Consider the following 127434-nt stretch of genomic DNA (forward strand, 5'->3'; position numbering starts at 1 on the left):
AGGCTTTCTGGATAAAAAGGAAGGGACATTTAGAGTAATAGGCAAAGCATACTGTTAAAAGACAGGAGAGAATGAAAGCTTCTACATCCCCACATTGTCACCAAATCTGAATTGTGTAGCACTGTTAAAGTACTTTTGTTCTAGTTGGAAAAGAACAAAAGTTGGAAATACTTTTGTTCTAGTTCTGTTTTGAAATGAATTTCTTTGTTAGAGGATTTGAAAATAATTCTGTAGTTTGCCTTTTCACTTTCTCAGTGGTGAAGTACATTAAACACCAAGTTTTTTATTTTGAAGAAATATAACTTATCTTTTATCTAAGAAACCATTGCCTACTCCAAGGTCAAAAAGATATACTCCTATGTTTTCTTGTAAAAATTGTATAGCTTCAGCTCTTCCATTGAGGCCTTTGATCCATTTTATAATTTTATATATGGTGTGAGGTAGGAATCCAGTTTCTTTCTTCTGCAAGTGGATACAAATTGTCCCAGGTCCATCTGTTGAAAAGACTGTTATTTTCACTATCGAATGGGAGGAAAACTGGGAAATATGAGTCTGTTAACTCTGTTTCTTTTCACAATTATTTGTTATCCAGCTCCCTTGTATTTTGATATGAATTTTATGACAACTTTGTCAATTTCTGCAAAAGCCATCTGGGATTTTGAGAGGGATTGCATTGGGTATGTAGACCAATTTGGTGTGTATTACAATCTTAATAATACTAATCTTAATATTATCCTCTGATCCATAAACATGGAATGCCTTACTATTTATTTAGATCTTTTAAAATTATTTTTTCAACAAAGTTTTAGAGTGTGAGTTTTGCATTTATTTTGTAAATTTGTACCTAAGTACTTTTGATGCTATTGTAAAGGAAAGTTTTTTCTTAATATCCTTTTTGGATTGCTCATTGCAGGTATATAGAAGGACAATTTATCTTTGTATATTGTATTCTAGAGGTATCTTCCAACCTTGCTGGATTTGATATCAATTCTAAGAGATTTTTCATGGGTCCCTTAGTATCTTCTAAATATAAGAACAAGTCATTTACAGACAGTTTTATTTCTTCCTTTCCTCTCTGGATGCCTCCAGAACAATGTTAAATATATAAAGTACAAGCAAACTTCCTTGTATTGCTATTGATCTTAGCAGAAAATACTCAATCTTTCATCATGAAGTAGGGTGTTAGCTGTGGGTTTTTCATAGATGCTCTTTATCAGACCAAAGAAGTTCCCTTCTGTTCTTAGTTTGCTGAGTATTTTTATCATGAAGGACTGTTAGATTTTGTCAAATTCTTGTTCGGCATCTACGGAGATAATCAGGATGGTTCTGTCCATTATTCTATCGATAGCTCAAGTGCCACAGACTCACTGTTTTTACTGAGATTTAGTAGATTTTCTTGAAAAAAAGTTTTCATTTGCTGGATGCCCTTAAGACAATTTCCAGGGATTTTTCAATGTTTTTTTTCTTTTACAATTTTTACCCACTCTGCCTGTTTCAGCAGGGAGCAGGTCAACAGAGCTTCGCTTACAACCATGGGGACATGTATTGAATTTATTCTTATTTTTTATAATTTTTGTCATCTCAATAGGATATAAGATGAAGGGAAAGGTGAAATTCAAGCTCAAACCACTGTCTCCAGAAGCTGAAGTGAGAGGAAAGGAAGTATAATAGGTGAACACGGCTGCGGGGCCAGACTGAGTCCAAATCCCAGCACCACTGAGCAAATTACATTCTGTGCCTCTGTTTCTTTACCTGTAGAATGGGAACAATAATGGTATTCACCTCATTAGATGATTGTGAAGAGTAAGTGCCTTAAAATATGCAAATCAATAAGAACAGTATTTGACACATAGTAAGCCATAAGTAACAGTTGTTATGATTATTTTATTTAAAATGTTTCTAATACCAGGTCAGCTATCCTAAACCAGTGAATCACAAACATAGCTGTATATCAGACATTTGGTTATCCTTTTGAAAATGCAGAATCATGACTGTTCCTACAACTATCCCCACATCAGAGTCATCAGGAAGGCTGTGGCAAAGGTCACAGCTCCCAACCTAGCATCAGTGTATAAAGAATCATCAGGGAGCCACATACCCAAATTTTTGAAAAGCCTATTTACCTAATGACATGTTGACCAACCTGGATTTATGAAACTTTATGGTTTTAATCATTCATTCATTCATTCATTTAATACACTTTTAGCAAACACTCACTTATGTTGAAGACACTACGCAAGGATTTCAGGATGAACTGGATGCAGTAATTCCCTCTAGAAATTCACATACGTGAATTTATATAGTCGATATATTCACAAGTAATTGGAATATAAGGCAGTATAAAAGTGCCACATGAAATGTCCATCGACTGTGGCAAGGAAAGCTTCTTCGAAGAGAAGGGTCCCAGGCTAACCCTTAAAAATGTCCCAGACATACATTGGGGAAGGGAAGACATCAGCCCTTGCTTGCCTACAATGACAAATTCTTTCTCCCAACCAACTTCAGAGGGGTGTTCAGTTCGCACGGATCTATCTCACCATGTTGAAAAGAAAAGAAGGAATGACAAAACCAGCCTCAGTGACTGGATGCGGAGTCCAGGGTGCTGGAGGCAGTCAGCGGGGGCAAAGCCACCAGACTTCCTTCCGGCTAAGGGCCCAGCTTCAAGTTACAAATCCCACCACTCATCCTTCACCTGCTGAAAAGGTGATTTTCATATCACCATGTCTCTTGTCACTGAGCTTGAGCCTAAACGTTTTTGGTCTGGGCAGATATTTGGAGTGGAGGTTAACTGACAAACACATAGATGCCTTCCAGTACCAAGATATGAACTAAAGGTGAACCTGGACGAAAGAATAAACTGCCCACCCAGAAAGCCATATAACCCATGCTCGAATTTAACAGGAGAAGAAAAATAAACCACTGCCATTTACTTTGAGCAGGGCACTAGAAAGAATGTGGAAGACTGTTGAATCATCTGCTCACTTCTCAGCTTGAAATGCATTTTTTTTCTTCTAATCCTGTTCCTCTCAACCTCCCTCCACTTTACAGAGGGAAGGAGATGGAATGCCCAGAGCAACCATAGCTGTTTCAGGTTGGGAGTGGGTGGGAGCATGGCTTCTCCCTGAGACTTGGCAGCTGACCTGTTGGGCTATGGCCTCATGCCCTGCGTACATCATCCAAATGGCCTGCGGCACAGCCAGCAATCACACAGGAGGGCAGGGGCGCCGCCCCCAGAAGAGCTCACTGTACCCTCTTGAGAGGAACACTGCTCCACCCACTCTCACTGGCCAACGTCTAGGGATCAGGGATTGGAAAAAAAAGTGGCTAAAAGCAGTTCTTCTTTTAGAACAAGCGTTTATCCTCTTAGGTTAACATCCTCTTAAAGATCCGCCTCAGTCCCTCAGACAGAAGCTTGCGTTGCTGGTTGCAAATAAATCCGTATAAATTGCTTTGAAGGCAGAGGAAGCTAGGTGCGCCCTTCACCTCCTCCTAAATTCTGGGCCTTGAGAGAAATAGGTTGGCAATGGGGAAGTGGCTCTGTCTAGCCAAGGGAAAAAAAAAAAAAATTCCTGCAGAGTCCATGCCAATAATCAATCTGGAACCCCCTTCCCTTCACTGTCACTCAATCAGAAGTGTTTCCCCTGACTTCTTGAGCACACACTCCTCCGTCTGTCCTCTTCCCAGCTTTATGCCCCCTTCAAGACAGACTTCGTGTTCATGGCCATCCGATTTCAGCTCCCTAAAAGACGTTCTCATCCTGTCTTTATGTGAAAATTTGATGCAGCGATTCCCTTCAGAGTTTGTTCATCGTGGGGTTTTTGCATTAATTTTTGTATTTTTAAATGTCGCCTTCAAATATCGTCTCCTTGTTGACTGAGTTTCTTCATGTGCATAAATTTGCTCCTGAGGCTGGTGATTCCCTAACCTCACCCTAGTTGTAGCCCTGATCAGCAAAGTTACTGTTGTTTTTTTTTAATTAAGTTTTAATTTTAATTCCAGTCTAATTAACATACAGTGTTATCCTTTTAAAGATTGGACTAACCACTGTCCTCCATCGGTCATGGCCCCAAGAGTCAAAGCTCTTTGAAAGTATTAATATATCTGTGAAGACGTGGGATTCCAATAACAGACTCCTTTGCACAAGAGTCGGTAGTACCGGAACCTATACAGAAGAGTATGCCTACCTCTCCTCCTACAGCTATGTTTCTATGGAATTCTTCAAGGAATGTTCTAGAAAACATTTGAGTCTTGCCTAAAGACACGTTCTCTGTAACATCATTTCTTTGCTCTTGTGTGAAGTTTTACCATGAAGTGCTCCTATAACAAATATAAAATTATAGAGTACAATGAAGAGAATGTCTTGAGGGAAATATTATTTATTCTGAGATAATAGTCTCCTGCTGGTATGTGAATACTGATCAAGCACATTGGAAACATTATGGAAAGTAAATGATGAAGCAAAGCTGACGAGTTTATTTTCAAAGAGGGAGGCATGGATCCCATAATCGCTTTCTGCTATTGGGACTGTTTCTGATATTCCATATGATTGATGCATGTTTAATGACTTTTAGCTGATGTGTCCAGGAACTGCGCAAACGCAATGGTGTAATTTAGTGCATGCTTCTTTCTTAATAAGTAAAGATTGCTTATCTACAAAGCAAAGATCTGGCTTTGAAACTTAGGCTACTCTTGGAAAATCAGCTGGCGTGGCTGCTTCCACTTGAGGGATTCGGTCCAGTCACCCGGTTTGACGTAATGGTCCCTGTGCTCCTAATAACATCTACATTTGTGGGAAATTTCTGTGCGGGTGGTTTTATCCATATGCTTACAACACAATTCTGGGGTGGGTTAGACAGTTATTAGTTGTTTTCCAGTTTCACAGGGGAGGACGTTGAGGCAAAGAGTGGATAAATAAAAATGTGTGGTTGTGTGTTTGGTCAGTGCCGGGCTCAGGACTATATGCTCCAGTCTTCTGAGTGTATAGGCTGTGCTCTTCCTATCTCTAAATGAAAAATTGTGATTAATTTTTGTGCTTAGATTATCAATACCTCCACATCCACGGGGTTCCATCTATTTTATAGCCCTAATATAAACCCCTGATTTTATCTTCCTTTAGTTTCCTGGAGAGCATAGCCCATGTCTGAGTGCTCACTTCCATTTTGGCTTGCTTTTTTTTTTTTTCTTCTATTTTTCTATTGTTATCTGGTTTCTACTCCTTAACTCTACTGAGACATCCTTCCAGTTTCAGAATTCAAGGAGGAGAATGGGCAGCAGAAATAAGAGAAACCTTTCCAAGTGTTGGTGTCTGAACTGATTTTACCAGAAACAGGGTAAGACAACCAACCTACAGGGTCAGATTTTTCTTCAGCACATTTTTTTTCTTTTCTTATATTTGTCACTGCTCTTTCTCATTTATTCTGATCTCTTCCTCTGGAACATACATCATTTGTAGTTTGAGATGCCGTCTATGTCTTTCGTATCTTATCTCTTCTGAAATCATTTTTGTCTCTTTGCCCCTTCTAATTCTGGAACACATTTTCAAGTGAGTCTTCCAATTGACTCCATTTATTTCCTACAGTTTCCACTGTGATACTTCTTCTAAGGTAAATGTCATCATATGACCCTAGTTTAGTTTTCTCTTACTCTTTCCCTATCACGTTCACAGTTCCCTATTTATTTCTACCTGCCTCCCAGCCACAAAAGTTTTGTTTTGTACTTAAACCCCAGTCTGCTCTCATACCATCTCACATTTAATCTCTTAGTTCACAGAACCCAAATGTTCTTGATTTTCATGAAGAATCAGAGCAGGTACTTGTAAGATTAATTCTCATTTCTGCATAGCACCTCTATGTAAAAGTTCTGCTTCCATGTTATGAAAGCTTTTAATGGCCCTTCATGCTGTTTTGTTTGGTTATACATGTATGAATGAGAAAATAAACATTGGGGAATCCCTGTAAACAGGGTGAGTAGATGTTTCAAGGTTCCTAGGTTGCTCTTTTTTGTTTTTTAATGGTTATTTATTTATTTTGAGAGGAGGGAGAGAGAGAGAGAGAGAGAGCACCAGCAGGGAAAGAGCAGAGAAAGAGTGAGACAGAATCCCAAGCAGGCTCCACACTGTCAGCACAGAGCCCAATGCAGGCCTCGATCTCACGAACCAGGAGGTCATGACCTGAGCTGAAATCAAGAGTTGGATGCTTAACCAACTGAGCCACCCAGGTACCCCCCTCCTAGGTTGCTCTTAGAAATCCTTTCTCAGGTTTTAGGCTGGAGGGCTGACAGATGTGGATTACCAGCCATCTAATAAGTGGTGGAGAGAAGCACAAAGAATGCCCGAGCCCTGTGAAATATCTGCACCTACAGCAGTCTTTCTTGGTGAAGCCAGGTGTCTGACTGGAGGCCTTGCTGCCTCATAGACCGTTGCACCAGGGTCAGCCCTTGCCTACCTGGGATGGCTTCTACCTGGAATCTGCATACATTTCTGCTGTTCCTGCTAGTCACTGCCTCTTGAGCTTGTGACATGAATCCAAGACTTCCCAGAGGTACAAAAATGCTCTGAACCAGGCAGTTAAATGGAGTGTAGCATTGTGCTCCCTCCTCCACCCCAAGTAAGACATTTTTATGTAACCATATCAGGGTGACATTTTGATGTAAGCTAACGGACACATAGTTCTGTGGCCAAATGGACCTGCGAGCATGTAAAATCAATTGTTCTCTATTACCAACTAGAGTCGACACAAAGCATCTATATAACCACCGTCATTGCGATGAATCCAGTGATGATTATGGTAGACTTGTGTATTTACTTTTGGTGTTCTTTTAAAATTCCTATATTGCTAATTTTTCTGCCAAATATAAAACCCTCAGGGAATCAAGTCAGTAGAAAGTCTCAGCTGCATGTGGGGCTCTGGAGTCAGACCTCTGAGATTAAATCCCGACTCCATAACTCATTAATTGTGTGACCCTAAGAAAGGTCCCTGTGCCTCAGTTTCCTTAGCTACAAAATGGGGGGGGGGGGAGGGGGAATAGCACCAAACTTAGTAATTTTTAGAATTAGAATGAACAAGTTAATGTATGTAAACTTTATTTTTTTTAACTTTTTTTAAGTTTGTTTATTTTTGACAGAGACAGAGTATGAGCATGAGCTGGGGAGGAGCAGAGACAGGGAGGGAGACACAGAATCTGAAGCAGGCTCCAGGCTCCAAGCTGTCAGCACAGAGCCTGACGCGGGCTCGAACTCAAAAACTTTGAGATCATGACCTGGGCCAAAGTCAGACGCTTAACCAACTGAGCCAACCAGATGCCCCAATGTATATAAACTTCAGAATGGTAGTTGGCCCTGACTAAACAGTTCATTTTGGATAGCATGTTATTTTTAAAAGATGTTTACAATAAACAAATGCATGCTTTCTGAAAAAAAAAATGTGAAATACGCAGAAGATTATAAAATAAAAGAATTCAAGTCCCATTCCTAATTCTTCCAGAACTCATTCCCTTCTGGTATAAATTGGGATGAGGCAGTAAGTGGTTGGGGACCATAAATCCTTTTCTAAGACTACCTGGTGCAATCCCTCGCACATACTGTGTATGTAATAAATGTGAACTTATACTTACCAGGTTTATCTATGGGATTCTAAGGCTCCTTTTATATTTCTGGCCCACAGATCATTTCCATATGGCACAGGACATCACAGACCACATATCCTGACCAGAATTATTGAGACATGTTGTTTTTAAAGAGACATTAATGAGGGCTATAAACGGATTTATTCTAGACTACAAAGAAAGCATAAATGTGGTTTATTTAAATGCTGAAATTATGAGAGACCGGTGCAAAGGCCACCTGGAGGATCCTTTAGGCCCACCAATGGTCACGGACCACACTTAGAGAAGTGCCAATTTATGCCTATTTATACGTCCCAATAGCGAGCTTGCTTTTTAAAATGACATTGTTTTATTATTTTGTCATGGTCAGTTTGGACTTCACTTACACATTACCAGATCCTTTTCCTGCTCTAGGGAGATATAGCCAGCTTTAAATAAATTGTATTACTCTATTTCATTTTCAATGTCATATAAAATATAGTTTATAAAGCCTCAAGCATAACAACAAATGCTTCTCTCAGTGCCATCATGAAAACAGAGTAACTCCTGAAAGAATAACATGAGAACGAAAATTGAAAATTGCAGTTTCTCTGAGCTTGCTTCCTCCCTGCCAAGTTCTATTCCTTTTTCCTCTTGCTGTCCTTTGGGGCCCAGCTTTGAAATTGGCACTGAGCAGTCAGAGTGGCCATTAACGATTCCATTTGACTAAATGTGCCGAGCAAACATAAATGCCAAAGCCCTGAGTAAACATACTGCCGGGAGCCCTGGGAGTCAGGCAGGGAAGATGCTTGGATAGGTCAGGGCCACTGGGCCTCCCAGCAACCGAAGACCACAGATGGACTCTGGATCTGAACGACAATGCAGATTTCTGGAATTAAGATCCCAACCCTCCAGGCAGGAAGCCTGATCCGGAAAGCTTGAAAAACCACCATTCTGTAGGAAATAAATAAGGGACATTTTCTCCCCAAATATTTCCTCTTTTAAAGAAGAAGTAACAGAACAACTAAATTTGCTGCCATCTCCTCGCACCTCTGATTTTTTTCTAAATACATTAAAAACAGTTTCTATGGAGTAAGTCTCAAAGAGGAGACTTAAGCTAACTGGAATTACGGGAGGAAGATTTCTTCCTAGTAGGTGGCTCTTAAGAGCACTGGAGGAGGAGTCAAGACCTATTTTTTACTTCTCAGGTCCTCAGGCAGAGCCACATTTTCAAATCAGCAACATGAATTTTTTAATGGGATATATTTACCTGTAGGGTCCCTTATAGGCTTAGAATCTTGTTTTTGTTCTTCCATACTGTTCTGCTAATGATTTTACACACTCTGAATTTGTCAGTACAAGAGTAAATAAGGCCGTGCATTATTAACATTGAGACAGTGAAGCTCCTAATATTCTTTTGTCTTCTGAATCTATACCAATAATAACATTAGTGCAGACCCCACCTTCCTACTCTTAAGCCTCTCTGAAGAAAAGATTATTATATTTATTGATTTTTTAATTATATATTTATTATATAATATTTATTGTATTTATTAATGAATACATAAAATTGTGTATTTATTACATATCCTCTGTCTCCAATTAAATATATACTCTGTAATTTATATATAATTACATGTTGAGGTGCCTGAGTGGCTCTGTCAGTTGAGCATCAGACTCTTTTTAAAAATTAAAAAAAAAATTTTTTTTTTAAATTTTTTTTTTCAACGTTTATTTATTTTTGGGACAGAGAGAGACAGAGCATGAACGGGGGAGGGGCAGAGAGAGAGAGGGAGACACAGAATCGGAAACAGCTCCAGGCTCTGAGCCATCAGCCCAGAGCCTGACGCGGGGCTCGAACTCCCAGACCGGGAGATCGTGACCTGGCTGAAGTCGGACGCTTAACCGACTGCGCCACCCAGGCGCCCCCCCAAAAAATTTTTTTAATGTTTATTTATTTTTGAAGGAGAGAGAGACACAGTGTGAGTGGAGGAGGGACAGAGAGAGACACCCACACACACACAGAATCCGAAGCAGGCTCCAGGCTCTGAGCTGTCAGCACAGAGCCCGATGCAGAGATCGAACTCACAAACCACGAGATCATGACCTGAGGCGAAGTCGAACGTTCCACCGACTGAGCCACCGCAGGCACCCCTCTTTTTATAAAATTTTTTGATGTTTATTTATTTTTGAGAAAGAGAGAGAGTGTAAGCGGGGGAGGGGCAGAGAGGGGGGCAGAGGATCCGATGCAGGCTCTGTGCTGACACCAGAGAGTCCAATGTGGGGCTCAAACTCACAAACCACGAGATCATGACCTGAGGACCCAAAGTCAGACCCTAACAGACCGAGCCAACCAGGTGCCCCTGAGCATCAGACTCTTAATTTCAGCTCGGGTCATGATCTCACGGTCATGGGATTGAGCCCCGTGTCAAGCCCCCCACACTCAGTGTGTAGCCTGCCTGGGATTTTCTCTCTCCCTCTTCCTCTGCCCCTCTGCCATGTGCACTTATGTGCACACGTGCTCTATCTCTGTTTATCTCTCTCTCTCTCTCTCTCTCTCTGTCTCTAAAGCAAAAATAAATAAATAAATACCTACATACATATGTATAGTAGGTAGATATGGAATATATACCTATTTATGTATATCCAATAAAACACTAGATTTCAAAATAGGTGAAGAACTCCTACAAATTAATAAGGGAAAAAAAGGCAATCTTCTAGAAAAATGGCCAAAAGACTTGAAGAGGCATATCACAAAAATGGGCAACTAAATGGCCAATAAACATGTGAAAATAGGCTCGACATCTTTGGTAATCAGGAAATGCGAATTAAAACCATGATGAAGTGGGGCGCCTGGGTGGCGCAGTCGGTTAAGCGTCCGACTTCAGCCAGGTCACGATCTCGCGGTCCGTGGGTTTGAGCCCCGCGTCAGGCTCTGGGCTGATGGCTGATGGCTCAGAGACTGGAGCCTGTTTCCGATTCTGTGTCTCCCTCTCTCTCTGCCCCTCCCCCGTTCATGCTCTGTCTCCCTCTGTCCCAAAAATAAACGTTGAAAAAAAAAAATTAAAAAAAAAAATAAAACCATGATGAAGTAATACACGGATGATAAAAGCCAAAAAGTATCACAATGTCAAGGGATGGTGAGGATGTGGAGCGGGAGAAACAGTCGCACAATAGAGGTGGGAATATAAATTTGTACAACTCTGGAAAATAGTTTAACATCATAAAGTCAAGTTGAAGCCTATGATGTAGTACTGTGACTCAGGACTTGCACTCCAAGGGATATACCTTAAAGAAATGCATGGCATGTTCCGGGGCACGTGGACAACAGTGCTCATAGCATGCTCATAATAGCCCCAATCTGAAAATAACACAAATAGTAACCGACAGTAGCATGGGTTGTCTTTACACGCTGGAATACTGTAGAGCAAGGAGAATAAAAGAACTACACGAATGAGTGGCAATGTTGACTAAGAGAAGCCAGACACAAAGGAATATTTGTAGTATGGTTCCCTTGATATAAAGTTCAAAAATAGAGTAAATAAAGCTATATTATTTTGAGGATGCATACAATGGTTGGAAAACTATAAAGAAAAGCAAGGAGGGGCACCTGGGTGGCTCAGTCAATTGAATGTCCAACTCGTGATTTTGGCTCAGGTCATGATTCCAGGGTCATGGGATCGAGCCCTGCGTTGGGCTCTGTGCTCCACTCAGAGACTGCTTAGGATTCTCTCTCCCTCTTTTCCAGTCCCTCCTCCATGCACTTACACATGTGCTTTCTCTCTCTCTCTCTCTGAGAAAAGAAGAGAAGAAAGGGAAGGGAAGGGAAGGGAAGGGAAGGGAAGGGAAGGGAAGGGAAAGAAGGAAAGAGACGAAAAGAGAGAAGAAATGAATATTATACACGTCCTGATGGTAGGGGAGAGAGGATGTTGAGATGAGAGGAAGGGGGTTTCTGGGTGAGGTGTGTTTTGCATTTCTGATCTGGGTGATAGTGGCATGAATGTTCTCTTCAAACCACTTTGCCAAAAGCTAGTTTGATATTTTTCTGTTCTTTTTTGAATGGACATTATGTTTCACAGTTTAAAATTTTTTTAATTTGAATGGGAATGAAAGACCTTTGGGAGTCAAAGATCTGACAGACGAAAATTCCAAAATTAGGAACATCACTACTAAGATTAGAAGCATATTTATTTCCCAGAACCAGGCAAACCACGAGCCAAAAATGTTCCTTTTATTTTGCTTTACTTTTACTTTCTTTGGGAAGGAATTCAGAGATCCAAACTGGCTCTACAAGTAAGACTATATTGAGATTAACAAGTCACCTTGGTTAAAATAGTTAAACATGTTATAAATATTAACATAATAAGTAACTTCTCTGGAAATGTCTGTAAAGCTGGTAAGAAAACCAGAAAATCAGTTGAATGGGTCTTTGGGAAGGAAAGGAAGGACTCACTGTCTTTAATTCCTACGTACAATGAGCACATCTGAATATTTAAGTACAACCTCAGTTCATTACTTCTTTTTTTTCTTATTTTCTCTGCAATCTATTGCATAGTTCTGCATAATTTACCTAATTCCTCTGTGTTTCAATTTAATCTGACCTATTGCCGTACACGATAGAAGTGGATGAGACTTAGACACATGTAAAACTTCAGATCTTTCAGTAACAACACAACACCCTGAGCCTCAGCTACGTGAGCTTAAACGGCTCCAGTTTGGGGCAGGTTCTCTGTAAATCTCAGCAGTCGTAGGGCTTCTTGTATTTCTCCAATTTTTGTTTTTGTTCATTTCCTGTCAGTCTTTATAATATCTACAAACATAGGGCAGATGTTTTATTTTCTCCTTAGAAGGATTGCCTATTCAATTTAAAAATATGAACTCCTCAAAAAAATGTCAATCCAGAGGTCATTCATTATCAAAAATCCTGATGTGAGAATGTTTTCATCTTTTAGTGCAGACCTACTGGTCACCCAACATATGAAGGTGATGACCCTGTCATGTGGTGTACTGGAAAGTAATACCACATGGAGACAAACACAGCTTTTTTGGTAAGAATATTGGTTTGGGGGGGGGGGTGCTGAGAAGAGGGAGCAAACAACTAAAACTTTGCTTCAGATATTCACAATTTAAAATGTTTGTTTCCCAATAACCCATCCCAAAGTTATAAGGGTACTTTTTTTCTAATCCTAACCCTAGACTTATATCTACATGTTTTTCATTATCTCCTTCAGATACTGTTATTTCATTTTCTCGGTTGCATCCCAAACTTCAGCTTTGGCCCTTTTGCTCAAGCTTGATATGTGACATTCTCATTCTCGTGAATATTTTCCATACTTGAGGACAGACTATCTGAAAATTTTATTTTGCTTTGGACTCACAAAGAGAAGGAAATGCACAAGGATCATCTCCTAAACATGAAATTCACCCTGAGATCTGGAACCACCTGGCACTGAAGTGACAAGGCTTCCAAGCTTCCACCTGCTCCTGAAGTTGGATGAGAGCATCCATGCCAAGTAGGCAAGATGTTGGGGAAGAGAGGTGGGGCTGAGGTCAGCTCTGTTCCTTTTCCCACTCTGCATTTTGTAAATTCAGAGGTGGAATCTGTTACTATACCCTGCCAGATAGACTAGAACACACAGAGTCAGCCCCTTTCTTCTAGGAACCAACAAAGCCATTCCTTATCTGACCTGTTTCCTACACATAGCATACCTGAGTGTCTGTATCTATTTCATCCAATTATTTACTCCTTTAAAATATGGAAGAAGAAAGACCAAAGTGTCTTTGCTAATGCTTCTGCCAGTTTTCTGTTCATCCAGATCCTGACCTAGCTTGGTTGAATCATTACAGTGCAAAGTTATTCTTTCACTATGGCAGTGACAGAAAGGTAAATCGTTAACAAAAGACTCAGTGAGTCCATAATTATTGCTGACCCTCCATGATGTGATTTGGAGCCACTGTGTAATCAAGAGCCTGGTGTGATGGTTACAAACAGGCCTGGAATGCCACCAGTCCATCCAATCTTCCCCTCCAATCTTGGGTTACATCACTGAAGTTTCTTCTAGGCTCCTATCACTCCTACCAATCTCCGACAGAGCATTTTCTCTCTAAACACAAGTTGAAGTTGGTGATGGCAACCATAGCTTACTATGCACACTTCAGTTACATTTTATGTGAAGGATTGCACATGTTAGTCTAAGGAGTTAAATTTCTTCAGAAAAGTCTCTCTTATAGTCCACTAAAACTCAGAAAGAAATCCCCAGTGCAGTAATAGGAAAGTTCATACAGGCAGCATTTCATGATTAGCTCATTTGTGTTGGACAGGACGAAAGGAAAATTTCTTCTTGCATGTGCAGAAAGGAGTTGTTCTCTACCAGCCAGTTTCTGCACTGATGAATTGTGATGTGCTAAAACTAAAGGAATCATAAGAAATACATTCTAGAAGGTAGAATGAAAGCAAAGCAAGGATCGAAAGGTCAAGAAGAAAAAGCTAGAGAAACTATGTCAGGGTGTCAGAAGACAGAATGTCAATAAAAGTCTAATCTTATGGGGACCTGCATGGCTCAGTCAGTTAAGGGTCTGACTTTGGCTGATGTCACGATCTTGGGGTTCGTGAGTTCGGGCCCCACATCTGGCTCTGTGCTGACAGCTCAGAACTTGGAGCCTACTTTGGATTCTGTGTCTCCCTCTCTCTCTGCCCCTCCCCCCCCCAATAAATAAACATCAAAAAAAATTTTTTTTAAGTCTGATCCATAAACCTTGCCAAGGAGGGGCATAATATGGATTTGGCCAATGGTGATGCACTTCTTCAGAAGGGTGCAAATCCTGGCTTCTGAAGTGATGCTCTAAATTCATGGCATTTCACAAGACCATTGAAAATGCTTAGTAATTGTTTGCAGCTGCTGTTCAGCCATTTCCTTTACATTCCATGGCCCTGGAGACAGAAGGAAAAAATTCTTTATGCCAGTTTTTGTAGATCATAGTGTTAGCTATAAATCCACTGTAGTCTATAAAACACGGTTCTTTCATTGTTTCCACTTCATACCAAATCATAAAATTTTTTAAAAACAAAACAAAATGAAAGAACAACAAACACAACAAAAAGACTTTTTTTTAACTTTGAGGAAATCGCCCTTCATAATACAGTAAAATCTCAGTAATTCAGATCTGTCCAGATTAGTAAAAAGTCGAGATTGTGAGCTATGGAGTTCCAGTGTTCAAGTTTTTATCTTATACAGAAGTATGTGTGCTTGTCTGTATGGTGACATTTATTCTCTAGGGTATTACAGATGACCTACTGGGTAGAGTGTTCTGGAAGCAGCACTGGGAGCACTGGCTGTCTGTGGTGCCTTGGGCTAAGTGCCCTGAGATGAGAGGTTGGGACCAGAACTAGATGGCAGGTACATGGTATGTGCAAAGTCACTTTCTCTCCTGCCTCCAGGGCCAATTTTGCTAACCTGTAAACTTTCTGTTAAGCAAAGAAACAGGCTCAGAATGTTTCTTCACGGAGCTCCAGTAAACACTGGTCAGTCTGTCAGCCTCAGCACACTCTAGTAAGTCTGTTTATGGGTCTAGATGACTTCAAAACTGCTTGGAGCATGTTAATTCCAATATGCTGATAGAGATCCTGCAAGAACCCACTCTGAGGAATGCGAAAATGTAACCAGTCCTTGGTTTATAATATACAAACCATTTCCAAATTGCTTTTACATGCACCTAAAACATCAGCTATCTTCACAAAATACAGCAGTTCTCATCACACCCAGTGGAAGGGGCTGGCAATGAGAAAGTTCAGGCCTGGGGTTGAGAAACTGTGCATTGGAATCAATCTAGGGAGATTTTTTAAATACCCGAACCTGGGACCCACCCTGCCCATTAATTCTGCTTAAGTTCACAATGGAGCCAGGAGAATATGTTTGTTTAAAAATCTGTTTAGTTGGGGCGCCTGGGTGGCGCAGTCGGTTAAGCGTCCGACTTCAGCCAGGTCACGATCTCACGGTCCGTGAGTTCGAGCCCCGCATCGGGCTCTGGGCTGATGGCTCAGAGCCTGGAGTCTGTTTCCGATTCTGTGTCTCCCTCTCTCTCTGCCCCTCCCCTGTTCATGCTCTGTCTCTCTCTGTCCCCAAAAAATAAACGTTGAAAGAAAAAATCTGTTTAGTAAGTTTTGACACATCCTTCTACCCAAAGATCCTTTTCCATAGTCTTGTTTATATGATTTATTTTTTTAGACCATCTATTGTCTCCAGACAAAGCAATGGTAGGTGTCATCTCAGCCTCTGCTCAAATTAAATTTGCACTTTCCAAATGAGTACAGTGCACATGAGATGATTTTACTATTGATTGAATTTGCAGCTTTATTTCTGGAACCAAGCATTGCATTTTTTAGATAACCACATGATGCTGTCCACTCAACCCTTCCAGTTTCTCAGGCCAAAAAGCCCGGAGTTGTTCTCAATTTTCTCTCTCTCACAAACCTCATCCAGTTATGTTCAGCCAATTCTTGGCGCTTGCTTCAGCAACGACCACTTCTTACCACCTCCTCCGCTGCAGCCTGCACCAACCATTCCAATAGCTTCCCAGCTGGTTTCCTGTTTCAATCCTTGATCCTTGTCTATTCTCCACACAGCACAGAGTGACCCCAAATAAAACTGAAGTTGGATCGTGCCATTCCTCTGTATGGAAACCTCTACGAACACTTACAACTTAGTCCCAGCCAAAGCCAAAGTCATCAGAATGGCCTGCAAGACCCTACACTTTCTGACACCCCTCCTCCCCTGCCTCCATTGCTTCCTCCTTTGTCCAGTCACCCCAGGCCTCCTTGTTTCTCAATTTGCGTGTATCCCACACATGCTGTTCCTTCTACCTCGAGTGCACATCCCCCAGATGCCCACATGGCTCTTTCCCTTGCCTCCTCCAAGTCTTGACTCAGAGGTCACCTTTTCAGTGTGCACCTTGCTAATCCCCACTCATTAAAATTCTAACCTTACTCCCATCCTCTTTTCCTGATTTAATTTGCTCTGTAGTGTGTATCACCATATAGCATCATATATAGTTTAATTATTAATTTTGCCACTCCACGTGGGCAGGGATTTTGTTCTCTTTTGCTCATTTATTCCCAACATCTAGAACAGTGCCTATCACGTAGCAGATACTCAAATAGATATTTGCTCAATAGAAATAAATTAATGACTCAGCTGATAGACTGTGTGATTCAGTGATTGGAGGAAGCAGCATTAGTAAGCAATGAACAATTGGGCCAAGATTTTCTGGGAATGTCCTCCCCATACTACCACATTCAGTTCCCCCCCTCCCCGCCCCGTGATATTGGCCAATCATCCTTCCCTTTCACCAGGTCACAAGATTGCAATTAGAACAAATAGGTATCTATTTTAACACTTTGGAAGAAATGTTCTGTCCTATCTGAAGATTCGGGAAACCATTAGGCAATTTGTCGTTTATGTTATGCGCCTCTCCTTTTCTTTCCCTACACTATTTCCCTTAGCAATTTCATAAAACACCAATAGCCGAAGAAAGAATAAAAGTGAATTTCAAATAAGTCCTTTCTGTTATTTATTCATTTCTTTGTGACTGAGAAAGAAGTTCAAAATATTAACCTAAAACACACATGGAGATATCTGTTTAATATATTCTCCATTCTCTTTAGATGGAGCTATTATATTTCACAAAGAAAATACACTGGCTTTCAAAAATAATTTGGAGGGAGTTTCTGAATATGAAAAGCAGTCTAGAATAAGTGGTATAATACAAAAAAATTTAAATTAATAATTAATCACCATGGCAAATTTTATGCCTTTTCTAGATAGGCACCACTAAGTTAAAGCTTTGCATGCATAATCTTATTTTTTATCATCATTTAAACCCTCACTAAGAAGAAGGAACGCATTTTAAAAAAAAAATTGAGGCCTCAAAGTGTCAAACAAGCATCTTCTCCATCAGCCTAGTGGCCAGCAGAGCTGTGATTCAACTTTTAGTCCATCCAAATCCAAAGATAGCATTTGTACAGCTTCACTTTTCTACGACAGTGTTTTATAGGGATGGTAAGATGAACTATTTTAAATCAATGGTTCTAGAAAAATTGAGTCATAAGTTTAGAGTGTTTCATGTTATCCTGAATTTCAGAGTGTTGACTATAAAAACAAAAGTTATTATCATAACAAGTCAGAAGGAGAAAAACTGCTGATAGCACCACAGAGTGCCTTTCCCTCAGGAACCACAAAGTACTTTCACAATGATACCAACAAAAAAGGCATTCACAGCATAATATAAAATGGGCATTTGGCACTTGTCCAGTTAATTGGATCAATGAAAGATACACACTGGATAGCTCAGTGATTTTTTTGTTTTGAATTATTCAACTTATCTGTCTTCAGAGATCAAGGAACTGAGGCTGGGACCACAGTGTCACCTCCTGACTTCCTTCCTGGACCATCTGGACCATCACTTATTTCCAAGTGGAAGCATTCTGTCAAATTAGCACATCGAGAGATGTCTTTCATAAGTCTGTCATTTGAAATTAAATGCCTATTCCTTCGCTTATTTTGGAAAGGGAAGGAGGTGGTAGACCTTGCTGAAGAGAAAGGAGAAGACAGTTGAGGCATACATATGTGGTGAGGTGTAGTGTGTGTGTGTGTTTGTGTGTGTGTGTGTGTGTGTGTATACGATTCCCCTGGTAACTTGATATGTGTAATAGGAGTATATGGAGGTGGTATTTTAAGGATTCTACCTCTTCCCATCCTACTATTTCCCAACAAGTTCTCAGGAAATCCTTACAGTCTTCAAAAATGTTCTCTACCAAAACAAACATCACAACAGCAATCGTTGTTACCTTCATTAAGTCTAAAGTCTTCATTTTCTTTCTCCTTATAGATGGTTTATGTGACCATTTTCTGGATATTGTGAAACGATTTGTTGTTTTAAGATGTCGGAAAAGACTTTCTGTTTGGTGTATTTTTCTTCTTAGAACCTTTTAATCATTCATTTACATCCCAATAGATCTCTCAAGTCAAAAGATAGGGAACAGAGAATGAATCAGTAGAATTTCATGAGTGGAAGATGGGGAATCTTGTGAATCTAAGAGAAAGTCCCTGAAAAATCAGGGTGTCAGGAAAGAAAAGTGGCAATGACAAATGGTTCATGTGTCACTTGATACTGGATTATGTGCCATCTTTGGATTATGAATTGAACAACATGACTTCTGCCACAAATGGAACTAACTGTACTGTGTACCAAAGGCTTTGACCTTGACTTAAAACTGTTACCTCTTTTAATGTGTAAATGATTATGCCAAACATTAGCCAAGAAAAATCAAGTACACAGAAAGACCTCATATTTATAAAACACTTGACACTAGAGAAACAAATAATCTTCGAATTAACTAGGAGGAGAACATATGATATCTTTATAATAAAGAAAATATAGCCTTCATTTGGGGAAAGGCAGATGTTCTAACACTATTTTAAAAACACCACCTTAGACAGCAATTTACTTTATCAAAAGGAATTGTCTTTATAACTCTGGCGAAAAGTAGGCAGTGGACAGGTCTTTACTTTCAACATCCTTTCTAAGGAGTTCTGTTTGAGAGTGAAATAAACCAGGTAGAAGCATTATCATGGAGGGCTAAGCCAAAGCAAAGGTCAGAGATTTGCCCACTAATGGTGGGTTTGAAGACACATCAAGAAATTCCATAGTGATTACAAACACAGCCTCTGGTGCCAGATGGCCCATGTTCAAAACCAAGTTCTACCACTTAGTAGCTGTGTTGTCCTCAGAGAAATTATTTGATTATTTAAAGTCTAAACTATACCTCAGTTTTCTTTTCTAGAAAATGGAGATAAAAATGAAGCCTTCTTCATGTGATTCTCAGGATAAAAAATATATATAAAGCACTTGGAACACTGCATTGCACAAGGTAAATACCAAAAAGCTTCTGTTGTTATTTTTTATTATTAGAGGCAAACAGAGAAGCAAAATGGAAGCTGGAGACCTCACTATTGTATATGAGTCTCTCCTATGACATGAGGTGACATAAGCCAAGGTGATAAATCAGAGAGTGGTGCATGGCATGAGGTAATAATTAATAAACATATGCTGAAAGAGTATATTAGTAAGTGAGAATCATAATTGCAGACTAAGAAGATCTGAAGCAAATCTGCATATGTATACGACTTGCAAAGAAGGTTGAAGTAAGCTAATATGGCCAAGACTTGGTTTTTTTACCAGCTATGCACCCCTGGAGGGAACCAGGTAGCTTAAAGGAACAGTGCTGGACTTGTTGCCAAATGAAAAAAAAAGAGAGAGAGAGAGAGAGAAAAGCAAAGCAAATACGAATTAATAACCCTACTCACTCACTGTTATCTCATGTTGTGAAGACTTGTGCTTTGATTCAAGTGATTTTTTTCTTCTACTCCAGTCTCAGTAATGTGATGCATTTAAGAAGTCTCAATAGCAATGCAAAATGACTTTGCAATTCACAGGATAATTTTGGTACAATAACAAATAAGGAAATGTGACTAATCTGCCTTCGTCTTATCTTTTTCCTGTAGTAATAACCCAGCTATTTTGGGGATGGTAGAATATCGCCTTCCCTTCCCATACCCTCCCTTTCCTAAAACACTTGCAACAGTTTTGTTTGTCAAAAGAAATCTATTCTAACTACTTCATTCACAACATGCGTTCTGCAAGCTTCTGACAACAAGAAATTCCTCTTGTACTCTAAAATAGTTATGTCCTAGAACTCTTACTAAAAAGGCTAACCAAACTATTTATCATTTTCAAGTTCCCATCATTACTTGCGTCCAGACAGGACAAATAGAAGGCATATGCAGAGAATGGCATAACCATCTAGGGACAGTATAGGATGTCCATTTTAATATGTTGGATCTTGATCCATTGGCTAAAGGTATAGGCAGGGTTTACACTCTTCAAGCTATCAACATGTACTCTGATGAGTTAAACAGAATGATGAGGGACTGGGCCGTCGTGATGTTGGCAGAAGTCAGGATCTCAAGGACTCAGATATAATACAGAAGATGCAAATGCTTTAATTGCAGAATAAAATTGCAAATTAAATTTAAATCCAGATTTAATTGGAATTATGGTGTCTGGATAGTCTGCAGGGTAACATAGTAGATTTCAGTCAAATAAGTAAAAAAGCAGAGCCTGTCGGGGAATGACAGAATAACTTCAGACAAAAATTGTGCTGCAACGTCCAGAAGTTTTCTATTGACTTTTCTCTTAGGACAACTGAGAATCTTTGCTCAGTCTTCTTACTCTTGGATTGCCTTTTGGGTTTAGAAGATATTCCATGTATTCTAAGAGTTCTATTCACTGTCTCTATCTTTTGGCAGGTGCGCTCTTTGAAAAATATATATATAGGACATTTGCAAAAGAAATTCAAAAATTTGGAGCAATAGAGCTTGTGTGTCAGACTCTCCCACTCCTGCTGCTACTGCAGCCAAGCAATACCCTAAGGAAAGGCAACAGTCAGCATCTCTGGGAGAGGAACTCCCCACCCCAAACACTGGTATTTTTTAAAGCTCCCCAAGTGATTCAATATGCAGTCAGAATGGAAAACCAATGGCAGAAATTATCCTAATTTGTTGGTTTCCTTGCCCAGAGGTTCCCAAACATGAGTGTTTAAATATTTGTTGGAAACGAGATTCCTAAGCACTGAGGGACTGAATCAGAATCTCTAGGGATGGGAGTAGGTGAAGGATGGGATTGTTGTTGGTAGTGATGGGGTGATAAAGAGCAGAAATCTGTATTGTAAGAGTACTTTACAGGAAATCACTTCATTTGACCATCCAGACTCCTAGGAACAGCTCTGGTGTCATGTTTTGGCTTGTTAAAATGAGTCATCTACTGGGTCATACCAGTTAGTTCAGATTGTTTTCCTTCTTACTGAGAATATTACCTTGATTTTGCTTGATGCAAAACAATCCAAGTTTGTTTTCCGTATGGCTTTTCTCTGTCAAATTCACAAGATAATGAAACTGCTCTGATCAAATTGTTAGGGTTTTGGAATTCTTTACCGGATATGCCCTGCAAATGCTCAGGCCATGTATTATCGTGAACCTGGAAGAATATAAAATTATCAAGTTTTTAAAAACTGAGCTCCATTACAGATGGAATTCTAGAACCCTACCATTGTGTATCACCCCACCTTTCTAGTCTAGCCCCATGAACTAACTCTTCTGAAGATTCTCATTAGTAAGCATTAAAGAAGACTATCCTCCTCTCCCAAGGGACCTCCAATGCTGGGGTGCCAATCACTGATACCACTTCTGGAGCAAGTCAACTTCCTGATTTCCAAATGTGTCTATTTCCATTGGCCAGCAATATTTTACCCTTTGTGGTTTTGTAGCACTCTTCCTCTACGACGGAAAAAGTAGAAAGGCACTCTCTGCATGTTTCACCAGTCCTCTGAGACCAAGAACATTTCCTTTTCAGTGAAGAGGCTTATCCACTGTCAGAGAAGTCTACTTCTCACCCACCACTGACTTCCTCTGCCTGGAGTAGATAGATTTTAAACTCCATAATTTAGGTGCTGACCTATACTGCTTCATTTTGTTCTGAGGCTGTCTCAGAATGGAATGACAGCTATGAGCCAACCTATCCTGTTGAAAGTAGACAATCTGCATGAGTTGGGCAGAGTAGGTGTTGTATAAACACACTTCAATAAAGAACTTTGACTTGACCTAAGTCTTATCAAACAGCAACAACAGATGTTGGTGGCAGACAACTCTTAGTCCATAAACTCAAGAAAGAATTGTCTCTTAGCCCTGTAGAATAGAAATTATTTATCCCAGAAAACTTTTCTAGTTTGGAATATCCAAACTTTCTTTAAGAGATTGGCCCTACATTAGTGATGAAGATTGCCTACACTGACCTAAAACACTTGAAAACAGCTCAACTTTGTACTTGAATACATAGAGAAAAAGTGTTGGTAAATGGAACTTTTCAGGAAAAATAAAGATTAGAGTGAGTAACATCAAAGGGAAGAAGATACTGAATATTGACAATTTTCTAGGAACTCAGTTCATAGTCATAGAGAGCAGATATACAAAAATGAGGAAGTAATTGAGGGAAGAATTGCATCTTAAAAGCACTCATTTTATAATGCAGCCACCACAGGGCCACACAAAACAAAACAAAACATAAAAGGAATACAGAGGAACTTTAAAAATTGTTTTCTTATTTTCTTAAAAATACTATGGTCTTTAAGAGAAAATAAGACAGATATCATGAAAGGTAAAATAAATATATAGTATAGTGCTTGATTAGATTCTAAGAAATTGGAGAAGATAGCAAATACTATAACGGTTCAGAGACTCTTTTGGTAAGGCATTGTCTTGAACCAAATGGGACATAGCTGGGCCTTTGATAAAATTATAGGTAAGACTTCAAAATAAAGAACTCGATGTACCATGAAAAATAAAAAAAAATCAATGTTTATATCTATCACCATGATCCCACAGTCATTTGAAATAAAGAATAATAAAGAAGTTTTATATTTATATGTTGCCATTTTGAATTACTTTATATAGCACATACTGGTTGGGTGTAGAAGCTCTATCAAATTCCATACAGATGTGAACAAGTCTTAGATTTCACTGACACCACTTTTAATCCAAAGGACCAAGCTTAACTCTAAGTAAGAGCTTCTGAGTCCCCACAGAAAGTCACTCAAGGAAACTGGTGTCATTACGTGATGTTGACCATTATCATACAGCCTGATCCTGACTTATTCACCAAATTAGATTCCAAACAATGGGAAAAACTAAGTCTACTCTCAAAAAAAAATATTTTACGAGTAATGATGTTATTAAAAAAGCATACTGCAAAAGTACAGCATAGGGAATACAGTGAATAATATTATAAAAATGTTGTATGGTGATAGGTGATAACTATATTTATTATGGTGAGCTTTGTGTAATGTATAGAATTGCTTAATCACTATGTTATGCACCTTAAATTACTATAACAGTGTATATCAACTACACTTCAATAGTAAAAATATTTATGTAAAAGTTTTACAAATAAAAAAACAAAACAAAACATGCTGCAGGACACAAAATTAGTCACATAAAAAGGAATTCCAAAAGGTTTCAGTCTGTGGCCACCACTAAAATAAATCCATCCTCTTACAATGAGTATGTGAAGGGAATACCCCTCACTTTGGAACAATGACATTTGACATATATATATTTTTTAATTCAAGCCCATTGTTCTTCAGTCATACGTGATGTAAGTGATGTGATTTCAAGGTTTTCTTGGGCTCAATTTTCTATCTGATTTAGGTTTGAAGAAAATTAGACCAAATCACTTCTTTTTTGCTTATCTTGATGATCCACAGTATTGAGACAAGGAATATCACAGTGGAAAGGACATAAACCCTGGAGTCAAACTATATGAACCCAGGATCTGCTACCTGTGAACTGGTGACTTTGTGTGAGTTGCTTAATGTATGTGAGCCTCAGACATGCTATCTGAAAATAGAGACAATATATAGTACACAACGAGTATATTACAAAGGCCATATCATCTGGTAGAGTCTCAATATACAAGAGTTACTCTTTTGGCATCATCATTGTTATTTACTTGTATTATTATTTCTGACATGATTCTGGACAAATCATTAACTCTGTTCAGGCTTCAACTACCCTAGTTGTGCATGAGTGGGACCTTATGACAATCTCTTCACTTCCTTCCGGTTCTAAGATTTTATGCAGGAAATCACATCTGTCACCAATATAAACCACAAACACAAGTTATACATTTCTGCTGAGAAGTAGTTCTACTTCTGTATTAACGGAAATTTCACAATTGACTTAAGACCGAGTGGTGGAGGCAGAGGATTTGTCAGCTACACATTTCTCTAGAAACATACTCTCCAAGCTGGGTTCTGGGTGAAAACCCAGTGTAGTTCTGAGGGTTTCCATAGGACTTCAGTCATTTATTTATACAATATTCACATTATTTTTAATGAGTTTCTCCAAAAGAGTGTATGTAAGTAGGGCCAGGGAAAGGGAAACAGGTTTTGGAAGTGAAGGGCCCTGATTGGATTTCCAGATCTCTCATAGTTCACTGTGTGACCCTGAATATCCCTTGTCTTATCTTCAGGAATAATCATCACATTTAGAGGCACTTTGCATTGGCATTTGCGGTAGACCTGCCACATAATAAGGACTCAGTCCCAACTATCTTCTCTTCTCCACCCCATAGGAGCAGAGATGTCGCTGTAGTTTTCTTGGTCAAGAGAGCGGCCAGCACTAGAGAGTCAGATAACAGATGTTCAATAATCATTTGAACCACTTGAAGTTGAATTGGACACATGTATTTTCAGGAGTCAGTTGACTTCCAGAGAAAAATAAAACAGTTCATTTAAAAATAATAACAGTGAACCATTGACATTTTATTCCACATCTGGAATTAGGGAGGTTTGTTTTTTTTTTTTAAGTTTCTTTATTTTGAGAGAGAGACAGAGACAGCACGCATGGGTGTGCAAGAGCATGAGTGGGGGAGGGGCAGAGAGAGAGAGAGAGGAAGAGAGAAAATCCCAAGCAAACTTGTGCTGTCAGCTGAACCACCCAGGCACCCCTTAGAATCAGGGAGGCTTAAAAGTGATATTTCCCACAGTGCTCGGACAAATGGTCTTGGAGAAAGGAGTCCCCCTATCAAGTGTGTTTGAAAAAGCTGGTCTTCTGAGTATGTAATATACCCCCGTACCCTTCAACAAACACACACTTGGAGATCCAGTGTGAACTATTAGGTTAAGGGCTCTGAAAATGCTGCAGCAAGAAACTTGTTTTACTGGGTTTAAGCCATTATTTCCCAGTAGTATTTGAGCAGGGAACCCTTTGAACACAAGTGGAGAAATGTTATTTTTTCAAGAAAGGGAAAGGGAGTAATAAGTGTGTGTAATATGTTTAGATTCTTGAAAGCCATTATAGACTCTGTTTTAGAACTTGAGTCACTGTGGGGTTGGACACAGTGTTTAGATGTGAATCAGAAGCTGAATAAGGCTTAAAAATAGAAAGCTCAATGTGGTTAATAAATGGGCACTACTATGCAGGAAATAATGTTCCCAGATACTTCAGGAGTCTTTACCCAGAAAGGTATTATCATTTACTATCTGGAGGCATTATACACAGGAATGAGCCAGCATTGATCAGTAAGCAATAAATAAAGATTCTGGAATAAATAAATAAATAATCCATGTTTATGACTGATATTACATTATGATTCATGAAATGACAAGACTAAGGAGAAAATAAATATTTTAAGACCTAAAAAGTCTGTATATGGCAGATAAACTTTAATGCGAGTATTTAGGTCTAAATATCTAAAATTCATCTAATCAATACATATTTATTGAGTACCTATTATATACCAGGTAGGGTGTTGGGTACTAGAAATAAAGCAATGGGGGAAAATCTTTGCCTGCATGAAGCTTATAGTCTATACAGGAAACAGACATAAATTAATAACAAAAGTGTCGAGTTGTGCCTGTAATAAGTCCCGCTAAAGGAGAGATTTGTGCCTTGATTTCTACTTTGGACAATGAGATCAGGAGCCACATGTGCTTTATTCACTGTTGTCTCTCCAGCACCTAGCACAGAGTCTGGCATAGAGGAATTGCTCAATGGATACTTACTGAATTGCTTGGATGAATGAATAAGTGAATGAATAAAGGAGAGTGTATAGAAGGATATGACATAGAGTTGTCAGAGAAGAGATTCCCTAAATGAAGCTGACTTCTGAAGGATGTTCATCTAGCAGAGAAGGGAGGGAAGACTATGCCAGGGAATAAATGTGCTAGTCAGGAAGCATGGGTCACATGAGGAGAGACAGGATGGCTGGCTGTCATTGTCATAAAGAAAGAGAGTCCAGGGCACCTGGGTGGTTTGATTGGTCTGGCTCTTGATTTAGGCTCAGATCTTGATTCCACAGTCGTGAGATGGAGCCCTGTGTCTGGGCCTCCTTAAGATTCTCTCTCTCTCTCTCTCTCTCTCTCTGTCCTTCCCCAGCTCATGCACACAGGCTCTGTCTCTAAAAGAAAATGGAGTCATTTATGCAAGATGGGACAAGGATCTAAGCAGCAGGAGAGAGGTCCTCCAGGACCAATTAGGGAGTTCTGTTTTTATCTTAAGTTCAAAAGAAAACCACTGAGTACTTTAAGCCAAAGGAAGGGTAGCATAATCAGATTTGTTCTTACAATTGTTATTTTGCTTATTGAGTTGGGTGGGGAGGGAAGAGCAATAGGAGACAAAGGTACTACCTGGGAAGCTACTGCAATAATGTAAGTAAGAGATGATGGTGACTTGGATTATTGTAGCCATGGAGGGGCGGACGGATTCAAGAGAAATCTAGAAGCTGAGCGACCGCGCACATAGAAAGGCAGAGAGAAAAAGAAAAGAGGGTTACCAAGGAAGGCTGTTGGATTCCTGGCTTGCATGACCGAAGAGGTGGGGTGTCACTCACTGAGTTAGGAGGTCATGTGAGGCCCGAGTGGCACGGGGACTCATGGGTTCAGTCGAACATATGGAATGAATGGTTACGAGTGAATAATTAGGGCCCAGGAAGGAGAATCAGAAAATATTCATTTGCCTCATTCTTTTTCATTTCCTATATAATTAGTGAGCACCTATTTTCAGCCAAGATTGTGGTAGTCGTTGCTCCCTATGGACACTGGCCAGTACGTATCCCTGAATTTTTGTTAAAAAGCCACAAAAAAATAAAAATGTGTAACTTTGTGTGGTGATGGATATTAACTAAACTTATTGTGGTGCTCTTTTTCCAATACATACATATATCAAATTATTATGTTGTATGCTTTAATACCAAATTATATGTCAATCAAATATCAATAAAACTGGTGGTGGGAAAGCCAAAGCAGTGCTGGGCAGGTGAGAAATCGTTTTAGGAGTAATTATGCGTTCCCTGCACGGAGACTAACTGTATCTCCATCTCAGCATAGTGTTTTTTAGCATTTTTCTCCTTTTAGCATTGTTCACGTTCAAGAAGCCCATAAGGAACTGGAAAATGACCATATTAATGTGACGGAAATTTGTTGAGAATTAGAACAAATCTCCTGAAGGTTTACGTAAAATAATGAAAGCTGAGGAAAGAAAAGGTAGAGTCTGAAGAACAACCAAAGATATATCTATAAATTAGCCTGGGGCCCCCTGAAGCCTGGAGAGAGAAGTTTACAACACATAAGAGAAGAGGATAGAGACGAGCAGAGATGGGATGAAGAATGGAGGCATTATCACCAGGTATATTAGAGCAGGGCCTCTCAAACTTTTTTATTTTTAATTCCAGTGTACTTACATACAGTGTTATACTAGGTTCAGGTGTACAATATAATGATTTAACAATTCTATATACTACTCAGTGCTCATCACAATAAGTGTGCTCTTAATCCCTTTCACCTAATTTACCCATCCTCCCTTGACAAAGAGGCAAGAATAGGCAATGGGAAAAAGACCGTCTCTTCAACATATGGTGTTGGGAAAACTGGACAATTACCTCAAAAAGAATGAAACTGGACCACTGTCTTACACCATACACAAAAATAAACTCAAAGTGGATGAAGGGGCTAACTGTGAGGCCTAAAACCATAAAAACTCTAGAAGAGAGCACAGACAGTCATTTCTCTGACATTGGGCATGGCAACATTTTTTCTAGCTATGTCTCCTGAGGCAAGGGAAACAAAAGAAAAAATAAACTATTGGGACTACATCCATATAAAAAGCTTCTGCACAGCCAATAAAACTATCAACAAAATGAAAAGACAGCCTACTGAATGGGAGAAGATCTTTACCAATGACATATTCAATAAAGAGTTAGTATCCAAAATATATAAAGAGCTTACACAACTCAACACCAAAAAAACCTCCCAAATAATCCAATTAAAGAGGGGCAGAAGACATGAACAGACATCTCTCAAAACTTTAATGTGCATTGGTATCAGTTGGGAAATTGTTAAAGTCCCAATCATAGTTCAGTAGGTCTGGATGGAGTCTAAAATTGTGCCTCTCTACCAAGCTCCCAGGTGATGCTGGTACTGAGTACGGCAAGGGTTTAGACTAGCAGATCTTAAAGGGTCTGAAGAACACTGAGTCTGGGTTCCACAGTGTATTTTCTTTTAATTTTATTTTTATTTTTGAGAGAGAGAGAGCGCGCAAGCCGGGAAATTGCCGGGGACAGGGGGCAGTGCAGGGACAGAGGATCCAAAGCAGGCTCTGCGCTGACAGCAGCGAGCCAAGGCGGGCTCGAACTCAGGAATGGTGGGATCCTGACATAGGGTAGAGTCTGATGCTCCACTGACTGAGCCAGCCAACCTTGCGTGGCTGGTTCCACCACTTATTAACCGTGTGCCCTTAGTGAAGCAACTTGGCCTCACTAAGCCTCAATTTCCTCATCTCTAGTGGAGAGTAATAATAGTACATTCTTCATAGGGTTATTGTGAGGATTAATTGAAATAACTGTGGGCCTATAACAAGTATTTCTTGCATGTTAACTGTTAGTATTATTAGTATTATTAAAGTCATAATTCCGGGAGGTGGTTAAGACTGAAAGCACAAAGTAGTTGAAGAAGGTTTTAGGTAACTTAAAACCAGCTGGTGGATCCACAAAATGGATTAAAATGTATTAAAATGTTTGAAACTGAGGCATATCACTATGGCATATGATTACTGAGTTTAACTTATCAGATACATTTTACATTTTAGGTTCATTATTTCTCATTAGTCCACCCAACAACTGCCTGTCCAAATACCAACACCAATAAAACAGAATTATACCAATCTCTGGACGTAGAGGACTTAAGCTGACAAAGGCATCCATGGGAGAAAAGTCAACTTCAGGACTATCATAAGAATATGTTTGTGCTCAAATAATTTCATGCATCTGTAATAATAGAAATTTCCCCTCCATTTGTCTTCCAATGCGATGCTTTTATGTCCAACATTAGTGATGCATAAATTACCCAGATTAGAAAGGACATAGAGAGAAGAGGACATAATTTATCTCCTTGAACATACAATGGATTGAAAGGGAGCTCTGACTCTTTCTAGTATAGTGTGCCCCACAGGGCCTCCTGAAATCCAGGGGGAGATAAAAGTCCTTCAAAAATAATTTACTTATTGACGTCAGTAAATCTGAAGTAAAACAATTAAGTGCTTTCAATTCATTTTATCACAAACAATTATGCATTGAGAACCAGCTATATGCCTGCCAATGTCCTAGGAGTTGAGCAAGGGCAAGAAATTTAAGTCAGTTCCTGGGCCCAAGAAATACATGATTGGTTTTTCAGACAGGCCATATACACACAAAACACAACAATGTACAGGGCACCATGTGACTGATTACCAAAGTGGCATTCATAAGAGGTACTAAAGGAGAATAAACATGAGAATGATCAGAGTTAGTAGAAAATATCATCTGAGGAAATAGCACCTGATTTGTGCCTTGAAGAGTAACTGAATTTGTATAAAGCTAGAAGTTGGAAATTCATTATTGGCTGATACAGCAAGAACAAGTTTGGGGTAGCAGTGGTGAAGCGATATGGCATGATTTTGTGTCTGCAGAAAACAATGGAAAATTAAAATGCAATACACATTCAGTATGGTGGGGCAGTGTCATAAGAAGATTTTGACAGTCAGTTGAGGAGGCTGGAATGGGAGAGGACAATGCATTACAGGAATGCACATGAATGTGTGTATAGTAATATATGTGTGCATATATGTGTATTTACTTAATAGCTAGAAAAATTATTAAAACTGCATTTTCAATGTAACACCAACTGGTAACGCGGACATATATACCCTGTATCCATAGCGTGGAGCACCTAAATTTTGTCAACGCTCTACTCTCCTACCTAGGAGCTCATATTTGGCAATCTATATAAATATAGATAAAAGGATTCTTTGGTCTGGGAACCTTTTTTTTTTTTTTTTTTAGTTTAGTTTTATTTATTTTGAGAGAAAGAGAGAGCATCATATAGAAATTGTATGCCCTTCAATTCCCTAATTATAAACAACGATCTGTAGAAGACCACCGATGTATACTACTGAGCAGCTAGTCACAAGACTTCATCTGCGTAGGCTAAGGGCTATGGAAACAGATCTGATCTTGTCTGATCTTCTGTGTGTACTCAGTGATCCGGACAACATGATTCTTGTTTGGCCTGAAATGTCCATTTCTTGCTTCAGAGTCCTTATTTCTAAGTCTAGGTCACTACTCATGTTACCTCTAAACATCATCTTTACGCATCTTTATTGATCAAGTTCTTCACAAAGTTCTGCTCCCCTGCAGTAGGTTCCTTAAATTCTGACCGTGGCTTTGCTGCACTAGATTCTATGTCTACGTGTGCCTTCCCTCTGGCAGCTGTGTTTCCTCTGGGAGAAGAGTGGTCTTCTGTCTGCTGTGGCAAGCAACAGTCACTTCTTCTTGTAGTGAGAACTGAAACCAGAACCACCATATGCCATTTCCTGGACACTTCCTATTAAAGTTCCCTTCCCCTCACCCACAGAAGCTGTAGTTTAGTGGTTACGGGCAACAGGTTCTTGGATTTGAACGTCAGCATTGCAATTTACCAACTGCACATTCTTGGACATGTAGCATTTCTACATCAGCTTTCCTTTTTTTAGAGCAGGATAATAATAGTGCCAACCCGTGGAGTTATTGTGAGGATTAACTAAGTGAATCAATATAAAGGGATTTAAAAGTTATTTGGTACATAACAGGTACTCACCAAAGGTTTCTTGTGATTCTTATCTTGTTATTAAATCTCTTTTGCCCCATATCATGTAGATTACATAGCACAGCACTCTTTCACTCATTAAGTTTCTCCAAGTAAAATAGGTTCTAAAATTACAATCTTTATCATTATCATTTAACTAGGTGTTTGACTATTTCTATGCATATTTTTTCCGTGTTGGTATGAGTGACAATACCAAGTGTGAGAGAGTACTACGTTACTGTTCAGTGGTAACCTAACTATTTGGGAAAAATTCTTACTGAGGATTGAGAAATGATTAGCACTTGATGTAATTGACAAAACCGCCATGTCAAAGTGAATGAAATCTGACATTCCTAAATGCTTTCGTGGCTATAAAACTTCTAAATTTACATAAGGCCCATCAACTAGTCCATCAGCTAGTTGACACATCCCTGAACCCGGACTCGGGGGTTAACTGAAACAATGTAAAGCAATGTAATTCTTATTGATGTTCTTGTTACAGAGATGAGATTTTTGTGTCTGAAAAAATCAAAAAGCAATACAAAATTGAAGGTATTATGGAAGGTCAGGAAGGAGTGAAAGGGATATAGAATAAATATCAGGAAACATTTATGAACAGTAAATGCTATTAGAATGGGGTCATTACAATCTCCTTCCCCAAGGGCCCTTAACGAATGTGGATTTAGATGTAATCCTGTTTTAGCTCAATAATTCAATGCATACCTTGGCAGCAAAGGGAGTGGATTTGATTATCTTGTTAAGGTTCTTTTGGTCCTCCGATGCTATAATTCTGAGAGAAACTTCTGGTATTCCTGAATCTCATGTTTCTCAATTAAAAATAGAAGAATGGTAATGCTAAACTGTGTCACATTGCTCTGAGGTCTTAGTGCTAAAGGTATTATAAACAGCATGGATACAATGTATTTATTACTAACTGGAGAAATTGGTGATTTGAAGAAAAAGGAGGCACTCTGTAATTTTTAGATGTTAAGTCTTTCTTAGCATTTTCTAATTTTAGAAACGTTTACCTGTAAACAAAAACATCCTATAATATTTTAGAAACATGTTATAGCTATTTCAGTAAAGTTTTCCTTAAAGAAGAATGTTGGCTAAGGAAACAAAAACTAAACTCTTAAGACTGAACCAACAGGTATTTATTTTTAAAAGTGCATAATCATCTCTCAGGTATTTATTTTTAAAAGTGCATAATCATCTCTCAGTAAAACGTAACAGTGGAGATGCAACCCTCCCTGCCAAGGTAGAGAATCCACAAGAAATGTGCTACTGACTTAATGAATAATCCAGCTTTGATTTCAAGTGACACTGTGCATAAACTTAGAAAATTATTAAAGTGGTCCTTTATCTTTCTACTATGACCTTATAGAGAAAATTGTTTGCCCCTTATATTCATTTGAAAATCATTTACTGAGCACGTGATATATGCCCAAAGCTGTGTTGGATATGACCTAAAGAGAGATAATAAAAAATAAACAAATCAGAAACTGTGGGATAATATGCGTTGTGGTGAAAACAGAATGATTGCATAGGACTTGTCTGGGCAAGGGGTCCACTTTAAGTTGAGAAATAGGACTGTCCTCCATCTGATTCCATTCTGATTAATTTCTCCTCAGTGTCCTGCTCTGCTCTACACCACCGTGGGGCTGACCTTGGCAGGTCACAATCCACAGGCTTTTATGTTAGTTAACTTATGGCTGGGCAGCTTAATCAACGAAATCACTGACCTGAGACTGGAACACTGGAAGAGGGGAGACATCAGAGCGTTTCTCCCTTCTTTCCCTGCACTGGGTGATGTCTTCAGTGGAAGTTCGATCTCCTCCCTGGCTCTTGCCAGTCATTCCCGATGTGGTTCTAGTTTATGCTGTGGTCCCAGGCTTCAGTGAACCTACCTTCTCTTTTTGTCCCTCCAGCCTAAGGCTGGTTGTGGCTTTCTGCAGTTGCGAATCTCTGGGTTATTTTGCTGTCTCTTTTTTGGCTTCTCAGCAATTCCACCACATAGGTAGCCAGTACTATATGCTAAATTTCCTGTTTTAAATACTTAGGAGTGGTTTCATTTTCCTGGGTGAACTCCGACTGTGCTAAGGTATCAGATAAGGCTAAACCGAAGAAGTTAGATTTAAAATAGAAACTGGAGGGGCATCTGGGTGGCTCAATTGGTTAAGCATCTGACTCGGTTTTGGTTCAGGTCGTGATCTCACAGCTCATGAGTTCAAGCCCTGCATCTGGCCCTGTGCTGGCATCACAGAGCCTGCTTGGGATTCTCTCTCTCTCTCTCTCTCTCTTTCTCTCTCTGTCCCTCTCCTGCTTGCACTGTCTCTGTCTCTCTCAAAATAAATAAATAGGCTTAAGTTTAAAAAATAATAATAATAATAATAAGATAGTAACTGGAGAACTAAAAAGACTCTAGTCATCTCTTGCTCTAGAAGGAGGTCTAGGCTGATAAACATGAAAGTCCAGAAAGCACAAAAAACCTTGGCCTCTTCAAGGAGGATAAAGTAAGCCAGTGTGGCTGTACCATCATGTGAGAATTTAGCGATCAGCTAAAGCCAGAGAAGTAAATAGATACAAGATCACATATTTTGCTATTCTAAGTGTGAGAAAGATGGACAGACATGCTTTGATTTGAATTTTTCAAAGATTACTCTGATTACCTTGTGGATAATGCATTCAGTGTTGGAAGGGAAGATAGTCCAGAATAGAAGCCTGAAGAAAAGGGGCTTTCAGAGGCTGAAGAAAAGAAGGCAGGTTTACAGAGTTTTATAGACAAAGTTGACCCAGCTCACTAGCGGTATCAACATCAAGGACAAGAGAAAGTTAACTAAGGATGACTTGGTTAAATTTTGATCTGAACAACCAAGTGGATGCTGGCATTCTCAGCTGAGAGAAAGAATGAGGAAGGAACAGGTTGAGAGAAGGGAAAGAAAGAGAATGAAGAGTTCTGTTTTGGTCCTGTTAGATTGAACTGCCTCTTAGACCTTCAAGTAGAGATGTGTAAGAGGCAGTAGGTCTATGAGTCTTGAGTTAAGGGGAGAGATTAGAGCTGGAGATATAAGTTTAACAATTGCTGGCATATGAAATGGTTTTAAAACCACAGATCTGGATAACATTGCCTAAGACAAGAGTGAAATTGGAAACAATTTATCACAACCCATCAGTGATTGTTCTAAACACAGGACTTTGAAGGAAAAAGTCATTAGACATAACTATTTAAAAAATAGAATTTCTAAAGAGCAAGTAGAAATGTTTTGTATGTGTGTTAAAAAAGAATCCGAGAACCTAAAGTCCAGCTCTGCACAATTAATTTGATTAATGTAGACAGCTTTTCAAATAATATGGGACACATAACAGATGCCTGAGTGGTCTTTGCCATTTACATGGTCTAAGTGAAACAGAGGCTAATTAGGAACTTCTTCTTTCAAAGACATAAAATTTCCCAGGAAATCAATCGTAGTTGATGCATTGTCTGAAATGGGTACACAAATATCAACCGACCCTGAATATTACAAAGCTTTACCAATTTATCTTTCATTTCTGCCATCCCTACCAGGGCAAGTAATGCATCTTTCAGACACTCTTGAGTATATACTGAGAAATCTTCAGCTTCTTATCTGGACCACCTTCCCCCTTCTGAGCAGCCCTTCCCAACCCCTTCAAATGTGTCCTGACTGCCATTCCCCAAGTAGCAGCTTGTCCTATTACCTGGAAATCCTACAATGGCTTCTTACTCCTTCCTCATTACATCTATGGCTCTAGTCCTCCACAAGAGCATCCACATGGCCTTACCTGAAATCCCAACCTCTCCAGCATCTTCTAAACATTACTAGCTGCTTATGGCAATAGGATACTAGATGGCTTCGTATAAAATACGAGTGCTGCACTTTGTTCAAAATGTATTTTTAAACATTCACGGAATAAAATATGTAGCCCCTGAATAAAGACTAAAGTTTAGTTTAAAGATTTAGAATTATTAGAGAGGGTGCATGGCATCTTGAGTACTGAGTATAGAGAAAGGGAAAGTAAACTGTATGAGTCAGTCATGTGTTCACTTGCTGTGTTTTTTCCTCATTGAAAAAAAGGCATCTCAGAGTCGGAGGATGGCTTTAGCAATATAGAGAGTGGGAGTTTTTCCCCCTACTTTTGTAATCATGAGAAGAAAAAGGGAAAAAGCAAAGGCATTCTGAGTGTGGATGCAGAAGCCATAAATATAAGGTTTCCCAAAGATCATAGGAAAACTGTTTCAAAAGAGAAACACAAATGTTGAGAATGGAGAAGCAGGGGAAAACCATCAAGAGGTCTCAAAATAAACACCAGATAAAAGCAAGGAAATGTTTATACCTCATGCACCGCAGCTGGGTACACACAGGTGAGAAGAAAAGAGAGTGCTGGACAGGACAGTTAAGTGTAGCACGATAAACAAAAAAAAATAGAACAATTTTATTATTTTCATATTAATTATTCAAGTTATATGCACACCCATAATTTTAATTATCACTCTTACATATACATATATAACTTTAATTGTGGGCAGCAGAATTTCTCTTAAAGAGAGGAGCTATCTTTGTCTAGGAAAATACCTTGAAATGCTTCTTTGGGTGGAAAAATGAGCCTCCTGCAAAAACATGATGTATAAAATGGCAGGTTGGTTTTTTTTAAACATGCTAGATAAGCTGTTCTTCACAAACAGCTAACAGTTATCCAATGATTGGGGTAAGAAAGAAAAGTAAAGAGGGAAGGAAGTTTAGAGGAAAAAAGAAGGGTTAAAATGCCACAGCAGCGGCAGGCCTATAGAAGCAGGGCTCCATGACACGGCCCAGGGAATATGGTCCATGGTATTGTTTTCTTGTTATTGTTTATTTATTTTTGAGAGAGAGAGGGAGAGACAGAGAGGGAGAGAGAGAGAGAAAGAGTGCGAGCAGGGGAGGGGCAGGGAGCGAGGGAGACACAGAACCCGAAGCAGGCTCCAGACTGAGCTGTCAGCACGGAGCGTGATGCGGGGCTTCATCTCTGCAACCATGAGATCATGACCTGAGTGGAAATCAGACGCTTAACCGACTGAGCCACCCAGGCGCCCCTAGTCGATAGTATTATAACAGTGTTGTATAGTGACAGATGGCAGCTAGCTGGTGGTGAGCACAGTATAACTAGAGCTGTGGAGTCACCTTGTTGTACACCTGAAACTAATGTAACGTTGTGTGTCAACTACACTTCAATTAGAAAGAAAGAAAGAAAGAAAGAAAGAAAGAAAGAGCAAGGGATCTATGAGAGAGCCCGGGGTGGGGATGTTGGGGCTCATTCATGAACAGAAGTTTCAATACTCAATTTAAAGTCATCTGTAATGCTGCAATAGAAATGCCCTGCATGGGGCGCCTGGGTGGCCCAGCAGGTTGAGTGACCCACTCTTGATGATGGCTCAGGTCACGATCCCATGGCTGGAGGGAAAGAGCCTCGCCCAGCTCTGCGCTGACATTGCAGAGCCTGCTTGGAATTCTCTCTCTCCCTCCCTCTCTCTCTCTCTCTGCCCATCCTCCCAATAAATAAATAAACGTTTAAAAACTGCCCTGCATTCCCCAAAACCTTTACTAAAGTCGGCGGAGGGTTTTAGAAAATAAAGTAACAGGCTTCATTCAAGTTTAGAAAGGCCTGGAGCAGACACAAAAGAGCTTTAGTTGACAGCGGTTGTGGGGGAGGGGTAAAAGCCTCTTCCCCCACCACACCACCAATATTGGGAGGAACAATAAGAATAAGGAATGAGAAAAAAAACCGCTTTTTATTTAAATCTTAAAGAGATGACCCCCTTGATCTTTGGATTGCATAAGCAGTGATTAACAGTACTTAAATTCATTGGGAGAAATTATTTAATTTCCAATGCAGCTATTTTCATGTCTGGTATTATACCTGCATATTTACAGCTTACAAAAACAGTAATTCATATCTCTGTTGAAATCCTTATTTTTTTAATTAAAGAGTTGCCATCTCTGTAGGAAAAAGAATAAAGCATTGACAGGATTGTGGATGAAATGTTGGGGGAACTTAGCACGTACATCTTAGGAATTACTTCTTGCTGGCACATTCTTCACCAGGCAGGAATTTTAGCCATAAACAATTACTGATGCCTGTTTCTAGCTGCATAGACTTTTAAGAATCTTTTTTAAACTGTGACTCTTCTATCCAGATGAAAGATATTCACTGAAATGCAGAAGTCTGTATAAAATCTCAGGGCGTTATTTACTCCCCTATAACTGAAAGTACCATATTGTGTGCTATATTGTGTGAGATTTTAAAAACGTGGCAAATCTTGGACCCTGGCCTCTCTGCCTTAAACCCTGCTAGTGATCCCTGATGCTCTTATCAGTTAACTACTGAGGATTTCAGTATGCTTTCAGTATAAAATGCTCTCAGTAGTTAACTGAGACTCCCGGTGCTTTTTATTTTTTTTTATTTTTATGTATTTATGTATTTATTTATTTTTATTTATTTATTTTTCCCCCGGTGCTTTTTTTAAAAAAAAATCCTTTGCCATTGGTTTCTAGATTTCCATTCAAGCATCTCTGTTTGGCATTAATGAAAGTCAGTACCTGAATTCTGGTGTATTGTTCAGAAAACTGGAATTTATCTTCATTGGCCCGAGAATGGTGTAACAATGGATAGGTTATTGTTACTTTGGTCATGGATTCTTGGGTCCTACAGCTCCGAGCTCTGCCGCCATAAGCGGAACCTGGAGCCCTTTGCCTTTTCCTTATTTGTGCAGTGAGGGAAGTCAACAATTAACTTTAAGATTTCTTGGGGCACCTGGTTGAGTGTCTGACTTCGGCTAAGGTCATGATCTCGTTTGTTGTGGGTTTGAGCCCCACATCAGGGTCTCTGCTGTCGGATCCTCTGTCCCTTTCTCTCTCTCTCTCTGCCCCTCCCCACTCACTCTCTCTCTCTCTCTCTGACACAAATATACAAAATATTAAAAAAAAGAGTAGATAAATATGCCTCCTTCTGATTATAACTTTCTGAAGGCAAAATCTGTGCCTATTCCCTCAGTGGTCTTTATTTTTTATGTACAGTAAAACAGACTCTAGTGACGATAGTCCCAAAACGTTACTCATGAGAAAGGATGTTCAAATTTACTCCTTTCCAAATGCTGTGCATTCTTTCATCACAAATATCACATCTTGGAAAAGTGGAGCAGATGAATGTACAGGTGGTGGTGCAATGAATTATCAGGATGAGTGTTTCCATGAAAACACACTCCCTACCTTCTCTGTATCATGGCAGCCACTGCTGAGGTTGTTCTCCAGCAAGCCAAGTATCATGATGTGAGGACTCAGGGGATTCGGTGCTGAGCTTGCCAGAAACTAAAGCTTTAGAGCTAATAAATAGGTCATCTTCAGTCCTATGAAATGTGAAGCAGGATCTTGAGTGCCTTTTAATAGGTGATATAACCTGTCCTCTATTAATGGGCGTTTAGACTGATTCCGATCTTGATAGTATAGATAATGCCACCATGGATACTTCCGGATAAATGTCTTGGTGAATACATTTGAATATGTGTATAGGATATGCATATGACCTTCATTTGGTAGCCATATTATCAAGGTGTATGAGGACTTTTACACAAGTGATTAGCCAAAAGTAGTTGGGCTACATATGAGTTGCAACCAATGCCCCGCACCATTCTTTTTGTCAGTAGAATGTCCTTGAAAGTTGCAACTGAATAGTAAGAGAAAGCCAGGTTGATTTGAATATTTTAATATCTACAAGAGTTATTTTTGGAAGCATCTTTAAAGAATGCAGCTTTCTATCAACTTATACTGCCTATGGAGTTAGATTATACATACATATATACAGCTTCTGTCTTAAAACTCAAAAAAGGAAAAAAAAAAAAAAGGCCAAATCTCTCAGATAATCAATTAGATAGAAGATATGAGGTCCTTATAACAGACTGTGGACCTCCATGACACAAAGCAAGAGGACTAAAATACCAGCTTTCAAATTATGAAGTCCCTGTTGTAAACTATCAGAATGTTCTATCAGGATTTAGTGACTCTCTTGACTTAAATTTCTGTTGTTATGTAACTTCAAGCAAGCTAATTAGAAATGCATCTCCAAAAATGATATTAGATGACATAATTCCTTTAGGAGATTGCATTTGTCAACCCTAGAAAACTTTAAAATTAAGTATAGAAGTGTTTAAGAGAATCAAAACAATCTTACTAATGCTTTTGGCTAGGTGATATATCTGTGTTTGGTAATTATAAAATACAACTAATGTTTAAGGGAACTTGAGATATTAAAATGAGAGACCAGGTAATTCCAATTTAAAATGCATAATGAAATAGTTGATACAGACTTGCAATCCGTAACTCACACACAATGTTTATGAAAGCTTTGAATATGAAACAGGGTTAAACATCAGTATGTTTCTGTGGGTTTTTTTTAAGATTTTAAAGACTCTTACATGGGAAATTTTTCAGACAGATAATTGACGTACTTAAAAAGGAAGCTGAGCAGATTAAATTAACAAAATTAGCTCAAAATATATGCAGAAATTTAGTCAACTGAGTCTATAAATGTGATCATACACATTTCAAAATTCCCCTAGGGGTGCCGGGGGCTCAGTCAGTTAAGTGTCCCACTCTTGGTTTCAGCTCAGGTCATGATCTCACAGTTCATGAGTTCCATTCCAGCCTGGAGTCCGGCTCTGCACTGGCAGTGTGGAAACTGCTTAGGATACTCTCTCCCCTCTCTCTCTGCTCCTCACCCATTCTCTCTCTCAAAAATAAATAAATAAACATTATTTTTAAAATTCCCCTAAAAATGGTTACTAAAATTATCTAGCTTTACAAATAGAAAAAAAAAAAACAATTGGAAACTGAATTTAAAAAAACTTAAGTAAGAAGTACAGATTTGGATTTTTAATTTTAACAAATTGAATGCTAAATTTTTAAGCAAAAGCAAACCTCTGATTAGTCTCTTCCATATACAAAAGCCACTTTAGGACAAAAGCATTCACATTTATTTTATTTTTTTGAGGTTTTTTTTTTTTTTTTTTTTTGAGAGAGAGAGAGAGAGCACAAGCAGGGGAGGGGCAGAGAGAGAGAGGGAGAGAGAGAATCTTAAGCAGGCTCCACACTGTCAGTACAGATCTCACAACCCGTGAGATCATGATGACCTGAGCCGAAATCTGGAATTAGATGCTCAACCGACTAAGCCACCCAGGCGCCCCCAAACATTCACGTTTTAGAATTGCTAACTCGATAGCCCCCTCTGACACCAATTCATTAGGGCTAAGAAATAAATTTTTTTAAGTTTATTTATTTATTTTGAGAGAGACAGGGAGTACAAGTGGGGGAGGGGCAGAGAGAGGAAGAGGGAGAGAATCCTAAGTAGGCTTTACAGCCAGCACAGAGCCCAACTCGGGGCTTGATCCCACCACCTGTGAGATCATGACCTGAGCCAAAATCAAGAGTCAGACACAACTAACTGATCCACCCAGGCACTAAGAAATAAAAATTTTAAAAGGAGGTCCTACACATAAATAAGAACAACCCATTAGGAAAATTGGCTAATTTCTAAGGAAATGAATACAAACAACCAAAAAAAAAAAAAAAATGAGAACATATGTAACCTCACTCTCAGTTAAAGATAGGGGAAAAATCAAAAGTGTGGTCCCATACAATGTTGGTAACAGCTCTGAGATACAGGAATTCCCAGTGAAAAGGTAAACTAGAACTACTGTTTTGGAAGACAAGTTGTCAAAAGTATCATGTTTTAAAATGCACATATCCTTGGACTTGATATTCCACTATCAGGAACTTATCCTGTATACATATTTATGTGTTCACAAAGGCATTCATCCAAGAATGTCCATTGCAGTATTGTTCATATTTTAAAAAATTGGAATGGCCATCAGTAGAGGACAGGTTAAATATGTTATAAAATCCATGCAGTGGCTTAGCATACATCCATTCAAAACAACAAAGTAGTTCTTTGTGTACTGATATATAAAAAACTTCAGTTATGTTAATTAAAAAATAAATAATATAAACCAAGTACAGAGCAGCTGTATGATATACTCCCAATATCTACTGGAAAGAAAAAGAATATTTGTATGTGTATATATATGTGTGTGTGTGTGTGTGTGTGTGTGTGTGTGTTAATGCATATGCAAAGAAAATTTCTGAAAGAATATAAGCCCACTCTTTTTATTTATTTATTTGTTTTGAGAGAGAGAGAGAGAGAGAGAGACAGCAAGTGGGGGAGAAGGGTAGAGTGGGAAAGAGAGACAGAGAGAGAGAATCTTAAGCAGACATCACATTCAGCACAAAGCCTAGCATGGGGCTCAATCCCACAACACTGGGATCATGACCTGAACTGAAATCAAGAGTCAGATGCTCAACAGAAGGAGCCAGCCCAATAAGGATGCTCTTAAAGGTGATTGACTATAAGGAAGATGTATTAGTTTCCTGGGGTTGCTGTAGCAAAGTGCCATAAACTGAGGGGCTTACAATAACAGAAATTTATTCTCTCACCGTTCTGGAGTTGAGAAATCAGAAATCAAAGTGTTGGCCAAGCTTATTCCTCCTGAGGGCTGTGAAGGAGAATTGGTTCCATGCCTTTCTCCTAAATTCCAATGAGGGCTGGCATTCCTTAGTGTTCCTTGGCTTGTAGATGCAGCTCTTCCATCCCTGTCTCTATCTTCACATGACCTGCCTCTAAGTTTTCACATGGCCTTCTTCTTATGAAGACAATAGTTGTATTGGGGTATGGCCCATGCAACTCCAGTAAGACCTCATCTTAATTAATTACATCTGCAACAACCTTATTTCCAAATAAGGTCACATTCTGAAGTTTTGGGGTTATGACTTTAACATAGCCTTTAGGGGAGACAAATCAACTCATAACAGAAGGATATGGCCATCTGAACTTAGAGAAAAAGCTAAAAACTAGTTAATAAGACTACTAGTTAAGGGGTTCGTGGGTGGCTCAGTCAGTTAAGCATCCAACCTTTGATTTTGGCTCAGGTCATGAGTTCACAGTTCATGAGATGGAACCCCACATTGGGCTCTGTGCTGAGTCTGCTTGGGATTCTCTCCTCTCTCTCTCTCTCTCTCTCTGCCCCTCCCCCACTTGCATGGGTGCTCCCTCTCGCTCTCTCTCTCCCTCAAAGTAAACGAACTTAAAAAAAATAAGACTACTAGTTAAGTGATAAAGGCATGATTAAGTGCTAGTATGGTTCTGATCCCTTCTAAGACAAACATTTGGACAACAAATGTAAACAGATTGTCCAAATCTCAACATGCAGCATTCAGTTAAATTTAATGATGTTTCCCTCCCCTACTCAGAAGACTTCCTTTCTGTTGAAAACAACACGAAGTCAAAACTCAATTTCCCTCAAGTGATATTTTTATTTCATGGAGTCTCAGAGACAAAAAGGGCCTTTAGGGACCTTTCTGTATACACCTGCAATGCTTCACAGTATCTTCAGCAAGAGGCCAGTCTCTGCCTGAACATCTCTAGGAAGGAAAAACCCAGTGCTCCCTGGAGCAGTCCTCTCTGTGGCAGCCTTTTCTGGTGGTTAGATTCTGAGCCAAATTCTGCCTCCCTAAAATTTTCACCATACTGTCTTTGGTCAACCATCTGAGCTTTGCAAAATTGCATATTTTATATTTTAAATTATATATACATAGGTAAATATGTGTAAGTATGTATTTTATAAAATGTCCTAAAAAATATTTTTAAATACATGAAAAATATATTTACATTCATTTAAGTTTCTAAAACCTCTGGGGACATCTTTGGGCTCCGTTCCATGTCTTACCTGAGTAAAAATTATAACCCAATGCCATAGAGGCAAGTAACAAAAATTAAAATTATAGAATTAATAATTAGGTACAGGAGAAGTTGTGCCACAAGCGGAAGCATTGAGAAATAGCAATCAGCTATCTAAAAAATGATTCACTGGCCAGAGTCTCACTGATAATCAATTCTTGCAAATACCTCTGCCGCCAGAAAATGCTCATCGATGTAATTTGACTAACATTTTTATAAGAAAATACCCAATATAAGTATAATAATTTTCTTTGAAAATTCAACTCATATTTCCTGGATGTTCCTAAAGAGATATATTCTCCTGGGGAGAATGGGAAAAACAAAAAAAGCAACTTCAGGTGCACAAAGAAGAGCTGAAAGCTTTGAAAATAATAAGGGGGATTTTGTGGGAATTTTGCCGGAGACATCTCTGAGAAAACTTACACACTTCAGGCAGCTTGGACAAGGCAGGAATTCTGCATATGAAAGGGTTCCATGAAATGGTGACAAATTGTTCCATTCACAGTTACGCTGCCAGGTTTTGTCACACAGTACGAGAGACATTAATAAATATATGTCAGCTTGTCATTCCCTCACGAAATACCCCCTTCACCCAAATAAATCGGCTCCTTTGAGGCTACAATGGCCATCTTTGTCTAAGAAATACTCGCTCAATTTGTAGACCCACGCTGTTTGCTTGGGGATACCAATCCACACAGACACAATGATGACGCTTCTTTGGAAATAGGAAATATCTCCATAGCGCCCAGAGGTGCTGCAGGGAAGTGTAATCATGAGTCACTTGGACGGTCAGTGACTGTCAGAAAATCAAAGCTAGCGTATGACTAAGATGAAGTTCTAATAAAACAAACGGAACTCAATATGACAGTAACTTGGCCACCCAATTGTTCAGTGAGGTAGCTCAGAAAAGTGAGTGTCCAATTTGCCCTCTTCCTTTCATTAATTGTAAAGGATGGCATTTCTTCATTACTTCTATCATTTATTTATTTTTTTCCTTCATGCCTGTATGTATGTATGTATCTATTTATTTATTTTTATACTCTTTTTTTTTCAATATATGAAATTTATTGTCAAATTGGTTTCCATACAACACCCAGTGCTCGTCCCAAAAGGTGCCCTCCTCAATACCCAACATCCACCCTCCCCACCCTCCCACCCCCCATCAACCCTCAGTTTGTTCTCAGTTTTTAAGAGTCTCTTATGCTTTGGCTCTCTCCCTCTCTAGCCTCTTTTTTTTTTCTTCCCCTCCCCCATAGACTTCTGTTAAGTTTCTCAGGATCCACACTTCTATCATTTAATTTTTTTTTTCAACGTTTATTTATTTTTGGGACAGAGAGAGACAGAGCATGAACGGGGGAGGGGCAGAGAGAGAGGGAGACACAGAATTGGAAACAGGCTCCAGGCTCTGAGCCATCAGCCCAGAGCCTGACGCGGGGCTTGAACTCACGGACTGCGAGACCGTGACCTGAGCCGAAGTCAGCCGCTCAACCGACTGAGCCACCCAGGCGCCCCCGCACTTCTATCATTTAAAGAAACGTCCTGTGATAATTAAGGCCTAGACGTGATAACCTCATGTTTAAAAAAAAAAAAAAAAAGGTATTACTTAAAATATAAAAATTCTCCCTTTACAATAATATTTATGACTGACTTGTGGTAAAAACTAAAGGTTAGGCAATCTGTGAGCACATTAATGATACAGCTGTCTGGATAAGCGACACGCAGTCCTGGGCTGCTTCTGCTGCACTCCAGTAGGATTTTCTTACCAGAAACAGTTGATTGGGTTCCTGGGCGGTGAGCAGTTTACTGCCAAAGATTTACCTAGTGTTAAAAAAGAGGCATTATTGTTCTGCTCTTTCTAGAATTCACATTTCAAAAGTGGTTTGTTGCTTGCGTCCTTGTTTTTCCTTTAGCAATGATTTTTTTTTTTTTTTTTTTTTTTTTTAGCAATTTATCTTCAAGTTAGCTAACATACAGTGTATACAGTGCGCTCTTGGCCTCAGGAGTAGATTCCCGTGATTCATCACGTCCGTAAAACACCCGGTGCTCATCCTAACTACTGCCTTCCTCAATGCCCATCACCCATTTTTCCCGCCCTACCCCCATCAACCCTCAGTTTCTTCTCTGTATGTAAAAGTCTCTTATGGTTTCCCTCTTCTCTGTAACCATATATATTTTTTTCTTTCCCTTCCCCCATGGCCTTCTGTTAATTTTCTCAGCTTCCACATATGAGCAATGATTTTTATAGACTTACTCACAGCTATACACCTAGAACTAAATAAAATCCAGAACAAAATGTAAAAGATTTGGATTCCTCAATAAAGTCATAACGAAAGAAGGGAGTAAATGTGCCAGGATATCAATTAAACTCTGCTTAGAGTCCCACACAGTAGACTTCAGCAGGTAACTGACGGAAGGGCTGCTTATCTGGAGGTACATACTCAGCTTTCCCACAAATTGCCAAAAGAAATCTTTCTTAGCATGTCTCAGTCATGTCTCCAATACTATCGTAGCCTGCCCTCACTAATTTTCACCACCGGCTCAAGGAGAGGTTTTTTTCCTCTTGGACTGAACATTCTACTGTTCTTCTAAAAGATACTTTCCAAATATAGTCCCTCACCTGATTGTACCCAGCCAGAGTTGGTTTGAGACTGGGTTTTGCAAAATCAGGGGTTTTACCCAACAGTGGCTAATTTGGGTTTTGGTTTGGGGGTCGTGGCCTTGAAGAACACGGAGGGCTTCCACTTCCCAAGTTTTCTTAACTGACTGGTGACTCGTCCGGAAACAAGTATCGCTGTTTTTCTTTTCAATGAATTCTGCCCCCCCCCCCCCCCACTTCTGGCAGGGCAGTTCATGAGACCTAATTAAAACATGTTATTTCCACACCACCAAACGAGAAGTCAAACTAACCTTTTGCCTTTACAACTTATGTTGTCAGAGGCCTGGGCGAGGGATTGGGGTAAGGAGCTTTATCAGCTTACAGCCTATCTTCTTTGGAAAACAAAAAACCAAAAACAAGCCCATAACTTTCCTGCACTACTCTGGTTCTTCTTCCATGGTTCTGCTCCCTCTTTTCTCTCGGTGCCAAGAAACACTGATAGTTCGAAGCTCTTACAGTCCTTGGCCCTCATGCTCTGTCAGTCCACCTCAGGACGTCAATCCCACTGCATTCCTTCCCAGACCTGGTGGACGTGTCGTATAAGTATTTAACTTACGTGAACCATAATTCATCAACTCTATGACTTCTTTGACTGCAAGATGCACCATTATTTTAACTACCACTAAAAACAGTGAAAATGTTGCCACTTAAAAAGTGTACGCGTGCCATCAAATGCATGACACATTCTAACTTCAGAAATATTAAACTGTGCAAAAAATATTTATCTTTGAATCAACGAACTATGGTAATTTAAGGCAAGAAGAAAAGAGAATAGTTTTAAATATCCTTATAAGAGTATTAATAGAACCACCGGCTTTCTCCCATTTTGGTTTCCTCATTGCCTATAGTACTGCCCTATCTCTTCCTTCGCTTGATATCTTTATCACCAAAACAATTTTTTTTTTTTGTCTACTGTGTGCAGGTCCTGTGGTAGGTGCTGGGGGTCACTAAGTAAACAAGAGACTGTCTTTGTATTCAAGACTCAGTTTCATTGGAGGTGTGGATACGCAAAGTTGCTGAAGAATTACAATAGAGTGACTATCACTCTACTAGACAGAAGCACGGAACTCTATAGGAGCAGGGAAAGATAACCTAACCCAGTCCAGCAGAGGTTAGGAGAACATTCCAGAAAGAAAGCATCTGAGCCATGATCTCAAAAATAAATAAGAACATTTAGCCATTCAAAGGGAGAAGGCAGATGAGAAAAGAGAGATACTCAGGTGAAGAAAACACTAGGCAGTGAGAGAAATGTTAGTATTGTGTTCTGGCAAATGCCAAAGGTTCCAGAAGACTGTAGGACAAAAAGAAGCGAGGTGAGCTAGAAGCAGCTCCTGAACGGCCTGGTCTGCTGTGTGCAGGAGATGAAAATTGATTCTGAGGAAATTGGCAAATCAGTGAAGAGCCTGAGCATAAAGTGACAAGATCGGGTAAACCCTTTATTTTCATTTGTCTTACTTTCTTTTTGTTAGAATAAGATTAATTATGAATAATGATTTGGATCTTCCCTCTGCCTTGGCTTCTGAAGTTGTACCATCATTGTACTGGATAACCACTTTTGTTTTTTCCTTCTGGAGATGGCTATCTATCCATTTTGATATATTTTCTTTAGTACATTATATATCTTTTCCCTCTAGTATCTCTTTCTGAAAGTTCCACCAGTCAGATTTTTGGCTTCTGAGATTGATCTTTGATTTTTATCTTCTTCAAAATTTCCATCTCCCCATCTTATGGTTCTATGTCTGGGAACACTCCTAGAATTTATCTCCCAATGCTACTACTCCTATTTTTATGGGAGAAATAGCACTACTGTATTTTTAATTCCTGAGAACTCTATTGGGTTTCTTTCTTTCTTTCTTTCTTTCTTTCTTTCTTTCTTTCTTTCATTTTCTTTAATGTTTATTTTTGAGAAAGAGAGACAGACTGGGCATGAGCTGGGGGGGTGGGGGCAGAGAGAAAGGGAGACACAGAATCTGAAACAGGCTCCAGGCTCTGAGCTGTCAGCACAGAGCTTGACACGGGGCTCGAACTCATGAACCATGAGATCTTGACCTGAGCTGAAGTTGGATGCTTAACCGACTGAGCCTCCCAGGTGCCCTGGGTTTATTTTTTTTTTCTTTACAGCAATCTATTATTGTTTATGGACTTAATAGCTTCCCAAGAATATTCTTCTCAAAGAATATTAATAAACATTTTTAGCATCTGCATGATCCCTGCATTATCTCCATTTTCTTTTTTCCCCCCTGATTTCTCCTTGTTTACTTTGGTTCCTCTCTTCATGATGAGGATTTACCTTAACTTTCTGGTGATCCAAGGTTGTTCCTAGTTAAGAGTGGGACTTTAAAATCTGAGTGGAAGCTACGTGCACACACACACAGGGTTAGTTGACTTCCCTGCAGGGAGGTTGTACAGACACCTGGCCATTTTGTCAGGGTTTCCAAACCACTAGTCTTTCCTCTAATCTTTTACCTTTAACAGCATCCTGGTTGTGGTGTTATGTGCATGTGAAGGGAAGGGGGACTGGAGGATTAAACTATTCTAGAGGCTTCTAATAAGAGCAGACTTTTATTAGTTCCCTTGTGTTGAGTCATGACTCTAGCCTTCACTCCTCTGTCACCATGTGTGGTGTCTTTGAATCACCAGCCACTCCCATCCGGTTTCTCTGGTTAATAAATGATGTTCATAGTAATGATGGGCAAAGTGGGAAGTGTTGTAGGCATGAATGTTGTGTTCATGGCGGGCGCTGGGGAATTAGAAGGACCTTTTAGGGTTCCATTCCTTGGACAGGACCAACTTATATAATCTTCCCATCTACTCCTTGGTCCAGCCCCATGCCTCAACCCTCCATCTACCACACTGGCTGCTGCTGGGAGCTAAGCCTCTCCAGGGTTCTGAAGTGTGAACTGCTTTCACCACAGTTACTGTGCTACCTGTGTGGACATGAGGTCTGCATTCCCCTGCCCTAATAAGTCAACGTCTACAATTTCATCCATGTCTGTCGCTCAGCAATTTGTTCAAATAGCTTGCCTGCTGAAGCCCTCTTCTGTTCTTTTTGTCGCATTAGGTTTGATAGCCTTTTATTTATTTGAGTTTAGTGGAGGCTTGGGAGACAGAGGGGGTAAACATGTGAGTTCAATATGTCTTCTTAAACTCAGTGCCATATTTGCAATTTAGATTTGCAAAGTTTTCGCTCGAATAATTCCTGAGGCTCATGTATGGAATAAATATATTTTCTGAACCATAAATCAATAAGCATGATCTGAACATTATGAGAGACAGAAAGACATTGGAAGTTAGAGCTCTCCTGAAAAATTAAAGTTGCACAGTTGTAGTTCCTAGCTAACACCTACTCTCTGCTTTCTTCTATTTTCATACTATTTTTGGCCTTAGTTAAATTTTCTAAAATCATAAGCCAAGCTGGAATAATAAGATGTCTGGAACACTTGAATCCAGGCAGCTTTAGCTCATGATCCCAACTTTCACACTCTGATCCCCCAGATGCGGTCACTAGTACTTCATGGAATTTATACGCACAATTTCAGGCTTTGGCAGGTTTTTTTTAAATGTTTATTTATTTATTTTGAGAGAGAGAGAGAGAGAGAGAGAACCTATAGGAGAAGGGCAGAGACAGAGGGAGACAGAGGATCCCAAGCAGGCTCCAGGCTCTGTGTTGACAGCAAAGAGCCCGATATGGGGGCTCGAACTCACAAACGGTGAGATCATGACCTGAGTCTAAGTCAGATGCTCAACTGACTGAGCCACCCAGGTGCCCCGGGGCAGATTTTTAATCTAGATAAGGGTCAACTTTTCTACTTGCGGCTCAGAAGGACTTTTTTTTTTTTTTTACTTTTGCATGTTTGACACAGCACAACTGAGCCAACAACTCAGATTTTTAAAAATCGCCCTCAGCAGCAGGTCCAGTTGGTTAATCCAGTACTTACTCTTCTTTGACTCCATTGTTTGGTTTCCTCCCTTTTCCTTATAACCTTCTCAACAAATGCATTCCCCCCAGGCAAGGCCTGGAGAGAGTCTCCAACGCTGGTATCCTCCCCAAGGAAGGAAGCAGTTTTATTTAAAATGTCACAATAAACCTTTGGTGTGGGCAGTAAGAAGCCGAGGGCATGAGGAGGCTGGCACTGAAAGAAATAAAGATAATTCAGCACGTCACCAGCAAGAATTTAGAAGCTTGCGAAGACAGGAGGGAGCAAACAAAAAGCATTTCGAAACCACTCGGCACAGGAAAAAATAGGAATTTGAGGATAAGAAAAAGTATGGCTCTGCAAAGGAGCAAAGAGTAAGACTTTTAATCATTGGGACGTCAAATATTCAAATACACGTGTGTGTGGTATACATGTCACAACAAATAAATACGTATTTTTCGTATTTGTTAACACAATACAATATATATTTAACTCCTATACAGGTCAATATACGTATGTCAAAATAAATCCCGTTCGTTTCCACACACCTTCGGAAAAGACACCCAGAGTCTGGATTTAGGTGGATTTCCTAAGGGAGTTAGAGAGCACTGATCAAGGAAGGATGTTGAGTTTGACAGGGTACAAAAAGAAGTGGCAGATGAGGAACAGCAGAGTAAACCATGAACTGAAAAAAAAAAAAGCAGAAACAACAGCTTCAAGCCAGCAGTGGCCAGGACAACTGTAAATCATCTCCCCTGAAAATCCACGGAGAGACAGGAAGGAACTCGAGGTTCCCATTCTAAATTCATAATACATCAGCTGACATCTGGGTTAGTTTTATGCAATGTCTCGGAGCCTAAAAGAAAGGTAAGCGAAACTTGCCGAAGGAGGCAGCATCTTATACTCTGTCTGCGTTTGATGAGGAGCAAACAGAAAAAAGTATTTAGCCTAAGTAAGGACACGCTGGAATGGCTCAGGAGATCCCCTTTGCGGAAAGTGGCCCAGGGTAAGTTGGGGCAGGGAGAAGTGGTGTTGGGGAAGGAATGTAAGCAGAGAGTGGGAGACGGGGCTGGATGGCCCCCAAGGTCCTTTAAGATCCTGAGAGTCCATGGTTCCAAAAGCTGTGCGGAATCCAACCTCTCCACTTTTCCCCAAACGTAACTAACATAACTAACGTCAGACTGATGTTGTGTGTATGCCTCAAAGCTCTCTTAGCGAAGTTCAACAGCACCACATGGTAGTCCTGATTCTTGTTCAAGCCGGTAGTGGGGAAATAGAGGTCTTGCAAAAACTATGCTATTATTTCCTGTTGGATAAACTCTGTCATTCTCTAAAAACACCAGAAGGAGAAAGGAACAAGGGTCCAAAGTGGAAAAGCTTCCAAAACCAGGAGGAAGTGGGCCAGCTTGGAAGGGCAGGAATAGCCTCTTACACAGAGGCCTCCTCCTGGTCCGGACCGGGTTTTTGTTTCTGTGAAAAGGGTCAGCGTGCTAAACTATTATTTGTATATGTGATGCTTTCTCGTAAGCACGCTCTAAGGGCTTGCATTTTAATTCAAGATGCTGTCTTTATTTTAGGGAAAAATCAGTTAAAAGGGTCAGCACTAACCTGTCATTTTCCTCTTCTATTTTAAAGCTCTCTGTATGGGAGTTAACTTCTCCCAAAACAAGCATTTGGAAAATTCCTGGTTAGGCCGCTTGCTTGTTTTGTGAATGATGTTTGTGGTCAGCTATAACATATATATAGCATGCCTTCTTCATATTGCCGTCTTTTTCATGCATGTTTTTCTTATTTTGGCATTTTTATGGAAGTGATTAAATATTATTTGGTCTCAAGCTGGTGTAGAAATTGTGGAGATGCAGAAAATACTCTCTAGCTGAAATCCAACATACACATACCCACACAATCATAAACACACACACATATGCACGCAGCATTTCTAAAGTATGTCCAGATAGCTTTTGTTCAATTCTTTACTTCTTCTCTTCTTCCTTCCTTCCTTCCTTCCTTCCTTCCTTCCTTTCATGTGGAGGGAAGGAAATGAAAGCAAATACGATTTCCATTTCATTTTCGGCTTGCTTTCTGATAGACACAGCATTGTTTGGATGTCCAGGCCTCCAGCTTTTACCCAGAGGTAAATGTTGGAGAAATGTTGTTTCCAGTCTTATTCAGAATGAGTGAAATATTTTTGCAAGGCGTCACTTTCCAAGCTTTCATTAATGTTCACAAGTTTCAAAAGCAAGTTAGAATGTTTCAGTAACTTTTAAAGGGATATTCTTTCCCCACCCCACCCCACCTTTCAAAAATAAATATAAAATTAAGCTGAAGAGAAGTAAATCCTGGTATCTAGATAAAAAATTCATGACACACTGATTAGTATTTAATAAGTTCCAAAAAGTATCCCCAAGAAGTAGAATGTTTCTTATTCTATTAAATCAGTCGTATATAGTGTTATGTGACAAAATCTAACAATTTTAGGAGAAACTGTGTTTTGTTCTTAGAAAATTCAACTTCTATTGACACTGAGTAAAGAGGAGTATGGAAGAGTAAAATTGGGACGTAAGCCAGAATAAATTTTCTGTGAGAAATTCTATCAGATGACTTAAAAAGTCTATTCAATATTCGGTATCACCTGTAGACATAATGAGAGAAAAAAATCTATTCCATTTAATTACTTCTTAGAAGGTTTAATTGGAATACTGGCTTGCTTGCTCTATATTTCAGGAGTTGGGTCTGCATGATATTTATGTTATAACTAAGAGATTATTATATATTTGGAGATATTTTTTCAAAGACTCTCTATACGTAATTATAATAATGATTGAAGACATATTAAAAAAATTTCTTTACTTATCCATATTATTTAGTTGCTAGGAGACAAATATAAAGCATCTAATATTATTAAACAGGTTATAATCCACTTTTAATTTCACAATAAGAATTGCTTTGGGATGTGTATTTATTCAGACTCTGTAGATATATTGTATACTCAGTGTAAATAATAGCATCTTTCTCTGCATGGTGTTTGCAATTTGGAGAAGGGTTAATAAACATATCTTACTGACTAAGCATGTTGAAGCTCCCCTAAAAAAGTAAGATGATCACCAGCTCAGAGCATTGTCAAATTATTTGCAATTTAAAATATATTATGACTTACATAAATCAATTGAAAGCAAAATGTTTAATCCTCTTCTTTGTGTTCAAAATATGTAATGATATTATTTTATACAACATTTCTGGCATGATAAATTTTATCTCTTATCATAGTATGCAGGGCAAGTATTTTTCAAACTGAAGAATGCTGCACACACAGAGTAGTTATTTGCCATAAGACACAAAGTAGTGGCTGTGCCATTATTAGCCACAAGGTCAACTATACCCCAGGCCAGTGTACCCTCTATTGGAGTGGAAAAAAGACCTTCTTTACCGAGGAACTCGAACTTGAACCTTCTTTGCCATGAATAAATTATCTTACGATCTTTGTGTCCTCATTAACATTTGTGTTCTTTAAAATATCATCTTCCATTATATTTTAAGAAGATCCATTCAGAGAAATATCTTTACTTCCTTCTTTAACAAAATACTGTTATGGCTTTAAAAAATGTTTTTATTGTGTCCAGACTTATATGGCTGTTCAGTTTGGAGACTGTTCAATGATAACGAATAGTACAAATTCTTCAAAAAGATTATTTCAGCTCCAAATGTTTCCCAATCCAAAGAGTAAGTTTTTCACCTGATTCATCTCAGGTTTTGGTGTGTGTGTGTGTGTGTGTGTGTGTGTAGCACTTTGTTGCCAACTCTATTTCTATTCTATCTTTATTCCCTCACATTGTTTTCCTTGCTTGGATCCAAGTCTCTATCTCTTCCTATGACTTTTACTCAGGACTGCCATAACCGGTGAGCATTCCTCAGCTAAGAAGAACCAGATGGCCATGAAGAGATGTTAATGTTTCCCTCACATGTCCTCTGGGCAATCTTTCTTCACAAGGGACAAGTGTGCTAACTTACCACTGCTCTGAGACTTATACTAATCCAAATAACAAAGGACAGTTGTCCTATCTTGATGGCAGACATGAGGCAGAAGAATCCTATCTTTATGCAGCAAAAAGTTGACTGGTTTGGAGAACAAATTGTTTGGAGAAAGCCCTAAGTTGTACTATATCTGATATATACAGTGCCATTTATTATATATACAGTAGTACCAAAATAATTTTCTGATTCAATTACAGTGTTTTAGGCAAAATAGAAACATACGGCATTATGATTTTACATTATAATGCTCAAAGATACTTGGAGATTAAAAAGAGTATGCATCTAGCAAAATAAAAAAAATTAGGAAAATTAATAGCATCTGTGCTAAGAGAGACATTAGGGATAATTCAAAACTCTAATATATATATCCTCTTCCTTCTCCTTCATCAAATGTTTAGGAGGTCATTCCGAGTAGCTTAAAGTTGACTTGGCAGGGTAATAAGTGTTAGAAGAATTTATTTGAATCTTGGCACCTTCACGAGGAATCTACATGCACTTGAAGGAGTATCCCTGATTCTCTGAGACCCATTTTTATCACCTTCAAAATGAGGACAATTATACTTTTCTAACTTGCAACAAGGATAGAAGGATCCAATGAGAACATTTTTGAAAGTTTATTAAACTATAAAGTTATATGCAAAAATGCATAATCAGCATCATCTTCGTGAAGGTCAAAGTTCTATCCCATTCCTCTTCTGCTCCCTGGTTAGAGGTGCCACTCATGCTGGAGTGACAGAAGGATAAGGAAGAGAAGTGATGCCCTCCCCACCCTCAAGACATCAGCAGTACCTTCAAAATGGAGAATTGCCTTTTGCAGCTCTATCCTGACAACCAAAGACACTCCCAAAAGAAAATCTACTTAAAGCTTTGTAGATTAATTCCTTACCTTTATCAAGCCAGAAAAAAGAAAAAAACAAACCCTGTAACATCTCATCAGACAAGCACATGACAGCAATACAGGCCTCTTTCTAGGGCTCAGGAGCCAGACTTTGTACCTATTTGTTCTCCTCGCCCCCGTGGTGTGAAGCAGACAGGAAAGGCAGGTCATTTTGCAAATCATCTGACTCCAGCCTGAAATCAGTAACCCAGAAAAAAAGCACTTGGGAACATAGGGCCATCAAAGAGGGGCCCAGGCCTGGGCCTTCTGATAAGGCCTAATGTTGAGTGGACAGTGGTTATTAGGACTCCATGGATCCGTGATCCTGGAAGGCACCCCTCCGGCACGCATGTCTGGGTCTGCTCTGGAGGGGAGCTAGGGAAACAAAGCCATTCTTTCAGTTAGGGGGGTGCCATGATATCCAGAATCTGAATTTGGGGTTTCTAAAGGCTGAAAGAATAATGGTTTTTAAAATAGCTCCATGTGGGAAGTTCTCTGAGCTAAGCATGGAATCCTAGGGAGTGGAGCCACGACTTCTTTACGGACAGCACCCAACTGGTAAACCAACAGTAACAGGCTTATGGAAAATGTTGCATGAGGGGCACCTGAGTGGCTCAGTCAGTTAAGCATCTGACTCTTAGTTTTGGCTCAGGTCATGATCCCAGGGTCGTGGGATCGAGCCACACGTTGGGCTCCACGTTGAGTCTCTCTCTCTGTCTCTGTCTGCTTCTCCCTCTCCCTCTCCCTCCCCCTCTTTCCCCTGCTTGCACGCTCTCTCTCTAAAATAATTAAAACAAATGTTGGATGAATGAATGAGTGAATGAATTATGAACAAATGAACTATATGAAACACCTAATGGTGCCAGTGATCTTTAATTCTTTGTATTGCAGAAATTTTCAAATATAAACAAGAATGTAGAGAATTGTACATTGAACCCCTACATACCCATCACTCTGCTTCAACAATCTTGTTTTGCCTCTATCCCCCTTTGGGGGATGGAGTAGGTTATTTTATTTTTTTAATGTTTATTCATTTTTGAGAGAGAGAGAGAGAGAGAAAGCACAAGTGTGGGAGGGGCAGAGAGAGAGGAAGACACAGAATCTGAAGCAGGCTCCAGGCTCTGAGCTGTCAGCACAGAGCCCCAACATAGGGCTTGAACTCATGAACCACAAGATCATGACCTGAGCCAAAGTCAGGCGCTTAACCTACTGAGCCACCCAAGAGCCCCTGATGCTTTTTAAAAGATCACTTCTGTGATATGCTGTAGAAAATACGCAGCTAACTGTGAAGTCTATTTGAAGTATACTGAAGCCTGTCAATATATCTACCAGGTTAGAGGAAATATAGATAGAAGATCAAATTAAATGACACCACCAGGCATGTCAACAAATCCATGCTGTGGTACATTAAACTGGATAAATGGATAGTTTTCTCCAACAAGTCAATGGTGTTAACAAAATAGAGTGGTGTGGGGTGGGAAAAACTGCTATAGATTTATGGACAATTTAAAAGACAAACTATTCAATTTTCTGTTTGTTTTGAATCTTGCTTAGGTTATGAGTCTAGCAAATAATATATTAAGAGATATTTTTGAGACAGAGGAATCAGGATTTTACAAGACATTAAGAATTACCGTTAATTTTGTCAAGTGTGTGAGTGCATTATCTAGCCTTTTTAGATACCAAGTATAGAATATAACAGGTTCCTATTATGGACCTACTAGAAATCAGATCCTCAAATTAAACGATATATGTCCTCTCTTTTTGGCTTTACTTGTTTTAATGGATCTGTATCAGTGTAGTAACTAACTACATGCAGCTATTTTTTTAAGTTTTCAGAGAGAGAGAGAGAGAGAGAGAGAGAGAAAATGAGCAGGGGAGGGGCAGAGAGAGAGAGAGAGAGAGAGAGAAAGAGGGAGAATACCAAGCAGGTTCTGCACTGTCAGTGGGGAGCTTGATACAAGGTTCCAACTCACGAGCCACGAGATTGTGACCTGAGCCAAAACCAAGAGTCAGATGCTTAACTGACTGAGCCACCCAGATGCCCCATGCAGCTATTTTCTTGAACCTGGAACAAAAGGAACTGTAGAAGTCAGACAAGTTTAGTGGGTGCTCCCCCTCACTAAAGAAGGAATATCACAAAGGCAAAGATAAAGATTTCTGGTTGGCAAGAATAGGTGAGAAGGGAAAGCTAAATCATGTTTGAAGATTACAATGATTTGCTGATAGTTACAGTCAATGAAACATGTTGCTTATGGGAAGTTAGAAATCACCAGGCTCTGTCAGGATAGGTGCTATGGGGAAAGCATAAATCAGAGAGGAGGGAATAAGGATAAGGTAGTAGGGCAGCAACTGAAAATTGATTGGTTTCGTTAGCTTTCTCGAGCTGCTGTAACAAACTATTAAAATCTAGGTGGTTTAAAACAAGAGAGATTTATTCTCTCACAAATCAAGGAGGTGTCAGGGCCCTGCTTCTTCCAAAGGCTCCAAGGAAGAATCTGTTCGATGCTTCTCTCCCAGCTCCTGTTAACAGCCTCCGTCCTTGGTGTACGCAGGCCGGCCAGCTGCCTTGGCCCAACCTCTGCCTCCATCTTTATATCATCTTCTTTCCTGTGTGTCTGTGTCCAATTTCCCTTTTATCATAAGGACACCAGTTGTCGGATTTAGGGCCGATTCTAATCCCATATGACCTTATCTTAACTAGATTACATCTGCAAAAACCCTATTTCCAAAGAAGGTCACTTTCACAAGTTCCAGGTGGACATGAACTTTTAGGAGGACCCTACTCAACCCGAAACAATGGTCAAAAATACTCTCCATGAGAAGGTGACGTTTGAACAACTACCAAAACTACTTAGAAAGCTTAGAAGTCATGAATCCAGAGGAAGACAGCCCAGGCAAAGAGCGGCAAGTGTGAAAGTCTGAGATATGAATGGGCCTGGGGTGTGAAGTGAGTGAAGGGAAGATTAGCAGTTACAAAGTAATGGAAGGGAGGGCAGTTCAATACAGCCTTGGAAGCCATTTCTAAGGACGTTGGCTTTGACTCCGACGGAGATGGGAATTATTGAAGGGTTCTAAACAAAAGTGTGAAACTACTGAACATTTTTCATGAGACCACTAGCTGCTATATGGACTAGACTGTGGGAGGGATAAGAGCAGAAGCAGCGAGAGGTTATTTCAATAGTCCACGTGAGAAATGATGATGGTTTGGACCATAGTGGTAGCAGTGGCAGAACTTGGAAGCTTTTGGGTAATAAGAGTAACACACAAAAATGTTCCAAAGATTGTTTCCCATTAATCCTTATCTCTTTTATTATCAGGGATCTTGTCACCTCTTAGTATTCATTCCAGAGGATGGAGGCAAGCACCAAAATTTAAGAATTGTTTTTATGAGAAAATCTTAAAATGAGAAATGACCATTTCCTTTGTCCTGCAGTTAACATAGACAGCTATCATAGGGCCTGGTACTTACCAAGAATTTGTTATTTTACATGCATCCCTATATCATTTAGCCCTCGAAATAAGCCTGTACCACAAGCATTGTTTTCCATTTCGCACAGTAGAAACGTAAAGGTTAGAGACTTTAAGCAGTTTATCCAATCATACGAATAGTTAATGCCAGAACCAGGATTCTAATGTAGGTATTCTGAATCTCCATCCCAAGTGATTTTCATTATATTGCAGTGAGACAGGAAAACAAAGTCATTATTCTATTTAAGTAGCTAATCACTGTGGTCCCGATCTTTTAATTTTTTTTTTTTCAACGTTTATTTATTTTTGGGACAGAGAGAGACAGAGCATGAATGGCGGAGGGGGCAGAGAGAGAGGGAGACACAGAATCGGAAACAGGCTCCAGGCTCTGAGCCATCAGCCCAGAGCCTGACGCGGGGCTCGAACTCACGGACCGCGAGATCGTGACCTGGCTGAAGTCGGATGCTTAACCGACTGTGCCACCCAGGCGCCCCTGTGGTCCCGATCTTTAAACACCGTGTTCCAGAGAGACTTTACTCAATGTTTTTCATTTATAGATGGTTGATTAATTAATTTTACTGATTATTATTATTGACCAGGAAAATTGTGAAAAGAGACCCTTCAGTAGTCAATCTATTAGGAGAGAAAACAGCTAGTCTACACCTCATAACAGGGTATGCCAGAGGCTCAGAGGAGCTGAATCGCAGCGCAGATCTCTTTCCATCTCTATATTCAGTGACATCACATGACACCTTGAAATAAGCTACGGTGGGGTAGTTACTCCTTGCAAATCAGCAAGCACAGTGAATCTGAGCTTTTTTTATTCATAGACCAGATTTAAAAACAAACTGTTGTCTATAACTCGATTTCAATAACAACAAAATATAAAGGTGTGTGTGTGAGAGAGAGAGAGAGAAAGAGAGAGAGAGGGAGGGAGGAAGGGAGAGAGGAAGGATGAGAGGAGGGAAAAAGAGAGATGAGACAGTGTGATCAAATTACTGGGTGTAGTTAATGTCTAACGTTAGTTTAAAAACTGCCTCAATATAAACCAAAATAACAGAATGTGTCCACTTGACAGATAAACACATTTAAAGTTTACGATTACACATTTCCTGGTCGGCCCCGGCAAAATGACTTTAGGACTTGAGCATTTTCAGCAACAACTGCGGAGTTCTGGACTGGGTTTTCCTCCCTCCAAACCCACACCCAGCCTAACTTTCCCAGGTGGTGTTTCTTCCACAAACACACTTTCGGTGAGCTCAGTTCTTCCACGGAAGGCTGGAGCAACAGCAATCCGGGTAGAGGCCCACTGATGGGTTTCAGGAGCTTGGGCGTCTCTCCCAACAGAAGCAAGTGATGAGGTTTCCTTCCCTGTGCTGGCCTGGAAGAATGTTCTTTTACCAAAGATGGGAGAAGCATCAGTCTCAATATTAACCAGAACAAGTATGCTTTCCCTGGCATGGGGGGAAAATCAGGGTAGCTCCATTCAGAGGGAGTGCTGATGTCTGAGAGCCGGGTAGAAATTGTCTGGAATGTTATTGGTAGTTTGTATTGTCCCCACAGCTTGTATCTTTCACCCGAATTTCTTCTGAAAAATAGCAGCTTATCTAATAAACACACACACACACACACACACACACACACACACACCTGCTACCACCTCTACTTCTACCTTCTCATTCTTAACACCTTCCTCAGAGAAACACTCCTTTTCAGTGGCCCTTCACTGTTGTGCTCAGTGTATAACTTCCCATTGTCCCTCTCTCGGGTCCAGACCCAGGCTTAGGGTCAGCACAGAACTTTCTCCTTATGGTCAAAGTCTAGACACCAGGGACAGACGTCCTGGAAAGTGTGCCGAGGTCATGATCAAAGCGAGAAACATGAGTCCAAATGAATCCATTGATCCAGGGAGGAAAGAAAAAAACAGGGGCTGAGGTACAAAGCCAAAGTGGGACAGAGAAGGACAAGGGGCCTGGAGGTGGAAGAGTCACAGGAGCAAGGGAGCGGAACGTGATCCGCGTGCACTCCAAAGTTGCGTTGGGCAGTTAATGTCACCTGCAGCCTTTTCGTTTCTTTATAAAATTCTAATGAGCATGGGCATTGCATGGGGGTTAAGCCACAAACCCTGGGACCTGAATCCCTGGGTGTGAAGCCTGGCTCTGCCATTAAGTAATTTTGTGACTTTAATCAGCTTCCGCAGTTTCCTCCTCTGTAAAATGGTGCTAACAATAGGTTTTAACTTACAGCAGTGTTATGAGGTTAAGTAAATTAATATCTATAAAGTGCTTAGATGAGCATCTGTGTAAAGAGATGAAAAGTAAAACAATATTCACCCATGTACCTTACATCAAGCCTTAGGAAAAAGAAAAAATACCAGTATAATTAGACCTCCTTTTAATTCATCCTTCTTTCTTCTTTCCAAGGAAACCACCGTCTTGAATTTGTGATTTATCACTCTTGGGCATCTATATATTCATTTATATGAATAGTTGTATCTCTAAGTAATGAGTAATTTTATTTTTCATTTTTTTTAAATTTTTTTTTTAACGTTTATTTTCGTTTTGAGACAGAGACAGAGCATGAACAGGGGAGGGTCAGAGAGAGGGAGACACAGAATCCGAAACATATTTTTCATATTTTAAGCCATATATAAGTGGCATCATGCTTTATGTATTCATCTGTAACTTGTTCTTCTTACTCAGTTCATCTGTGTTGATATAAGCAGTTCTGGGTCATAGATTCATGTCATTCCTATTATTGTTAGAGTATTCCCAATGAATACATGCACCGCGATTTATTTGTCTGTTCTGTTGATGGACACTTAAGTTGCTCTACGTTTTGTTATTCTAAGCATTCTTAGACATATTTCTTGGCAAATGAATTGGAGTTCCTCTAAGCTGACTTAGAAGTGCAATCTCTGAGGTTTAGGGTAAGCTCATTTTCAAATTTACTTAACATTTGAAAAATTATTCTTTTAAGACACTCAGACAAAAATGCACATTATCATGTGCTAATTGCTACTTGAAGTCCTTTAGACAGATTAACTTACTCAACCCTCAGAACAGCGCTGTGAAGGAAGTTCTATTATTTCTCTCGCTTTATAGAAGAGAAGTTCAGTCATTTTCCTCAGAGTCACACCTGGAGACACAGTGGGTCCCAAGCTGTGCCAAATGCAAAATAGGATATAATAAAAAGCCAAGGTATTCTGGCCAAAAGGTATCATAAGGCAAACAAAAAGGCAAGATCTCACATAATACAGTAGCTCTTCATCTTAACTAATTGTATGTGCATAGACCTTATTTCCAAAGGGACTATTCTGAGGTTCCATGTCGACATGAATCTTAGGGGTGGGAGGGACACTCTTCAACCCGGTACAGGATCCGCTTTTACCATCTGTGGCCAAAGAAAGGAGTTGAATCTACTTTCCACGTGACAAGCCTTTGGGTATTTGGAAAGAGCTCTACTATTCACAGATCTCCCTCCCTAACCCACCTGATGTGCCTAAGGAGTCTCTTTCCCTGGATACGCGTGCCCAATTCAGCCAGGCCACACTGGCAAAGCCCGTAGTTCTCAGTTCCCAAGATATTCCCTCACGGTCCAAGCGGCCCTGCTCTGATTTGCCAGTGTCTTCTGCATCTGAAGGGGCATCCTCAACAGATACTCTTTTCCAGGTGTGGACAGACCAAGACAGAATACAGTGAACCCTCAGAGGTGCCAATAACCCTTATAATATTGTTTGGGCCATGACTGCATGAAGCCATACATTCTAGATCATTCAGAAGAGCTGAGTGACAGTTCTAGCTCTGTCCCTAACTCTGTAAACAGAAAAAAATCAAAGTTTCTGCACTTATATTTCTTAACCTTTAGAAACAGTAATACTTGCCCTAACCTGTTTGACAATAATGTTGTGAGGAAAAAAAACATCAGATTGGTACAAAAGACTCAGATAAAATCTTCAGATAAAAATGGGTAGAAAGAATGTGGCTATACACCCAGAGCGCAATGGAATGTAACCTTGTCTTATGTCATGGGGTCTTCTGATAATCCAGTGAAACCTAGGGTGCACTGCTTCAGAAACTGCACATAAGCATGGGCGCACACACATATATAAGCTTCAAAAGAACCGGGGAGTAGGGTTACTCTGGAGTCCAGACATGGGTTCTCCCTGTTCTCTAGTTAAGATGTGAATTTGAGCCGGAGTATTAAATGACTACAGAAGATAGCATTCCTTCTTGATGCACAGATGGCTGCTCTGGTTTACAACTGAGGCTGTTAGGCCAGCCCAGCCCCGCATGTGGCCAAAGTTAAAGGAGAGTAGAAAGATTTTTGGATTGAATTCAGTGTCTGTGGACAGTGAGGCAGCTTCTCAGTAGGAGCAATAGAACTCCAAAGGGCAAGAGGTTGGTCTTCAGTCCCCCTTTTCTCATTTTCTGTCTTTTCTCCCGTTTTAATATCCCCATCTCAGCAGAAATTTACTCATCTTTCTTTGAAAGGATTAAATTGATCCGTTAAAGTGATCCTCACTAACATGTTAGAAAATCAGGGTCCAGGACTATCCCACCGGAGAAGTCAACCTTAAGAAAGCTCCCCACAGCCAGAGGAACATAGCTACCTAACACATGATTTACTAGGCAGAATTTCCATTGGGAGTAGAAATAATTTGGGGCAAGAACAGCTTTCTAGTACTACTGTATTTTTTGCATAATTTTAACATCATTTACCGTCATCATTTGGTCTCAAATTCTCCAAACTCTTCTCATTGAACATGATTTCCTTTGACTTCCACCAAAAACCAAAACACGAGCGGGAGACAGGGAAGGCCCATTTTATAGATAAGGAAATTGAGCCTTTGAGGAGTTAGGCCGGTTGCCCTAAGTCTTGCAGTCAGTAAAAGACACACCCAGAACTTTAAGCCAGATCTGATCCTAAATCCCACTTTCCTTCCCTGTATCACAGAGGTAAGCATTTACATGACATCCCGTCTCAGTTTTCCAGTGGTCCCTTGGAAGCCAAGATGTATTATGACTTCAGGGGTAGTAGAGGGTCATTCTAGGAGTTGGAAGTCATCTAATTCTTCTCTCTTTCCGGTAACCTTAAGCTGGGTACAGAGTGGAGTTGACAATTGCCTCACCTGATCAAAGCAGGAACAAAAATCTGTCCCTGTTCTTCCTGATGACTAAGATCTCTTTAACAATGAGCGGTGCCTTTCATGCCACAGTAAGACACGGGATTGGAAATGCAGTGCAAATGTCTGGGTATAGGTCAGTGTACACGGCTGATATCAGATCTTTCTCTGAAAACAAGCCTTGACAGGGGAGGAGCAGGGAGAGAGTCACCACCAAAGCCAGGACACTGTCTGAAGCTGTCGAGAGCCAATGGGAGAGAGAAAAGCCAATGTCTAAAGACCAATGGCACCTGCCTCCTCTCATCCTAGCAGTTCTGCCCAATCCACTTAACTCTCATCACTCAGAGAAGGACAGAGTGAGTATGCTCTTGGTTGTGGGAGAGCTCAGTGTTTCTTAAAGTGTGGTACCCAGGACTATAGCATCTGAATCACCCAGAAGTGTGGGTAAGCACTCAGATTCCCAGGCACTTCGTGCCCCCTGCTGACCCACTCACATGCCTTTCCAGTCCAGGTCTCTGGGGCTGGGGCCAGGAATTAGCCCTTGTCGCAAGCTCCCAGAGTGTCTGCTGGGAACATCAATGTTGGAGAACTATTGTTCTCAAGGCCAGATGAGATCATGAGAACGCATGATGAATACTCAACTCACTTTTGAAAGATCTTGAGGAAAACACCTCAGTGAAAGCTATTTTTTAAATTTTTTTTTCTTTTTTTTTTTTCTTCTTTTTTTCAACGTTTTATTTATTTTTGGGACAGAGAGAGACAGAGCATGAACGGGGGAGGGGCAGAGAGAGAGGGAGACACAGAATCGGAAAGAGGCTCCAGGCTCTGAGCCATCGGCCCAGAGCCCGACGCGGGGCTCGAACTCACGGACCGCGAGATCGTGACCTGGCTGAAGTCGGACGCTTAACCGACTGCGCCACCCAGGCGCCCTATTTTTTTAATGTTTATTTGTTTTTGAGAGAGAGAGAGCAGGGGAATGGCAGAGACAGAGTGGGGCAGAAGAGCCGAAGCGAGCTCCTCACTGATGGCAGAGAGCCCAATGTGGGGCTTGAACTCATGAACCACAAGATTGCTACTTGAGCAGAAGTCAGACTTTTAAATGACTGAGTGACCCAGGCACCCTGAAAGCTATTTTATGGATTTCTTTTATAACTCTTCTCCTTCTTTATCTTAAAATCATTTGGTGTATTTAAAAAAAAAATTAGGCAAACCTGTGTATATACCATTTCACGTAGATGCACAAATGTGATCTCTATAGATCTGCATATAGGCTATTTTAATTTTTTTCCCTTTTTGCACAACTTGTACCTCCTTCCTTCCCCTGTCTATTCTCATCTCCGTCAGGTCCCCAGTGATCTCTAATGCAATCCAGTCTCTAGTCTCCCTTATAATCATACAAACACACACACACACACACACACACACACACACACACACAGATAGGTGTTGCTTTTTGTATTACTAAAACAGAAACATATTTTACATTTTTCTTTATCTTGTTTTTCTCACTCAACAATACCTAATAGAAATTCTTCCATATTACAAGGCTTAACTCCACAATTTATTCTTTTAAATGATTGCATATGATTTCACAGTGCAGATGAATCAGAACTGACTCAATCATTCCCCTATTGACAGACAAAATTTGTTCCCAGGTTCTTACTATGGACAATGCAGCGATTAACATCTCTGCTTTATTTCTAGGGATAGATTCTTATTCATAGGATGGAGAACTATTTAAGTGTTGGCTACAATAAGAATTAATACTGGCATTTTGTAGGATTTTATGCATTTTTATTTTTAACAACTCTTTTCAAATTGCTTTCCAAAGAAGATGTTGTAACTGGTAGTTCATATGCGTATTCTTTTTCCCCTTTACAACTTCTCATTATAAAAGTTTATACTGGTAGCAAAATGTAATTAGTTATATGAATTGATCATATTGAATTTTTAAAGTCCTTCACTTTAAACATCCCAACTTATCAAGTGCCATTTGAATTTTACTAGTCCTACACATCACAAGCAAATACCAAGCATTGTGTTCTGAGGTGCTATACATGTATAACCAAGAAAATAAACCAAAGCAACCAACCAAACAAAACAAAAACAGGTTGCCTTCAGTAAGACTGCCCTCCAGATATTTTAGGTTTTGGTTAGATCAATGGATAGATAGATAGGTAGATAATAGGAAAGCCTCTAATATTTGTCATGCCTTGCCAACAGCCAAATCTGATAGGGTCAATTTTTCTGTATCTGTAAACATGCAGGATAAGTCAAGGTCAAAGAACATTTTCTGGGAACAATAGCTATTTTCTTCATTTTTTTATGACACTGAGGAGGAAAAAGAAAAGACGTGACCTCACTAGATCCATAAACTTTAACCAGTCCTTGTTCGATTAGAACATCTGGAAGTGTCCAACAAGGCACCAAGGTGCTCGGACAGTTCACCTAGGACCAAATCCAAAGTGCCATTTCAGTTCATGGGAAATGGAAGGATTCAGAATGGGATGTTTAAGGGAGACAAGAGGAGTAGGGAGGGGGATAGAAGAAGGGAGAGAGAAAGCATTAGGTCTGCGAGCTAAAGGGGGAAAAACCAGCTTAATTATGGAAGAAAAGACACACACATAGGATAGCTTGCACAAGCAGAGTTGCTGTGGAAGCACATTCCAGGAAAATCTTAAGAGATTACTTTAATAATAAACCATGCATTCTTCAGCAAGCCATCACGGGATTAACTACCCCTTTCCTAGGCTGGGAACACAGTCGTCAGGTTTTTTTGGGTTTTTTTTTTTTTCTTTTTTTTCTCCTTCTCCCTCGAAGACGGGATTTGTGCAAGGGAAAGTCGTGCAAGGAACTTAGTTTTTCAAACATTGCATTAAATTTTCCTTACCTTAATTTTCTAAACATTAAATTTCAGTGGTGATAAGAAAAGACCATTGAAGCAGGGTTAACATCTGGGTGGTCTTGGGTGTGATTCTCCAGCTGGAAGGGAGTTCATTTTAGACCTGCTGAAAAGTGAACAGCTTTGATGGGGCAAGAGACTGTGTTCCATCAGAGATTAAAAGGGTTAAATTTATTTTCATCCTTCTTTTTTTTCTTCTTTCTGTGAGCAAGACACTGAATTACTGCCAGAAGCAGTATCAGCACCCTAGAGATGTAAAAGTACTCTTCAAATCAGAGTTCTCCACTGTGGACTCAAGATTTCTCTGTACAATGACAGGGCCGTCTATTTTAAGCTGTATGTGTGAGCCCGCAGTTCATAAACGGACCGTTTTCATCAAAGTCTTCTCTTGAAATTCCAGCTCCTTGCGGATGAAATCATTTTCTTCCTCTGGCTCCTTAGACATATCCCTTCCATTTGGTAGAGCAAACATAAGTTAATATTGCTTGATAAGAGTCTTGATTTAAAAAAAAAAATAGGTTTGGGGCACCTGGGTGGCTCAGTGGGTTAAGTGTCCGACTTGGGCTCAGGTCATGATCTCACGGTTTGTGAGTTCCAGCCCCGCGTCGGGCTCTATGCTTACAGCTCAGAGCCTAGAGCCTGCTTGGGATTCTGTGTCTCCCTCTCTCTCCCTGCCTCTCCCCCGCTCATGGTCTGTGTCTCTCTCTCTCAAAAATAAACATTAAAAAAAATAAAAAAAAAAATAGGTTTGGGTGGTCACTTCTGAGTTGAGAAAGTATTACCTATTGAGTGAAAAGGGAAACCCTTTTTTTCCCCCTGAATTGCTAATGTCTCTATTTGCCTGAAATCAGCCTCATTTTTTCAGCTACTTAGGCCTTGGAGGTGAAACTATCCTTCTGGACTTCTGGGTCTTAGAAATAAAGCACTACATCTTAAAATGTACCAGAATTTAAGTTCTCTGAATAAATGTTGTAAATACTATCCTAAGATTAAAGTCTACATACTTCTTATCATTCACAGGAAGTCCTTTTTTTTTTAATAATAGCAAATCATCTCAGCAACATTGAAAACTGTCAGCACCACCTTCCCCACCCCCGCACCCTCAGGTGTGAGGAGATGAGAGAGGTGGCAGAAATAGCAGAGGCCAGGAGAGGTGGTGTTCTCCTTGTGGCAGGGTGGCGCCTCTCGGTGCCCCTGGCTCCCTGGCGGTCCCAAGCCTGACCTACTTGAGAGCAGGAAGTGCTCATCACACTGCGGCTTTACAGCTGGGCTAGGCTTGGACCACAAAATACATCCTTGGTGTCCCATGAGCCCGGTTTGAACCCTCAGTTTCCAGAGGTAAGATGCAAATCCACTGTGTGTTGCTTACTCCATGAAATCAATAACCCCTTCTCGTCCAACTCATAATTTGGCACTTTCACATTTAGTACACACCGTTTCCAACCTAAAAAACAAAACAAAACAAAACAGGAACACAGACATGCTTTTCACCGGAATAATTTCATATTTCTTAAAAAGTGACAGAGTTTCTGGGGATATTGTACAATTGCTCATGATTTTAAAATATGGAGAAAATGAATTCCCAGCTTGGTAAGTTTCACCAAGATGAGAATGCCTTGTGCTGAGCACCACATTTTCAAATATGTTTCTTACGTTTCATATTTTTCATAGAGGTATAGGGACCACTGTGGAAATCAGCGCAGGAGAGTGTTCATCTTACGTGTCTGCACACAGATGCACACGCTAACGGAAATATATAATTTTTGTTGGTATCAGATGTTCGGCTTACTTAGGTTACATAGAGGTGAACGTTTTTGTTTATATCAATTTCATAGAGTATTGCTTTTATAGCTGTATATCGGGATGTCATGTCATACCTAAATACAGTATGTTCTACATGTACACACACAGATTCCCCACCAATTTAAGTGCCCCCACGGAGACCACGCCTGTAAAGGGGCTGATCACCCATTTCGCTGTAAACAGCAGATCCGCGCTGGGACCCACTGCCTCTCGCCAGGAAAGTCAGGAGTAAAGGCAGCCCTTTGTTCCAAGGTCCCCAACGGGTTAGGATGACTTCGGGTGCCACATCACTGGAAGTGGCAATCCGGCCAAGGAATTTGTGAAACGAAGGTCCGGTGGATCCCACCCCTTTCCTGCGGAGTTTCCCTTTCCTGTCCTTATTTGCCCCCTCCCCTGTCCCTCGGCCCCAGCTGGGGAGGCCGGGGCTCCGGCTGCACCCTCCCTCCTCTCTGCGGCGCGGGGCTTGGGGAGGGGGGGCGCGATCGCCCCCCGCTGGCTGGGCTCGCGCGCGAGGGGAGCCGGGCGCCGTGCGTGGCCGCGGCTCGAGTTAATAAACAGTTAAGTTTGGAAGACTCAGCAGACACGTTGAGGGGGAGTTACCAAGCCCAGGCAGCAAAAACATCCCGGCGCATTCCTGGGGAGTCCTCGGCTGCCAGCATCTGATTAGAACCATATCTCGCCGGGAGTGGCCGCGCGGCTCCGAGGCTCCCGGGCCGGCGGCTATTTAAGCGCGGCCCGCCGTGTCGGCTGCGCGGCAGCCTGGAGGCTCGGCACCCGGGAGTCATGCTCGCTTCGCGGAGGCGCTAGCTGGCCGTGAGTAGCTTGCCCGGCCTTCTTCCCCGTGGCTCCATTTTTGGCGACCTCCTTACCCTCCTTTGCTTTTCCCCCTAGGGGTGCAGATCCGGGACAGTGTGTGTGTGTTGGGGGGGGGGGGGGGGAGGGATGGGGGGGGGGAAGGATGGAGTGGAGGTGGGGGGGAATCTTAGAAATGAGACCGTACTTGGGGAAACGGCGGTTTTGTGGCCTGACAACCGAGGAATGCTTCCACGGAATGCATTTACCTTTGGGGTCGGGCTCCAGATGTCCAGCTTGTGACATTTAACAAGCACCTCCTTTTGTGTGTGCTTGTGTGTGCTTGTTTAAAAGCTCTGTGGGCAACCCTGGTAGGACGCTGGTGTGGCTGCTGACCGCCTAATTAACTCCTCCAAGGGTGTTTATTTTTGCCCTGTGACAAAGGCTGGGGACCTGGTTTGTACCCCCGAGAAGCTTTTTCCTGGTGACTGACAACGTTTGGCATGAAAATGTGAACTTTGTCTTACACCCGCGTTCTTAAGAAAGTATCTGCCAAGAGACTGAACAAACTTGTTTTAAATCCCTGGAGCGTATAAAAGGTGTTGGCCTGCTTGCTGTAAACTGGCTGGAAAGATTAAGTAAGAATTCTAGAAAAGGGGGGAAAAATGAATGGGTTAAAACCATGGAGCCCCAGTCAGCATAGCGGTTTTCATAGCATAGAGCTGACTCTGTTATTTGTTTCTGCTTCCTTTCCTCTTGACTCAATTCCTAGCCTGGAATTCAGGTCCACAGTCAGTTTCAGCAGGGAGCTGTTTGAGTCCAAAGGGAAATTTAACTGGATTAAAAGCACTTAAAGAATCTGGATGTTATCTCCACCGCATTCCCCCACCCCACCCCCACCCCACCTTTTCCTCTTTCTTTTTGGTTTGTGTTTGGAAGGAAGAGAGGCACACTTGTAAAGTGAGAAGAGCAGAAATAAGCTTCCAGACACATGGAAAGACTTAAAAATTATGGAGGGGAGACTTCATGAATAGTAAATGTTGTTATTACACTATAAAGTGACCTAATGAAAAAATTTCTGGCTCTAATCAGGCAAAGCAGAGGAGTGGGGGAGAAGGAGGTAAGACAAAAACTAACTCAAACAGAAGTAATGGCTGAAGGAAGAAGGCAGCTACAAAAATGCCTTCAAGATGTCTGATAAGGCTCTTGGAATGGCTTTGATGGGATATATAATTGATCTTCTTTGCGGGCTGGAGGTCGACACAGGAGCATCTACTGGCTGGTGGGGAGGGAGGAACTAGCTGGGAATGGGGGAGCATCCTAGCTACCAAATGGCTCCTCTCCACGCTCCATGACATCTCCATGCTTGCTTCGGGCACTGGCAGTCAGGCCACGATTAGGCCGCTTTTCTCTGGGCCTACTGCCCCGCCCACCCCAGGTTCTGTCCCTCACTGAAGGGAGCCAGGCCTCGATGACATTGTAGGAAAGTTTATGGCCTTGAGAATTCAGAAGTTTTTGGGATTGAGCTCTCCTTAATCTTTGGGGAAGGACCTTTTTTTGTTGAAGCACTGCACATGTGGAAATAAACAGTACCACACTTAATACAACAAGGAGCGTGCAATGTAGACAGTGTCCTAGAAAAAGCGGGGAGAAGACCTAGTGGCCTTTTCCAATGTGTATTTCTGGGACTGATTACTTCTAAATTCCTAATCAGTTTCCCCCTGAGGCAGACGGGATTCTTTTTCCCATTGGTGAATAAGCTAACTTCCCCTTCCCCTTCCCACTCTCATCTCTATCCCTTCTTATCCAAATGACTGCTCTAGAAACCAGTTCTTCTTAAGCTATACCCTCCCACATTTTATTGGGCGGCTGGGACAAAGTGGTGGTAGTGGAATGTCCTCCAACTTTGAGCCAGGACACAAACGTCATTGCCGTGCTCGCCATCTTGGACACAATCGGATCTTCCCCTGAGGATGTGAGAGAGGGCAGGGAGCCATGTGTGGCCCTTGTTAAAACCCTTGTCCAACTTGCTGAGGAAGAGTCCACATTTCCCCTCGAGACTTTTTACAGATTTTAGATTCAACTAAAAGTCCAAATTCCTATGGATTAGGTTTATTTGGTGCCTTGTTCCACGAGGTTGAGTGGATCTTTGTCTCCTTGTTTGAGTTGAAGAGAATTGCTCTTAAGACACTTGTTGGCATGAGGTGGTACCGGACCTCTGGAAGCTTCTGGCCAGGTGGGCTGGGGGCGATATTTATTGGCCTGCTTGGTCATGCCTCAATTATCTGAAGATTAAGAGAGTAGGAAGATATAGGCCAGCAGGGGGCTTTGTGGATACGTGGGCTCTTGGTGGCACAGCAAACATATCCTGCTTTGTTTCTAATTCTACCCTAAGCCTAAGCTTGCTCCCACTGATATTTTTTTTACCTGAATGGTTTTGAAGGCTCCATGTGTTTCTCTCCTTCAATCTCTCCTGCCCGGAGGATGTAACTAATGTCAAGGACAAGCGGGGTGCTGAAATACTGGAGAAGCCTACTGAAGACTGAGCTCTCCAGCGTGCTCAGTTGCCCTAATGGTTATCACAGCACACCTCCCTAGGTGGAAAAGCTTGAAAACTCACTGGTTGGGGAGTTTCGGCTCACAGATCCAACGTATCAGGTTTTCTGTCCTCCAAACGGAATCAGAACGAGAACTACCCTGGCAATCTGAGACACCTGAGTCACAGGATGTGCTCTTTTAAAATTCTCTCTGGTGCCGTGTGTCATTCTCGACTTGAAGCCGTGCCACTGAGTGGCACGGAGGTAGGCCAGAGTCACCTTGTGGTGAACTAGCTGTACCGTTGGTTAGGTGTGGTTGGTGGGAACCTAACTCATGGGAACGGAGCCTGACGGGATTGCATGAATCAGGAGGCAAGCGGGCAGTCAAGTTTCCTCCTCTACAAAAAGCTGCTACTTTCTGATGAGGAGGGCAAGGCAGGCCGAGTATGGACACTGAGGACTAGAAGTCATGCCAGTTTCTGCCTCCCACCCAGGACAGCCAGGTAGTGGGTTGAGAGCGTGGGTTCTGGGATCCTGCTGCCTTGGTTCAGATCCCAGCCACACCACTGTTGCTTAAGTGACCTTGGGCAAATTGCGTAACCTCTCTGTACTTAAGCTTTCTTATCTGGAGAGAATAAGAGTACCTACCCCAAGCTTGTTGGGAGGAGCGTGAGTCTAATATGCTCAGAATACTTTTTTTAAATGTTTATTTATTTATTTTTGAGAGAGAGAGAGAGAGAGAGAGAGAGAGAAAGCACGAGCAGGGAAGGGACAGAAAGAGAGGGAGACAGAGAATCCCAAGCAGGCTCCATGCTGTCAGCACAGTGCCTGACTCGGGGCTTGAACTCATGAGCCATGAGATCATGACCTAAGCCAAAATCAAGAGTCAGACACTTAACTCACAGAGCCACCCAGATGCCCTTATGCATAGAATACTTTATTCTGTTTGACTTAGAAATGTGTTTTATTTATTTATTTATTTATTTATTTATTTATTTATTTTGCCCACTGAACCACTGAATTATGTGTCTTTGTGAAAACTGAAGGCAGAGGGGAGAAACGTCTCCATCAAAATAGGGCGCTGCTCATCAACCTGGAAAACGTGAATCATTCAAGCACTTCATATTAACAAAGCCGTGTGTTTGCTGTGCTCACGCGAGGCTAGAACAGACAGGGAGTTACTCTCCGTTCTTTGCCTGGAAGCCTGCAGTTTGGTTTGGTCAAGCTGACCTCCTCTGGTCTCGCTGAAGTCTCCACCCCCTCTCAGCCTCTCTGCGGAGAAAGAGCAGTTCTTCCCCAAGTCAGCATGAAACTAGAAGGAAGTGGGAAAGGAGGGACCACCCATACTACACTGAGTGACTAGGCTAGAAATAAAGTCTTCCAAGTGCGTGCGGCCCCATCCTATCCTTGCCCACATAGCTGGGCAGGTTGCCATGGTTACTCCCCTTCCTGCATCCTTCTCCTACCCTGGAAGGAAGCCTGCCACTCCAGGGCAAGCAAAATCTGAACAAATTGCTTCCTGGTCTAAAAATGGAAGTTGCTTTTTTATTGGTAGCCTCCTGTCTACCTACCTCACCCTTTTCCTCTTCTAAACTTATTTTAATCTTACCACTTAATTGTCTAAGTCTCACTAATTCTTACGTCATCAAGGTGGCCAAACCTTAAGCTTTACAAAATTTCAGGAACATGGGAGCTATTGGCTCAGTATTGAAGAAACCTGGCAATTTTTCTCTGCTACCATAATTTATACAAGCTAGCTGAGGCAAGTGACCTTTAACTGCCTTACGCCAGCGAGAATTCTGAATGACCTGAGCAAGCAGAGTGGTCGGCTATAAGGAAATTACCAGAAGGCAGAATGAGGAAGCCTGAGGGCTGTCACTTAGATTTTTAGGAAACCACAAAGTAAGGGAGCAGGTGGCATAGGGACTAAGAATCCTGGCAGAGTGAGATTTAAAACACTATTCAACCTGGAAGACTTTTGGGTGAGGGATATGTGCTTTAACAGTTTCTCTGAGTAAACAGCTGTCCTATCTCTCTCTAGCAATGTGATGCAAAGAGTCTGTTACTCTGAAATAGACTTTGGTCTCTGTGTGATAGAGGAAATGCATAAGCTCTCATTTAAAAAATAAAATGCATTCTGTCTTCCAAGATTGGACACTTAGTTGCCTTGGTGTGTATTTCACAGCTAGAGAGAATTCATCTAAGATAGTAGTTCTCAGAGTGTGGTCCCCAGACTGCAACATTGGCATCATCTGGGAACTTGTTAGACATGCAAATTCTTGGTCTCCATCCCAAATCCACTGAGCCAAATTCTAGCGGTAGGTTTCATCCAGTGGTATTTCAACCAGCCCTCTGCGTGAATCTAAGAGTAACTTTCACAATTCATTTGTTTTATAATCCAGTTGTTCAGTGGAAAGCATAACAAAGTATTTGGGTTCCAACAGTCATGGAAATAATAAGCAAAGCACTTAAACATAGCTCAGTTTAACCGAATCTTAGGATGCAAAAAGATGAAAAAGGACAGACCTTGACATTTTTCCTACTATCTCAATTATTGTTGTCTTGATCCTAGGAAAACCGATATACTCCTTAGTTTTATATATCACCTCACTTCCAAATCCTTTCTCCACTTTTGGGTTTTTTTAAGGTCATAATTAATCTCCATTTATTAGGAGACTGTCCCAGTTACTTCTTTTAAAAACGATTCTAGTAAACTAGATCATTACCCTTGAACCAGATGGTTTTCTCTAACCTATAAAACTTTTTATTTTGTTTTTTATGCAATGCCGAGAGTGCAGATGAAGGCCTCTCCAAATTGGTAAATGAATCTACTGCACTTAGTTTTTATAGAGCTTTATGGTTTATAAAGTACCATTCCATTCTCCCATTTAACTTTCACTTCAAATAACTTACCATAGAAAAAATGTCTCCATTTCTTAGCTCAGATCTGATCAGTGCAGATCAACTTGTCCTAAGTCCTACCATTAAAGGGGAAAGCCAGGATTCAAGCATGATTTGAATCTTGGTGTTTCTTTAGTAAATACCTATTATGTTAATTATGTTGCTAGCCTGACAATGAAAGAACTCCTAGGGAGTGGAAATCTAGAAGGAAGTCTGTACCTCCTGAAGCAAAGACCGCCGACTCTGGATCTGCATTGCGGTGGCAGCTGCACCATTTCTTAGGCACGCTGCTCACGTCTTTGACCCTTGGGTGTTGCCTCACCCACCCTGCAAAACAGTCCTAAGAATGCCTGATGTTAATCAGAGAGTGATGTTGAGCAGAGATCACACCTTAGACTGAAAAATACAAGGGTGTGATCTAAAATTAGAGAATTGGAACCCTGGTTTCGAGAAGGTGGCACATGATTAGTGGGTAAGAGCTCGGATTATGAACGGCAAATGACTGGGACCACCAGTCGCTTTGCCATTGAAGACAAGAGATACCATGTCTGAGCTTTGTTTTCTCCATCAGTAGAATAGGTGGCCCCAAAGTTAAAGGTGAACCCATTAAAAAAAAAACAAACTTTCTCAGAGCTGTTGTGTCCGCAGCACCCCTACTCTAGAACCAAAATTCTCAGTACAACAACTAAGCTGATATTTGGAAAATGTTCTTGCTTTCATTGTTTGTGAACTTTAAGCAAGCTAAAATCTAGAGACGAATTTCCGCTGAAAATTAGGAGACCTTCCTTCTTGCACACCTTGAAACTATAAAATGTGAGGGTCAAACAGGAGAGTGTGGCAATGTTTCATAAACCAGTACAGGCACGCAAATATTAACTCTTAAGGTACCACTTAAATCTCATCCAGGCAGGACAATTCAGTCCTCTTAAGGTCTAGAGTTCATCCATACTCAGAGAACTGGACAGTGATGAACAGCTTCACTAAATGTGTCCATATTGGATATAGCTGCCCTCCTTGTTCTAAACATTTCACACAAATGACCTCACTGATTTTTCATATTTTATGTGTCCTATTAGGGGCCCAAGGCCTGTTTTAATCTTCGAGAATATGTCACACAGATGTTAAAGTGCTTTTTATTACCATTTCTTTATTTATCATATGCTTGAGCATTTGTCAGTGGTCTAGGATAGTTGTAGGAAGAATGCTGAGTTATATGAAGAATTGGGCTTCGGGGCGCAATGTTAATCCAGATGGGAAACATATAATTGACCTCTAGATCAGAGGGTCAGAGTGGGAATGGTACACATAGTAGTTGCTCAAATGTCTGTTCTTTAAAAGAAAGTCTCAGATGTGCTTTGATTACATTAACACTGGGCGGTGGTAGTGGTATTTTTGGTTTTGTGTGTGTGTGTGTGTGTGTGTGTGTGTGTGTGTTTTAACCTTTGCTTCTAAAGTTAAACATCTTAATTGCAATCCTATTTTTTAAGTAGAAGACAAATATGTAACTGATAGAATAGGCTCTTCTATCCGCATCTGGTTGATAATGAGATTTCATATCGATTTCTGCTTGGACCAAGGCTCAGCTATAACTGAACATTTTGGAAAAACTCATAGACTTGAATTGAAAAGGTCATTTTATTCGGTGTCCAGGCTGCCTTCTGAAGGGTATCCTGATGCATGGATGCTTGCTTAACTGCCTGCTAACTTGTTCTTTGGGATTTCTGACTTATCCTGTTCGTCTAAAGTTCTCAGTGACTAAAAGTTGGCTGTAATTGAAAGTTGGATGATAATATTTACCCAACACCTGCTAGCAGACATATAAGTGCCAACAATTGCTGCCTATAAGAAATTTAGAAAAAAAAAATGGCATCTACTCAACTAACCCGTGGTTTTATTATAATTAAGTGACACAGGTAGGGTCCAGAGAAAGAAAAGGCCATCAGTGTGGTAATGGACTTGGCTTTTAAAGGAATGGTGGAAGTCAGAAGAAAAACGCATCTTTGGCAGAAGCACGTAAGCAAATTGTGCAGGTGTATGTCCAAAGATACAGACTGGCCAGTGTGACCAAGAGAAAGTACAGACGGCAGAAAGAGAAGCGATGGGTTTGGAAAGGAGAGATGGATTGTGCTGAGACTTGGATGTAAGGACAAGAACTTAAATCTGTATTTGTTATGCAGTAGATCTCTTTGTTAAATCAGGAAAAGAAAATGCTGACTCAATAAATTAACCTAGCTATATTGGTCGAATGAATTTGAGCAGAGATGGTTTAGCGGTTAAAGAAAAACCTGTATTTCATGAAAAATCAGCAAAGTAGAGAAAACGTCCGCCAAATCAAATATTAAGGAGCAAACGGAAGTTATGCGTTACCCCTAATGTTTTAAGTGCCCTGCTTTTTACCACACTGTGTGGGGCCTCAAAAAGTAGGAGCTGACTTAAAAATTTCATTGAGTTGGAGAAAGAGTTCTACATGAATCAGAGGGCAACAATAGGTCATGGCAAGTGTATAAAAGCGGTCCGCTGGTGAGAGGTCAGGGAAGACTCCCCTAAGGCAACACACCTTGAGTGGACTTTGAATGACTGGCAGAAATTCATGCAGGTGAAGGCAGTAAGTATTACAGATGAGGAAGGCAACACAGGAAGGCACAGTGTGTGTGTGTGTGTGTGTGTGTGTGTGTGTGTGTCTGTCCAGGGCAAATGGAAAAGATTAGCCTCTCTAGGGAACAGGTCTCTGTCTCTTTCTCTCTCTAAAGATATATTGATAGATAGATAGATAGATAGATAGACAGATAGACGTGATTAGTACAAAAGCAGGAAGGCCATGAGGTCCGATAAAGTATTACCACAAGAATTCAGCCATAAAAGTAGGTCAGTTACAACTAGTGCCTTACAACTTAGATTTTCATGGGACCCTTTTGAGAAGGTGAAGGAAAAATTCATCCCACAAAGAGTTTCTTTATGTATTCTAAATATATTAAAAAGTACCTATGTTATGTGTACAGAAAATAGCAAAATAACACCATAATATGAGTTGGCTAATTGTGAGGGACAAGATACGTGATATAAGGAAGTATAGCTCTTTTGGAAACAGGAACTTGGGGGTGGCAATGAGGCAAGATTAGGGAGGAATACTGAAAATAATTTTTTGAAATTTTTTGATGGGGAGGGAGGGGGGTATGGACATAAAGGGTAGTTATAGAAAATAGAGGGCCAAAAGTTTGCCTGATTCGGTAGACATGTGAACAGTCCAAGATAAATCTTAGCTTTGTTCTAAACTACAGACCATACTGCGAATAGATCTTTTAGGTAAATCCAAGTACCAGATAAATTCTGTAGCTCTGTTTCCAGAGAGGTATAGAGATACAAATGTTCAACTTTCTTTATGAAAACCCTTTAAGAGAAACAATGGAGGAAACTGTGTTCTGTTTTAGGATTTGGACCCTTATACTTTATGCAGCCAACACTTGTTTAAGGGCATACTATTTGCAGTGGTTATAACGTCCAAATTTTTAAAGACTGACATTGACCAGGGGTTATCAGATACTCCCTTTGTAGTGCTCTTGTAACCAGACTATGCCGCTTAAATAACCAAAGCTATTTTGGGGGGTGGCCCTGGTTATATTTTCATAATACTGCTTCATTAAAATCTGTAAGTCAGTAGTGTTGCCTGATCTGAAAGTGACACCACTGAACTCAGAAAATCTGATAATTAGGAGTTTGCTTCTAGAATACGGAGGCTCATGTCATCTCTGAATCGCTTGCTTTTCTGAATGACAAAGCTGAATGCCAAGTGAGCGTAGCGTTTCTTTATGGTGTTTATGAAAATAATGTTGATTCAGAAATTTGGATAACTTTTTAGGAAACATCGCTGACATTCTTTTTTTTAAGTTTACTTATTTATTGAGAGAAGAGGCTGCATGCACGAGTGGGGGAGGGGCAGAGAGAGAAGGAGAGAGAACCCCAAGCAGAATCTGCACTGTCAACCCATGACTCAGGGCTTGAACCCATGAACCGTGAGATCATGACCTAAGCTGAAATCAAGAGTCAAATACTTAACAGACTGAGCCACCCAGGTGCCCCCTGACATTCTTTAATAACCTAGTGTATCACAAGATTCTTTCCTCCCACTGTTTCTGTCACACAGATGCTCTTCCAGATTGTAATATGGTTATAGGAGACTCTCAAACATTGAATGTAAATATCCTCTATCTAATTAGTGGTTTAAGTAAATGTCATAATTTGAAAACCGTGTGTCAAAGACGATAATTAAGCCCTTAAGATGAAATTTGCATCTTTCCATGGTTGATATGAAGAAAGCAGTTTATGTGGGATTCCTTGAAGTAGTATTAATTTTGCTCTTACAAAACATTATTAATGGCAGTGAGACTTTCTACCTTCATCAGAAGCATTGCCTCTAAAAAACTTACCACGAGATAGAGAGCAAACTGAGGATTGATGGGCAGAAGTGGGGATGAGGGTGACCTAAATGGGTGATGGATATTAAGGAGGGCACTTGTCCTATTGAGCACTCGGTGTTATATGTAAGTGATGGATCACTGAATTCTACTCCGGAAACCAATATTACGCTATATGTTGAATAACTAGAATTTAAAGAAAAAATTGAAGAATAAAAATAAATAAATAAATAAACAAATAAATAAAACAAATAAAAAATAAAAAACTTGGCACCAGTTGTTTACTAACACTTGCTTGTTCTCTGTATCTATCGTAAGGCCCTTGAGAACAGAGACCACATCTGTTTCATCAGAGTCTGTATAGCACAGCACAGCGCTTGGTACCCAGTAGGTGTTCAATAACCAATAGCCAGATGGCCAAGTGAATGAATGGCAAGTTACTCTCACTTGCATTATTGATTGTAAATTATTATAGAGTGAGCAAAATGAGAAATTTCAGCTCGCCTTACCATCTACTGGTATAAGTAAGACAGTTCTGAGTCTTTTTTTTTTTTTTAACTTTAAGGTTATTTATAATGAGCAACATCCATGTGTTCCTCTAGTTTATATCTGCTCAGGGCCTGAGAAAGGCAGACAAGCTGTTACTGAAATTCTCCAGATGGTATGGTCTTTTCGAGTCCTTGGGTTAACTTCTACCAATGGAGTATTCATCATGGCTCATACATGGATCTTACTCGATAGGTATTATTATCACCTGGCCAATAATTATCGTAGTGGTGAATAGTTTTCAACCTGATAACTTCTCCCAAGGATGACTTCTTATTCTCCTTCTGTTCCTTCTTTTTAAAGTGGCTAGGAAACTGTTTCCTAAAAAAAAGCTAATAAAACTTGAGGAAATAGATGAAACCTTTGGCTCAGCACTGGATAATTAACGTTATCCCTTTGACTTACACAATTTCTGCCAAAACCAAAAGAAGCCTGGTTTTTTAGTTGGCATATGCTGCTGTAATGTAGGTAAAGATGTGATATCCATTAGGCTCTTTAAACTGCTTAAATTGGGTTGCCAATTAATTACTGTTGCACAGACCCCACTGGGTCCAAGGAAAACCAGTCAAAAAACCAACAATAGACCATATACTGGTCAAGTTTTAAAAATCCCATCATAAAAGAATTTTTTTAACCTCTAGTGACTATTTGATTCAAACCTTACTGTTCATTTTTTAATACATCAGGAGTGTTTCTCGATAATTTTATATAACCAAGTATCAATGAATGACGTCTAAGTCAATAATGGCAGGCAGGATTCTATGTTTCAGATGTGCGCATGTTCACCTTGTAGTTTCTCTTAGCTTTTGAGTTTAATTTCACATGACTTCTAGCAAGCGCTCACGATTCTGTCTCTAGCCCAAGGTAGACTATAGATTTATTTACATTATAAATATTGCTGTCTGACAAATTAGCTCATCTCTAAGGAATTTAATTTTTAAAATGCAGTAAGGCACTGTCACCCTGATATCACTATTCTAAATGCATAAGAAGCAATCTGTCTCTCATTCTACTTGCCCCTTCTTCACCAGCATTTCCTTAGTATTGACCTTTCTAGTCTTCTCAAGTTATGTGGAACGCATATATAAAACGGGAAAGTGCTGTATATTCTGCTTCATACGAGGAGCTATAATGATGTGACTGTTAGTCAGTAGCTGCCTTTTCTAAAGGATGTTCCTTTAGGTGCTCACATTTCAAAGTACCAATTCACTTACATAAGCTTTTAGCAAACTGGCATTATGGGAATTCTATTTTTAGGATAAAATGGATCTTAGAATGAAGGTTATAAGACAAAATGGCCTTTGATTCTTTTTTTAAAGCCACCTTTGGGACACTTGGTTCATATGAAGTTTGAGGGTCACTGTGCATGATAGCTTGGCAAGATGGGATAACCTTGGATCTGACATTTGAGATTGTTAGACCTTAACCTTTCAATTAAAAGGCTTTGTTTCCAAAAGATTAGCCAAGTATTTAAATGAAAAAAAAAATGGCAGCATTAAATCACTCAAAATGGCAAGTTCACGCAACTATCATACTACAAAGCTGTGTGACCCTTTGAAGCCATGGCTCCATATTCAGACTCGTCACCTCCCCAACCTCCACACCATTGCTCAAAACCTCAAAGTCTTTTCAGTACTGTCTAGACAAAATATACTCCTGAAAATTCATTCTAATCCAGTTTGACCCACCTTTTAACCTTTTTTCCTCCTATCACCCAGCACGGGTCTTGTATTCTAACGAAGCTGACATAAATATCCTTTGCTCACTGCTATCAATTTCTCTTTCCCGAAAAGTGTTTTCTGGATCGTTCACATTCCTCCAATCTGAAGAACTAGCTTAATTCCTTTTCTTGTATACTTCTAAAACAAAAGAAGTTGAGAGCATACATATTAGACCTGTGTGGTTTTTAGTAGGTTCATGGACTTTTTTAAAGATTTTTTTTTAAGCGTCTATTTATTTTTGAGAGAGAAAGAGAGCGTGCTAGTGGGGACAGGGCAGAGAGGGGCAGATGGAGGGACCCAGAGCAGGCTCTGCATGCTGACAGCAGAGAGCCCCATGCTGGGCTCCGACTCCAGGACCGGTGAGACCATGACCTGAGGTACCCAGGTGCCCTGTTGACTTTTGCACTTCACCTTCTCTTCTGTCAAGTAGGGATGATGATCCTTCCCCCATAGCACTAAACGACAGAGTCTTAGCATCACAGCTGGCATATAATAAACATGCAATAAACTTAACTTAAAAATATGGCATTATACCTTCTGTGTCTCTAAGAAACCTGTTTAAGCCATCACTGATCCTGCACTTTCTATCCACTCTGCTCTCTCTTTTCCAGGACATTTATCACCTTCTCAAAGTCTGTAATCCATTTATGTGTTTCCCTGCTAGAAGGTAAACCCTATAAAGGAATAGATTCTTATTTTGCTCACTGACATATCCCAAGCTGCAGAAGAGTACCTGGCACATAGTAGGGGCATAGATTTATTACATTAATTAGCTTCATTCAGGGGTAAACTTTGTTTTCAGTCTCTAAACTGCAGTGGTTTTGAGCAGAGATTAGTCACCAAACCCCATATGCTTTGAAAAAAAAAAAAAGAATTAAAATTTTTAAAGCTGTCAGTATTTGAAAGCTTTTTTATTCCTTTTAAGGTAATTTTTTAATCCTTTTAAGGGCATTTCTTAAATGGAGGTGCAAACGTAGAATGAAACTTTGAGTAGGAAATCTCGACACTGGAGAGATCAACCCTCAGAAAGAAATTTTAATCACATCCGCTTCTGATAATTAGCCCTAACAGTAGAACTTTGCTTATTTTAGTGGGACTAAGAAAACTTAATCCCTTAATGTTGTTTCTCTTACTATATTCTTTGGCAAAACTCATTATCTATCTAGTTCGTGAAGGAGTACATCCTAGTTTAAAAAAAAAACACACATTACAGCTATAAACATTCCTAATTTCAGCTTTTGCTGCACTAGAAGCCACCTATGGGGTATAGAAGGGCTTGATCATTAGTTTTTTGAGGATTTGTTTTAACCTCCTTGTCTACAATATTGAGTCTTTTTAATAAAGATTGGATTAGGAACTTAATAGTGGCTTTCAAAGAAGACTTGTCTTTGCATAGGGCTATAGAGTTCAGCTAAGGAAACGAATGATCTAATTACATTTTGTGATGCTAAAAATGCCTACATTATAAGACTAGAAATTAGCAGATTCCACCGTGCATCTGTCTAAACTTCAAGGACCAGATCAAGTTACATTTATTCAATGACCATAATAGGGACAATAAAGAGAGGGTACACAGGGAACACCTATCTAATCACCTATATCTATCCCATGTTTTCCGTAAGTATTCAAGTATCAGTTACTTAGCAAGCACAGAATTTTCCAGTAGGTCATTACTAGTTCAGGGACTAGACAAGATTGCTCTAAAAGCTATGAAACATGTTGCTTAAATGGTACATTTTTTATGAACCAGGAACACTTCCTTTATAGTGAGTCATTGATGTTGACGTTCCTGTGTAGGCTAACCAGAAGCCTTTTTGTAGTTCAATAAAAATATGAATGTATCATAATGGGCCAGGAGGTCTCAGTGGAAGCTCAGCAAAGTGGCACGTGATAAGCAACAATTGCTACTAGTACATCTTACGCTAAACTATAGACCCACACGGCACCATCATGTTTTATCATCTTCCAAAAACCCAATGGGGATGGTGTGCATTTAAGAGGCCGGGAGAAGAAAGAACTCTCATTCCATCCACTTATTCTGGGAAAGGCTCCTGTGGTAAGTCAGATTTTGTTTTGTTTTATTTCATTTTTTTACCAACTTCTTGTTTTAAAGCAAAGGCTTGCCATTAAAGGATACGTGTGTCCCTGAGTGCTAGGCAGGTTTACAAGTGATAACCTAATTAATGCAAAGGAAGAATACGTGACACAATTTCGAGCCAAAGCTCTGATAAATAGAAAACAGAATACACTATTAAGTCGTATTTATTTAACATGAAATGAGTAAACAGTTACCCAGCATTAGATTCATACGAAAGCTGTCTGCAGCTGGAGATGATTTTGAATAACAGATTTTAAAGGGCACAGACATAGATCCAATAAGTGAGACTTTATAGTCTAGAAAACCAGAAAAACTACATTGTGGAGGTGTATAAATTTATGGTTTTAAGTTAAGCCCTTTTAGGGAAGTAACAGTTCCTTTGGAACCATATGAATTGATGATTTGTTTAGTTAATTCATTTATTTCCTTTTAAAATGTACAAACTGAGTTGCTTCTCAGACTAGCAGTATAGGTTTATAAGAAGCAGCATATTACATTCACTGTTACTTCACAAAAATATACAGTTAAGACACCAATTATTTCTTCAGTCTTATAGAATAATAACTAGATCAAAAGTAAAACAAACAAACAAAATTATATTGTGCTTGGGGAAAAAATAACATTTTTCTAGGCTCCTCAAAGTCCATGGTTGATGCCACCTCAGGAGCTTATCTTAAAAAGAAAAAAAAAAGTAAATGAAATATTTAAGACTTAAACCTTTGAAAGTGTTGTCTAATGACACAACCAGGATAATTTTCTTAAGTATCTTGCTTTTATGCGGCTGGTACAAATTTGATTTTTTTGTCCTCTCTCCCAGCCCTGGAATGATTTCAGTGTCAGAAGAGATGATATAAGAAAACAACCCACTAGAATATGTATGTTAGAAAACCTTCAAAGTCACTTTTGAAATCCTAGAATAAACTTTTTAAAATCTATACAGATTAAGGTGCTACTTAAGGTCTTTCCTTGTGTTCTTTGATTATTTTAATCAAGAAAGATCAGGAGGCTGTATGTTCCTTTCGTAAGAATGCTTAGTTCTCTGAAACCCTACCATCCATTTTAATCTTATTGGTAGAGGTCAATTAAATGACTTACCAATGGTGATATGGAAATTGACTCTAAAAGCTTCTTTAGATTAGGAACCTTGTTTAGTGTTTGGAATCCCATAGGAGTGGCTTTTTCCTGAAGGCTATAGTAGATACAAGATTCTTTGAATTACTTTTCCAAACTTGCTGACTGTATTTCATGATTCCTAAGGTAGATTTCTAGATGTGTTTATGGAAGGGGGACCAGTGAATGGTGATGACTCATGATTCCAACAGGCGTAATTATGGTTACATTTACTTGGATTTATATATATAATTCATGAAACAAAACCTTCCTCACCTGCTTAGACTTTATAAGCAAGAGTCTGATATTAAGTGGTCGGGTTTTTTTATTGCGATTGGAACTTCTGTGCTCATCGATCTGTGCAGTGAATGGACCGCATATAGATACTTCAATACATTAGAATCATTTGTTGTTTGATGTATTTGTTTCAATTGTGCAGCAATTAAAATCCCAAATCTGTTTCATTTAGCATGACTTAATATGCTACCTAGAATATTTCCATCCTTCAGTTTAATTTTAAAATGCATTTATTTATTGTCACATACTTTTCCTCTTTCACTGAAGGTTTTCATTTCTTTTCATTTTCTTTTTTTTTTTTTAATATAATTTATTGTGAAAGTAGCTAACATACAGTGTATACTGTGTGCTCTTGGCTTCGGGAGTAGATTCCCATGATTCATCGCTTACATACAACACCCAGTGGTCATCCCAACAAGTGCCCTCCTGAATGCTTATTCGGTCTAGTATCATTTCCCGAAAGATGAGAGAGCAAGGAGAGTGTGAACTTTGGCTCAAGGATACTTGTGAATTTTTGTCATCTTTACTCACTCTGCAGCAGCTTCTTAGAGTTTTTGTGTATAAACACACAGTTTTGAAGTCTAACTATTTCAGAACCTTTTTTTGGATCCTGCCTCCTAAATTTTCAGCACTTGAGTAGTACTCGTATATCACCTCAAGAAGCAAGAAGAACAGTTGGTAGATTCCCCCTTCTCCCTGTACACCAGAACCTGAAATAACCTAGGCAATTCTTCTCTGTTAACCTATCTGACTTGGTCAGCAACCAAAAAGTAGGAGGATTCCCCTGGCTTTTTAGATAGCCTTCTGGAACTTTGTAACCTTTGGTGTGTAGAGCAATGGTACGAGGAGGGGAGAGGGCTCGTTATCAGGTTGCTAGTTCTATGTAACCCTGAAATTTGGCAAATAAATAGAAAATCTCTTTATTTTTTAAGCGATTCTTTCTTCCTTCCTATTTAAAAGCAAACCAGGGGCGCCTGGGTGGCGCAGTCGGTTAAGCGTCCAACTTCAGCCAGGTCACGATCTCGCGGTCCGTGAGTTTGAGCCCCGCGTCAGGCTCTGGGCTGATGGCTCAGAGCCTGGAGCCTGCTTCCGATTCTGTGTCTCCCTCTTTCTCTGCCCCTCCCCCGTTCATGCTCTGTCTCTCTCTGTCCCAAAAATAAATAAACGTTGAAAAAAATAAATTAATTAAATAAATAAAAAAAAGCAAACCAAGTCTTTTTTCTAAGAGAAATCAGCTAAGTTGTGAAGAACCATCCATAAAGTGATAATTGATATATCAAGCACACGGATAACAGTAAACAAAAAGTGGTTTCAAAATATATATATATATATATATATATATATATATATATATTCATTCTAGGGACGCCTGGGTGACTCAGTTAAGTATCCAACTTCGGCTCTAGGTCACAATCTCACGGTTTCTGGGTTCGAGCCCCACAACGGGCTCTGCGCTGACAGCTCAGAGCCTGGAGCCTGCTTCAGATTCTGCGTCTCCCTCTCTCTCTCTCTCTCTCTCTGCTACTCCCCAGCTTGTGCTTTGCCTCTCTCTCTCTCTCTCAAAAAAATAACTAAACATTAAAAAAAATTAAAAATATAAAAATATATATTCTTAACCATGAGGGTTAGCAGGGCCACCATCATTCTTAGAAATGAAGCTCAGCTGCCCTGTTGACTGTGGATATCTTGCCCAACTGGAGGAGATCATATCAGATGTGGAAATGTGAGCCATTCGCAAGTGTCTCATGGAAGGTTAATGCCAACTCTACGGGGAGACTGGACACTAAAACAAAGGACATATTCTACTGAAAAGACCACCTAGAACCCAGAGATAACATATTAGGTTAAGATAACTTAAACTGATCTTGTGTTGTGTCTACATAACTAGAAGGACTTTTTGTCATGGTTTTGGTCTCTGTGTAGACACAGAAAAAGAAGTTCTGCCTGTCCATATTCAATTCCTACACACACGGCAGTTTTACTCTTCTGTGCTGATGTTATAAGGCAGCTGGAGTCTCTCTCTTTTAAACTCTTCAAAACACAGCTTGTCTCTGAAACATGAGTTGCAGAAAGGTACAGAAACACTCAAGCAATGGCTTTGAGGATTATATAAATGTGGGCCTCTGCCTGGAAAGGAAAACCACATTGGGATTTAATATAATTCAGCCAGGCTATTAAAGAAGAAACCAAATATCAGGCAATGTTTCTTGCACTGGTTTTTGGAAGAGGAAAAGTTTAAGATTACCTGCTTGCTTTTAAAGTGCTCTGCTGTCGTACAGCATAAAATAATTCTACTAGTGTATGTGGCTTTTCGTTCGTACTTGTGTTGAAAATGCAGATGGCTCTAAATAACATGCTTTCTTTAACTCTTCTAACAGCCACGTAGACTTTCAAGATGACTATTGCAATGGACTGGAGTAGAAAGTGGACTGTGTGTCACAATTAAGATTTATATGTACACGTATCATAAGGGGAAGGGCCCAAATGAATACACTATTGTGGCCTAAAGTCCACATGCTAGATATATTGCACACCAACTTTGACTTAATTCAGGATTATTTCATATGGGAACAAGAAAGCACTACTTGATATTGTGTGTTCAAAGACGCAAACTAAGATTCTTTTATATGATTTAGTTTAAAACGAGTGTGGAGCTAGAAAGAGGAGTTCGTTTGGGGAGCTACCCTAGCCTGGGAAGAATAGGCATGAAAAGAGTGAAATATTTGCTGGTCAGTTTGAGTGAGTATATATGTCTGAGGAGAGACTGTTGGAGAAAGTATGAATAGTGTCAGTGTATTGGCTTAGGAATCAAATGGTGCCCTGATTCATTAGCTTTTTGACTACCTTTTCCTGCAAGGGTCAAGCATAATATCCGTTATACATTTAAATGCCAAATTCAAAGTAAAATCCATAGGTTTGCTGTGCTTTTGTACCAGTTCCATAATGCTTCTCCTCAAATCACCAGCCCAAAGGCCCTGCAATAGAAAATCTAGAGGCTTCCATGTTAGTAGTGCTGTTTCTTTTTAATTGAAAACCCTAAAATTGTTCACATAAATTGCTCATTCTTTAGAACACTCTCTTACCTTGGATTTAGGATGAGAGGAAAACAGAATGAAATACTGTATCCTACTTTACTATTTAATAGTACACAGTAGAATTCTCCTAAATTCAAATTTTAAAACTGACTTACTCTATTCGCCCATTCCAGTCATCTATCAACACTTCAGCTTTTAAAAACCTTATTCCTTCCACATGCTTTTTTTTGGCATACTTTCTGGTTACCATCACTTAACTAGAAAAGGCAAGCTGTGCAAAGGCCCCTTTCTGTCACTGTCACTGCAGCATGGCGCCCCCTACCTTACGACAGCACCTTGGTGCAGGCTCCTGTGCCACCACTAAAATATGCTGGGTTTTCTCCACTAAGGCAAGCGCGTGGTGATGGAAGCAGGTGCTGCCATCGCTGGCCCTGCAGTAGTGTCTCAGCACGAGTGGGTGGGGGGAGTGCTCACAAGAATCCCATCACGTCCCACACAGCTCTTTCTGCATTCCCACCAGCCACTGTACCAGTGAGGCTGCCCAAAGTACGAAAGTATCTTCTTGACTGGGTTAGATGGGAACCCGTACATTTCAGCCCAGGTCTTTAGTGTAGACCTCTTACTGAATACCCACTCCTCGGCCATAAAGAATTTCCCCTTAATTCCTACCCCTTACTCTCCCCACACATACACATCCGCCCCATGTTGACTACTTCAGTCCGTTGGCCATTTCCCAGAAATGTCTTGGCTTGCCATACAAATTTACCCACCAGATTGCCAGTTACCTTCAAGCCTAAAGCACAGGTGTATGGCCCTCCCACCCCACAAAGAGCCATATTGTTCTCTCTCCCAAAACAATGAATTCCTAATAGCCTTTCCTCAGAATTATTGGGAATCACTCATAGCTTATTCCATAGTGACTTGTTATCTTTCTAATAGAGCAGCAGCTAGTAAGGCAGTCCATGACGGTACTTAGTATTATAAACTGACTCAAGGATGCAGTCATGACCTTGCCAGTCTCTCTTCCCCACATGGCTCTTGAGGTGTAAATACAAATGGAACAATAGAAGATAAGAAAACAAAAAGGGGGATCAGGTCCTAGTAACCTCCATATGCAGAGCTCTGATAAATCTGGGTTGAAGTACACTGTTCACTAGACTAGAAACCCCCCATTCTCTTTTCCATGTCAAGGTGTGTCTGCTGCATTGCACTGCCCAGCTCACCCGAGATATACAGAGCACACGTACCATGGCTGGTTGAGCCACATCCAGATAGTCACTGGTGTCAGGGGTACCATGGCAGAGCATACCCTAAATGATCCAATGCCACAATGTAAACTAATTACAGAAATATGATCTTCAAACCTCCAAAGTTTCAATGTCACTTCGTCCCTTTGTAGAAGTGAATTAAAGGATAAAATCGGATTCCCGTTTCTCTTCTCTGTTCAGTCTAAGCTAGAGGAGGTCATGTTCAAGAACTAGTGTGGAATGATCAGCTGGGATGTTAAAGTTGAGATGGGTATGCACTCTAATGTCAATTAATCCATCTCCAAGCTTCATTTGTCCAAGGGCACAGGAATTCCACAGGGTCAAAAGGTCGCAAGGATATTCAACACCAGATTCTTTCTTAGAGTCTGAACAAATGTAAAGAGAAGTTCTAGACTCAGTGCTCTGTGCGTGTCTTTGTTCATGCAAACATACTAACTTACGCCCAGCTTTTCCAAAGGCAAGAGTATCTTGATTATGAATTTACATTTTCTTCTTTTTCTAACTCTAGAGCATTAAGCATTCCAACTGAATAGCCATTATGCTGAAATAACTGAATAATATGATTGTAAAGTTGAGCATAAACTTAATACTTCAGTTCAGCCAGTGAACAATTTCAGACATTCCTAGTGAACTGTTTGGATTGCCCAGTCTAGAGAATGGGCCCTCATCTGGATAGCATTAAGCTGTGTCTTAAGCTTAAACTCTCCTAAACACTATTATAATGACTATTTTTTAGGCTCTAGTAGAAGATATTCCTAATAAAAACTTACTTTAAAAACAAAAAAGGGTGTGGTGGGTACAAAACTTAGGAGAGGTTATAATGAGTCAAAAGTCTTGAAAGTTGCCAACTTAAGAAGTCAAACTTCCTATCAAGCTTAAAAAAAAGAAAAACATGAAAAGGCCACACACTGAATAGTAGACAATGTACTGAAATAAATCTGAATCCTTTGATCTGTGAGTTGCATCTCAAACCTAGCCAAATACTTTCTTCTAAGCAGCCAAATCAACATTAATAATCCAGTTTGACCAATTAGGACTCCAGCTACCTAGGTAAAAAAAAAAAAAAAAAAAAAAAAAGAATCCAGTGATAATATATGGTTAGATCACATAGAATCCTTTTTTGGTTTTGGTTCAGAAAATGTATGTGAAAACTTATGTTCAAACTATTCTGCTAAGCTGTCTTCCTGTTCTTTGCTTGATATATCTAAGTGGAAGTTACTCTTGGTTCAATCTGTATGTAATGGGCTTTGCACAGTCTTCAGAAACAGTTAAAAAACAAACAAACAAAAAAAACCTGACACGTATAATCTCTAGGAATAGGACAGTAGAGCCTCATACTAGGATCTAGATTTCTCCTGGTACCAGCTCTACCCCAACCAGCTACTTAACTATAGACAATTTATACATTCTTTCTTGACCTCAGTTCCCTAATTTTTAATAATGAAAGGGTATGACCAAATTATTCCCTAGGTTTCTTCCAGCTGAAAATCTAACCACCTGGTATTTCTTTAAGGAGACATAGGATCATGGAAGTAGATGATGGGACCTCAAGCTTGTCAGTACATTAGAATTATCTGGAAACCTTTAAAATATATGGGTGCCTGTGTCTCCTTCCCCAGAGATTTGGATTTAATCAATCCGGGAACAGCATGGACGTCCTTTTAAGAGGTCCCCAGTAAACGTTCCCCAGGTGATGTGAGGTAGACCTTCTAAACTACTAATGGGAATGATGTAGGCTTGGATTTGACTCAGCACCTCTGGTGATATGGAGTAGATTCAAAAGCCAGAGTTGAACGGGGGTGGCCCTCCCACTGACAAACTCTCTCACCTTTTCACCTAAGCCTTGCTAGTGAAGGTACTGCATCCCTCTATGGGTGTCCTTGCTGGCTGTTTACTTCTCGATCCCAGTTTTTCCAAAATTGTTTAAACACTTGCTGTGGAAAAGCAATGCTGGATACAACCGAAGACTCTGCAGGACATAGTATGTAAGATGTAGCTTTGATTTAAGCATGGCTACCATTTGCTGAGTGTGCTTTCTATACGGTAGGCACTGAGGTTTCTACATAAGTTCTTTTTAAACTTTTTTTTTTCAACGTTTTTTATTTATTTTGGGGACAGAGAGAGACAGAGCACGAACGGGGGAGGGGCAGAGAGAGAGGGAGACACAGAATCGGAAGCAGGCTCCAGGCTCTGAGCCATCAGCCCAGAGCCTGACACGGGGCTCGAACTCCCGGACCGCGAGATTGTGACCTGGCTGAAGTCGGACGCTTAACCGACTGCGCCACCCAGGCGCCCCTCTACGTAAGTTCTTACTGATTTCTTGTAACAACTCTGCAAACAATATTCCCCTCATACCTAAGTGAGTATTATTAGATAAGTTGCCTCAAGCCACAGAGCTAGAAATGGTGAAAGTGTACATAACACCCCCAAGCTGAAAGCAGCTATGCCATCACACCTCCGCCCAAAATTAGCCGTATGGGGAACTCTTGGCCTGACTTGGTTCCAAAGAGAGGGAAAAGCTCCTCGTTTCGGTATTCTTAAGTCCTACAGCGTCCTTCCCAACGGTTAAAAGCAATGAAAAAATGGTCTCGGTAAATGCATACCTCGTGTATACTTCCTCGTGTTTGGTTACTGAGGCCTCTACAGCAGTGTCAGCACTTACAAGAAAGTCTTCTAAGGACTCCTTTTCACTGTGCATCAACATACTCTCATTTCCCCAATTACACAAGCTGCAAAAACCTTAGCGTCTATTATACTGGGCCTTTGCAGAGCAGTGGAAGCCTTCCTGAAAGCATAGGAATCCAAGCAGTTAAAGGAGAAAGGCTTTACATCAAGGATCAGAAACAGCCTGACTTTGCTGTATGTTTCTGGCAACATACCTTATTCTCAAAAGGCTACTTTGAAAATAATGGTGAAGGCAGCTTGCTGCCCTCTTGGACCCCGAGATCTGCCTTAGAGGTTAATATTTCACATGTGCTGATTCAGTACCTCAGCTGAGACAGGCATAAAGTTCCAAAGGACACAGGAGCATATTTTCTGACAAGTACAAAGTACTGGATGGACACTCTAGCAAAGATGTTTATGTTTTTTTGCTCTTGACTCTTCTTAACTCTCTTTCCTGTGTCTATTTTATGTTACTCTTTCTGAAAAATTAACTGGCATGTGAAAGTCAGTGGGATTATGACTTTAAAAGCAGCTTAGGAAATACACATTAAAATCAGTATGATTTGTTTAAAAAAAAAAAAAAGATAAGAGCAACCAGCATCTATAGTAGAAAAGGGAACATAGATCATGGTTCATTTTGAGCCTAGCAATTTATTAGGGATTGATTTTGTTTTAATGAGTCCATTAACTTACCCATAAAATAGACACATTTTATTTCACAGAGCTGTCAGGCTAAATGTTTCAAGTGCTTGGTAGGTTAAATGTTTGTCCCATCCTCCTTATCACTAAAAACAGATTCTCAAACATTTGTGGAATGGGGCCATCATTAAGTAAGTCCTTAAATTACTCCTTTTACCAGCGTTTTGAGACTGACCCAAGCAAATTTCTCCCTGTCCTATATAATTAGGATAAGGTCACCCGGTGCGAGGGGGCGGGGGGGAGGCACACTTGTGTCAGGATATTTGTGCGAACCCTGGAATCATTAAGTAGTGTCATTGCTGATACCTATGCAACCCTGCTGATGGAAAGGGTAAACAAGAATAAGGAGGCACCAGCCAGACTCCTCCCTACACAAATGTATCCCTGTACCGGGCATCCCAGGGTTCTAAATACTTGCCGTCTTGCATGAATCACTTGAAAGGCTAAACAAACTAGCAGATTTTTTCTTGTGCAAGGGATATACTTGCCGTAAGATGACTCAGGCAGTCTTCTGGTATACATTTCTCAGAGCCTTCTCAGAAACTGAAAAAGATGTTGCAAGCTCCAAAAATCTCTCCTAGTCATGTGATTCTTGTGCCGTGGAAAGGGGAAGTTCTCATATTCTCTCAGGGGGGTTTGTTTGTGTTAAGTCCAGAATCCAAGTTATGTATCTTTGCTCAAATGGAAGCTAGCACAGTTTCTTTTACGACTTTCTGTTGTATTTTAGGCCTCAACAAAGACTGAAGAATACATAATAGCTTTAGATCCTCCTCTCTTCCCAGCTGTATCTTTATTCCTCTCCTCCAGCTCCTAATAAACCAAGCAGCCCCTCCCTAAGAATGAGAACCAGCTAGGTTTAGATGGAGAGCTGTTCATGTGGCTTTTTGTATATGTTTTTGAGCTTTAATTTTTAATCCCTGCTTTATGATAACACCCCTTGTGTGTGTTTCCTGATTAGTTTTGTGCTTTTTGGTCAGAAGACTTTCTGGGACTAAACCCAATGAATCAGAAGACTATGGGCTTTCTCCGTGTCCTGTATCTGCTTGTTCCCCTTTATGAAAACCTTTTACTTTGCTAGAGCTCAAAACAGAACACACAGATTAATGCAATCTAGACAATTCTGTTTTAAACAATGCCCTAGCTTGGGAAAGTAATCAAAGAAAATACTAGGGCACCTTTTGGCCCACAGATCCCTTTTCCAGCCCCAATCCTTTTCCAAAACCAATTCATTATAAAACCTGCTGGAGGTTTTATGAGAACAATGGGCAATTCTGTAACAACGTTAGAAGGATTATTATGCATTTGAGTTGAAAATGTTTAAGTTGCTTATTCTCTCCAGGGGGACCTGAGTCTAGAAGCAAGACTTCTTCCATCTACTGCTTGTCGAATGGTAGATTGGACATTCAGAAAGACTGTAATGGGGGGTTTGCTCTTTAGACCTTGGGAGAAAGGTAAATGCTTATCATTCTGGTATATGTGATACTGGATAGATGCTTTTATGAAAATATTTTCAAAAACCTCTCACATTTCTTCATGAAGGAGTTTATCTGTGAATCTTGGGGCATTGGGGCAGAGTCTACTCGGCTGATCATTTCAGGGAACATGGATACATTTTATTAATTTTTTTTAAAGTCTATTTATTTTGAGAAAGAGAGAGAGCAAGCACACGTGAGTGGCGGAGAGGCAGAGAGAGAGAGAGAGAGGAACAGAGAGAATCCTGAGAAGACTCCGTGCTGACACGGGCTCGATTTCACAAACCATGAAGTCATGACCTGAGCTGGTATAAAGAGTCCAATGTTTAACCTATGGAGCCACCCAGGCACCCAAACATGGATACATTTTAAAAATTTTTTTATGTTTATTTTTGAGAGAAAGAGAGAGACAGGGTGTGAATGGGGGAGGGGCAGAAAGGGAGGGAGACACAGAATCCGAAGCAGGCTCCAGCCTCCTGGAGCTGTCAGCACAGAGCCCCATATGGGGTTCAAACCCACAAACCTCGAGATCATGACCTGAGGGGAAGTCAGATGCTTAACCGACTGAGCCACCCAGGCGCCCCCAAACATGGATACATTTTAAATGGCATGGCCTGCAATGCAGACCTATGTTTGCATTGTTATTGTAACATTATATACCTTTTCTTCAGGGAATTTATGCTAAAAAATTTTTTCCTCCCTATTATGTTTTTCTAACTTGCCCCTTGCTCATTCCTAAACAGTGGAAGGGTATAATTAAAAGATACCAACTGCCTTTAAAACAATTCCAATGCTGTGAGAAGTTGTATTTAAATGTCTGAAAAGAGAAGTTTTTGCTATAAAACCAGGGTAGTACCTTTCACTTTAGAACCTTTCCAGGGATATCCGGTGGCTCAGTCGGTTAAGCATCTGACTTTGGCTCAGGACGTGATCTTGGTTTGTGGGTTCGAGCTCATCATCAGGTTCTGTGCAGACAGCTCAAAGCCTGGAGCCTGCTTCAGATTCTGTGTCTCCCTCTCTCTCTCTGCCCCTCCCCTGCTCACCCCTTGTCTCTTTCTCTCTCTCAAAATTAAATAAATATTATAAAAAAATTTTTAGAACCCTTCCATTTTGGCCCAGTCTGCCAACACTAGATTTGAGACCCCTTCTTGAACTGTGAGGTTGTGGCACAATCACCTTTGTGACTAAACTGCACACCACCATTCCCTCTCCCAAGCCCCTCACAGTGTTTTGTCGCACTTCTCAAATTCCTTTAAAACATTCTCATTTTAGGGGCGCCTGGGTGGCTCAGTCGGTTGGGCATCCGACTTCGGCTCAGGTCATGATCTCGCAGCTTATGAGTTCAAGCCCTGCATTGGGCTCTGTGCTGACAGCTCAGAGCCTGGAGCTTGTTTCAGAGGCCGTGTCTCCCTCTGTCTGCCCTTCCCAGCTCACTCTCTCTTTCTGTCTCCAAAATAAATAAACATTAAAAATTTAAATATTCTCACTTTAGAATAAAATTTGCCAAATTTAATAACCTAAATATTTTATTATCAGAAATAAAATCTTGCAGAAAAATACTATATTAGGCTCCAAAGATGGCCAACGAACTCTTTTACCCAGATTATTTTAAGCTGAACTGGAGGGAAAGTGGGGAGGCTTCAGGAAGAGGTCTTACCTACTGTCTTCAGGGACAAATAGGTAACTGGGATGGGCTGGATGTGGGGGAGAGGGGCGTTTGGCATATTTGAAAAGGTAAGGGATCCAAAAGCAAATAATACTCTAAAAGAAATGAGACATATGGGCTTGCTATATAAAAATGAAAACAAAGGAGATTGAAGATAAGAAGGGGCAAAATATTTAAGAGGGATCTAAGCATCTAAGTCTTTGTCCTAACAAAACAAAACAAAACAAAAGCATCTAAGTCTTTGTCCTAAATGCAAGGGGAACCACAAGACCAAGCAGGAAAGCTTCCAATGTTATTCTAAAATTTAGAACTTCATTACTTAAAAAAAAAAAAAAAAAAATCCAGATCACCCCAATAGCCATGGGGTGGAACACCCCATGGTGCTAGCCATGGACTGGAGCCATGGACTGGCCAAACACTAGCCATGGACTGGAGCACCAAGGTTGTCATGGGAGTGAAAAGTAGGGAGAGAAAAGGCTCAGAAAAAGGTAGAGGTATCTGATATATGCAATCAGACACCCCCAAAGGCTGAACAGCAAAGTAATTGGATTTGGTCAGGAGACCCATCAGCAGCTGAAGTTGAGTTTCTGAGAGTAGAGTTGAGATGAACAGTCCTTTGAGAGAAAGGGAAGAAAAAGAAGAGGGTAGGAGACTATCAAGTTGAAATGTTTAATCATGAAAGGATCACGAGATGATGACTGGAGGACTTACAGGGTCCTTATTTCTAAGATAAGATCTGAGCAACTTATAAAGGAAAGGGCCTGTCCCTGTATCTCCTTAGGTCAGAGTGTAGTCTCACCTCCTGATGTAAATATGGGCAAATATCCTCTTGAATTGGAATAAATTCTCTGAAGTTAAGGAAATAACTATCAGTTTCCTGGAATTGGAAGAGTGTGTATATGACTAGGAGATTTATCGTGTCACCAGGAGACAAATCTTGGGAACCACTGAAACCAGTCAAGGCACACAAAATAGAGGTGTATTCATTTCCTAGGGCTGCCATAGCAAAACACCAAAAATGAGGTGGCTTCAAACCACGGAAACCCATTTCCTTACAGTCCTGAGACCAGAAGCCCCAAATCAAGATGTCAGCAGGGTTTGCTTCTTCCAGAAGCTCTGAGGGAGAACGCGTTCCGTGTTTCTCTCCCGGCTTCTGGTGGACATTGGCAATCCTTGGCATTCCTGCTTTGTAGATGTGTCAATCCACTCTTTACCTCCGTACTCACATTACCTTCTCTTTTGTGTGTCTCTTTGTTTCAAATATCCCTTTGCCTTTCTCTTATAAGGACATCTGTTATGGGGTTTAGGGCCCTCCCTAAGTCCAGGATGATCCCAACTCAAGATCTTTACTTACAACTGCAAATACCTTTTCCCCGAATAAGGACAAACTCAAAGGTTCGAGGGTTAGAATTTGGAAATGTCTTTTTTAGGGGTCACTACATGTATGTAACAGCGCATCTCAGTAGCTAGTAGGAGGCTTCTCAGAGGAGATCCATTAGTGTAACATGAGAGGAACTTGGGGCCAGACATCCTGGGTTAGACCCAGGTTCTACCTCTTAGCAGTCTATAGTTGTTTTTTTTTTGTAATGTTTTTATTTATTTTTGAGAGAGAGAGAGAGAGAGAGAGAGACAGAGTGTGAGTGGGGGAGGAGCAGAGAGAGAGAGAAGGAGACCCAGAATCTGAAACAGGCTCCAGGCTCCAACCTGTCAGCACAGAGCCCGACCTGGGGCTAGAACTTGGGACCAGCGGGATCACGACGTAGGCCGAAGTCAGACGCCCAGTCGACTGAGCCACCCAGGCACCCCAGCAGCTGTATAGTTTAAAAACCCTGTGCCTTGGCTTTTCCTATCAAAATACTCATAGGGTTACTCTGAGTAACTTACTAATACCTGGCCCCCGACTAAGTCTTGAGTAAACAGGGCTTTGGGTCCTTTGCTATGTAAGACTTTAACCTGTAAAGAGATTGCCTCCCTGACTGCTTACCAGTCAGGTACCTTTGAGCAAAATTAACAATGAAATCTCCAGTTTAAATCATTCAGGTAACATTAGTCATACATAGATTTCTGTATATATATGTTTTTAAAGACTATTAAGACTATAAAGACCATTTAAAGACTCATGGAGGGAGAGATGAAGAACTGACCTTGGGGAAAACATGTTGACATTTATGAAATAAGCAAAGTGCAATTTAGGCTGATGGAGCCTCAAAAATTTTATCCTTTAGTTATCTATAAAGTAGCATGTATTTCTTTGGGTGGACTTGGTCCTTGAATTTAAAAAGCTCAAATAAATGGATGCTTTAACAACAGAATTAAGCTTTTTTGGGGTGGGAGGAATGTACCAGTCAGCGAATGGTCTTTTTTTTTTTTTTTAATTTTTTTTTTCTTTTATTTGTTTTTGAGAAAGAGCGTACAAGCAGGGAAGGGGCAGAGAGGGAAGGGGACAGAGGATCTGAAGAAGGCTCTGGGGCTAAAACTCACAAATCCCGAGATCATGACCTGAGTCGAAGTTGGATGCTCAACCAACTGAGCCACCCAGGCATCACAGTCCATGGGTGGTCTTAACACGATTACAAAACTATGAATGGCTCGGCTGTGCCTCTGGTCTTCAGTCCATGTAAGGTTAAACTTTCTCTAGCTCTCTCAGAATCTGTGTAGAAACTTTGACTCTTGGGACGTGAAAAAACCTTTAGAAACATTAGTTCACTTCCGTGTGTTTACAGTGACTCTGAGTTTTTCTGTTTTACCTACCATGATACATAGAGAAGTTTTATAAGAGCACATACCACAACTTCCTTGAGGATAATAAGGCTAAATAGTAGCATAAAAGTATTTACGCTCAATGAATTGCACAATAGACATCCCATAAATTCATTCATCCCCTGATACGTTTAAGTGTTAATGTCAAAAATGCTTGTCTTTTAAAGTATAGTGGTTAGATAGCCCTGGAAGCCATCTCCAGAATCCTAACACATAAAAAAATCTATATTTATCAAAGGGAATAAGATAAAGTTTATAACGCTATTCCTGACACTGCCTTTGCAACTAAATGGGTTTTTGAAGAACAGGATTCATTACTGTCCAATTTTAAATGCCAAAATATTTCTGTTTTGCTATGAAACCCTATTTCTGTATGTGTGACACATTTTGATCCCTACCTTTAATACTAGATTTTTATGCCAAAATTCCAATGCAAACTACTTAGGTAGGTAATCATTAAATGTTCCTAGATTGCTTTAAAAAAAAATCTAGGGGGCGCCTGGGTGGCTCAGTCGGTTAAGCGTCTGACTTCAGCTCAGGTCATGATCTCGCGGTCCATGAGTTCGGGCCCCACGTCAGGCTCTGTGCTGCCCGTTCAGAACCTGGACCCTGCTTCAGATTCTGTGTCTCCCCCTCTCTCTGCCCCTCCCCTGCTCATGCTCTGTCTCTCTCTGTCTCAAAAAAAAATAAAAGCATTAAAAAAAAATTTTTTTTTTAATCTAGTAAACACCCTCTTTCCATTTTGGAAACTACAAAGGAAACAGTCCTACCCGCTCCTCTTCAGAATTCAGTCTGTTTGTTTATTCAGAAAGAACAAAATGAGTCTGAAGAAATACACTCCTAAATCACTGGTTATAAGCCTTTTAGCACAAAGTCTGGATTTGCTGTCTTACGATCTCATTATGCCTCTAAACTCTGCCTACAGGTATCTGTAGCAGGTTATGTTCGTTTGAGACTGCGGGGATCGCCTGGTGTCACTAGCCTTCTGCTGGTGCTGGAGTTGGCCGTCTGCCTTCTTGCCATGTCTAACGAAGTAGAAACGAGCACAACTAATGGTCAGCCTGACCAACAGGCTGCACCAAAAGCACCGTCGAAGAAGGAAAAAAAGAAAGGTATGGAGCAATCCTCTTGAGGCAGCTGAAGGGAGCGCGGGTTGGCTACCTCTGAAGAAATGTGAGGCTCGGGGTAAATGAACCAAGAGCTGGCCCTTGTCTCACTTCAACCTCCGCCTCATGTCAGGTTCTCCTCAGCAGGAAGGTTGGACTTTGGCAGAGATTAGTTTGCTCCACTTAGAATAAGACCTGAGTCTGGATGGGGTGATTGCTCCAACTTGGATCTTGCTGGGGAACGTTCATAGCAGCTTGTTTGGTTGATAAACACAACTATCAATTATTCTTTGATTATCTTTCAGGAACCTGTTCACCACTTTGCTTTACTGAAGTAGCTGTTTTTCAAAAACCAAGATCTTTATTTTATTAGACCCTGTTCTCTTGACCTGAAGTACCACCAGAAAGTGCCAGAATCCTTAATCATTCATAGTTTGAGAACGTGCCCCGGTTTGTTTGCCTTTTGCTAGTATACGTTAGCTATGGGAATGAGACTGAACAGTCTTTTCAAGAAAAACAAAGAAGTTATAAAGATGAGATAATAGTCTTAATAATTTTCAAAGGAATTTACCCACAATTTTCTTCTGCTTTATTGACAGTTCAAAATGTTAACAAATAGAGAAATGGCTTATTTTTCTTTATTTTAAAAAAAGGCATTATCCTCCTTACTTCCTTTAAAGATTTTTTTTTAATTATGATGAAGGATATCCCCAAATCCCACCCCATGTATTTCCATAAATTTCCCATAATTCAGTCCATTTTGTACCTTTAAGAGTTTATTTTTTCTCCACCCCAACACCATATACAGTATCACAGAATGTGCATTTACTCAAAGGAAGTAAGAATAAAGATAGAACATTGCATAGTTGATCAACTGTAATATGACCAGTATTTGTACTACTCAGATTTGGAGATTCTGGAACATACTTGGTCATACCCTGGGGATGATATTTAAAGACATATATAAATTTTATCCTAGATAAATTTTATCCTTTCCCTCCCCCCCCTCAGGCTCTGAAAAGACAGATGAGTACCTTTTGGCCAGATTCAAAGGTGATGGTGTAAAATATAAGGCCAAGCTGATTGGCATTGATGATGTGCCCGATGCAAGAGGGGATAAAATGAGCCAAGATTCTATGATGAAACTAAAGGTAAAAGGGGAAAGCATGCTTTGTCTCCATCTTACGCAAATATCCAACAAAGGGAATTATATCAGAATTTTGTGTTTACCTATATCTCAATTATTTGAAAGAAAAACATTTCTAATCACATAGTTGATCCCGTGGTACCTCATTTTATGAGGAAACATGACTTTGTTCACATATTTTGTCTGCTGTTCTAAAGACCTGGCTTAATCAAGTATTGCGGGACTCTAGATGCCTTTTCCTTTGGGGAAATCAAGTTTTAGGTCCTGGAAGTATTCGGATAAAATTCAGGTCTCTAGGGGCACCTGGGTGGCTCAGTCACTTAAGCGTCCGACTTCGGCTCAGGTCATGATCTCGCAGTTTGTGAGTTTGAGCCCCACATCGGGCTCTGTGCTGACAGCTCAGAGCCCAGAGCCTGCTTCAGATTCTGTGTCTCCCTCTCTCGCTGCCCCTCCCCTGCTCACAGTCTGCCTCTCTCTCTCTCAAAAATAAATAAAGGTTTAAAAAATTTTTAAATATTCTAAAAATAAATAAAATTCAGGTCTCTATTTGGAAACTATGGCTCTTCAGTATTAGCCTTTGGGTTTTTTTAATTTTTAAATTCTAGTACTGTCACTATGTGAACCTAATAAATAATAATTGTTAAGTAAGACAAGACCTAGAAGTAACATCTTTGAAGGTCTAATTCAGTCTTGTGTTTACCCATGATTATTCTGAAGCTGAGAGAATTAGAAGGACTTATCCAAGTTCACGCAGCTAACTCATGATGTCCTGGCTCAGTGTCTTCTATTTCATTCTGCATCTATTCTGAAAGGTGCCTAATCCTTTCATAGATGGAAAACCAGGCTGAAAATAAAACTATCTTTTAAATGATTTAATATCCAAAGCATCATAGGGTAGTTTTAACTAGATTTTTCTTGTTTTCCCACTCTCATCAGGGAATGGCGGCAGCTGGTCGGTCTCAGGGACAACACAAACAAAGGATCTGGGTCAACATTTCCCTTTCTGGGATAAAAATAATTGATGAGAAAACTGGGGTAAGAATCCGCTTTCACTGACACCTTTCTGACCACCTTAGTCTCACAAACGATGTGACTTAACTCTCAGTTCTCTGTTTCCCTTTTCAAAATTCTGTGGGGGAAAATAATAATAATACATGTTACTTTTCTAGAGAAAACAGACAGAAAATAGGGTGGGAAGTGAGGAGTCAAGACACTTTATTTTGAAATTTATTCTCTGTAATGGATGTGAGCCTCCATAAACACAGATATAGCATAAACACAGATATGCTATAAATATCACTTCGGCATTTTTTAGACCTCAAGTACACAGAACTAGATTAACCCTACCTCCTGGTTTGTGAAGCTGTCATAGGTCTTTGCCTGGGTCTCATTTTAATGTATCGATTACCTGCAAACTTACTGGCTAACCCGAAGCTAGAATATTATCCGTAACACATCTACCTTTTCTTTCTTCTCTCTTTTCCCTTCTTCCTCACCTGCAGTTATAATCTCTCATCCTGTAGGTATAAACTTGTGCATTTACTTGTGGTTGCTGTTGTTTGACCGCATATGAAAGGTATTACTTATTTTGTTTGTTTTTCTGCCACCGTATCAAAAAACTGTCATACTACAGGTTCTCTGGGACTTTTTTCTCTGCTCAACATAACATCATGAGATGTATTTACTTAAAATGTTATTTGTAGCTCATTTGCGTTTCTGTAAATCAAGGTACTCTGTTGTAGTAAGGTACTATTGGGAGACCTCCAATTATCAACCATCCCTTCGTAGAGATGTCTGTTATCTATCATGCAAAATCCACTGGTCAAATACAGAGCCCTGGAACCCTGGCAGCCACTCACTTACCCTGCTCATCCTTGTGCACTGCTGTTTCTCTTGTCCCTCATCTCTCAAGTGTTATCTTCCCAAGCCCATCAGAGAATGGTGGCAGGTTTCCCTCAAGCATTCCCTTGTTCCCCAAACCTTCTAAGATATCCAATGTATACTCTCCAGTGGCCTTAGGCATCTAGACAAAAACTGAGGTAGCTTATGACCAGCTACAGATATCCCTGAAGGGTTGAGCCCTGCCTGCTGTGTGCTTGAAAGGATCAAGAAAAAGGGGAGTGGAGGGAATAGATGGGAAGGCACCACTAAACCAATAACCCCCTGCCCCAGGCAACTCGTGGATAGTGAGGTGGACATGGGAAAAACTTGATACGAGCATTTGGCAACTTGCAGAATGTTCTGGGGATGATTGTTCTAACAATACTTCAGATGCTTTTCTGGCCACTCAGAGCCATTGTCGAAAGATCCCATAACGAACTTAGTTATGCTCTTCACCTAAGTGTGACTTTGAGTTGGGAAAGTCAACCCACATAGATGGTTTAGCAATGAAATGTTCCATGTTTGCTTTAGAAATTCTTGGTCTCCTAATACAGTCCTCAATCCTTTCTTGCTATGTGGCATCATATCTTTGGGATGGAGACAATCAACTATCAATATTCTAGGAAGTGTTTTTCCCACTTCTGTTTTCTCCTTTTTGTTCCTTTTGGAGCCCTTACTAACAAGAATAAATGTAGCTCTAACCTTCAACCAGAGGCAAAAATTTCTTTCTTCAAGTGTTTTGGCTTTTTTATATACGCCCAAATATCTGATGCTTCATCGTGCTGCCATATAAATAGATTCTAGTTTGAGCAATAAAACATTTTTTATGTTTGTTTTTCAGGTAATAGAGCATGAACACCCAGTAAATAAAATTTCTTTCATTGCCCGTGATGTGACAGACAACCGGGCATTTGGTTATGTGTGTGGAGGAGAAGGCCAGCATCAATTTTTTGCCATAAAAACAGGACAACAGGTAAGCTCCAAGCCTTGAGATACACCTGGAGGGAGACTTGTCCTCAGTTCATCATAGAGTGTCTGTCACTCAACTAGAGAGCTGGCTAGAGACAGTTAGATGTAGGAGGACTAAACAGTGACTCGAAGATGACTATCTTTATTGGTCTTAGGAATCATTTTTCATGCTTATTTATTTATTCTGAGAGAGAGAGACAGAGAGAGTCAGAGATAGAGAGAGACAGAGACAGAGAATCCCAATCAGGTTCCGTGCTGCCAGTGCAGAGCCCAACGTGGGGCTCAAACCCACAAACTGTGAGATCATGACCTGAGCTGAAATCAAGAGTCAGTTGCTGAACCGACTGAGCCACCCAGGTGCCCCAGGAATCGTGTTTAAATGTCATTGAGACCCATATTGTGTATGGACAAGGATTGTTTTTTTTTTTTTTTTAATTTTTTTTTTTTCAACATTTATTCATTTTTGGGACAGAGAGAAACAGAGCATGATCGGGGGAGGGGCAGAGAGAGAGGGAGACACAGAATCGGAAACAGGCTCCAGGCTCTGAGCCATCAGCCTGGAGCCTGACACGGGGCTCGAACTCACGGGCCGCGAGATCCTGACCTGGCTGAAGTCGGACGCTTAACCGACTGCGCCACCCAGGCGCCCCTGGACAAGGATTGTTAGAATGGACTTTCTCCTAAGGTGAATGTTGATTTTGGAACAATAGTGAATGATTCCCAAAAATCCTGAAGCAGTTGGAAAACTATCATGATCCTTCTTGTTTTGTTTAAATACTTACTAACTCTGCCAGCCTGTATGTATCTGGCAGTGGGGATTGAGGTAGTGGTGATTCCCTCTAAACCGGGGGAGGATAGTAAGGAACTTTAAGAGAAAGGAAGAAACAGTACTAATCAGAACTGATGGGGACAAAGAGAAGAAAATAGTAAGATTAAAATACTCATAAAGATGCTTTTTCTTGCTTTAGGCTGAGCCATTAGTTGTTGATCTTAAAGACCTCTTTCAAGTTATCTATAATGTAAAGAAAAAGGAAGAAGAAAAGAAAAAGGCAAGTATTACCCAATATTGGCTCTGTTACACTTAAGACTATATTCAGGACCATGTTTGAACATTATGTAAATAAATATATGGCATGTCTGCAGAGTTGACTTCTTTGTGGCTCTTCAAAGTATAGAAAGTATAGAAATGTATTGTCTATTTTTCCAATACAGCAATTGATGGATGTTATAGTTAGATAACCTGATTTTCTGTTCCTGACTTTTGTTATCTGTCCCCACAAGCTTCACATTGGTTCTAAGGACTATACAGGTCGACCAAATTTAAGTTCAGAAACTGTATTCAAATCTAGTATTGATATGAAAAGGGCAGGCCAGGAAATGTAGGGCAGAAATAATATGCAAGACTCTCTCTTGCCTTGTGCCAGTGAACCCGTGTGTGTGTGTGTGTGTGTGTGTGTGTGTAACCATAGATATATATATATATACTAATTTAACTCCCTTTAACTGTAATTACTAAGATCACTGAATTTGTGTCTTTCTTTTTAGATGGAAGAAGCCAACAAGGCAGTAGAGGTAAAACTGCGTCTTTATGTCTTGTGAATTGCACATGTGATGTGTATAAGTCCTTGTTTGCTACCTGTCCAAGCATGCTCCCCCACCAGCTTATGACCATGTGTTCATGATTCCTCTAGCCATAGAGGATGTACAGTTGAATTACCAGTGCCAAAATCGTAACTGCTTAGCAAACCAATACACTAAGAAATTAAATTCTATAAGAAAAGTCACCCTGAAACATTTGCCATCTTTTCAGAACGGGAGTGAGACCCTACTGACCCTTGATGACCAAGCTAACAAACTAAAATTGGTATGTATGTTATTTTTTATGATTCTTATTTGCCTGAACATAGGTTTACTTCCTATAGATGTTGCTTATGCCAAATCTGCATTGAATACGTATGGACGTCCTATTATGACAACTATTTCCCTAAACATTAGTATAACATTTATGTCAAGATACAAAGTAATCTTTTTAGTAGACACATTTGAATCTAATCCAAAGACTTTTTTAAGAGTGTGGATCAGATGGATTTGTTTGGGAACATGTCTACACTTCCAGACCTAAATAGCCTAATATCAAATCTGTATTAGTTAAATAAAAATAAAATTGTGACAATGGTTTTCCTAAGTCTTAGTTTAGGCAACAATTACAACAATATACAAAGTACTATTTTTTAGTAGACACATCTGAATCTAATCCAAATACTTTTTCAAGGGTGTTGACCAGATGGATTTGTTTGGGGACATGTCTACACCTCCTGACCTAAATAGTCCAACAGTAAGTGTCTGTTTTTAAATTTGCAATGTAATGGAAATGGCATCTGTAACTCAAATTGGCAATTAACCAGAAATCTCGAGCATCTCGAAACTTGGAAGATGACTGCTGATTTTTCTGCATAATGTATAAATGGCTCCTAGAACCAATTTGCATTTTAAGTTACCATGGGAACATATCAACACTAACTCAGATATATTAATTTTGCTTGGAGATTAGATTTGAGCAATAAGATAGGCAATGCAATCCTTTCTGGTATTATTTAGGATCAGAAGAAGCGCTGAAAAGTAATTCTTGGCAAAAGTCTACCTGAAGGAAGTATTTGCTAGATGATGAATTATAAAGCCACTTGGCTTCTTCAATATTTTTCTATTCTTTCCATTGTGATTTAGCGGCATAAGCTTGGTGTGAGTAAGACTTAAAACAAATAAGATGTTCAGTTACGTTTAACCAAGGCCTGTTTTTGTTTAAAAACGTTGTTCATTCTGTGCAGGACGCTATAGTGTATCAAATCTTCTTAATATCGCCCTATCCCTGACAACTACGTGAGAATGGAGCACTGTTTTCCTTTAGAGATAAGGAAAGGGTGATGCAGGAAAAACTCACTTGCCCAAGAAAGAGGTCCAGATTCAAGGCCTAAACACAAACCTCACATCTTCCAAAACAGTCCTCAAGTTAAACTACCCATGTAATTTTGGATTACTTCTTACAACTATTATTTTGTTTTGACAATTTCTTGAGTACCTGAGATTTACAGGGCACAGAAATGAGGGAGATGTACAATGCCAATGAGATCATGGAGTTTACTGTCAAGTGGGGAGCCCAACATTAAAACTAATCACAAAGCCTATTAGTTGATGTTAGTCAGAGGGTATTTATCTAGTTTAGAGGTTCATATAATGCCTCAGAGTAAATGAGGTTCTGGACTTGAATGTAAAAGATGGTAAGGCAGTAACCAGACAAAAAGAACACCAGTCTAGAATAATGAGAAGAATGACTGTCTAGGAGTCTGTTACATCAGGGAATTACCAAGCAAGTCTACATGACCAAAAAGGTCATAGGAATTAAAGCAGCAGCAGATCAAGGACTGGGTAAGTCTCACTTGCCAGAATATCTCCGGGAATGCCAGCCCCGAACTTTCACATAAAATGGCCAGGCCCACTGAGATGAAAGCAGCCGGGGCTGCATGGTCTCTCTTCTGTCCCCAACCCTGTGACATTCACAGTGCAAACCAGCATTTTAATGAAGACGTACAAAGCCTCCAATAGAGAAGAATCCTGTTTAATGTTCTTTTCAGCAGTGAGTTCTAATTCACTTGTCTGTGGAGACTTTATTCTTCACAAACTTTTTGAAATACAAGATTAGATGATCCTGAAATGTCCATCATAGCTCTGAGGTCCTTTTTATTCCTACACAACTTTGCTCCCTCCTCTATTGTAGCCCCTTCCCAAAGTAAATTGCTTTCTGAATGATCTACTTTCCAAGTGTAACAGACATTCAAACAAGTACATTGACAGAGATCTAAGCACTCAGGCTATGAAGTAGAATTCCAGTGGGATAGGCAAGGAAGCAATGACTATTTAATCTGCTTCAGTAGACTTCTAGAAAGTTCTGAAAAAGGAAATGAAAAACAACATGATTAATCCTGAGTTTTATTTATATTAGACTTAATGCCTTCAAAGAGTTTTTGGTTTAAAGAAATAACATGGAAGATTTAGATAAACTAACAATAAATTAAAGTGATAAATATCATGAAAGCAGATGATATCTGATTAAGAAAGAGAATGCTAACAGAACTAATTATGTGCCGATTGGATTTTGCCAACATGGTCTTACATATTGACTCCATATTCCTAGGTCACAAAATAGATTTATCTCTATTTGATAAAACCAGAATGTTTAAAAATGTTCATAATCTTACAACAGTTTCTCTGGAAGAGATGAAGAGAAGAAATCTAAATTACCTGGACTTTATTAGTGGTTCCCTGACCCATTTGCTCCACCCCCAACATTTTATACAGGATAATTTTATGCATTGCAAATGAGACTCATGTTGCAAACTAAGTGGCATCCCTTAGAACATATTTTTATTGGCAATTAACTGAACGATATTCTTCCATACTGCCACTTAAAAGAAAAAGAAGAAAAAACAAAATGACATGCTCTCAAACTTTAAAAATAACCATTCAAAACAGCTATTATGAGAAGAGCATAAGGTAGGACCCACCCCGAAGGAAGTTAAGTTTGGTACAGGGATGGAATCAGGGCACAAAGCACAGTGTCTTGCATACATAAGATGCCATGGGTGGGCACAGGTGATGATGAGATAGATCAATGAAAAAAGGTTTTGTAAAGAATCTGAACTTGAATTGGGTCTTTGAAGTGTGTAGGAAAATAGAGAGTAGTTAAGCTAAAAGTAAACTGGGTCCTATTGTAGGTCATTTTGAAAGGCTAGCTAATGAAGTTATTTTAACATAGGGGGTAGAAAGAAGCCACTGAAAGCTTTGGGCAGAGAAGTCCAGGATTAGGCAGACTGGAATGGTTGGGAGAGATAAGCTACTTGGAGAAAGCTAGGCTGTGGAACTCAGTATAGAAGACATTGCCTTTGTACAGAGACCTTTTTGATTTCCTGAGTTCTCCTCTTACTGAAACCCCATAAGAGCAGGGATTGATTGCATTTCACATTCATGTTACCAGTGCTTGTTTCTCAGGTGCTCAGATGATGACCCAGTGGTTGCAATGTTGACAATGCAACAAAGAACTAATGAGGTTCTGACCTAGGAGGTGGATGAGGAGTCTTACATCATTCCACTGTGGCCTATGAACTAGACTCTTAATCCTGGGTTAACAACAAACCCAACCTGAGGAGAGCCTTATACATTTTACTTATAGGGTGACTATTCAGAAGTCTAACATTGTGGCTCCTGTTTGGTGTCCTAAGAACTTCTTCAGAAGTATTTGAAAAGGAGAACCCTACCAGCTGTGAACACCCAACTGTTCTAACCCAGAGGTGGCTCATCATAAATGAATAAATATTGAAATCACAAACTTTTGCAATATGTTTTGTCCTCTCTTGATTGTTACAGATCCCTACATTAAGAGATCTTCCAATCCATTTCTTTGATTTAAAAAAAATTTTTTTAATTACAAGCTCTTTCTTCTGACAAATTCTTATGGTTATGGAGAAAAACTGGCTTTGAAAAATAGTGTTTTTATACCTAACAGTAAAGGAAGCCAAAAAATAGATTACCAATTAGGTCTGACTGAGGACCTAGACTTTCTAAAAATATGTTCTTTTAAAGCCAAGGAGGCCTATTTTTATTTACTAATTTGAGAATTTCATATTCCCTTTAAGTTGTTTTTGTCCCAGTGATCAAAAATATCCAGCATCGGGGTGATGCTGGACCTCTAACTTCCATCTCAGCTAGGCATTGTTTATTGTTTATATTCTTCCGCAGCTAGCATAGATGAGTAGTTAATGGATCAAAGTTGGTCAGAAGAAGGTGTGTCAGTTTGACAGTCCTATCCCAGGGTGAACCTTAATTAGTTATGTCACTGACCTGAATAAAGACATGTCAGATTTTTCAAACTCGCTGATTTTATGTTAAAAAGCATATCTTATCTAACAATTGGGAACACGAGTAACTAATATACCAGAAAAACGATAGAGAGGGAATATAATTTGTAGAGTTAGGTATTTGGTATGTTTTTCAAATTAACTCTAAGCCCAAATCTCCATCCTATACATGAAGTAAAGATTAGATTGTACATAAATTAAAGATTAGTTGAATTTATTTACCAAATAGATGAGATTACTGTCACAACCTGGGCAACTCTAAGCTGTATTATAAAAAAAATGCACAAATGCGAGAGGTTAATGTGATATGTTGTTATATATCAGTAGTTGAGTAACACTTTCTTCTTTCTAGAAGGACACAGACAAAAGGATGTGTCCAGAGATTAGGATGATGAGAATGAGAGATCCAGCTTGACTAGCACTGTCAAAAGGATCCTTACATATTTAAAGAGGCATACCTGCCATACCGTGTGATGTGATGGGAAAATCTGTTTTTGCCCCCTAGAGGAAAGACCAATTATAGGGAAATATATTTGACCTTAAATTTTATTACAACCAAAACTATAAAATATTAGGCAATGAATTTGGTCATTTAGAGAGACACTGTTACATGATTCTAGGGGTAGACACATGGGACGGGATGGGACCGTGCATCAGGTGGGGAAGCAGAGTTAGGTGTCAGAGGTCTTGTCTTACTTTCAAGCTCAGTGTACTCATGTAATTGCTTAGAGTGACTTGCAATCGGTTTCCTTTAAGACTTGCAAAGGCAGGAATTGGAACAATGCTGATCATGAACTCAGCCAGTCTGTAAGGGTAAGAGACACATGACTAGAGCAAACAACAATATAATTTCACTTAATGAAGGGCCAGCAAAACTGAGACCTAAATAAAAAGTCAAGGGTCCGGGAGGGCCAGGGAGGACCTTTTCACCACTAGTAAAGAATGCACTCAGGGAGGTGATGGGAGGAGAAAATGGTCAATCTGTCTGTCAAGACAAAACTTTAATGGGAATTTCGATAGTCCTGATCATCTTAGGTAGCTTTCTCATTTGAAGTCACGACATGGACTAACACTTTCTTTTCTCTTTTTTTTTTTCTTCCCAAATGTGATAGGAAAGCAAAGATATCCTGTTAGTGGATCTAAACTCTGAAATCGACACCAATCAGAATTCTTTAAGAGAAAATCCATTCTTAACAAATGGCATTACCTCCTGCTCTCTTCCTCGACCAAAGCCTCAGGCAGCTTTCTTGCCTGAAAATGCCTTTTCTGCCAATCTCAACTTCTTTCCCACCCCTAATCCTGATCCTTTCCGTGACGATCCTTTTGCACAGCCAGACCAATCGACACCCTCTTCGTTCGATTCTCTCAAATCTTCAGATCAGAAGAAAGAGAATTTGAGTAGTTTGTCTCCTCCACTGAGTAACGGGCCCCTGAATGGGGATGTTGATTACTTTGGTCAGCAGTTTGACCAAATCTCTAACCGGACTGGCAAACAGGAAGCTCAGGCAGGCCCGTGGCCCTTTTCAAGTACGCAAACACAGCCAGCAGTGAGAACTCAAAATGGGGTATCTGAAAGAGAACAGAATGGCTTCCATGTCAAATCCTCCCCGAACCCTTTTGTGGGAAGCCCTCCCAAAGGACTGTCCGTACCGAATGGCGTAAAGCAGGACTTGGAAAGCTCTGTCCAGTCCTCACCACATGACTCCATAGCCATTATCCCACCTCCACAAAGTACCAAACCAGGACGAGGCAGAAGGACTGCTAAGGTGAATTGTCTTCTCCACATATCCATTGGCAGAATGCATGTTCGGTACCAAAGGGTGGTGTGATGCAATCTCTCTTTCCTGCTGCTATTGTAGTTTCCTGTGTGGCTGTAAAATAGACGGTGGGATAAGGCACATCTTTCTCCAGGAATACCTTCCTCCAGTCGCCACCCTTTCTGAGCTCGCTCACCAGTGTTTTCACGCCCTGCTTGCTGTTTGCATGTCTTGTCACTTATTATTAACTAAACACAAGTTTTTCCATTTTTAATGCTGCTATGCTTCTGTACCTCTGGTAAGTTTGATCGTCATGTTCTGGAAGGGGAGGGCAAGGGTTCTTGTGATTCCTTGTGTACCTTCCCCACACTAACACCCCCCCCCCCACCCCTCATGTTGCATTAATATCCAAGGTGGTGGTGGAAAATTCTGGAGTTTGCCTCCTCTATTCAATGCTGACTGAATAATCCATTGTTTTAAGAGAGATTTATATATTTACTATGATCACTTCATTCAAAAGCAATTTAAAATGTGGTTTCTGTAAGGATCTTTTTTAAAATCTCACTAGAATGTGCAGGCTGGCCTCATAGTTGAACTGCAGTATCATCTTCATGCAGACTTATTTAAATCCAGTGGAATAATCAAAAAAATGTAGGTTACTTATTTATTTATAGTTGTCCTTTCCTTCCCAGCTTTAAGCTTTTAGCTGACAAGGAGACCAGACAGATATAAATGTGTAAATGAGTAAAATAGATTTCACCTTGGCAGTCCTCTTTACATCAGTTACCAAGACCCAATATTCTGTCCACTGCAGGGATCTGTCTTTTTCGGGGGGCGGGGGGGGAGGAGGAGGGGGGGAAGGGTTGGCTTTTTGTAGTTTATCAGTAAGAGGAAAAGCTTTTGTTTGTGTGGTTCCCAAATTTGAGCTAACAGAATAAGAGACGGAATAAAGCTACATTTCAACTGTTACTGAGTAACTCTTGTATCTCCCTCTCTCCCTATCAGTCTCCAGCAAAAGACTTGCTTGCATCAGACATCTTTACCCCTCCTGTCTCCGAACCTCCCGGCCAGACATCACCTACAGGACAATCTGCAACCCTACAGACCAACCCTCTGGATCTCTTCAAAACAAATGCTTCTACCCCAGTGGGACCCCTTGCAGGTCTAGGTAGGTGCCAAAGATCAAGTTAGATTTGCTGTTGCTTTCACTCATAAGATTATAAGGCAAAGGAGGAAGGTACTTCAGATCCATTGAGGTGCCAGGGACATAAGAGCTGAGCATCCTGGGGAGACTTTCTCCCACTTTTACTTTTGTACACCCCGCCCTCATTTGGTACTCTTGACTTGTAACTGAAGTTTGGCTCCTGGAGTTGGCATGTGAGAAGAAATCCATGATCAATATTGCACTTACCTGAGCCAAGTGGCGATGGATTACAGGAGACAACTGTAAGGGATTCTGGAGCTCAGACCAGCTTCACTGGAGAAACGGGGTGGAGTTGGGAGAGTCTTATCTGTGATCTGCATTGGAAAAACTGGTGATCAGTTTACTAGATCAAAGCCCTATCTCCTATTAAGTTGATATGCTTCTTGGATAGGATATCGTATCCTGTCCTTCCCCTGAGAGGGATAGAAGTTAAGTCCAATGCAAGTGTAAGTCATAGAATGAAAGTCTTAAGTTCTCAGCCCAGCTCTGTTCTGGACATACAGTGTGTATGAGACAGGCATATATTCTGAGCAGTCTCTGAATACTTCAGCCTTAGCTGTTCCTTGTCCATATTTTGGCCCACTGAGTGTCTTAGTAGAGTTGGAAGACAAGTGCCAGAAACCTGAAGTTGAGGAGAACACAGAGATAAGGGAAGAGATGGGATGTTATCAGATTCCCAGGATGTGCTGGGGCTCATTCATAAATGTGTCTTCAGCTCACGTGAGCCACTGAGCCACTCGGAAGCAAGACACTGGGGGAGGCCACTTGGCTGAGGACTGGCGCTGCTGTTCTTTGCCCACAGCCTCCAGTTCTTTTCTGCCTCCGTGGTACAGTCTTCAGAAACCCTGACAATAGTCCTTGCTGTCCTGCTGGGAATTCTCTTTGATTTTCTGCTTCTTGGCACCTCCATAAGCTCCAAACAGACTCTCTGTCTTGGGAGGGGTTTGGGGAACTATGGATGGAGAGGGACTCTCTTCCCCATTTTGTAATATTTGACCAGGGCTCTTGGTTTTCTCTGCCTCCTACAGAGTCAGTTATCAGGACCCTTTGTTTATTTGTTTGTTTGCTTGCTTGTTTCCCCTGCTGCTTTCCTGCAAAGGAAAATATTTCCATTTTGTCATATTAAATCTGTTTAATCATATCTGGAGTATGGCGACAAGAGTGGGGTGTTACCCAACTGCTGAGTGGCTGAAATCAATGTGAGCGTGAGAAACCAACTTATTTCAGGTCTCTGATTGCATTTACACCATCAAGACTCTCTCTAAAAGCTTCATGTGTCTTGGGGGCTTCCCCTTTTTTGCGTCGCTCCTTTCCCTGTCCCCCAGGTGGAGCTGGAAGGTGCTTTTCCTTGTAGAAAGGTTGAGAGCTTGCGCGCACTGCCTGCGACTAGATCACATCACAGAGCTTTGCAGTCTAATATCAGTGCCCTGAAGAATTTTTACAGCCAATATTTAACAAGTCAGCTCGAAAATACAGCTGGACCCTATAACTGTTAATTTATTCAGACGAAGTGAAGCTTTTTGGCTAGGTGCCCCTGTTGAGGCCTTGGGGTATACAACTGCAGAATACTGATGATTCTTCCAAGTTTGGACATGGGACTCAAACTGAGCTCTACAGTATAGCCCCTGTCCACTAGCAGGGATCCTCAGCCAAACCATGGAAGGTTGTAGGTCTGGCTTCCGCTAGACCCAGCTGGGGGACTGTCTCTTTTGGAGAACTGGGGGTGGGGAGAGGGTAATGTAGAAAGCTGAGCCTTCAGATTTGGCTAGCTACCCTGTGTTTTAATCTAGCACCAGAAGGTAATAAAATTAACTTCTTATACTCACACTCTCTTTTTCCTTACCTCTTGCCTCTACTTTCTCCAGCAGAGCCTTGAGTGTCTTGGAAACACAGTGCATGGGATCTCCTAGATGGGAATGAAGGCTGACATTTACATATACTGGGAAAACCTTTAATTCCTGGCAAATACAATATTTGTCTCTTTAACCACCACCACTCCCACTAATAGCATCTATGACTAAAGCCATACATTTTACTAAAGGCAAAAGTCATCCAGACACGAAAGATGATAAAATTCTACCCACTTTGCACATTCAGCTGACGTAAATTATTAATGAGCGACTCTGGCTTTGGTTAATAAAATTTAAATAAATTTGCCTTAAAATGCTAGCAATAACTTCACTCAAACCCAACCCACTTTTAGAACCCCATATTATGGAATGTAAAAGGACTTTTCCCTTGATTAGTTGTGAAAAAAATACATATGTTCTTTAGTGTACATGAAGTCTGATTTCTGTAGCCACAAAATGAGTATTTGAATTAATTTCCACTAAAAAAAAGTAGTCCTGTCCCTCGATACCAAGGAGGCAGAACAGGAAAATAGGGTGATGGATTTGGAGCTGGTATTCCTGGGTTACCAGGATATTGTTACAGACTGTGAGCTTCCCAATTTTAATAATGAATATTCTTGTACCCAGTTCCCTAACCTCAAAAAATAAGCACGTTAATTTAGCTAGATGGCCTTTTCTGGAACCTACCACTGTCCATGAGCACATCACACAACGTCATGGCCAGATGACTAGCACACATGATGATACAGTTGAGTCAAATAACATGAATCTCCAATACTAAGAAAATTCAAGATAGAATATCTCGCTCGCTACATCAGCCCCTGAACATCATTTTTAAAATATTTCTCACTTTAGGGGCGCCTGGGTGGCGCAGTCGGTTAAGCGTCCGACTTCAGCCAGGTCACGATCTCGCGGTCCGTGAGTTCGAGCCCCGCGTCAGGCTCTGGGCTGATGGCTCAGAGCCTGGAGCCTGCTTCCAATTCTGTGTCTCCCTCTCTCTCTGCCCCTCCCCCGTTCATGCTCTGTCTCTCTCTGTCCCAAAAATAAATAAACGTTGAAAAAAAAAATTTTTTTAAATATTTCTCACTCTGGAAACAAAAACATTCCTAACCCAAGTTAGGAGTTTGGAGGCCCTTTCTTAGTTTAGTCAGAAAACTTTCATAACTAAAGAATACTCTACTCCAAAGCTCAAAGCAAGTAGATTTTGAGAGCAGTGCACCATTCGTGTACAGGTATGAGGCTGAATTTATATTTTTTGTTTATGGTGGCAGTTTGTTTCTCAAGTAGAGGGAGAAGATATTGGAGAGACCTGTATTTTAAGAATTTCACCAGTTCTTAATCCACATGGCAAAGACACTAGAGAAGGAGTCATTCCCCCCCACAAAGATTAGATGCCTGGACACAGGCAATTAGTTACCTCAGAAGGTATAGTTTTTTGTCTTGGGGGGCGGGGGATATTTTTGTTTGTTTTTGTTTTGTTTTGTTTTGTTTTGCTTCATGTTGTCTTCTCTCCCTCCCTCATTCTTTGAAGTATTCTGTTCTGACTTCTGGCAAGGTTTAGTGAGTGACACATGGCAGGAAACACTTTTATTTGAAACAGCTCTCCCAGGATAACCAGCCTTTCCTCCACATTTATATATATAAAAGTCTTAAACTATCTTGGCATCAACCAGATTTTATCATCCTTTTATATGGCTGTGTCAACCTTGGCAGCATTTAAAAGCAAGGAAACTGAAATGGTTTCTTCAGGATGCAAGCATGTTGAGGCCTAATATACATGCATGATAGCTGGTTTCCATAAGACTCCAGACGTGAGCCAACTGCCAAATGAAAAGATCAAGTCAATGACTCAGAGTACCCAATGGATTATCTTAATTAACTAGTTCATAATCAGCATGGTTTGTTTATATAAATGTATTCACTCAACAAATACATTCATGCTATTGACAGGCTGTGTCCTAGCTGTTTGAAATGTATCAGTATGATAAGCACTCATTTTTTCATGACTAGGTCCTTATGGATTGTATTCTTCTTATAATGAGAAAAGTTTAAAAAGCTGTGGTAGAAAGAAAGGGCTTCAAAATGCAACCAACATTTGAATGCCAGCTATCTTGCATTAGCTACTTAATCTTTAGAGTAATCTAATCTCTTGGAGCCTTTATTTCCATGTCAGCCTTAAGGCTTAAGGAAGGTGTTTACCATGTAGATGCCCTGTAAATGCCCCCCAGAGAGTTGTGCTTTCTGAAACTCAAGAATTGTCTTCAAGCTTGTGTCCTAATAAGTCCTTTCTCTTGCTTTCTTCAGGTGGTATACCAGTTAGCCCCCCTCAGGCAGGACCATGGAACCCAACATCTTTAGTCTTCAATCAGTCCACGTCAGTGGTCCCGGGAGCCATGATGAGTGGTCAGCCTTCAGGATTCAGTCAGCCAGTTGTTTTTACCACAAGCCCAGGTGTTCCAAGTTGGAAGCAGCCGTCATCCTTTGCAGCTTCAACTTCCCCTCCAGGCCCTGTTGTTTGGGGCCCGTCAGCCTCTGTGGCACCCAATACTTGGTCATCAACAAGCCCTTTGGGGAACCCTTTCCAGAGCAATATTTTTCCAACTTCTGCTATGTCTTCCCAGCCCCCTCCTATGCTCTCCTCTCTCCTGGTCACTCCTCCTCAACCACCTCCCAGAACTGGCCCTCCAAAGGACATCTCCAGTGATGCCTTCACTGCCTTGGACCCACTTGGGGATAAAGAAGTGAAAGAAGTGAAAGAAATGTTCAAGGACTTTCAACTTCGGCAGCCACCTGCTGTGCCTGCAAGGAAGGGAGAGCAGACTTCCTCTGGGACTTCAAGTGCCTTCTCCAGTTATTTCAACAGCAAAGTTGGCATTCCTCAGGAGAATGCAGACCATGATGACTTTGATGCTAATCAACTGTTGAAAAAGATCAATGGTAAGCTACCCACTGCTCTGCCTACTGTACCAACAAGTATTTCCACTGTCATATGGGTCCGCAGAGTCCCTTAGAAGAAACCTCCTCCACCCACCAAGAGCCTTAGTCTCGCTTTCTTTGGTAATCAGTGGTTATGGAGACAACTTGACCAGTTAGTTACTTATGGAACGAACTGTTTTACCTTGGCTCTTTCTAAGGGCTGGCCCAATGCTGCCCTCTTGTGACAATCCCTAAAAGGGCTGCCAAGAACTATTGAAATTCAGTGGGTTGTGGTACCTGGAAGGCTGTAAAACAGAGCCTCGGCCATACTACACGGCCTTAAGTGAGGGAATTCTGAATCTCTTCCACTTCAGGTCAATACGCACAGCCTCCTCTTGTGATGAATTTGCCTGTAATAATCACTGGGAGTCCTAGTATTTCGTGGTGATTTTTGTTCCATGATGTAAATTTCAAAAGTATGGAACTTTAATTTCTAAGATAAGCCCGACTGGGGGACTTTTGCCTATATTTGGGGAGAGATTTTCTACTGACTACTTGGCATTTTTTCCCTTCTAGAACCACCAAAGTCGGTTCCCAGACAGGGTTCCCTGCCAGTTACCAAATCTGCTGACAATGCATTTGAGAACCCTTTCTCTAAAGATTCTTTCAGTTCATCACAAGCCTCTGTAAGTATCAATTACTAGAAGCTGTTGCTCCAAAGTACGTGCCACCTAGAGCTACTGTGTTGTAAATTAATCTTGTTTGAATAATAACTCTTTGATGGTAAAGGATATTTAAATAAGCTTTGCCATTGAGAGCCATCACAGTGAAAACCTCGACTCAAACTGGGGAGAGATTATGTTTCCAGGGGCTACTATCCTGAGCTTGAGAAATGAGCATTATATAGAAAATGTCTTTTGTATCTCACTTAGCCTAGCTCATAAAAGCACTGTGGGAGAAAATTGAGCAAAATAATACTATCTTTAAAAATCTTTCAAAGATTTAAGTTCCTGATTTCCCACCCACAATCTTTATCTCATAACAACAGTACCTTTCATTTGGGAGAGGCAGACATAATTCATCTGAACTTTAACACCAGTATAAATAATAAATACGCGTCACCAGTTACGATCAGGCAAACACAAATCATTGTAGACCAATATAATATCTCATTTTTCTGGGACCCGAGTGATTTTTAAAGGAATTTGAGAAATCTTAATTGCAGGGTTTTTTTGTTTTTTTTTTTCCTTCATAACTGTAATTAAACCCTATTGACTGAATGGTTTTATCTTCATAGATGGCTTCTCAACCCACATCTCCTGATGTATATAGGGATCCTTTTGGAAATCCTTTTGCCTAACTTCTGTAAGTAGAAGATCTTATTAAGTGTAAGTTTGGTAAGAAAGCATGGCACAGGGGATGAGGGTGAAATTTTAATTTAAGAATTGGTACCAGCTTAAATCTCTGTAACTTAGAAGGAATAGACATGTGAATCTGTGCTTAACTAATTCAATAATGAATAAGCTGGGCACTTAAGAAAAGAATTCTTACACACATTAAAAAACAATAATAAGGGAGCGCCTGGGTGACTCAGTCGGTTGAGCGTCCAACTTCAACTCAGGTCATGATCTCACAGTCCATGAGTTCGATCCCTGTGTTGGGCTCTGTGCCCAGAGCCTGCTTCGGATTCTGCATATACCACATAATACCTTTCTAGTTGTTTTTTGTTTGGTTTGGTTTTGGTTTTTTTAACCTTCATACTGAAGTGATTGCAAAGGCATTACTTTATTTCCTATAGAAGTTTCGAAATCTGAAGACCTTTTAAGCTACAGAACAGGTCAGCTAAACAGATGCTGATCACATTTTCTGCCTTCCAAATCAATTTATTACTTTGCGAGAGGTCTCAAAGTTAGTCCAAAATAGTCTGAGGGTATCAAGTTCAAAGGTGGTGACAGCTGCCTGTATCTCCTTCAAAAGCAGCATGGGCGCAGATGAGTCTGCTGGTTGATTGTTCTCACTAGCGGATGTCATCGTAGGTAAGTTATTAGGTGTAACTACCTTAGCTGTCTTGCTGGCTCAGCATGACCCTTTCTTTAACAAAAAGGAATGGAAGCAACTTTGTCTCATCTTAGAAGATGTAAGTTAGTGGAGGAAAGAAGGCTTGTCTGCATTTTCGAGGAGGGAGGGCATAGCTGGTAGGGGAGAACAATAAAAAAGAATGAAAGGAACCCAAACCCATTTATTCTAGTCTTGCCCCATCCAGGTGGGACTCCTCAATTCTGTCTTGACCCATCTAGAATTTAATTATTTTAAATAGATAAATATCTTAAATCTGACACGGACAGTAAGATTGGCTTTATTTGCAATTTGGATTGTTGCCCCTCACTCACCTTCTATAATTACAGTGTTTCTTAAAGTGCTTTTCTATAAAATCTGCTTCAGAGAACGGGCTGAGATTATTGCAAAGGCAAGTTCTTGGGCCCCACTGCAGCCCAAGGAGTCTGGTGCTAAGGAAAGGTCCATTTTAACAAGCAGCCTGGTGATTTCTAATGCCGATAGAGCAGTGCAAGATATTGAAGGGCTAGAAGTCTTAACAGAAGCTCACTCTCACCCTCCTCTCCATGGGAGGCAAACCTGGACAAACAGAAAGGAATAAACTGTATCTGGAGTCTAGGAGGATCGTTTGCACTAAACTGAATTGACTAGAGGTCTCCCTGAAGGCCCTTTCTTCCTTAGGTCATGAAAGAAGGATTATTTTGGTCAACTTGCTAAATTTACAGATTGGGTTTTGGGGTGGGCGAGCAGTTATGGGAGAAAAAAGTTAATATTAGCGAACACTTGCATTAATCACTTTATTACAGGTTCCACACTTAGTATCTTATTTAAGCCTCTCACATCAGCCCTAGGAGATCCTATTACTGATGTTTTATTTTTTTATTTTTTTTTCTATTACTGATGTTTTAAATGATGACTTCATATTTAACACATTGATATTAACCACAGGTTTTTTCTTCTCCACACTTTTCTAGGAACTTGATATGCTGACTATCCAGAGGAACAAAAAGGTTGGCCTTAGTCAAGGACAAAGCTAATATCCAGACGCCTTGACCTCTGTTCTTGTTCCAGCTTTGACATATTAGCTGTTGCCTTATTTCTTGTTGCCTCTTCCACTTGTAAAATGTCTTTCACTTTCTGTTTAGATTAAAGCTAAACTGAATCTATGGCTTTAAATAAATTAAGACTTTAAATTTTCTAGCTTAATGTAAATGAAGTAGTTTCCCTATTTGAACAGTTGCCTAGTGTGTTTCTAGAACCTTCTAGAACACTCTACCATGGACCCTCTGGTGGGGAGATGCAGCCATCACAGCTCCTCAAATGACACTGTTTTGAATACATTTTAAAATCCTTACTGTTCCAAGTTGTTTGGGGGTTCTATTTTACTGCAAAGAACCTAAAGGTTATAGCATAACAAGGCACCTTCTTAAGTCTTGCTTCATATCAACATTTAGAGAGAATTTTTAAAGTAAATTTGAAGCAAGTCCAACTTCTAGACACTTGGGAATCTGACACATTTAAGAACCTTTTTAAAAATATAGTTTCTCTTTCTGAAGATTATTTTCTCTCAAGGGTAAGACTGCTCTTGTTTTCCAATCTCTTGCCAGATACTGCAAATGAGGGAAAAGCATTATTTGTCTCTCTTCTCCTCTTCCCTGTGATTCTTTTTTCAGTCAGTTCTGCTCCTAGGTTCATATGGCATTACTTGCCTTTCACAAGCAACAGAGTTTTATGGGGTACAAATACCTAATGATTCATGGATCTGAAATGTCTCTGCCTTCTCAGTAATTGCTAAGCCCAGTAACTAGAACTGCAAATGGGCACAACCTTTATCCTTTCTATGGAATAGGAGGCCATCCTCTTGAGCTGAAGTTCCAGAAGAGCAGTTAATGTTGAAGAAAAACTGAACTCAACTCAGCAATGAAGGACTGTATTCTGAAGAGTAACACATCACAAAGTTCAATGTGATTGTGCCAAACATATTAGGTGCTTATTTGGGGTCATGCTAGACCTTTATCAAGTAACTGGAAAACTTTCTTGAAGCCACAGTCTCATAGTTAGTAGGAAGATAAATGGTGGGGAAGGGGGAGAGAAGCTGTAAAACAAGTATTTGGTGTTATCATTGAAAATCTAATGTCTGCAGTACTTTTCTCCTCATAACCTTGGAAACTCTCCCAGTTCATTTCCAGTCATATTGTTAGCAAAGTTCTGAAGGATTTGTTCTTGCCAAAATGAGTTTCACTTTGTTATGTTTATGTTGGTTTTTTAAATGTTGTCTCTTGACCCCTAATGCTCAGGTTCTTGTGGGCGTTAATCAACCATACAATGTTACCTTTAAGTTGAAGAGGAGGATGACTGCTCAGGATCTAAACAAGATGGTGGCCTCATGGACCTTTATTGATCAGCCCCAAGTAGTCCAAGCGAAAGTCCTGTGGTTTTATTTTTAATGGTAATAGCTGATTATGTACGGCATAATTTTCCATCCGGCTCCCTACTCAGTCATTATAAACACAGACCTAAAATAGTATTTTATGTGTCCAAATACCTGAATGTGCTAAACTGGAGGCAATTATTTCTAGGTAGTTGAATTTTTGAAAGTAGAAAAATTTTGAAAGTGATGATCAGCCACACAACTGTTTTGTACATACTTATTTTCTTGTGCACTTTTTTCTGTATGCAAATAAAGCTATAAATTTACTCATTTCAATAAACTGGAATGGCAGAATCTCATGTGTTACCATCAGTTTATTCTTCTATTTGACCCCTGCCTTGAGTTGATGTATTAGAGTCAAGGTATAAAATATATCGGTCTACAAGTGAGCAAATGTTAGTATATTCTGGATTGTCAGGTGAAGAGAAAGTGGAAATCTGTGAAACAAGAGCATGAGTAAATTATTGTCTGCTAGCTTTCAATGCCTTATTCTCCTCTTTTAGGCCTACACATATTCTTTTCCTGGGAGTTTAATGGGAGTCTAGTGGATAAGACCTGTATCAGAACAACTTCTACTGACATCCAATATAAAAATCGTTTATTAATGAACCCTTGATTCACACCTACCCTTTGCCTCTCCTTGTCCTTTATTCAGCCATGTTTGACCTCACCAAGACACAACTGTGTGAACTGGTCCAGGCTGGTGTAGACCACTTGGGGAAACTTCTGTGTGTGTTGGGAAGATCCGTGATTAGACATTGCTTTGCCCTGGGACACTTTTAAACACTCTCCCCTAGTATAAAAGTTCAAGGCTCTAATTTTTTTCAAATGACCTAGATCTACTGGGAAGATGACCCCAAGGCAGGCCTTGCTCCAGTACAGAGTCTTGATCTTAAACTTTTCTAAGGATTAAGACAAACTTGGTAGCCGATGGTGTCATTGACTGGTTTTTGATTATAGGTTGTTTGATATTACTGCCTTACCTCTCCCTTTAATTGAAACATTTGTTGGCTTTCTGCCAATAATGAGTGGAATATCAAAAAACAGGCTCCATGAAAAGTAGCTTCCAGTAAGCCACAGATGGGCCGGAGAAGGCTGCCGATAAGAACATGTTGCACAAATTATCTGGCTTATCCAGATGCTCTGCAATATGTCTAACCCACTGAGCCTTGTGTGCTGTTTCCATGTGGCTTAATCTGTAAGATCTTGCCAGTGGTTAACCCTTGGTCATGTACATAAGGGGAGGACATTCATTTCAATGCGGTAGGAACTACTGTCAGTCAAGCAGGAAGAGGTGCTCACTGAAGTGTCTTTGCAAAGTGGAAACAGACCTCTTCTTTGTACGTCTGTTTCGTAACAGTAGTATTCACACCTGTATGTCAGAAGTTCAGCTTTTACGGTGACCCTATTATACCTGGAAGAATGTTTCTTTTAGGCGTCTAATAGATCTAAGCTAACAGCTGAACTGTAACAGCCAGCATGACCCCAAATTCCTCACATAAATGTAGGCAATACAAAGGGAGAAGGTATTGGTTTTCTCAAGATAATCTTGCATCTATGAAGGGCTTTACCATTTACACAACATAATTTCATTCGTTTGATATCCTAATCCTGGCGGGGGGGGGAGGGGTCTGTCACTGTTCCACCTCATCTGAGGATGGCCTCCGTGCTTTAAAAGGGTTGCAATCTGGGGCTCCTGGGTGGCTCAGTCTGTTAAGCATCCAACTTTGGCTCAGGTCATGATCTCACGGTCCATGAGTTCGAGCCCCGTATCGGGCTCTGTGCTGACAGCTCAGAACCTGGAGCCTGCTTTGGACTCTGTGTCTCCCTCTCTCTCTGACCCTCCCCCGTTCATGCTCTGTCTCTCTCTGTCTCAAAAATAAATAAACATTAAAAAAAAGAAAATAAAAGGATTGCAATCTGTTCCAACTCTTGAGTGGTTTCTGTGCTATTTTATTATAAAACTGTGCATGGCGGTAAGGATATCTTTTCAGTCCGTGACTTCAGACTCCTCCATCAAAATCTTCACGATGGTGTCTAAAAAGAGCCAAACACAGCACAGTTCTGTGTCTTCCCTGTGCTGAAAGCAGGGAGGGGGAAAGAACAGGCTAACTCAGGAGTCTGGTTGACCCTGCAATACGCTGATGAGTGAGGACTCTGACCCATGTTCCCGGAATAGGTTCAATATAAAGTCATCTAGTAAAAGACGGGAGCTCCCTAAAAGTCCCTGGTAAATATTTAAGCTATTACCATTGGGAAAAAATTGCTAAATAATAAGACGTCTAATTCTTGCTGGGAAATGTTGTTTTAACTAACTTTCTTCTGTTAAAATAGAAGACAGACTCAGTTCTAAACTGATATGCCAAACTTAGGCACACCCCAGGCTGTAGGACAGCAGCAGCCCTGTTAACATGTCCTAATTACAGCCAGGCTGATGGCCAAGGGCCAGCCATGTGTCATCTCACCTAATGAGGGAACGAGCCCCTCATTTGCCCTTGCTTTTCTGGAATTATGTACTTAATTACTAAACCTCCACTGTGTGCTGAAATCACACGAGTGCCAGTCTCCAAGGAGATGGCAGTGGAGGCTGCTCACTGGCAAAGAAACTGGGTTTCCATCTTGACCAAAGATGAGGCGGTTATAAAAGAAGAAAGCAACCTGACAAAGTCTCCGTGACTAAGTTTTCCTCTGATGTTACTTATGGAGTGTTCTGTCAATTCTCTTTTCGCTTGGTTAACTTCAGTCACTATTATTTCGCCTTAATTGTGAAATCATCGCCATTGTAAAAGTTACCTGGTGAGCTGACTGGGCTGGGGCTGAGCTGCACATGGTTCTGGGGTGTGTCTGAGGCTGCCTCTACCAAGTACCTGCTTCCACTGATTGATCGTCACAGAGCTTTTGCTTGGGGGCCGCTAAGAGGAGTTTGGGAACCCAGGAGCTAATGGAGAGGGAGGGGGAGGAGAGTGGATGGAGACGGAGGGAGAGAAGAACGGAAAGTTGATATGACAATTGCCTCCCCACCTCCCTCACTAGCCTAAGAGATTTGTCTAGGGCCTTGATGATGGAAATGATAGAGCTGGAGGCAGGAGGAGTTGGCTTTTTTTTTTTTAATGTTTATTTATTTTGAGAGAGAGAGGGAAGGTCAGAGAGGGAGGGAGAGAGAGAATCCCAAGCAGGCTCTGCTCTGACAGCACAGAGCCGGATGCAGGGCTCGAGCTCACAGACCGTGAGATCATGACCTGAGGCAAAAACAAGAGTTGGACACTTAACCTACTGGGCCACCCAGGCACCCCAGGAGTTGTCTTTTTTGGATGAAAAACCCTGGGAACCTGTTTAGCCGACATGTCCATTGGTAATGAATTGGTAATCAATGGGCTACCTCAACGGAAAGGTTCACAGTGGTTAAAATCAGTAGGGGGTTATTTTTCTCACGTAAAAATTCTAGATCGATGGCTGCTGGTATTGACTGAGCAGCTCAACACGGCCCTCAAGGACACAGACTCTTTTTTAGCTTTTCACTCCAACTTTTGTAGCCTTTTGGCTTTCTGTTCTTATGTTTATTGCCTAATGGTCACAAAATGGCTGCACAGCTCCAAATATGGTGCTAGTGTTCAAGGAGGGCAGAAAAGGAAAGGGCAGTACAATTGAAGTCTGCTCCTTGTATCAGGCATTTAAGTTCTCCCTGAGACTTCCCAATTACTTCACTATATTTCATTGGCCAGAATTTGGTTACATGGCCACTGCTAGGTGCAAAGGAAGCTGGGAAATCAAACTGTTAGCTTTGCCAGCTTCTATAGTGAAAGTAGTTAAGGAGAGATATGGTTGGCTAGTTAATTTATGGGGCCCAGGGCATAATAAAAATAGAGGATCCATTGTTCACAAACCAGGGGAAACAAGTGTTATTAAAGACATTAATGCATATACATATCCTTTCTTCTGCAATCTCTGTTATTATGACATGTTTTGTTTACTATTTAATGTTGTTTTAAGTAAAAATATAAATAAAATTTTAAAGTCTTAGTGTGAATTTTATTGCTAATCTTTTGCTGGTAAGTGGGATCACTAAAATTATACAACTTGTATTTCATAACTCATACATGCGTATATATTTAACATATGTATTTCATTCCTACCAGAACAGTAGAAATACTGCACAAAACTAACTTGACTGTTTTTTTGGTTTTTTTTTGTTTTTTTTATTTTTGGGACAGAGAGAGACAGAGCATGAACGGGGGAGGGGCAGAGAGAGAGGGAGACACAGAATCGGAAGCAGGCTCCAGGCTCCGAGCCATCAGCCCAGAGCCCGACGTGGGGCTCGAACTCCCGGACCGCGAGATCGTGACCTGGCTGAAGTCGGACGCTTAACCGACTGCGCCACCCAGGCGCCCCTAACTTGACTGTTTTTAATTCACTTCTTGACACATGCACATTCTACCAGTACACTCTACCTTTAGTTCACTAAAGACTAAAGAAAAATGGGGGAACAAAGAAATACGGGTGGTTTTATCTTTTTCTTTCCTTTGTTATTATTTTCAGCATAAACAGACGGATAATGCAGGGAAGTGACACTAGGAAGAAAGATACAATAGTGTTTCCTGGTCATTTGTGTCTCTTTTCATGTTGGAAGTTCTGGTTCAAATGGACATTGTGACCTCTCGGGGCTGTCACTTATGCAGTGATAGGCATAACATACCTACCTTATACTCACTTTTGCTCTGAGCCACTGAACTCCCACACATCATGGGTTCACCTGAATTCCACGTTCATGGGCAGCATAAACATTATGCACAAATGGGGTGGCATGGAAGAAGGGACACAAGGCATATTTCCTCTGCTCCTGTGCATGTTCCATTTTCCAATCAAAGTTGCTTTCAAAACAAAAGTCCAAACACAAAATTAAGAATTTCAAGGCAGCAATGATGGAGCATTAAACCCAAACCACGGGACCTCTCCAAGTGCCTGAACACTGTCCTCCTGCACAGGTCACATGCCCTTGAAACCTGCCTTGGCAACAGGGCCTTGGAAATGAGTGATGAATTAGCCAATGTGTCTCCCACATGCCTGGGTGAGAGTTTAACCCAAAGTTGGCCCACCTCCAAATGCAGATCACAGCAGTCTTTGACTACATTGCACCCTCAGGGCAGAAGAGAAGCACACGCGTGGAAAGCATAGTCAGCAAAGCCATTGTCAAGGTACCTTGACTAGAAGGTGTAAGCTCAAGAATGCAGAGGACTAGTTTATGTGTGTTAGTACCATGAGGATTACCAGAGACAAGACAGTTAGAAGGGGGGTGGGGAACTAAAAGCCACCATACAGGAGGCCTTACTGTCGGCATAACCTAATTGGAACTGCAAGGGATGTGCCATTTCAGCCGGAAAGATATCAGGGGGAGGACCATAGAACTCCTGAGCTCCTACCTGCAAAAGTGCTTCACGATCCTTCATTCCTCTTCATGGCAAGACCAACGGCCAAATTTGGAAAGCAATTGTGGGTTTGGGTCCACAGGAGCCCTTGAGCAACAACAGCAAACACCTACCCAGCATGTACCACCCACAGACACTATCCGGAGTGTGTTACAATAAGCAATTTAATTTTCATAACAGTTCGACCACCACCATCATTTTATGGACGAAGACACTGAGGCACAAAGTTAAGGGACTGCCCAAAGTCACCCAGCTAGTAAGTGGCTGAGGTGTCCCATGTCCTGGAAGTTAACCTCAAATTCACCACGTCACCACCCTACTGCCCCCCGAAACCGGTCCCATCACCTTTAGGTGGACTTAGTTTACATTCACCAAGATTGTATCCACTTCATGGTACTTCTCTCCTCTTATGCTTCCTGTAACCAACGTGCCTATCACGAAATGCGTATGCTTATGCTTATTTTTAATTAGGCAAGTTGATCCCCCCTCTTTGGGCTTTTCAAGGCACATTTTCAGGAGTTAAGTATCGCTTAAAAGTGTGAATTACCTAGTTGTTGTAAATGCAACACATCACTTGAACTTCACACAGTGCGTTCTGATTCAGGTATTTCCCATCAGCTTAATGTAAGCTACAGGCTGCTCACAGTGGAAGATGGGCTGAGTACTGTTCTCCCAATTTCTTCAACATCATAAATAGCAAACCATCCTGCATCAGCTCAAAGGCAGGCTAGTCGGGCATTCCACAATGAGGAACCCGCTTTCATAACAGCAATACCGTTGTATATATGTTTCACAAAATCTAACGTCCAACAGTTTCACGCTTTTAATGAACTGGATCAAAA

General features: G+C 40.4%; 1 protein-coding gene across 7 annotated transcripts; it reads left to right on the plus strand.

Moving 5' to 3' along the window:
* The first annotated feature begins 50568 nt into the window (after positions 1–50568).
* On the plus strand, positions 50569–121463 carry DAB2 (DAB adaptor protein 2). Of its 7 annotated transcripts, XM_043599469.1 has the most exons (16): positions 68367–68779; positions 98870–99056; positions 100062–100201; positions 101134–101232; positions 102920–103051; positions 104016–104096; positions 104593–104619; positions 104858–104911; positions 105320–105382; positions 110069–110722; positions 111719–111881; positions 116072–116704; positions 117260–117369; positions 117981–118048; positions 119713–119748; positions 121036–121463. In XM_043599469.1, the coding sequence occupies exons 2-14, from the start codon at positions 98966–98968 to the stop codon at positions 118041–118043; spliced, it is 2310 nt and encodes a 769-aa protein (XP_043455404.1). In that variant the 5' UTR covers positions 68367–68779; positions 98870–98965; the 3' UTR covers positions 118044–118048; positions 119713–119748; positions 121036–121463. The 7 variants fall into 7 exon arrangements, with proteins under 7 accessions (XP_043455395.1, XP_043455432.1, XP_043455385.1 ...); XM_043599460.1 differs by lacking the exon at positions 68367–68779 and adding an exon at positions 50569–50762 and having other exon boundaries at positions 119713–121463; XM_043599450.1 differs by having other exon boundaries at positions 68316–68779; positions 119713–121463.
* Positions 121464–127434: the final 5971 nt, after the last annotated feature.

Source organism: Prionailurus bengalensis, chromosome A1, assembly GCF_016509475.1.
Source record: "Prionailurus bengalensis isolate Pbe53 chromosome A1, Fcat_Pben_1.1_paternal_pri, whole genome shotgun sequence".
NCBI classification, from domain to species: Eukaryota; Metazoa; Chordata; class Mammalia; order Carnivora; family Felidae; genus Prionailurus; species Prionailurus bengalensis.

Excerpts from the sequence above, each read along its gene's own strand:
- DAB2 (XM_043599460.1), top strand. The coding sequence starts at position 98,966 with ATGTCTAACGAAGTAGAAACGAGCACAACTAATGGTCAGCCTGACCAA. Across the intron at positions 100,202-101,133 it reads ATTCTATGATGAAACTAAAG|GGAATGGCGGCAGCTGGTCG; the intron begins GTAAAAGGGGAA and ends CACTCTCATCAG. Across the intron at positions 104,620-104,857 it reads AAGCCAACAAGGCAGTAGAG|AACGGGAGTGAGACCCTACT; the intron begins GTAAAACTGCGT and ends CCATCTTTTCAG.